This window comes from Papio anubis, chromosome 2 (assembly GCF_008728515.1).
Source record: "Papio anubis isolate 15944 chromosome 2, Panubis1.0, whole genome shotgun sequence".
NCBI lineage: Eukaryota > Metazoa > Chordata > Mammalia > Primates > Cercopithecidae > Papio > Papio anubis.
In genome coordinates this window covers 66961608-67101809 of record NC_044977.1, presented here as the reverse complement: position 1 = coordinate 67101809, position 140202 = coordinate 66961608, and the positions used below count along the sequence as shown (strand labels likewise).

Genomic DNA, 140202 nt, shown 5'->3' with positions numbered 1-140202 from the left:
CATTCTAGAATGATGAATTTTGAGAATGTGAAACCTTAGAACCTCGTGTGTTTGTCTGCCTCGGAATTCCAGTGCTGTATCCTGAAATTTTTAGGTGAATTTGGCTGATAACTTAGGGAAAATTTGCTTTTCTAATCCTTGCTGCCTGAAAGTGCTAATTATTTTCCATAGCTAGGATATTACCGTGCAGCAATATTGTCTCTGCCTTTGATAACTCCCAGCAAATTACTGCATTAACCACCTTTGAAATCCAGGAGCCACAAATTTTAATTCAGTGGCCTGCGAAAACATGTGCTGTCTGGTCTAAAGCTTGCCAAAGGTGGTGCTGCCCCATATGCCGCACTGAATACTGGGAAGGGCTGGGCGCGGTGGCTAACACCTGTAATCCCAGCATTTTGGAAGGCCGAGGTGGGTGGATCACGAGGTCAGGAAATCAAGACCATCCTGGCCAGTATCTACTAAAAATACAAAAAATTAGCCGAGTGTGGTGGCGCCTGTGGTCCCAGCTACTTGGGAGACTGAGGCAGGAGAATGGCATGAACCCCGGAGGCAGAGATTGCAGGGAGCCGAGATTGCGCCACTGCACTCCAGCCTGGGCGACAGAGCAAGACTCCGTCTCAAAAATAAATAGATAAATAAATAAATAATAAAAATAATACTGGGAAGAAGGTGGGCCGGTTCTCTCCTCTCCTCCAGCCCTGCCTTTTCTCTTTTCCCTCTCTTTTCTTCTTTACTCATTTCTTTTTAATTTCTGTTTAATGCATATAATTATGGAGTTTCATTAGAGAAGGAAAGAGCACTTTCTGACAGCAAAATGTGACAGTATTTCTATATGCATCGAGATTGAGCTTTTTCAACAGCAGTGTCACTAGAAATGCTGACAATATTTTTCTTGCTCAGTGTTTCTCCAATATAAATCTCAGAAATCATGACTTACATTGAAAATTCTAATATGTAAACAATTAACTGGCTAAAAAAGCAATATAAGTTTTTCTTCAACTTCCAAAATGGCAATTTAGCACTTTGGATACAAAGCTCCAAGCTTTACTATTTATGGGATATGTCTAGTTCATATTCAGTGCTTCCATTGCAAATTACTGCGACTTTTACCAAATTTGGTATTGAAATGGGTATTTATATGGACTCAGACTTTTCAGAGTATTTCTTTTATTTGCAGTTATGGTGTGCATGGCAAAAACAAACCAAATCATGCAAAACATTATTATTCACAGTGATTGAAAACAAAATAATGATCCAATAACAAAATAATCACTCCAGCCCAGCCTGAAAACAGGACATTTGTACAAATTTAGATTTATGTATAAATATTATCTGATATTTATACATATAAAAGATAAATTACATGTGTTTGATAAACCAACATGAACATGATTTCATCACTGAAATCAGAAATATGTTGAGTTCTATGACAGCACAAATCATATTTTCTTTTTCTCTTTCTTTCCCTTCCTTCCTTCCTTTCTTTCTTTTTCTTTCTTTCCTTCCTTCTTTCTTTCTTTTTTTCTCTCTCTCTCTTTCTTTTCTTTTTCTTTCCTAAGCAAGCTAACCCAAGACATATTCTCTATTTTTTTTTTTTTTTTTGAGATGGAATCTCCGTCTGTCACCTAGGCTGGAGTGCAATGGCACAATCTCAGCTCACTGCAGCCTCTGCCTCCCAGGTTCAAGTGATCCTTGTGCCTCAGCCTCCTGAGTAGCTGGGACTACAGGTGTGCACCACCACGCCCAGCTAATTTTTTATGTTTAGTAGAGATGGCGTTTCACCATGTTGGCCAGTCTGGTCTCGAACTCCTGAGCTCAAGTGATCCACCTGCCTTGGCCTCCCAAAGTGCTGGGATTACAGGCATGAGCCACTGTGCCCAGCTGACATATTCTCACTTAATATAATTATAGGGAAAATTTTCATGTTTTTCTTTTTCTCTCCCACTTTTTCATATTCCTCTTTTTCATTTTTGCCTTTCCCTTTCTGTCTATGATGTAAGCTTCTGAGTAGTACCGAGACACTTGGCTTTAGTGGTAGGATGACAGAAATTAGGGATCCCTTGCAGGCTAGAACTAAGTTCTAATCCTTGGACCAAATCTTTATGTTAAGAGTTTCCTAGAATGTATTTTTAAAAATCAATCAACACAACACACACACACACACATACACACACTGCCTTTAAAAGGAGGAGCCAACATTTGTTGTACCTGTGAACTGAGGAATTATATAGTTAAACCTTAGGTCAAATCATTTCACAATTGCTTTGGTGGTATTGAAAACTGATGAGATTTCTCTGACAAAGAGCTTTGTCCTAGTTTTTGTTCTTCACAGGTCAAAACTGGAAATATTCTCTTGTCTGCAAGATAAAGTGTTTGTGCTTGTATCACCATATGCATGAACATGTAAGAATCAGGTGCAATTTCTGCTTCATCAGTTTCACATGTTCATGTTGTCACTGAAAAAGTGCATCCCCTGTTTATAGCTCCCAAGGAGACCCCAAATTAATTTTTTTTTTCTTTTGAGATGGAGTCTCGCTCTTGTTGCCCAGGCTGGAGAGCAGTAGCATGATCTCAGCTCACTGCAACGCCCGCCTCCTGGGTTCAAATGAGTCTCCTGCCTCAGCCTCCCCAGTAGCTGGGATTAGAGGTGCCCGCCACCATGCCTGGCTAATTTTTGTATTTTTAGTAGAGACGGGATTTCACCATGTTGGTTGACCAGGCTGGTCTCAAACTCCAGACCTCAGGTGATCCACCCGCCTCAGCCTCCCAAAGTGCTGGGATTACAGGGGTGAGCCACCGCACCTGGCCCTGTATTCATTTTTTATGTTGAAAAACATTTTTTTGTAATTTTTCTTTGCAAAGAAATTAGCATAAAAAGAATACTCCAAAGAAAAGGAATTATTACAGCAAATTAAAAGGGACACAGTACTATGATTTAATTACTGTCTTGTCTTTTTAAAATGTCATCTCTTGTTTTACCCTTTTTTTAAATAAAAGCTTTAAAAACATGTCTTCGGGTATTATTTTGGAGGTATGTTCCTTTTTTATAAAATTTCAAGTTTAAACATTTATAATAAGTAATAATATTTAAATTCTTATAACAAGTAACGAAATATTTGGTTTAGTAATTAGCTTAGTCTGTTTTTAAAAATCATTAAAATTTGCTTTGTTTTTAAAAATGCCATACTATAAATGATGTTATTTGGTTTTAATGGTGTTTTGTGTTTAAGATAGAATAGAGTTTGAAGAATGTGAAAGTCAGTTATCTATGTTCCTACATTTTATTTAACAAAATTGAGCCTAACTTGCTAGCTAGTACACATATTAAAAATAACTGACGAAGCCAGATGTCGTGGCTCATGCCTGTAATCCCAAACTTTGGGATACTGAGGCTGGAGAATTGCTTGAGGCCAGGAGTTCAAGACCAACCTGAGCAACAAAGCAAGCCCCCATTTCTCAAAAAAAAAAAAATTTTTTTTAAAATTAGGTGGGTGCGGTAGTGCACACCTGTAGTCCAGCTACTCAGAAAGCTGAGGTGGGCGGATCATGAGTCAGGGAAGTCAAGGCTGCAGTGAGCCACGATCACACCACTGCATTCCAGCCTGTGCAACAGAGTGAAACCCTGTCTAAAAAAAAAAAAAGGGCTGGCACGGTGGCCCATGCCTGTAATCCCAGCACTTTGGGAGGCTGAGGTGGGCAGATCACAAAGTCAGGAGTTCAAGACCAGCCTGGCCAACATGGTGAAACCCTGTCTCTACTGAAAATACAAAAATTAGTCATGTGTGGTGGCAGGTGCTTGTAATCCTAGCTACTCAGGAGGCTGAGGCAGGAGAATTGCTTGAACCTGGAAGGTGGAGGTTGCAGTGAGCCGAGATCATACCACTGCACTCCAGCCTGGGCAACAGAGCAAGACTCTGTCTCAAAAAAAAAAAAAAAAAAGAAAAGAAAAAAGAGAAAAAACCTATATTCAGACAAACTTGGACTCAAATTCTAGCTTATAAATTATTAGTCGTGTAACCTTGAAGAAATAGCTTAACCTCTCTGTGCCTTAAACAATAGACATTAAAATATCTACCTTATAGGGGTTATTGTGACAAATGAGATATAAAAATAAGACTTTTAGCATAATGCTGATTCAAAACACTCGCTAATTTTAAAAGCATGCTTTATTATCACGTCTACATTATTATTGTAGAAAAGTAAAGTCTGGGTGCATTTGAGTAAAACATGAGGCCGGGCACACTGGCTCACGCCTGTAATCCTAGCACCTTAGGAGACCGAGGCAGGTGGATCACTTGAGCTCAGGAGTTTAAGACCAGCCTGGACAACATGGCGAAATCCCGTCTCTACTGAAAATACAAAAAATTAGCGGGACGTGGTGGCGTGCGCCTACAGCTACTTGGGGGAACTGATAGTCTGCACCCAGGAGGTTGAGGCTGCAGTGAGCCCAGATTGTGCCACTGCACTCCAGCCGGGGTGAGAAAGTGAGACCCTTTCTCAAAAAGAAAAAAACCAAAACGTGAAATTTCAGAATATTAAAAATATCTTGTTCGTGCTCCCTGAATCCACTAAATAAATGGCTATTAGATTTTTTAAATATCAGATTTAAGGAATGACAATTTACCAGTCTACCATAGTGTCCCACGTTTACTTACCAGGGGGTTCATATGCAGAAGTTCTGCTTTCCTTATCTTTTTAGAGGAACTTAGGTAGGAAAGCGTGACTCTCTGGCTGCACTTTGCGATTCTGACGGCAATCCTGTTTCTGTTTGCTTCCTAATCAAGTCCTTTAGTTGGAACACAGCTCAAAAGCAGCTTCACCCTCTTTCATCACAGTCTCTTAATATTTCCCTTCCTTCTCCTTCTTCATTGTTCCATTAAGTCATAAATGTCACTAATACCTACCCCCTGCCTTATCCCAGAAACCTGGGCATTATCCTCGTCTCTTTCCCCACTGGTTTTACATCATTGTCATCACTAAATCATTACTTTGCCACTAAACCACCCCACTCCCAGTACCAATTTCTGTGGTAAGTTAAAACCCTTTGAATTTCCAGTGACAGCAAACACAGCTCAAACTAGCACAGAAAAGAAGATAATGGACTATGTCTACCTCCTGAATATTAGCTGTGTCAGCTTTCTCTTTTTATCTTTACTGCTATCTCTGCTCAGAACCCTTTGAGTCCCTGTCATCTCCAGCCTGCATTGTGCCCTATGTCTGTCTTCTCTCTCTACATTCACTCTGGTTTCCTCTAAACCATAACCCACCCACCCAATATTCCCCTTTGCTCTTAGGATAATGCCTAAACTCCTTTCCAAACGTCTCAGAGGCCGGATGTGGTGGCTCACACCTGTAATCCCAGCACTTTGGGAGGCCAAGGCGTGTGGATCATCTGAGGTCAGGAGTTCGAGACCAGCCTGGCCAACATGGTGAAACCCCATCTCTACTAAAAATACAAAAATTAGCCAGGTGTGGTGGTGCACACCTGTAGTCCCAGCTACTCAGGAAGCTGAGACAGGAGAATCATTTGAACCCGGGAGGCAGAGGCTTCAGTGAGCCGAGATTATGCCACTGCACTCTAGCCTGGGCAACAGTATGAGACTCTGTCTCAAAAACAAAACAAAACAAAACAAAAACAAAAGAAGGCCGGGCGTGGTGGCTCACGCCTGTAATCCCAGCACTTTGGGAGGCCAAGGTGGGTGGATCACGAGGTCAGGAGAGCGTGACCATCCTGACTAACATGGTGAAACCCCATCTCTACTAAAAATACAAAAAAAATTAGCCAGGCATGGTGGCAGGCGCCTGTAGTTCCAGCTACTCGGGAGGCTGAGGCAGGAGAATGACGTGAACCTGGGAGGCAGAGCTTGCAGTGAGCTGAGATGCGCCACTGCACTCCAGCCTGGGCAACAGAGCAAGATTCCGTCTCAAAAAAAAAAAAAAAAAAGTCTCAGAAAGTTCCTGTATAATTATCTCCTATCTCCCTATTCTCATCTTGAGTTACTCTCCCCCACTACACTAATTTCCATTTATGCTGGTTGGTTTTCTCTTTAAGTATTCAAGCTTTTTTCCTCCCACAGGGGTTTTGTATGTACCTGGAATCCTACTCCTTGCCTCGCACCTTCTTTCACCTGGCAAATTTCCACTATCCTTCAGGTCTGAATTTAAATGCCGTTTCCTCCTGGAAGCCTCCTTATTATGCCATATAAGGGCAGGTCCTCCTTTTATATTGACTCATATCACCCTGTACTTTTTAATTTGCATTATCTACTATAACAATAATAATACTTATTTGTATAAAATTATTAGTTTATTGAATACCTGCCCCAGTAGACACATAGTTCCTTAAGGATATGGTCCTTGCTGATCCTGTTCTCTGCTCTATGCCCATCATCAACTCAATGGCTAACACATTTCTCACGCTCAAAAAATATTTAAGGGCCGGGTGCGGTGGCTCACGCCTGTAATCCCAGCACTTTGGGAGGCCAAGGCAGGCAGATCACCTGAAGTCAGGAGTTTGAGACTAGCCTGGCTAACCTGGCGAAACCCTGCCTCTACTAAAAATACAAAAATTAGGCCGGGCGCAGTGGCTCATGCCTGTAATCCCCGCACTTTGGGAGGCCGTGGCAGGTGGATCATAAGGTCAGGAGATTGAGATCATCCTGGCTAACATGGTGAAACCCTGTCTCTACTAAAAATACAAAAAATTAGCCAGGCATGGTGGTACGCGCCTGTAATCCCAGCTACTCGGGAGGCTGAGGCAGGAGAATTGCTTGAACCCGGAAGGTGGAGGTTGCAGTGAGCCGAGATCTTACCACTGCACTCCAGCCTGGGTGACAGAGCGAGATTCTGTCTCAAAAAAAAAAAAAAAAAAAAAAAAATTAGCTGGGTGTGGTGATGGGCACCTGTAATCCTCCCTACTCAGGAGGCCAAGGCAGGAGTATCGCTTGAACCGGGGAGGCAGAGGTTGCAGTGAGCCAACATCGTGCTATTGCACTCCAGCCTGAGTGACAAGAATGAAACTCCGTCTCAAAAAACAAAACAAAACAAAACAAAAAACACTAAGGAATAAATAAATGAAATTATTCATCTGCATCATGAATTGGGACCAATTCCTATTGGCAAAGCTTTGCAATACCCTGTATTGATTTTGAGTGTTCTCAGAAACCACTTTTCCTGTAAATGTTGGTGCTGGGATATAATAACCAATCCTATCAAGTCTTGGCCAGGCATGGTGGCTCACACCTGTAATCCCAGCACTTTGGGAGTGAAATCCCATCTCTGCTATAAATACAAAAATTAGCTGGGCATGGTGGTGCACACCTGTAGTCCTAGCAACTTGGGAAGCTGAAGTGGGAGAATTGCTTGAACCAGGAAGTAGTGGTTGCAGTGAGCCAAGATTGCACCACTGCACTCCAGCTTGGGCAACAGAGTGAGACTCTGTCTTACATAAATAAATAAATAAAGTCTCATTCAGTTAAAGTATATTGAGGCCAGGTGCACTCCAGCCTGGGCAACAGAGCGAGACTCTGTCTTACATAAATGAAGTTTCAGTCAGTGAAAGTATATTGAGGCCAGGTGTGGTGCGTGATGCCTGTAATGCCAGTACCTTGGGAGGCTAGGCAGGAGGATCATGAGGCCAGGAGTTCCAGACCAGCCCGGGCAATATGACAAGACCCCATCTCAAAAAAAAAAAAAATCTTCAGTTTGCTGGGAGTGATGGTGCATGCCTGTAGTCCTAGCTACTTGGGAGGCTGAGTCAGGAGAATCACTTGAACCCAGGAGGTCAAGGCTGTAATGAGCTATAATTGTACCACTATACTCCAGCCTGGGTGAGAGAACAAGACCTTGCCCCTAAAAAAAAAAAGAGAGATAATGTATTGATTGATTGTTTATTTACTTATTCATAAAATGACATGGTTAGGTCAGATGAGGTTAAAGTTCCTTATTGTGTAAATGCTCTCTATTTCCATAATCTGTTTTTTATAGCTCTGTAATAGATATTTGTGGGATTTTGGCTGCCTGGAAACCACCCCACTCCTGGTACCGATTTCTTTAGTCATTAAAACTCTTTAAATTGTAAGTGACAGCAAACACAACTCAAACTAGTACAGAGAAAAAAAAGGTCTTGTGTAAGTGAAAAATCCAGAGATAGCTCTATATTCAAAGGCTCAAATGATGCCAAGGGAAATGTATCATTTTAACAATGCTTTTTTCATTAATATTTTATTGAAAACCACACATCCTTCTAGGATTCCAGCCATAAAATTTTCATGTCATTTTAATAGAATCATTCCATCTTTGGAAAAATACCTTGTCTTCATGTTCAGATAAAAAATGGTATTGCCAACCTGGGTCAAAATATCAAGAAAATTGTTCTCCTGGTGTTTGTCTTAAGACAACAATGTCTTTTTCCCCTCATTGAAAACTATCATTAACCAAATAAACCCCTCATACCAGAAACAATTCAGTAATCTAAAATGAATGCATGATTTGGGAGGGGGTGGTTCCTTATCATAAATCTGATCTGTTGGACAAGAGTACTTTAACTATTCCTCAGTTCCACAGTCCCCATAGACTCCCAGAGGTGATAGTCAAATCATAAATGTTGATGTATCCACTATACTCATATAGGCTCTATGTCATGTATATGACATATAGGCTATAACTATAAAGAGACACCTGGGAACACCTATGCCTGTCTCATTATGGAGCACTTAGAGTATATCAAAACAATAGCATTTCTTTTTTCAGGATTGCTATTCTGGATCAAGTGACTGCAAATCTAAATGTCATATTAGGAAATTGAATTTTTCTAAATTATTGTTACTAGGAAAGATTGCAAGCAGCCACGTGCAGTGGCTCACACCTATATCCATCCCAGCACTCCAGGAGGCTGAATCGGGCAGATCACCTGAGGTCAGGAGTTTAAGAACAGCCTGGCCAACATGGCAGAATGCCAGTCTCTACTAAAATTACAAAAAAAAATTTAGCCAGAAGTGACGGCGGGCACCTGTAATCTCAGTCACTCGGGAGGCTGAGGCAGGAGAATTGCTTGAACCCAGGAGGTAGAGGTTGCAATGAGCCGAGATCGCGTCACTGCACAACAGCCTGGGCGACAGAGCGAAACTCCATCTCAAAAAAGGAAAAAGAAAAAGAAAAGAAAAGATTGCAAGCACACAGTTGAAAGAAAAGTAAAAGGACTGATACTAGCTTAAAAAAATACTAAATGTTTAAAACTTGATCATTGTTTATAACAGCTTCTCTGATATTCTATTGTTTGTATGTGTATTGTGCTTTTAAAACGTAAAACCAATATGTGCTCAAATGAGAGGAAATTCAAATAAAGTCAATAATTAAGAAAATAGTTGGTGTACTGTGTGTTGGAATTTAAGCTTCCTAAAGTTGCCATCTGCCTATTTAGAACCCACAATTTCTGGCATATAATAGATGACCAGCATAGCATGCCCTATCTTATTCCCTTAACATACATTATTTCCATGCATGCCAGCTCAAATTCTGATTCCCAACCTGTGACTCTGCCTGAAGGCTCCCTTTTGCCACTGCAGCCTGCTCTGCTTACCTACAGAAAGCCTCAAAGTGTTGGGAAATTAACACCTCTGGGAGTAGTAACAATCGCTGACTGACAGGAGTTGCGGTAGATAAATACCTCAGCTCCTCATCTTCTCTGGAAGGTAACTCTGGTCTGTTCCATAATTGTGTCCCAGAATTTCCCAGTGTGAAGAAGCTCAAATTGCTCACAGTAGTAACTTCCTTAATAATATATATTATTTATTGGCCTTCTTGCCATCCCTATCTCACTTCCCCACTCCTACCAGTGTTTCCTTGGATTTGGCCCCCAAATAGACCACTTGAATGCAAATCTTTGTCTTGTCATTTGCAATTGGTAATTTTTTTCATGTGAATAAAAAATGGAATTTTGGCCAGGTGCAGATGGCTCACGCCTGTAATCCCAGCACTTTGGGAGGCCAAGGTGGGAGGATCACCTGAGGTCAGGAGTTTGAGGCCAGCCTGGCCAACATGGTGAAACTCCTGTCTCTACTAAAAACACAAAAATTAGCCAGGCGTGGTGGCACCCACCTGTAATCCCTGCTACTTGGGAGGCTGGGGCAGGAGAATCTCTTGAACGCGGGAGGCGGAGATTGCAGTGAGCCAAGATCCCACCAGCCTGGGCCACAGAGTGAAACTCAGTCTCAAAAACAAACAAAAAAAGAATTTAAATAATAATACCTATATTGTATCTAAGTTTACTAACTGTAAGAATAATTATCCTCCTCCCCACTCTACGCCTTCTTCATGTCTGGTTTTTTTTTTTGTTGTTGTTGTTTTGTTTTGTTTTGTTTTGTTTTTGAGACCAAGTCTCACTCTGTTGCCCAGGCTGGAGTGCAGTGGTATGATCTCAGCTCACTGCAACCTCCACCTCCCGGGTTCAAGCAAGTCTCCTGCCTCAGCCTCCCGAGTAGCTGGGACTACAGGTGTGAGCCACTACACCAGGCTAATTTTTGTATTTTTAGTAGAGATGGGGTTTCACCATGTTGGCCAGGCTGGTCTCGAACTCCTGACCTCAGGTGATCTGCCCACTTTGGCCTCCCAAAGTGCTGGGATTACAGGCATGAGCTACTGTGCCTGGCCCTTCATCTCTGTGTCTATTTTTATTTTTATTTATTTATTTATTTATTTATTTGATCTGTCGCCCAGGCTGGAGTGCAATGGCATGATCTCAGCTCACTGCAACCTCCATCTCCTGGGTTCAAGTGATTCTGCTGCCTCAGCCTCCCGAGTACGTGGGATTACATGTGTCTACCACTATGCCTGGCTAGTTTTTGTATTTTTAGAAGAGACAGGATTTCACTATGTTGGCCAGGCTGGTCTCAAACTCCTGACCTCAAGTGATCCATCCGCCTCGGCCTTCCAAAGTGCTGGGATTACAGGCATGAACCACTGTGCCCGGCCAATATCTGTTTTTATTTTGGAAAGTTTGAATTAACTCGGCACAAAGTATTTAGAATTTAGCATTCTTATATATTCTCTCATTTTCCTCTCGTCGGATTTTACTAGCTATTATGATGTTACATATTCAAAGTTTATAACATTTCTCCTCCAGTTAGTAGCATGGCTATTACTTTAATTTTATTATGAATGATAACATAGTTGGATGATTTATTTTTAACTCCAAAAATCCCCCAATGCTTTTATTATCCCTATTTCCCCTTTTAAGGTATGTACTTTAAATGCATTGTATGCTAAACTAAATTTTTAAAAATTTCTGACTTGTGTTTAGGGAGTCAATATTTTTGTACAACTCTTTTAAGATATAATTGAAATAGAGTAAGCTACATATATTTCTTTTCTTTTTCTTTTTTTTTCTTTTTGAGATGGAGTCTCGCTCTGTCACCCAGGCTGGAGTGCAGTGGTGCAATCTCTGCTCACAGCAAGCTCCACCTCTTGGGTTCATGCCATTCCCCTGCCTCATCCTCCCGAGTAGCTGGGACCATAGGTGCCCACCACCATGCCCGGCTAATTTTTTGTATTTTTAGTAGAGATGGGGTTTCACCATATTAGCCAGGATGGTCTCGATCTCCTGACCTTGTGATCCTCCCGCCTCGGCCTCCCAAAGTGCTGGGATTACAGGTGTGAGCCACCGTACCCGGCCTCAATTATTGTATAATAATACTTGTTGTACAATTATGTTTAGCAATTATATACTAAAGTTTTCAGGGGGTTGGGAGTATCTCTTCAGCAACTTCCTCTCAAATAGTTCAGGAAAAAAAAATGTTCATTTTCTTTTTTGTAGTTGCAACTTGTTCGTTAGTTGGTTTTTGAGATGGAGTCTTGCTCCACCACCTAGGCTGGAGTACAGTGGCAAGATCTTGACTCACTGCAACCTCCGGCACCTGGGTTCAAGCGATTCTCCTGCCTCAGCCTCCCAAGTAGCTGGGACTACAGGTGTGTACCACCATGCCTGGTGAATTTTTTGTATTTTTAGTAGAGACAAGGTTTCACCATGTTGGCCAGGCTGGTCTTGAACTCCTGACCTCAAGTGATCTGCCTGCCTCAGCCTCCCGAAGTGCTGGGATTACAGGCTTGAGTCACCACGGCTGGCCTGTACATTTATGTGAGTTTGAAATCATTTCAAAAGAGAAAGAAAAACCATAAAGATTATTTTTGTAATTCTTTTTTTTTTTTTTGAGACAGAGTCTCACTCTGTCGCCCAGGCTGGAGTGCAGTGGCCGGATCTCAGCTCACTGCAAGCTCTGCCTCCGGGGTTCACACCATTCTCCGGCCTCAGCCTCCTGAGTAGCTGGGACTACAGGCGCCCGCCACCTCGCCCGGCTAGTTTTTTGTATTTTATAGTAGAGACGGGGTTTCACCGTGTTAGCCAGAATGGTCTCGATCTCCTGACCTCGTGATCCCCCCGTCTCGGCCTCCCAAAGTGCTGGGATTACAGGCTTGAGCCACCGCGCCCGGCCTATTTTTGTAATTCTTAACCTATGTAAGTAAGAACAATACCTAACATTGATTGAGTCAGATCACTGGCTTAATTCTCTCAGCAAACCAATGATTAACTCATCACTATTAACTTCAATTTATACATAAGGAAACTGAGGCATTTTGATATTAATCATTCATCTGAGTTCAAACAGCTAGGAAGTAATAAGCCAGGAATTAAACTAGATATCTGATTTTAGACCTTTTTCTCTTAATACACTATTCAATTTTATCATATTCAATTATTGAATATACGTGTGTGTATATACAGTCATGCACCACATAATAATGTTTCAGTCGATGACAGATCACATAAATAACAATGGTCTCATAAGATTATAATACTGTATTTTTACTATGCCTTTTCTATGTTTACGTATGTTTAGATAAACAAACATTTACCATTGTGTTACAATTGCCTACAGTATTCAGGACAGTAACATGCTGTATTGGTTTGTAGCCTAGAAGCAATAAAAAGTATCACAGCCTAGGTGTGTAGGAGGTTATACCATCTAGGTTTGTGTAAGTACACTCTACGATGCTTGCACAACAATGAAATTGCCCAACAGCACATTTCTAATCTATCTCTGTTATTAAGTGACACATGACTGTATATGTATTAGGGTTCTCCAAAGAAACAGAATCTATAGGATGTGTCGGTGTGGGTGTGGAGAAAGGGAGAGCGAGACAGAGAGAGAAAGTGTGCAGAGTTGAAGAAGAGAATGGCTGCTGGGTTCAGTGAGCATCCTTGATCTGTGGAATACCCTACTCTCCTCATAAATTCCCATTTTCTATCACACAGCCTGAAGCCAACTTCCACTACTACAGTCAGACCTAATCAAGATGGCCACCTAGGCAGCTTCACTCTGCCAGTTCCCTCCTCTGACACTGCTCTTACACCCAACATGGCCACCAGCAGCCATCATGCCTGTGGTGACACCAGAGAAAACAACCCAGAGTTTTTTGCATAGACCCTTTGTTACCCTTGGTTCCACTAAAAAAGTGGAAAGTCTCTGGGAAAAAGGTGAAGCCTGATGGTTTGTGAAACTGCCCTCGTACTTGTTTAGAAAAGTGTATTCAGTTTAGTTTATCTTCCTATCTCGTCTTTATTTGGTACCCATTATGTATACAGATAAGGACTTCAGGGCATGAATAAAAAGCCAAAAGAATCAAAGAACGTCTAAAGCTTTGTGTAGTGGTATTGTAACCCAATCTGCCCTCTGTTCTCCACCTCGTTTAGACTGGATATTGGTTTTTCTAGATTTTTCTTCAATTTCTTCTTGTCCCTTCCCACAGACCCATCTCAGAAGGACAGCCGAGCTCCAGTACTTTTCCCTGGGGTTAAAAAAAGATCCACCCACATGTTCTCTGACATAGTTCTGGCTATTTTCTCCCTCCCATCTCTTTCTGTCTCCATGTTCTACAGCCTACTCTGCGTCTCCTCCATGTTCAGGCCTTTTCCCTCTTGCGCACACCCAGAACGTGGGCCTTCATCTTGCCAGTCTTCCTGAATGTTCATTTTTATTTAAGGTCCACCTCCCCACTAGACTATGGGCTCCGTGGGGGAAAGAGAGACTATGCACCAACTTTTCCCCAGCACCTTGGAGAGCCTCACAGACTGTTTACCTTGTTAATACCATTCCCTCTGCCTGGAGGGCTCTTCTGTCTCAGTACAAATCTTTTCTGGTCTTTAAGCGAGACCCTTTCTAAAAAGCAGCTTCCATCTCTTCCTGGAAGAAATTTTGCAGGCCTCTGAATATCTGATATACGGCCTTGCTTTCTACCTTGCATGAGGGCCTACACTTACATCTTATCTTTGCTAGTATTTTGCAAACTTCTTGAGGACAAGAAAGTGTTTGGGGGCTTTGAAGCCAGTCTAGGTTCTTTTTTTTTCTTTCTTTCAAGATGGAGTTTTGCTCTTGTCACCCAGGCTGGAGTGCAGTGGCACGATCTCAGCTCACTGCAAGCTCTCCCTTTTGGGTTCAAGCAATTCTCCTGCCTCAGCCTCCCGAGTAGCTGGGATTACAGGCGACCGCCACTATGCCCAGCTAATTTTTGCATTTTTAGTAGAGATGGGGTTTCATCATGTTGGCCAGGTTGGTCTCCAGCTTCTGCCCTCAGGTGATCCACCCGCCTCGGCCTTTCAAAGTGCTGGAATTACAGGCGTCAGCCAAGGCGCCGGGCCTCTATATTTCAGTTTTCTTTTCTGTTAAGTGAAGAGGATCCTCATAGGATTTTGTGAGGAGTCAATTAAATACTTTTGTAAACTGCTTAGGAGAAATTTTTTGATAGTTTGGTAAACTGCTTAGGAGAATGCCAGACACATAAAAGTATTTAATAAATATTAGCTGTTACTATTAAATTTCTTATTTGTTGCATTAGTTTCTAAAATTTAGAGGCTTAGAACAGTTATAGACATTGTCACCTTTTACAGTTTCTGTGGATCAGGTGCTGGGAAGTGACTTAGATGGGCCGCCCTAGTGTAGGATGTCTGCTAAGGTTGTGATCCAGATGTCAGTTGGGGCTGCAGTTACCTGAAAGAATTCCTGAGGTTGGAGGATCCACCTCCAAGGACAGTTTTTCTCTCTGTGGGGCCTTTCCACAAGACTGTCTAATGTTCTCATGACATGGCAGCTGGCTTCCCCCATTGAGGCCCCATTCACCAATTCAAGAGGCCAAGGCAGAAGCCCTAGGGCCTTCACACAGACAGCTCTGATTCAATGTGCCAGATTATACTAGGGCATTAATCTCAGCACGTGAGATCATGAGGGGTAATTGTGGGGGCTGGCTGCCACATTTGTACTCTATTTTCTTCCCAGGAAATTGGCATCAGTAGGAGGCTTTTTACTTTTATTTTTTGAGTCAGGGTCTCACTCTATTTGTGGCCCACGATGGATTACAGTGGCATGATGCCGGCTCACTGCAGCCTTAAATTCCTGGGCTCAAGTAGTCCTCCTAGCCTCCCGAGTAGCTAGGACTACAGGTGTGTGCCACTACGCCTGGTAATTTTTTATTTTTTGTGGAGACATGTTGCTAGGCTGGTCTCAAGTGATCCTCCAGCCTTGGCCTCCCAGGGTGCCGAGAATACAGGTGTGAGCCACCATGCCCGGCCAGTAGGAGGCTCTAGTAATTGCAGATACTGCGATACAGGCCTGCTGGAGAAGAATTCAAGGAAGAAGGAAGAAATGAACCAAACGAAGTTATTTCTTCAGCCTCATCTTTTGCCTCTTCTCCCCTTGCAATCTTGACTTCCAGACACTGGATACGGTCTATGATGGGCGACAAAGTACACACAGCAATGACAGCCTAAGGGAATTGTGGAAAGTATACCAGAGGAAGTGGTGTTTAAGTAGAGATCTGAATTTGCAGAGGAACATAGCAAAGTGAATTGGAGAGGAGGAGCTAACCAGAGGGGCACAGGCCTTGATTATCTGAAGACCAGGTGAGATCTGAAAAACCATAAGAAATTCAGTTAAGCTGACAGCAATGAAAGGGACAAAGCAAAGTGTTAGAAATTAGTATAATGTGTTCTCCAACAGAAAGTTCCAATAGAACTTTTTGCAATAATGAAATTTTCTTTATCTGAACTGTTCAATACAGGAGCCACTAGCCACATGTAGCTATTGAGCACTTAATGTGCTCAAAATGTGGCTATTGTGACTAAAGAATTGGATTTTTAGGCTGGGCTCAGTGGCTCATGCTTGTAATCCCAGCGCTTTGGGAGGCCGAGGCGGGTGGATCACGAGGTCCAGAGTTCAACACCAGCCTGGACAATATGGTGAAACCCCGTCTCTACTAAAAATATAAAAATTAGTCGAGCATAGTGATGGACACCTGTAATCCCAACTACTCGGGAGGCTGAGGGAGGGAACTGCTTGAACCCGAGAGGCAGAGGTTGCAGTGAGTTGAGATCACGCCACTGCACTCCAGCCTGGACGACAGAGTGAGACTCTGTCTCAAAAAAGAAAAAAAAAAAGAATTGGATTTTATTGAAGAAAATTAAATTTTATTTAATTTTAATTAATTTAAATTTCAATATTCACACATGGCTAATATCTATGGTACAGCACAGCTCTTACAGTAAGAGACCCTTCTGAATAGTAGTGTGGCAGACAGAAGGGGAGGCTAAGCTTTGCCATGTAGGCAGTAGGCCCTTCAGACTGCAAGGGACCTGGATAAACTAAACCTGGTGCCTGGTAAGTGCTGGCCAAGTGCTTGATAATGCTACCCTATTCCCTTTCTCTGCAAGGATATTTGTAATTGAGCTAGATCCTCTGAACAATGAGGTCTAAAAACACAGGGGACTGGTTCTCTGATGGCACAACTTGAGAGACCTATTTTGGGTGTGTCTTTTGCCTACGTCTACCACCTAGGATCAGGGTCAGACCCGCTGTCTTTTAAGAGGGTCAACAGTGTAATGGCTGTGTCCAAACTTGCATCTTCTTAGACTAAACAATAACCTTCTTCCCTCCCTCCCTTGGTCCTTCTCTTCCCCTCCTTCCTTCCATGACTTTGTGCTGGCTGGGTTTTTGGAAGAGGAGGTGGAACAACTCAGTACCTTTTCTTTTCTTTCTTTCTTTTTTTTTTTTTTTTTGAGACGGAGTCTTACTCTGTCGTGCCCAAGCTGGAGTACGGTGGCGCTATCTTGGCCCACTGCAACCTCAGCCTCCCGGGTTCAGGGGAGTCTCCTGCCTCAGCCTCCCGAGTAATTATGATTACAGGTGCCCGCCATCACGCCCAGCTTTTTTTTTTTTTTTTTTTTTGGTATTTTTAGCAGAGACAGGGTTTTGCCATGTTGGCCCGGCTGGTATCAAACTCCTGACCTCGGGTGATCTGCCCACCTCAGACTCCCGAAGTGTTGGGATTACCGGTGTGAGCCACAGAGCCCGGGCAGTACCTTTTCTTTTAAAAGCTCACAGATAAGAGTATAAAAATGTCCACGCACTGGCTGGGAGCCAGATGTTTTGGGTTCTGGGTTCTAGTTCTGTCTCCCCAGACTTGCTCTCGATGACACAGCTTTCCCATTTGTAAAATGTCAAGGCTGAAGAGGACTTCTGAGGTTTCCACCCTCTCCTACTTCCTGGGTGATTATGTAATGTAATAATGATCACAGTGGTAATAAAAACCGCAGCCACGTTGAGTGTTCCAGGTTTCACGCACTGTGCCAAATGTTTCACATTCGCCATTTCACTCAATCCTCTTGGCCGTTTTACAACCCCCATTTTATAAATAAGAACCCTGAAGCTGCCTGAGGTTAGGTAACTACTTCATGGCCACAAAAAGAGTAAGCAGTTGAGTTGGGATTTGAATATTGATTCCAAACCTTGAGCTCTTAATCACTTTGCTGTACACATTACTTCTTGCCACAGGTGGGCCAGTGAGGAATGAACGTTGGGTTAAGCCGGGAGGTATCTTGTTAGGATTATTAGTAATGCTGAGTGTATGTATGTATTTTTAATTTTATTATTATTTTTTGAAACAGAGTCTCGCTTTGTCGCCTAGGCTGGAGTGCAGTGGCGCGATCTTGGCTCACTTCTACCTCCGCCTCCTGGGTTCAAGCAATTCTCGTGCCTCAGCCTCCCGAGTAACTGGGATTACAGGCACGCACGACCACGCTCGCTAAATTTTGTATTTTTAGTAGAGACCGGGTTTCGCCAATGTTGGCCTGGCTGGTCTTCAACGCCTGACTTCAGGTGCTCCGCCCGGCCCAGCCTTCCAAAGTGCTGTGATTACAGGCTTGAGTCACCGCGCCCGGCCTATATTTATTTTTATATAGAGAAGGGCGCGGGGGCGGGCTCACTCTGTTGCCCAGGCTGGTCTCGATCTTCTGGGCTAAAGCGATCCTCTCACCTCGGCCTCCCTCCTTAAGTGTTGGGCTCACCGACGTGAGCCCCCTGCCATGCCTCGCTGAACGTTTTTTAGGCGCATTCTGAACGTGAAGTGTACACACTGAATTCTCACAGCAACTGCATAGGGCATCGGTACCAGTGCTCTCACTGTACAGATGGGGAAAATGAGGCTCAGAGAGACGAAGTAAATAGCTTAAGTTCACATAGAGAGCAAAAAATGGCAGGGGTTCAAAGCCTAGGAATCCGCCTGCAAACCTGTCGCCCGACCGTTCAGCCTTCAGCTCCGCGGAGGTTCCGGGGCCGGGGCCGGGGCCGGGGCCGAGGATCCGGCAGCCGCCGGGACGCAGCCGCGACTGACTACTGCGCTGGGCCCCAGCGTCACGCCTCCGCCGCGCACGCGCTCTTGGGTTCCGGGCCGGGGCGCGCGGCGGGAGCGAGGACGGCGGCAGGGAGCGTGCGCGCGGTGACGTGCCGGGCGCCATGTTGGAGGGTTGGTGGTAGCGGCTTGGGGAGGTGCTCGCTCTGTCGGTCTCGCTCTCTCGCACGCTTCCCCCGGCTCCCTTCGTTCCCCCCCCCCGGTCGCCTGCGTGCCGGAGTGTGTGCGAGGGAGGGGGAGGGCGTCGGGGGGGTGGGGGGAGGCGTTCCGGTCCCCGAGAGACCCGCGGAGGGAGGCGGAGGCTGTGAGGGACTCCGGGAAGCCATGGACGTCGAGAGGCTCCAGGAGGCGCTGAAAGGTGGGGTTAGCTGCCCCCTCTCCATTCCCCGTCACCTTCTCCGGCTCGCTCGTCTCCTTTCAGGGCGGATGGTTCCGAGGGCCGAGGCTGGGGCCGGGCGCGGCGTGGGGAGAGCGCTTCACGGGCTCCCATCCCCCTCCACCTCCCCAGGGGCGGGGAGCCCTGTGGGCAGCTCCCTCCCGCCCCGCTCTGGCTTTGTGTCGGCCGCCGGCGTCTGGGCTGGGGGAGGGGAGCCGGGGAATCTCTTGCGGGGGCCCCAGTCTTTCTACCACCCGTTCGAGGGTCGAGTCGCGGAACCGCAGACTCCTCCCTGCCAGGCATCCTCCTTTCTCTGCCAGGCCACCCGCACGCCAGGCGTTGGGGTGGGAGAAAAAGTAAAAGGTTGGTGGGGGCGGGGGGGGGGGGGGGGGGGGGGTGGCATCGCAACTTTTAAGTTGTCTCAGGATGCCTTTTTCAGGGCTTTTGAAGTCATCCTTCCGCGCCCTAATTTCAAGGTGGTTGCCTTCACTGTACTTGATTGCACGCTTTCCACGCAACAGGCTTGAGAACAGTGGCTTTCAAACTTCGAAGAGAGAGATTTCAGCGTTTTGAGAATTATTCTTTGACATACAGAATCATTTGGGGACAGCTACTTGGGGTAGTTGGTGTTTCTTAAAAAGGCAGATTTATGGACTTAGATAAACAATTGGTGGGAATCGGGGCCTGGGGATTTTTATTTTCTCTGGATTCTCAGCTTAATATAATACTGGTGTTCCCCCGGACCACACTTCGAGAAGCACTGCGTTAAAAATGGTTTGTGAAGTTGAGTGCCCCCTTTAGGAGGATTCTTGTTATCTGTAAAAGAGGGTGATATGTTAGAAGTAGAACTTGGAGGGTTGAGGTGGTTATTTGGTTGAGAGGCTTTTTAAAAAATTTTTTGTTTAATTCTTACTAAGGGAAAGGACTGGGAGGAAAGTTTGTTTTTAGAGGGCTTTTGAGAAAACTGATAACTTTTTTTTTCTTCCTTTATCTAGATTTTGAGAAGAGGGGGAAAAAGGAAGTTTGTCCTGTCCTGGATCAGTTTCTTTGTCATGTAGCCAAGACTGGAGAAACAATGTGAGTTGAAAGCATGCATTTGTCGTTATAGACCAGTGCATTATTCAGAATTGCTCAGGAAAGGGAAAAAAGTGTATTTTGGGATAAATAATTCATTCTAAATTGTAGAAGTCCTGGTCATTTAAATAATTTATATATAAATTTACATTTAAAGAACGTGTACACTTATTTGCTCTATATTGGTCTGTAACGGATTTTAAAAACTTGTATATGTTAAAATTGTCTTTGTAGCTAGGCTTTGGCACGCTTAGAGAACGTATTAGTCTTAAGGAGCCAGAGAAAGGAAGAATGCCTATTCCATTATGACCCTTTTTGGCCATAACAAATAGGCTTATTTGTAGAATTTTGTAGCTTTGATTCTGTTTCAGAGTCTTGGTGGTATTTTCTCATATTGTGTGTCCAGTTTTTTTTTTGTCGTATTTGCGTATGTAGGTGTTTGAAGTGTCACTTCTATTTATCGTCTTGAGGACTCTGATTATCTGACAGATTCCAAATGCTACAGTTTTGACTGACCTGTAGACTTTTAGGATAGCTGATTTGTTACATATGCTCAGCATTTTATTAAGCTCGTTTCCAAATGTTCTGAATCTGAAACTTAAAAGTTAGGGCTGTGTTCAGAAGGAACATTCCAGGTCATTGTTTTGCAGTTTGTGTGGTAGACGCACTCTGGCTAAGTTTATTTGTAGAGGACAGTGCATCTTTGATGACTTCTTTTTGTAGTCTTTGGGTGGGGGCTGGGGCAGCAGGAAAGGGGTAGGTTTCTGTGGGTTCGATGTTAATATGTGGGTTATCTGCCTAGTATGAGTGTAGCTTTCAGCAAGTATTGTATAATTTCTCTGGCTTTATTATTAGCAAGTGTTCATTTCTCACAAGATTTGCTTATGATTGTAGTCTAGCCTTTTAATAACTAGCCTAATTTTAGAAAGGAAAAAACCTTTGCTGCCTCAGTGCTTGATTTAATGGTCATGTCTGCAAGCTGAATCTCGTTAGTATTCTATTAAAATATACTAGTCATTTTGAGAACGTCACTGTGATGTGTTCAATCTTGTATTTCTATTTATTACATTAAAAAAATGGGAGCTTCTGGGGTGGAAGTCATTTTTACCTCCGAATTGTAGTCTCATACAGAACATCTTGATTTAAAACAATGTAAAACTGTTAATTTATGCTTATACAGATAAGCCTAAAAATGACCAGATGCCATCTTTCAAAAATAAATTAATCCCTGAAACATAAATACTTAAGACTGCCACTATATTCCTCTTGAATTGCTAGTTGGCACAGACTTAGCCCTGTCAACAATGTCAAACCAAATAGCATTTTACTTTTGGCTGTTTTTTTGATATACAAGATTATATCAAACTATTTGGAGATGAGTACTTAAAACCTCTTATTCAGTTTATCAGGTTTGTACACACTGCTTTCCCTTTTTGATAAAATACATTGCCTATAAATGTATAAATAGTTGAAAGCTTCTAAAAGATAGCTTTTTAATATCCTGTCTTACTGGAACACCAAGTGCCTGGGGAAGTTATCTGATTTTTTTTGGACAGTTATTTTATCCTGGTAGAAGAGGACTTAAAATTCCCAATCCCCCACCCCATATTAGGTGTTTATATACTCACTAAGCGTGTTTTGTACTGAAATGATTGGTGTACTTAGATTCTTATATTAAATGGAATTTGGAAAATATTTTTAAATTTATTATGTAAATAGCAGCCAGTGTTTATGCATTTAGCTTTAAGCTTTGGTTTCTTTTTATCAACATGGAGTATCTTTGATACATTTGCAGAATTTCTGTTACCCATTTATGACTAAACTAAGCTTTGTCTAGTATGTGAGTTTGTAACAAGATAATTAAAATTTAAAGAACAGCAATTTAGACTTTTCTTATGTTTTAGGATGGGTGGATTGCTTAAGATAAGTGTTTCCACCGGATGTGGTGGCTCATACCTGTATCTCAGCACTTTGGGAAACGGAGGATCACTAGAGCTCAGGACAAAAAATTTAAAAGTTACCTGGGTGTGTTGGTACATGCCTGTAGTCCCAGCTTCTCCAGAGGCTGAGGTAGGAGGATTACTGGAACCTGGGAAGTTGAGGCTGCAGTGAGCCATGATAGTTGGGGCCACTGTACTGCAGCCTGAGTGACAGGGTGAGACCCTGTGTCAAAAAAAAATTTCATAGTTGTTTTTATTTTCACTGATGCATTATAGCAAGAAAGCATTAACAGAAGTAGTATGTGAAACTGTTTATGGATCAAAATCAGTGACCCCCCCCAGGCTATTTATTTTTCTTTTCAAAAAACAATTGTTTTGACGCTTGTTTTTAGCTTTAGAGAGGTTTTAGAATTGTAAGTGTAGGTTTTTACAATGGAGGAGGTTGTAGGAAAAATTTGAACAATTTTACTTCTTAGTCTATTAAAATTACCTGTAAACATCTGATGTATTAAGTTAGGAAAGATGCCAAGACATACTAAATTGATGTGAAGAGGGAAACAATATGTGTATATAACTAAAATAATTAATCCTGAAATGAATTGTTTCTGGCCACTTCAAAAAATTGTTTTTATGTTGCAAAGATTACTTTCACCTGAAAATGGGACATTTTCTGGAGCAACACTCTTCTGAAGGTAACGTAGTTCCTGACATCATGCTAAATATATAGTATGCGCTGAATAAACAGGAACATATGGTGTGTTTCAATCATGAATATAAACATTTCATGCATTTCAGTCATGGATTTAAATGTATTTGATGGGTTTGAGTTGCAATTACTATCCTTTTTGATGGTCAAGTTGTCTCCCATTTGGCCAGTGGTAGCCTTTTCCAGTTGGCTCCAGAGTCCTTTTGACATGACTTTAGTAGTCTTTGATAGTATCCTTATTCTCTGGTATAAGAATATGTTCCAGGCTCATTTCCTGCCCCAGATGTGAATTAGACATTTCTCAAGAAGACCTGCCTTTTAGTGGGAAATGGTGTTTCAAGACTACAATCCTGATGGTAGAGATGTTTATTGTTACTCAGCTAGATAAAATACTAGGACTTGTATTTCAGAATCAGGAATACAGCGTTTAAAAATGATTTTTTGTTGTTATTGTTTAGGTAAAATATATAATTTGCTGGCCAGGTGCAGTGATTCATGCCTGTAGTCTCAGAACTTTGAGAGGCCAAGGCAGGTGGCCCAGGGTCACTTGAGCCCAGGAGTTCAAGACCAGCCTGGGCAACATGGTGAAACCCGTCTCTACAAAAAATTAGCCAAATGTGGTGGCATGCGCCTGTAGTCCCAGCTACTCCCAGCTACTTGGGAGGAGGAGGTAGGAGGATCACCTGAGCCTGGGAGGTTGAGGCTGCAGTGAGCCATGATTGTGCCACTGCACTTCAGTCTGGGCAACACAGTAAGACCCTGTCTCAAACACACACATGCACACTCACACACTTAATAGAATTCACCATCTTTACCATTTTTGTTTTCTTTTGTTTTTTGAGATGGAGTCTCACTCTCTCGCCACACTGGAGTGTAGTGGCACGATCTCAGCTCACTTCAACCCCCGCCTCCCGAGTTCAAGCAATTCTCCTGCCTCAACCTTCCGAGTAGCTGGGACTACAGGCACGCCCAGCTAATTTTTGTGTTCTTAGTAGAGACAGGGTTTCACCATGTTGGCCAGGATGGTCTCGATCTCTTGACCTCGTGATCCACCCCCTCGGCCTCCCAAAGTGTTGGTATTACAGGTGTGAGCCACCATGCCCAGCCCCATCTTTACCATTTTAAGTGTACAGTTCGGTGGTAGTAAATACATGTATATTCTTTTTTCCTCCTTTTATCTCTCCTATTCCTTGCTCACTGTCTAGTAATCAGCAGTCTTTAGATTCTTATCTTCCTGAGATCCACTGTTTTAGCTCCCTCATAAGTGAAAATGTGATGTTTGTCTTTCTGTGCTTGACTTAACTTCAGTTAACATAGTGGCCTACAGTTGTATCCATGGTGCTGCAAATGACAGGATCTAATTCTTTCTTATTGCTGAATAATATACCGTATTTTCTTACCTGTTGATGGGAACTCAGGTTGGTTCGTTTTTTTAAAAAAATGTATTTTTGAGGCAAGGTTTTGCTGTCACCCAGGCTTTAGTGCAGCAACTCAGTCATAGCTCACTGCAACCTCAAACTCTTAGGCTCAAGGGATCCTCTTGCATCAGCTTCCTGAATAGCTAGGACTTACAGATAGGGTACATGCCACCATGCCTGGCTAATTTGTAATTTTTTTGTAGAGACAAAGTCTTGCTATGTTGCCTAGGCTGATCTCCAACTCCTGGCCTCAAGCAATCCTCCCAAAGTGCTAAGATTACAAGGCATGAGCCATTGCACTGAACTGGTTTCATGTTTTGGCTGTTGTGAATAGTGCTGCGGTAAACATGGGAGTGCGTAGGGCTTTTTCTTTTTTTTTCTTTTTTTTTTTTGTGACGGAGTCTCGCTCTGTCACCCAGGCTAGAGTGCAGTGGCACAATCTTGGCTCACTGCAACCTCCGCCTCCTGGGTTCAAGCGATTTTCCTGCCTCAGCCTCCTGAGTAGCTGGGATTACAGGCATGCACCACCACGCCTGGCTAATTTTTTTGTATTTTTAGTAGAGATGGGGTTTCACTGTGTTAGCCAGGATGGTCTCGATCTCCTGACCTCATGACTGTCCACCTTGACCTCCCAAAGTGCTAGGATTACAGGTGTGAACCACTTCGCCCAGCCCAGAGTTTTTAATTAACTTTTTGCATACCAAAAATCCTTGTTCTCTCAAGAACGCAGGCAGGGGATGGTAGAATCATGATGTCTTGTAATTACTGACTGTAACCAACATTACACATCAGAAAGTCTAAAATAATAATACAAATATTACTGCCACGAATATAATTACTAGGAATGTTAAATTTTTTTTTTCTTTTTTTACATATTCTCTATTTCTATCCCCCATTTAAAAGTTTTTCTGTCTACATTGTCTGAGCATATTGCTGTTATATAACTTTCCCTTTTGTTTTTTTTGAGACAGAGTCTCACTGTATTGCCCAGGCTGGAGTACAGTGGTGCGATTACAGCTCACTGCAACCTCTGCCTCCTGGGTTCAAGCGATTCTTGTGCGTCAGCCTCCCGAGTAGCTGGGGTTACTGGCACATGCCACCATTGCCTGGCTAATTTTTGTGTTTTTAGTAGAGACGGGGTTTTGCCATGTTGACCAGGCTATTCTGGAACTCCTGGCGTCAAGTGATCCCCGCCCCCAGGTGCTGGGATTACGGGCATAGCCACTGCCCCCGGCTGACTTTCTCTTTTAACTGTCAATCTTAGTTTTACAATAGGTATATATCTCATGCATACAATCAGTCCTTATGTCATTGTATTGTCTGTGTCTCTAGTCAGTTTGGTTGTCTGAATGAAGCTTATTCTCTAATAGATTATTGAAAAGGGGCTAATTGAAACAATATTTCTGGAGTTCTTTTTTTTTTTTTTTTTTTTTTTGAGACAGAGGCTTGCTCTGTTTCCCAGACTGGAGTGCAGTGGCGCGATCTCAACTCACTGCAACCTCCACCTCCTGGGTTCAAGCGGTTTTTCTGCCACAGCCTCCTGAGTAGCTGGGATTACAGTTGCATGCCACCACGCACGGCTAATTTTTTTGTATTTTCAGTTGAGACGGGGTTTCGCCATGTTGGCTGGGCTGGTCTCAAACTACTGACCTCAGGTGATGTGCCTGCCTTGGCCTCCCAAAGTACTGGGATTACAGGCGTGAACCACTGCACCTGGCCTAACGTTTGTATTTTTAGTAGAGATGGGGGTTTCATCATGTTGGCCAGGTTGGCCTCGATCTTCTGACTTGAAGTGATCTGCCCGTCTCGGCCTCCCAAAGTGCTGGGATTACAGGCATGAGCCACCGCTCCTGGCCGGGAGTTCTTATGTATATGTCTTGTATGTTGTCTGTGCCTTTTATTCTTTTTTTTTTCTTTTTCTTTTTTTTTTTCTTTTTTGTGGAGCACGGGGTCTCACTCTGTTGTCCAGGCAGGTCTCAAAACCCCTGAGCTCAAGCTGTCCTCCCACCTCTGCCTCCCTAAGAGCTGGAATAACAGGTGTGAGCCATCGTAGCTGGCCTGTGCCCTTTAATCTTGAAGGTCACTTTGGCTGGAAATAAAATCTTTGGTTCACATTTTCTATCCTTGAGTATCTTAAGTTTGTTAATTCTGTTGTTTCCCCCAATAAAACTGTTAAAATCTATTTATTTTTGAGACAGAGTCTTGCTCTTTTGTCCTGGTTGGAGTGCAGAATCTTGGTTCACTGTAAACTGTCTCCCACCTCAGCCTTCCGAGTAGCTGGGACTACAGGCACATGCCACCACGCCTAGCTAATTTTTGTGTTTTCTGTAGAGATGGGGTTTCACCATGCTTTTAGGCTGGTCCCCTGAGCTTGAACTCCCCAGCTGAAGTGATCTGCCCACTTTGTTGGCCTTTTAAAGTACAGGGATTACAGAGGTGTCACCATGCCTGGCCAGCTGTTAACATCTGATATTTTTTTTTACCTTATTAAACTGCCCACTCTTTTTGCCTACCTTCCTAAATGATTTATTTTCTTTAAAATACAGTGTGGTTTTGTGTGTGTGTGTTTGTGTTTTTTTTTGAGTTGAGTCTCGCTCTGTTGCCCAAACTGGAGTGCAGTGGCGCTGTCTTGGCTCACTGCATCCTCCGCCTCCCGGGTTCAAGCCATTCTCCAGCCTCAGCCTCCTGAGTAGCTGGGATTACAGGTGTCCACCACTATACCTGGCTAATTTTTGTGTTTTTAGTAGAGACGGGGTTTCACCATATTGGCCAGGCTGGTCTCGAACTCTTGACCTAGTGATCTCCCCACCTTGGCGTCCCAAAGTGTTGGGATTACAGGCGTGAGCCACTGCACCAGGCCAAAATACAGTGATGTTTCTAGACTAGATCTTTAAAAACATTTTGAAAATCAATGTTGAATATTTTGGAGTTATTGTACTCAGGTATATGTTGTGGTCTTTTTTTGTTTAATCCTCTTATCTACACACTGGTGGTGTAGTCTTTCAATATGAATTTTTAAATTTTTTAAAAATTAAGGTATTTCAAGAAAGTGATTGAATTGTTGTCTTTGGTTTTTTTGTTGGGGAGGGGAGAGAGACTATATTGCTGCGTCTTTGCATATCTTCAGTACTTGTCATTTTGTCTTGAATTCTTTTTAAAAAAGAAGAATCCTTTTTAAAAAAAGCAGTGTTATTGGCTGCGTGCAGTGGCTCACACTTGTAATCTCAGCGCTTTGGGAGGCTGAGACCAGTGAATCACCTGAGGTCGGGAGTTCAAGACCAGCCTGACCAACATGGAGAAACCCCGTCCCTACCAAAAATACAAAATTAGCTGGATGTGGTGCTTGCTTGTAATCCCAGCTACTCGGGAGAATTGCTTGATCCTGGGAGGCGGAGGTTGCAGTGAGCTGAGATCTCGCCATTGCACTCCAGCCTGGGCAACAAGAGCGAAACTCCGTTTCAAAAAAGAAAAAAAAGCAGCGTTATTGAGATATAATTGACGTATAATACACTGTATTTATTCAAAATGTACAGGTTGCTAAATTTTAATATCTACCCTCAGGAAACCATCAGCAACAATCAAGATTGTGAACATGTTCATTCATTACTCCCAGAAGTTTCCTCATGTCCCATTGTAATTTTCCCTCCCTGTGTGTGCTTCCTTCCCTCCAAGCAACTTTTTGTCAATGTAGATTAGTTTGTGAGTTCTAGAATTTTATGTAAATGGAACCATACAGTATGTATTCTTTGGCTTCTTCTATTCAACATAGTTTGCATTTCTTTTTATTTCTGAGTAGATGCATCGTATGACTATGCCACAATTTTTTTTTTCTTTTTGAGATGGAGTCTCGCCCTGTTGCCCAGGCTAGAACGCAGTGGCGTGATCTCGGCTCACTGCACCCTCCGCCTCCAGGTTCAAGCTGTTCTGCCTCAGCCTCCCGGGTAGCTGGGAACACAGGCGCATGCCACCACGCCTAGCTAGTTTTTGTATTTTTAGTAGAGACGGGGTTTCACCACATGGGCCATGCTGACTCCTGACCTCGTAATTCACCTGCCTCGGCCTCCCAAAGTGCTGGGATTATAGGCGTGAGCCGCCACACTCAGCCCAGAGTAGCTTTTCTAACTACATGGAGCACTCTCATTGCTTTTGTGAAGTGTTTTAAGAACATGGCAGTTTGCATTCTGAAATTCCAGGCTGGTGTTTGCCACTCCTGCTTTTTTTTTGAACCTTGTCTTCATTTCTCTTGGCCGTTTCTCATTGTGGGGCTTACCTCTAGATTGGAGCACTGTTGGGTCACTTTCAAGAGCTCAAGTAAGCAAGACCTGCTTCATCTTTTCAAACTCATGACAGTCTATTCACTCACTGCTAGAGTTGGCAGAATCCATCTCAGTATCAGCTGCTGTTCTCAAATTGGTGTGCAGTGATTTCTAGTGAATACCTGTTGGCTATTTTATGATTGTCCTATTCCTAGGCCTTTGAGATACACCTTGACTTCTCTGTGTCACAGATCCCGGTAATGTTCAGGTCATGTGACTGTCAGTTTTTCCTCATCCGCTTACTTTTTGGGGTCTGTGGAAATACTGTGTCAGTTTTGTTGTAAATATGGTCCACTGGTTTTTGGTTCTGCTCTCTAGTTTGGTCGGCCGTAAGGTTTTAGAGAGATGAAAAACTGTAGCGCCACTGCCATCTTCTTAGAATTCTGCTTTTTAGGAAGACTTTTACATCCCTGTTAAGTCACTTCCATCATTTATAAAATGGGATAATAATAGTACCTTGAAGTGTGGGCAGGCAATACATAGGAAGCTCAGCACAGTGCTTGGTACACAGAGTAAATGCTCGATAGATAATACTCGTTGTTAGGTTGTTGATAATGCATATTTTGATGATGCTTTTTTCCCCTCTCTCTACAGTTTGAAGTTCCTTGTGTTCAGGTATTTTGACATAACAGTAAGAAAATAAAAGGTTGTTTAAAAGTAGTTAACAACAACTAAGACCTGCATTATTACAAAGAAGTTCTCCTTAAGTCCATGAGGCTGCTAGATCCTTTTGTGGGGTTTCTTTTTTCTTTCTTTCTTTTTTTATTTTTTTTTGTGAGACAGTCTCACTCTGTCACCCAGGCTGGAGTGCAGTGGTATCTCGGCTCATTTGAACCTCTGGCTCCTGGGTTCAAACGATTTTCCTGCCTCAGCCTCCTGAGTAGCTGCAACTACAGGTGCGCACCACCACACACAGTTAATTTTTACATTTTTAGTGGAGTTGGGGTTTCACCATGTTGACCAGGCTGGTCTCAAACTCCTGACCTCAAGTGATCCACCCGCCTTGGCCTCCTGAAGTGCTGGGATAACAGGTGTGAGCCACTGCACCCGGCCTCTGTGGGATTTCTTTAGAGGGAATTTTGTGGTGTTTTGTCTAACATAATATTTCTTGAACACTTTGAAAATTGTTTCTAAAATGTCAGCCAAATACTACGTTCATGAATTTTTCCACATTCTTGTAACATCTGTACATTTACTTCTTTAATGCTTTTCTTCAGGTCAGCTGAGTTTTTTTTCCCTCAAATTTGTTTTTAAGTGGAAAGAAAATTACAGATAAAGGTCAAACCCTCAGCCACCGTCCCCCGCGCCCCTCCCCCATAACCTCTGTGTTAATTTTTTACCCTTAATGTTCTTGTGGGAAATAAGATCTGAAGCCATTGGCTTAGTGTAGTAGTTATGTTTTCTGAGTCACTTTACAATGTATAAATACTAAAATTACTAAAATATGAATTGTCTGTGTGTCACGTAAAGTCCTCTCATGTGCTATCATCACAATGGTTCTCAGAGGAAGCACAATATATTTTCAGTAAAAGTTGAATGGATGCCCTTTTGCTTCTAAATATTCCAGTGAGTGAAGTTATTAAGCTTTGAACATGAATAAAATTAATAGTTTCTTTTTCATCACATCGTGTAAACCTGAATGGTACACTGGAAGTTAAGCACGCCAACTTTCTGAGTAGAGTTAATTTTTCTTATCTTCATTCTTTTGGGTGCCCAAATAAACTCATGTTTTCCATGGTCAGTTTAGTTTTTACTAGTTGTTGGCTACTTTCCTAATTGCATGTGAGTTAGCGTGTGGTGATGGTGGAGTAATGTCATGTCTTGGAGAGAGCATTGCTTGAGTTCCAAACTTAGCTTTGCTACTTCTTGATGAGACTTTGGACAAATTATCTGTGAGCTTGTTTCCTCACTTAAAAAAATGGGGTTTGTACCTTTAGTTGTTTCAACTGTTGAGAGGACTTAAATAATAAAGTACATAGCTCTAGATATGAAAACTTGGGGGAGAGTAAAAATTATCTGTATGCTGGGCATAACTAGAATGAATATGGCTCAAGAAACAAGTCTAAAGTACTTAATCTTGTGGAATGAACTCTGATTGGACAGTCAGGAGAGCACAAAACAGATTTAGGTTTGAATTCTGAATTTTATCGTGTAGTTACTATATGACCAAGGCTGACTTCTCTCCCTTAATTTCCAGGTGTGTAAATACAGGTAATAAAGTAGGTCTATTTAAAGTGTTGTTATGGGGATTAAATGAGTTTATATTTATAAGGTGCTTCATGCAGCGACGGGCACATAGTGAGTGTCCCGTAAGTGGGAGTTACTGTAACTAATTATTCTACTTTTAATGATTTTCATCACTTAAATTACTATTGGTCACAGTTTCCTCAGATACTAAATGAGAGGCTTGTAATAGATAATCTCCAAGGTTCCTTCCAGCTTGAAAGCTTAGAGGAATCTCTGTGCTGCAGCACTATTTGGGGGTGGTATTGTAGCAGTAGCGATTAGGAGTGGGGAATGGGGCATGGTGATAGTGCTTAGTGTTAAAGTGTCTGATAATAATGTGAGATGTTAACTGTTAGGGAGTAATTAATAATTAGTGAATGGTTTGGAGACATTAAAAAGTTGAGAAGCAGTTGTCTATATTGCATGAGAAACAGCAGTCACCGCTACTACTAAACTCCTTATAGTCATAAAGAGGTTCTGAAAATACCTATGTTAGTGTTACCTTTGTGCACATGTGTATCTATATCTACAGATCCACTTTGTGTCTGCCAGTGAATGTATGGGTTCATAATGTTTATGGACTATTACTCTATATGACATTACTGGACACCTGTCAAAAACTTTGTGTTGCTTCAAAACATCATTAGTAAGCTTCAGATCTCATTAGTAAGAAGATAAGGAATTTATAGTCCACAGAACACCATGCTTTCTCTCTGCTTGTAGACTGAAGGTCTTTTCCCTTTTTGATGTAGAAGTTTATTATTCAGGATCCATGGCAAAAAACTGAATCACTGACTAAAACGTTAACAGTGTAGATAATTGAGGAGAGTGTTTGCTGTTTAATTACTTGTGCCTATGAAAAACATTGTATGTTGAGAAATGTATTTTAGATCTTCATTTTCGCCAGCTCTCTGATGTGTTCGGTTGCCTGTCTTCTCTCTGGTTTCACCCAGTAGCAGTCCTGTTGATGTGTCAGGCTGCCCAGGTTTTGCATTGCTTGTAATACATGTGTGTAGAATCTACTTGTAACCACTTGTACATTCCATCCCTGTCAGATACCTTGGGTAACCTGTTACCTGAATATTAAATATTTTTGAGAATTCACACCATTGACTATAAAGTGAATAATAGCTAATTTAAGTCTCACATTACTAATAATATAAAATAATAGTAATAATGCCCTTAGTGGTTTTTTAAAAAAATGTGGCATACATGTGGTGGGGAAGAAGGGCTTTTTTGTTATCACTTACCACTTAATGCAAAATAATAAAAAACTTTTTTGTTTTGTTTTGTTTTTTTTGAGACAAGGTCTTGCTCTGTCATCCAGACTGAAATACAGTGATGCAATCATGGCCCACTGCAGCCTTGACCTCCTGGGCTTAAATGATCCTCCTGCCTCAGCCCCTACCCCCAGTAGCTGGGACCAGAGGCATGCGCCACCATGCCCTTCTAGAAACATAAAAAGCTTTATTGAGAGGCTCTGTAGAGTGAAGAGCCATTTGGAGCTGTACGTGTCATAGTATCTCTCTTGTCTGTATGCTTATAATCTGTTTGACCGTTGCTTAGAAGACAGTCATGCTTAAAACTCTACTTTCATTATAATTTACTTGTGTGTCTCTGTCTCTCTCTTTTTTTTTTTTTTTTAAGACAGAGTCTCATTCTGTCTCCCAGGCTGGCGTGCAGTGGCACAATCTCAGCTCACTGCAGCCTCTGCCTCCCAGTTTCGAGCGATTCTCTTGCCTCAGCCTCCTAAGTAGCTGGGATTACAGGTGCCCGCCACCATACCTGGCTAATTTTTGTATTTTTAGTAGAGACGGGGTTTCACCATGTTGGCCAGGCTGGTCTTGAACTCCTGACCTCAGCTGCCTCGGCCTCCCAAAGTGCTGGGATTACAAGCGTGAGCTACCGTGCCCAGCCTTTCTTTTATTCCTAAATGCAAATTTTTAATGAACATTTATTTTGTGTCAGACATTATCAAATATTTCATATACATAACCTGATTTAGTCTTTACAACTACTATCTGAAGTAGGTCTTTTCTCTTTTTTAAGAATGAAGCTGTTGAGTCTTAGAAGGCTTAAATAATTTGTGCAAGGTTATACGGCTGATGAGTAATGGAACTGGCTTTAAATCCTCTTGTAATTTGCATTTTATTAATACATACTACTTGCCCCTTTTTCAGTTGTCTTACATCCTCCTCCTCTAGTGTAACAGTGCCAGCATCTTTTCAAAACCACTGTTAGAATTCGGAACTTTTAGGCCAGGCGCAGTGGCTCACGTCTGTAATCGCAGCACTTTGGGAGGCCGAGGTGGGTGGATCATTTGAGGTCAGGAGTTCAAGACTAGCCTGGCCAACATGGTGAAACCCTGCCTCTACTGAAAATAGAAAAAATTAGCTGGGCATGGTGGCAGGTGCCTGTAGTCCCAGCTACTCAGGAGGCTGAGGCAGGAGTATTGCTGGAACCCGGGAGGCAGAGGTTGCAGTGAGCTGAGATGGCACCACTGCACTCCAGCTTGGGCAAAAGGGTGAGACTCTGTCCCAGAAAGAAAAAAAAAAAAAAAGAATTTGGAGCTTTTTGCTTTTGGTAGGACTCTTTTTTTTTTTTTGAGACAGAGTCTCGCTCTGTCGCCCAGGCTAGAGTGCAGTGGCGTGATCTCAGCTCACTGCAAGCTCCGCCTCCTGGATTCATGCCATTCTCCTGCCTCAGCCTTCCGAGTAGCTGAGACTACAGGTGCCTGCCACCACGCCTGGCTAATTTTTTAAATATTTTTAGTAGAGACGGTGTTTCACCGAGTTAGCCAGGATGGTCTCCATCTCCTGACCTTGTGACCCGCCCGCCTTGACCTCCCAAAGTGCTGGGATTACAGGCGTGAGCCACTGCGCCCGGCTGGTAGGACTCTTATAATCGTTATTTCTGTAATTTCTGAGATTTTCAAGTGGCTTACCTAAGCTTGACCTCATGTACTGTGGGGGATTTTGGGGCAATTACGAGAAGGTTGAGTGTGGAAGGGTCAGTAAGATAGATGACTGATGTACCCTTAACATTTATAATTTTGACTGTTTTCCAGTCACCTCAAGGAAGAAAAAAAAAACTTTTAAGTAATTGTAATTTTGTAGAGACATAAGTTTGAAATATACAGGTGATGAGACTGATAGATGTATTTTAGCTTGAAGTGACTCTCAGCTTTCTAGTTAATATATGCATCTTGGATTTGTTATTCTCATTTAAGTAAAAATCTTACCACATCAATATTACGAAGTAGTTCTGATATTCCCATTTGTAGGTGATGAAACTGGAGAAAAATATATGCTGTAGAAGTATTTGAAATTTAAGGAAAGTGCAAGGTCTTAAAGAACATTTGTAATTTTTGCAATTTTGTGTATATCTGGGAGGAAAGGGGAGGGTGAGATAGCTTTCTGTCAACTAATAGCAAAGTACGGTTGTCTCATCTGTGGGGGATTGGTTCCAGGACCTCCTTTGGACATAAAATCTGTGGATGATCAGTGCCTGATGTAAAATGGCATAATATTTGGATGTAACCTTTGCACATCCTTGGTGCATCTCTAGATTAATTATAATGCCTAATACAATGTAAATGATACGTAAATAGTTTTTATACCTTGTTGTTTAGGAAGTAATGATGAGAAATGTCTCCACATTTCAGTACAATTTTTCTTAAGTATTTTCAATCTGAAGTTGGTTGGATTTGTGAATGTGGAACTTGTAGATAGAGAGGGCACACTATATTTCTATTTAAAATTGTGCAACTAAAGGGAATTTGATATTTTTATCAAATATCAAAGGGATTTTGTTTTATTAGGGATACTGTTGTCTATGGTGACTTCCAGGGTGGCTTTTGAGGTGGTGGCCATTTTTGTCTCAGAGTGGTTTGTTAACTGGAGACTGGTCCACCTTTTCTAGGGCTTTTGCATACTACGGTGTTTCTTGCTGTAAGGAGCAATCTTAAATGTAGGTAGAATGTAGGCTTGTTTTTTGTTTGTTTTTTAACCACCCTTATCAGTGAATGCTAGTGAATTTGAGATTTTCATGTTTGTAGGGTCTAGTCGTGTTTCTTTTCCTCTTGTGTAGGTATTGATACTTCTCTAGTCTTGCCCTGCTTGTTCATATTAGAGAGTTTTTGGGGATGATACCTTGTTAAGTTGTCATCCAGTTTTCTTGTAAATATTGTGTGTGGTCTTTGGTTTTGTTATGTTGCTTTTGGTAGGATATGGCTAAAATCAGTGCCATAGCCAGCATGTGGTTACTTAAAAATTATTTCTGACAAAATATTAGATGGTTAGATGAACCGGTAAGATTTTAAAAGTAGTTTTAAAAACTTGGATTTAAAATATGGAGAATATCTTGATACATGCTTTTTCTATTTACATCTTCACTTTGGTTAAGGAGGAATTCGGTGAGAATAACTGCATTTTGAGTGTAATGGATCACAAGAATTAAGTAATTATTGTGCTATAAAAGTGGAAAACCCACGTGTAAAGAGGATTGAAATTAATACTGCTTTAGATGTTTCTGTCTCATTTTACAAAAATACAAGAAAAAAGAAAACTGAAACTATACTGTTTCTTATATATTCTTAATAGAATTTTCTGTACGCATAAGTGTATGTGTGTTAATCCTCTTGTTAAAAATGGCATGAAACTTCTGCAGTTTACCTTTTGTTATTTTCTTTATTTAGATACCTTTTTTCTTTTTCTTTTTCTTTTCTTTTTGTTTTTTTTGAGACAGAGTCTTGCTCTGTTGCCTAGGCCGGAGTGCAGTGGCACAACCTCAGCTCACTGCAACCTCTACCTCCCGGTTTCAGGCAGTTTTTCTGCCTCAGCCTCCTGAGTAGCTGGGATTACAGGCACGTGCCACCATGCCCAGCTAATTTTTTTGTTTTTTTAGTAGAGACAGGGTTTTGCCATGTTGGCCAGGCTGGTCTCGAACTCTTGATCACAAGTGATCTACCTGCCTCAGCCTCCCAAAATGCTGGGATTACAGGCGTGAACCACTGCACCCAGGCTTGCATTTAGATACCTTACCAAAACACAAAAATTTACCTCATTGTCTTCATGGGCTGCATAATATTTTATTGTTTTGGGTGTTCTTTATTTAACCTGTCTTCTTTGATGGTTTTTTGGGCTGTTTACAGTTACCAACCAATTCAAACAGTGCTTAAGTTAACATCCTGGCACAGATGTAAGAATGGGATTTATGGGTTCATGATTATGTACATTACTGTGTTTGACAGATAGTGCTAGCTGGCCTTCCAAAAAACTTGTTCAGTATATGCTTCTGCTAACTAGCAGTGTATGAAAGTTATCTCTATATCCACGTCAGCACCAAGCGTTACTCAACTTTTAAAATTATTTTTATTTTTATATATATTTTTGAGACAGGGTCTCACTCTGGCCCAGCCTGGAGTACAGTGGCATGATCATAGCTTACTGCAACCTCAAACTCCTAGGCTCAAGTGGTTCTCCCACCTGAGCTTCCCCAGTAGCTAGGACCACAGGTATGTACCACCACACTCAGCTAACTTATTAATTTTTTGTAGAGGTGGGGTCTTGCTATGTTGCCCAGGCTGGTCTCAATTGAGAATTGCAGAACTCAAGCAGTTCTCCCACCTTGGCCTCCCAAAGTGCTGGGATTACAGGTGTGAGCCATTGTGCAGAGCCCATTATTAGGCTTTTAAATCTGAAAATCTAGTACGTGAAAAATGCTTTATTTAATTTGCATTGTTTTATTTTGTGCTAACTTCTGATTCCTCATTGATACCGTTCTTCCTTTTTCAGATTTTTTGGCTAGATTAAAAAATTGGCTAGATTAAAAAAATTGCCTGTATCATTTCTTTCATTGGAGATTTGAAAGTGATAATATTCTAAATCTAGCATATCTTTGTTATGTATTAGTTGGAATCCTTGTTTATTTATTTATTCATTCATTTATTTATTTATTTATTTTAATGAGATGGGATCTTGCCGTGTTGCCCAGGCTGGCCTCGAAACCTTGGCCTCAGGTGATCCACCTGCCTCAGCCTCCCAAACTGCTGGAATTACAGATGTAAGCCGCCCCACCCAGCTGTAACTTTTTTTCCGCAAAATATACTCCTGGCCTGTTTATTAATAAACATGCCAAAGCAAGCCATTTAGGATATAGGAAGAAAATAAATACTGAGAGCACTCTGAGATCTCAGAAATGTCATAAAGTTCTATAAAACAGAAGGAATGAAAATAGTACCCACAAGATTTAAGATTGCCCTCTGCTATCTTTTTTTGAGACAGAGTCTCTCTCTGTTGCCCAGGCTGGAGTGCAGTGACTTGATCTCAGCTAACTGCAACCTCTGCTTCCCTGATTCAAGCAGTTCTCCTGCCTCAGACTTCCGAGTAGCTGGGATTAGAGGTGTGCGCCACCATGCCCAGCTAATTTTTGTATTTTTAGTAGAGACAGGGTTTCGCCATGTTGGCCATGGTGGTCTTAAACTCCTGGCCTCAAGTGATTTGCCCGTCTCCTTGTCACCCAGGCTGGAGTGCAATTAGCCGCAGTCTCAGCTCATTACAACCTGCCTCGGGTTCAAGCAATTCATGTGCCTCAGTCTCCCAAGTAGCTGGCGCTACAGGCGTGTGCCACCATGCTCAGCTTTTTTTTTTTTTTTTTTTTTTTTTTTAAGGTGGAGTCTCGCTCTGTGCAGCCCGGAGCTGGGTGCAGTGGTGCAATCTCAACTCAATACCAAAATTCCAGCCTCCTGGGATCACACCATTCTCCTGCTTCAGCCTCCCGGTGGCACGGACTGGGGCACAACCACCATGCCTGGCTAATTTTTTTATATTTTTAGTAGAGATGGGGTTTCACTGTGTTAGCCAGGATGGTCTCCATCTCCTGACCTCGTGATCCGCCTGCCTTGGCCTCCCAAAGTGCTGGGATTACAGGCGTGAACCACCGCACCTGGCCTTTTTTTTTTTTTTTTTTTGAGTAGAGACAGGGTTTCACCATGTTAGCCAGGCTGGTCTCAAACACCTGACCTCAAGTGATCCGCCTGCCTCGGCCTCCCAAAGTGCTGGGAATACAGGCGTGAGCTGCCGTGCCTGTCCTCTACTATCTTAAAAATAGTTTTAAATGACATATTTTAATCTAAATATAAATAAAATATTTAATTTGACCTATGCTGTCTAATTAAGCTAATAATAACACTTGACAATAAATCAGATCTGATTTTTTTTCCCCCCACATTTTCCTTTAATTCTATCATATTCTTGTTCACTTTTTTTTTTCAATGCCTTATAGCAGTGGTTCTAAACCAGGGCTGACAATGTCTAGAGATCTTTTTGGTTGTTACAGTTTGGGGGCATACTGCCAGCCTCTAGTGGGGTAGGGGGCAGGGGCAGGGATGCCGCCGAACATCCTGTGTTGCTCAGGATACTCCCCAGCAATGAAGGATTGGCCCCAAATGTCAGTAGCGTCAAGGTTGAGAGACTGTGCTTTATAGGAAAAAGCATATCTTCAGATTTTAAAAATGTCTTACAGTTTTCTTCTAGGATGTCTGAAATTTAAAAAAATGTTAAGACCACCAGTTAAGGTCTTTAACCAAGTCTTTTAGTTTTACCTATCAGAATTCTATTTGAGACACTAAGTATAATTTTTATAAATAAATAATATGAATGTCCTAGATGTTTTTGTGTTTAATTAAATATAGGGTCTGTTAACTGGCTTCATTGGTTCATTGTTTTGTTTTCTTTTTTTTTTTTTTTTTTTTTTAAGATACAGAGTTTCACTCTGTTGCCCAGGCTGGAGTACAGTGGTGCACTGAAACCTCCACCTCCCGGGTTCAAGAGATTTTTTCATGCTTCAGCCACCCGAGTAGCTGGGATTACAGGTGTGTGTCACCAGACCTACCTAATTTTTGTATTTTTAGTACAGATAGGGTTTTGTCATGTTGCCCTGGCTGGTCTTGAACTCCTGAACTCAAGTGATCTGCTTGCCTTGGCCTCCCAGTGCTGGGATTAATAGAGAATGGGGTCTGGCCTGTGTTGTTGAGGTTGGTTCCGAACTCTTGGGCACAAGCTGTTTACCCACCTCAGTCTCACAAAATGCTGGGATTACAGATAGCAGCCACTGTGCCCAGCCAGGTCATTCTTTATACCTGCGGGGAGAGAGCCTTTAATTCCTCACTTTCTTGATGGGTTAGTAACCTCATGGCTTCATTAACCACAGGTAACCATAGAGGTAACTATGAGGAAACTAACCTAACCTTTAGTTTCCCATAAACTCTGCCTATTGTTAGCCTGGCAGCTGTGTGTGTTTTACAGACCAGGTCAAAGGCCACTGCTGATACACCAACCAGTCTTCAGTGACAGCAGTGCTGACCACTTCCCCCACCCCCATTTAGCACCCAAAGGAGCTAGCTACCCTAGGCACTGGTGGTTACCCTGCATACTGGCCTTGAAAGGGAATAGTTAGATACATTGAGTCTAGAAAGAGTGAGATAAAGTGAGATTGGTTATTTCTGTCATCTTGCAGAATTAAGTGTATGTTAAAGTGAAGACTCTGTTCTTTATATATGCATCATATATATGCATTTTGGAAACTTGACAAAGTTGGAAGAACTTTGGAAGAAGCTGGAAGTATAAGGTGGAGAAGTCTCCTAAATCCATACCAGCGTTGTTTTTGTTTGTTTGGTTGTTTTTTTTTTGTTCTTTTTTTTTTTGAGATGGAGTCTTGCTCCGTCACCCAGGCTGGAGTGCAGTGGCGCAATCTTGGCTTACTGTAACCTCCGCCTCCTGGGCTCTAGCAGTTCTCCCTGCCTCACCCTTGTGTAGCTGGGATTACAGGTGACCACCACCACACCCGGCTATTTTTGTATTTTTAGTAGAGACAGGGTTTCACCGTGTTGGCCAGGCTCATACCAGCATGTTTTAATGCAACTATTAACAGTATTTTGTTAATGTATGGTAGAGGTGGTAAACTGGCTGGGACACTGGGCGTGCAGATACAGACTAGGATGGTTTTGGGGAAACTAGGAGGTATGGTCACTCTATTTTGTTTCCTTTGATGTCTCCTTTGTACATCATTGCTAGTTAATATCTTTCTTATATTTTTATCCTATCTTTCTTATACTTTTAGCCAGGCAGATACACTTGACTCTTAAGCAACACAGGTTTCAACTGTGGGGGTCACCTTAAACGTAGATTGAAAGTACAGTATTTGTAGGATGTGTGAAACCCGCCTACACAATGGACTGCTGTTTTTGTATTCGTGGGTTCTACAGGGTTGACAGCAGGATTTAAGTATGTGCAGATTTTGGTATACACGACGAGTCTTGGAACTAGTTCCTGAAGTATACCAAGGGATGACTGTGCTGTTGTAGTGTTTATTTTATTTTATTATTTATCTGAAACACGGTCTTGCTCTGTTGCCCAGGCTGGAGTGCAGTGGTGTGTCCACGGCTCATGGCAGCCTTAACCTCCCGGGCTCAAGCAGTTCTCCCATCCCAGCCTCCCATGTAGTGTCTTGGTCTTTAAAATTTTTTCTTCACCTGTGTTCTTTTTACCTTTCCAGTCTTCTCTTGCCACCATTCGTAACTTTTCCACATTACTTGAAGTTCACTGAATATGCAGTGCTCTATTGTGTTGGTGTTAAATTCTCATAGCACCTTGTTGTTAATTGCCTCATATGTTCTTCCTTATGGATACCTTCAACTTGTCTTTTAAGACTGTTCAGATGGCTCCATTCAAATATATATTATTTACTGAAAAGTTTTCTTGGATCTCCTTTTCTCAATCGAAACTGCCATATTTCTGACATGTATCAGTTGCATTTTCTGTTAGAGCTGTTTGCTGACTAATCTGTTTCTACTTGTTCTGTAAGTTTTGAGGGGGCGAGCTTCCCTTACTCAGAGTGTGTCACACAATAGGAGCTGGGTTAGATAAATGAATATAGGTTTGTACCATATAATGACATTTTAGTCGTCGATGAACCACTTATATGATGGTGGTCCTATAATACTATAATACTGGATTTTTACTGTGCTTTTTCTATTTTACATATGTTCAGATGTGTGAATACTTACCATCACAGGTTTATGGCCTAGGAGCAGTAAGCTATATACCATATAGCCTAGGTGTATCGTAGGCTATACCATGTGGATTTGTATAAGTGCACTCTGTGATGTTCATACATAGGAATCACCTGATGACACATTTCTCAGAACATACCCCTGTCGTTAAAAGATACATCACTGTAGATGAAAAATAGAACCCTGTCTTCATATACAAAGGAACTATTATTTCTTTTTTGCGGGAGAGGGGACAGAGTCTCACTCTGTTGCCCAGGCTGGAGTGCAGTGGTGTGATCTTGGCTCACTGCAACCTCCCCCTCCTAGATTCAAGCGATTCTCCTGCCTCAGCCTCCCTAGTAGCTGGGATTATAGGCGTGTGCCACCACACCCAGCTAATTTTTGCATTTTTAGTAGAGACGGAGTTTTGCCATGTTGGCTAGGCTGGTCTCAAACTCCTGACCTCAGATGATCCGCTCCCCTTGACTTCCCAAAGTGCTGGGATTACAGATGTGAGCCACCATGCCCGGCCCCTAGGAGCTGTTGTTTCTAACTCTAGAAAATAATAGAAATTATTATTGGGATTGGAGTCATGAGTGTGAGTGGGTGAAAGGGTATACTGAGTGAAGTAAACTTGCTTTCTCTCTTCCCTCCCAATTTCCATATGTCCAGATTCTGTCTGTTCTTTGTCCACTTGGCTCTTGCCTAAGAGCTTCCCAGATTTTCCTAGAATGTAATAGCCTTGCCATTTAAAATTTTGTCATATTTTCCACTCAATATTAGGGGTATTTGGTTATAAATATTATTTTGCCAAGGTGTAGGCTTCTTCTACAGGGCATAATTTGGTGGTTTTATCATTATTTCCTTCTGCATCATACGTCACTATTCCTTCAAAATACAGATTTACTGTTTTAGCTTGGGATGCTATAACAAAATACCATTGACTGGGTGACTTAATAGAAATGTATCTCCTCACGGTTTTGGAGGCTGGCAGTCTAAAATAAGTGTGCCAGCATAGTCAGGTTATGTGGTAAAGCTTTCTTCCTGGCCCTGCTTTTTTGTTTTGTTTGTTTTTGAGACAGGGTCTTTTTTTTTTTTTTTTTTTTTTTTTTTGAGATGGAGTCTCGCTCTGTCGCCCAAACTGGAGTGCAGTAGCCGGATCTCAGCTCACTGCAAGCTCGCCTTTCAGGTTCACGCCATTCTCCTGCCTCAGCCTCCCGAGTAGCTGGGACTACAGGCGCCCGCCACCTCGCCCGGCTAGTTTTTTGTATTTTTTAGTAGAGATGGGGTTTCACTGTGTTAGCCAGGATGGTCTCGATCTCCTGACCTTGTGATTCCATCACCCAGGTTGGAGTGTAGTGGTGGGACCATAGCTCACTGTAGCCTCTATGTCCTAGGCTCAAGCAGTCCTGTCCTCAGCCTCCCGAGTAGCTGAGATTACAGGCATGCGCCATCACGCCTGGCTAATTTTATTTTATATTTTTAGTAGAGATACGGTTTCTTCATGTTGGTCAGGCTGGTCTTGAACTCCTGACCTCAGGTGATCCACCCGCCTTGGCCTCATAGAATTGCTGGGATTACAGGCATGAGCCACGGTGCCCAGCTGGAATAAGGTTTCTTTAATGTGCCCTTTTAAAAAATCACTGAATTTGGTATTGAGATGAGGCATAGACTGTTAAAAAAAAAACATGGCTGGATATTTAAAATACTTTTTTTATTACAAAACTAGGAAACTTTGTTTAAAACAATTTAAATAGTGCAGTAGTTCATCAAAGGAAGACATGACAGTCCCTTCATTTCTATCCCGAGTAATACAGCATTTAATTTAGAATATACTTAATATTTGTGTGCACTCAGTAAAATAAAAAATGGAAGTGGATCGTTTAGTAAGTTGCTTTTTAAAAAGTCACCATGAAAAATGAAAGTACACTTGAGCAAATCTTTGTATGTTAAGGGATTTAGATTTTTTAGATATAATATGCTTGGAAGAGAAACACCAGAAGCCACTTAAAATAATAATTTGGATTACCTTTGCTTTTTGGTTTTCAGTTTGAATGTTTTTGTTTCTGAATTACAAAGTTTCATCATTAGTAGCTTAATTTTTCTTAATTTGTATTTTCACTAAGCATTTACCTTTTTAGTAATTTTAAAAGGTAAAAAGCGTATATTAAAAATAAAATAGTTTTTATAGATATGATTGGCTGAAATGAACAGCCTTTTTCAGACTAGAAACAAATTCATAAATATATACATAGTAAATTCAGATCTAATTTCTATGTAGGAAAATCAGTGTTTGGGTCTGATGCAGGAGCATTTATGTATTTTGAAGATCTAGGATACTTACGTTGGACAAATGTAAAATTCATCAATTTATAGTCAAGGGTAGAAAAGAAAATTTATCAAACTAAAGGGATAAATTTCTAGGAAGAAAGGAAAATAGCAATAAAGTTACTTTATTGGTAGTAATCTGTCTTAGGAGGATTGCCAATATGTGTAACAACATAGAGGATCTTTAACATTCTGTAGGATTACCTGCAGAGAATCACACTAAACTTAAATTCTCTGAATACTTTGGTGAACCTTAAGGCATTGGGTTGTCTGCTGGACTGAGTGTTTTAAATGGTTCATTTGGGAATGTCCACCCAGATTTGAATTAATTTAGTAGTCTCACAGCACTTTAAATATTAAATAGGAAATAACTTCTAAATTATAATTAGAAAGCCCAAAGGGGTCTTCCTTCCTTCCTTCCTTCCTTCCTTCCTTCCTTCCTTCCTTCCTTCCTCCTTCCTCCCTTCCTCCTTCCTCCCTTCCTCCCTTCCTCCTTCTCCCTTCCTCCTTCCTCCCTTCCTCCTTCCTCCTTCCTCCCTTCCTCCCTCCCTCCCTCCCTCCTCTTCCCTCCCTCCCTCCTCCCTCCTTCCTCCCTCTCCCTCCTTCCCTCCCTCCCTCTCTCCCTCTTCTTCCTTTCCTTTCTTCACAGCTCAGATTTCTGCTTTTAAGCTAAAGCATTTAAGATTTAGTCCCAAAATAATACTTGCCTTTTTGAATGCATCAAATTCATTTTAAAATGTTTACTTCCAAGCAGCACAACTGATTGTGGTTCACGTAAGCCCAAAAGAAAACTAGAAAAGAAGGGAAAGAAAGATTTATTAGAAGGATATTGAAGTAGCACTTAGAAACAAGGGTTGAGCTATGCTAGCAAGCGAAAAGGTATGAGGATGGAGCCCAGGGACCTCAGCAGCGGAAGTTGTTAAGACTTGTTCTTCAGGTTCTAGCGAAGGACTGAGTTCCAGTCTTGGTATCTTCCATATTTTACATTTTTGGAGGAAAATAACTGATTGGCCTAGCCCTGGTCAGGTGGGATGATGAGAGAAACAGAGCTGGCTACTGGAGGCCCATCCATGTGTATTCAGTACCTTTTAAAGAAAATGGGAACCAAGAGCTGGGGAGCTAACTCATTAGTGTGTGCTGTAATCAGCATATATGTGTATACAGTACCTGTAATTCATCATACTGATAAAATGTGTTAGAATTATTGTCTTTAAACTGTTGTGAAGGTTATAATGGCAACTTACTGTGTCAGTGGGAATCACCTTCTGACCTTTAAAGGTCCAGATAAACTTAGCACTGACCTTTGTTCTATTATTGTGAGATGTTCATTGTTCTTACTAAGATCTTTGAATTGTTGAAATGCTTATATTTCTTGATGCTGTAGCTTCTGTTAGCCTAGTATCATGGAACCTGATCTTATAAGGAAAAAGAGACATAGAACTGGGGATTATGGTCTGGGGAAGAATATAATAGTTGCTTTAAGGAAGTTAAAGTGCTTTGGGAGCAGTAACTTAAAAAGTTTATTTATGGTAAGGAATATTTAGCAGTGCATCATGGTGCAAGGAGGCGTTTTAACTTAATCTGGGCAGAGGGAAAAGTGAGCAAAGGAATAGTAAAGTTCAGAGCTGTGGAGGAAGAATTAGGGTAAATTAGGAAGGGTCTTGCTAATGCATAGAATTTTGGCTTTAGAAAGACATTAGAAATTAATGAAGACTTTTGAGCAGAGAAAAGATAAATCAGAGCTTTGCCCTGGAGAAATTGAGTCTAATTCAAAGGAATTAGGAAAATCACTCAGGAGACTATTATGATATTTAAGCTAGAGGAGATGAGAATTTGCAATGGTGCAGCATTATGTGGGAATGAACATGAAGGTTCACAGACAACATTGGGTTATGGATCTGTAGATAGTATCTGTTCATCCTCACCTTGCCTGGGTTTTGTATAGGTTTTTCTAACTTGATTTTGCTTGCCCTTTCTAGTCTTGTCTAATACATGCTATTAATGGTAGTCATGCTACAATGTAAGTGTGTTATTCCCGTAAGTGAAATCTTTATGCACCTTCTCCCTTGCTCAAGTTAAAACTTAAGTTTCTTATGAGATTTAAGGCATAAATAATTGTGACTCTACTTAATTTGGTAATTTTCTATTTGTTCCCTGTGTTTTTCTTTTCTCCTAAATTACTCAGTTCTCTGGTATAAATTCATACTCCGTCATCCCAGTGACTTTGTACATAACGTTCATTCCCTTTGCTGGAACAAAGACCTTACTTTTTCTTTGTGCACATTTTTTCTCTCTTCTTCTGTGTTGCTCTTGACTTTGTGCTTTATGTATGTATGTATGTATTTATTGAGACAGAGTCTCGCTCTGTCACCCAGGCTGGAGTGCAGTGGCACGATCTCGGCTCACTGCAAGCTCTGCCTCCCGGGTTCACGCCATTCTGCCTCAGCCTCCCGAGTAGCTGGGACTACAGGTGCCCGCCACCATGCCCAGCTAATTTTTTGTATTTTTAGTAGAGACAGGATTAGGCCGTGTTAACCAGGATGGCTTCGATCTCCCAACCTCGCGATTCGCCCGCCTCAGCCTCCCAAAGTGCTGGGATTACAGGCGTGAGCCACCGCGCCCGGCAACTTTGTGCTCATTTTAAAAGATACATGCTAGGGGTCATCTCTTCTAGAAAACCTCCCTTGACCCTGAATTAGATGTGACTCAGCCCACTTCCGTCATCATATATAAAATTTGCTGTGCCAATGTTTTTTGTTTAGATTGTGAACTCCCTTAGGACAACTAAATTCTTTATATATCTTTTCTTACCACATAATAGCTTAGGGATGCGTGTTTGCATTAACTTTTCTTTGGCCTATACCGAGCTTATACAACCTGCAGGCTGTGTGCAGCCTGGGGCAGCTTTGAATGTTACCCAACACAAATTCATTAACTTTCTTGAAACATTATGAGACTTTTGCGATTTTTAAAAAAATAGCACGTCAGCTATCATTAGTGTTAGTGTATTTTACGTGTAGTGCAAGACAATTTCTCTTCCAGTGTGACCCAGGGAAGCCAAAACATTGGACACTCCTCTACTATAATATTCCTATAACTAGATGTCATGATGTATTTAGAGTATGGATTCTGAAGCCATAATGCCTGGATTGAAATCCTAACCCTGTTACTTATTAACTGTGCAATTATGGGCAGCTTATTTAACCTTACTTAACCTGTTTCAAAGTTGCTTATTGTTAATAAAATGGGGAGAGTAGTACCACCTAATTCATACATATGCTTCTGAAGATTGAGTTAGTATGTCCAAAGTGCATAGAACAGTACCTGGCATTTGTGGTTATGTATGTGCTTGCTATATTTATTATGCATTGCAGTTCAAATATGAATCTGTTCCCCTATTTTTTTGTTTGTTTTTGAGACGGAGTCTTGCTCTGTTGCCAGGCTGGTGTGCAGTGGTGTGATCTCAGCTCACTGAACCTCTGTCTCCCAGGTTCAAGCTATTCCCCTGCCTCAGCCTCCCGAGTAGCTGGGACCACAGGTGCGCGCCACCGTTGCCTGGCTTATTTTTTGTATTTTAGTAGAGATGGGGTTTCACCATGCTGGCCAGGATGATCTCGATCTCCTGACCTCATGATCTGCCCGCCTTGGCCTCCCAAAGTGCTGGGATTACAGGCGTGAGTGACTCCTCCCGGCTATTCTCTTATTGATTGCCAAAACAATTCTACACATAATTCCCAGATCTGCTTGGAAGGTGGCATTTTTTCTGCCTGATTTCTTTTTTCTACTGTAGATGGTTTGTAAACATTATTCCCACAGAGTGGGCTTCAGGATATTAATTTATTCAATCACCAGATAATTATTCAGTGCCTACTACTTGACAGACTTTGCATTTGTTTTATGTGTGTGTGTGTGTGTGTGTGAATAAATATGTGGGCAGACAGATGATTAAATAAGTTATATATTATGTTACTGGGTAGTAATGGCAATGCAAAAATAAAAAGAGTAAGGGAAATGAGAGTTAAGAGTGGAGAATGTTACAGCTGTTTTAGAATTTGTCTAGTAGACTTTCTGGGAGGTCTTTACCAGAAAGCCTCCCCGCCGCTCCCCTCAAATTCCCATGTTACTTTTTTTTTTTTTTTAAGTGTGAATAGGTATTGGGTTTTTTTTTTTTTTTTTTTAAAGAGACGGGGTGGGCTGGGCACTAGTGGGTCACGCCTGTAATCCCAGCACTTTGGGAGGCTGAGGCAGGTGGATCACCTGAGGCCAGGAGTTCAAGACCAGCTTGCTCAACACGGTGAAACCCCATCTCTATTAAAAATACAAAAATTAGCCAGGCGTGGTGGCGCACGCCTGTCATCCTAGCTGCTCAGGAAGCTGAGGCAGAATAGCTTGAACCTGGGAGGCAGAGGTTGCAGTGAGCTGAGATCGTGCCACCACACTCCAGCCGGGGTGTCAGAGCAAGACTCAATCTAAAAAAAAAAAAGAGAGAGAGAGACGGGGTTTTACTGTGTTTCCCAGGCTGATTGCAAAGTTGTGGGCTCAAGTGATCCTCCCACCTCAGTCTCCCAAAGGCTGAGATTACAGGTGTGAGCCACCATGCCTGGCTAGGTAGTTGGAATTTTAAATAATATGGTCAGAGGAGGTCTCATTTAGAAGGTGACATTTGATTGAGGCCCAAGAAGTAAGGGAGTCAGCCATGCAGTATATAGAAGATAAATCCAGGTAGAAGACTTTTTTTGAGATGGAGTCTCGCTCTCTCACCAGGCTTGAGTGCAGAGGTGCAGTCTTGGCTCACTGCAATCTGTGCCTCCTGGTTTCAAACAATTCCCCTGCCTCAGCCTCCTGAGTAGCTGGGACTACAGATGTGCGCTGTCATGCCCAGCTAATTTGTGTATTTTTAGTAGAGACAGAGTTTCACCATGTTGGCCAGGAGGGTTTCGATCTCCCGACCTCGTGATCCACCCGCCTCGGCCTCCCAAAGTGCTAGGATTACAGGCATGAGCCACTGCGCCTGGCCAAGGTAGAAGAATCTTTCATTGCAAAAGCCTTAAGTAGGACTAGTGTGTTTAGCCCTTTCACAGACTAACAAGGAGGCTACTGTGGCTAAAGGAGACTGATCAAGGAGAGGAGGAGGTAAAGGAAATGGGGGAAATATAATGTAGGGCAATGTGGAGCATTGTAAAGGCTTTGGGCTTTAAGTGAAATCCAGAGCTGTTGCAGTTTGTTGTTGTTGTTGTTGTTGTTGTTGTTGTTGTTGTTTTTGAGGCAGAGTCTCACTCTGTCATGCAGGCTGAGTGCAGTGATGTGATCATGGCTCACTGCAGCCTCGAACTCCTGGGCTCAAGCAGTACTCCTCCCTCAGTCTCCCGAGTAGCTGAGACTACAGGCTTGCGCCACCATGCCTGGCAAATTTTTAATTTTTTTGTAGAGACAGGATCTTGTTGCCCAGGCTGGTCTTGAACTCCTAGATACAAACAGTCCTCCCACATTGTCCTCCCAAAGTGTTGGGATTACATGCGTGAGCCACTGCACCTGGCTAGGATTGCAGAGTTTTGAGCAGAGGAGTGACACTGTCAGACTTAAGTGTTAAAAGAATTGTCCAATGAATGGCTGTGCTGAAAATATATTTGAGGTAAAGTAAACTAGAAGCTTACTTCTAAGGGAGAATTGCTCAAGTGGTACTCTTGAGTAGGTGATCAAATGGCAAATCTAGTATATAAATAGACTAGAGCATGGATAGCTCCATCTGTGATAACAGGTGGGAATTCAGGGTGTGTACATGTACATGGCAGTAGGTAACTGGTGGGACTCTGGAAATTCCTTATTTCAGTTTTATAAGTGCAACAGGAAGCAAGGCCATTGAGTGTGAGGGAGGGAAAACTCAATGTAAGGTTGAGGTGAGAAGATATGAAATAGTTACTGGGAGAGTCAGAGAATGAAATAGACTGGGGATAATGTCTGGTAGCATTTATAGTGTACTCAAGATCAGCCAGCATGGTTGTGGATTTTTCTTTGTCTTTGCTTTCTTTCCTATGTTTGTGTAGGCAAAGATTTGGTGGGGATTGCGTTGATTTTTATTTATTTATTTATTTTTTAACAGTGAATCCAGAGAAGGGCTAGAGAATGAACTATATGTGAGGGAGTGATTATAATTTCTTTTTCTTTCTTCTTTTTTTTTTTTTTTTTTTGTGTTTTTAGACGGAGTCTCGCTCTGTTGCCCAGGCTGGAGTGCAATGGTATGATCTCGGCTCACTGCAACCTCTGCCTCCCGGGTTCAAGCAGTTATCGTGCCTCAGCCTCCTGAGTTGCTGGGATTACAAGCACGCGCCACCATACCTGGCTAGTTTTTGTATTTTTAGTAGAGATGGGGTTTCACCGTGTTGAGCAGGCTGGTCTCGAACTCCTGACCTCAGGTGATCTACCTGAAATGCTGGGGTTACATGTGTGAGCCACAGCACCGGGCCTGATTATAATTATTACAATTGAAGCTGGGTAATGAAGGGAGAGAGGTTGTCAGAGGGGTGAGGGACAGTAAAAAGGTAATAGAATCAATGGATAGAAAATCCTGGTGGAGTCAAAGAATTTTTGGAGTAAGTCTAACATATGTAAATGTCTTTTAGCTCATCAAGAACTACAAAAATGTAACTAGCTAAGGTTTGACAAAGCTAAGTGATATAACTCTTCTCTGTACTTTTCTGTTAGTTGAAATGTTTCATTTATTTTTATGGTTGAGTGCAGTGATTCATGCCTGTAATCCCAGCACTTTGGGAGGCCAAGACGGGTGGATCACCTGAGGCCAGGAGTTCGAGACCAGCCTGGCCAACATGGTCTCTGCTAATAATACAACAAAATTAGCTGGACATGGTGGCACTCACCTGTAATCCCAGCTACTCGGGAGGCTGAGGCAGGAGAATCACTTGAACCAGGAGGTGGAGACTGTAGTGAGCTGAGATTGTGCCATGGCACTCCATCCTGGGCAACAGAGTGAAACTTTGTCTCAATAAAGACAGGAAAAATGGAAGAAAGAATTATTTCATTTATTTTTTAAAACAAGCAGTTTTGTGAATGGGTGGAGAAGCAACGTTGGGTAGAGATTTTGTCCTCTCTGATTAAAGAGGGTAAAGTGCCTTTAGAAGTATTTCTAGGCCAGAGAGAATGCCAATATAAACCCAAGCATCTTATTGTGGTCTAACACAGGTCTTTCTCGCTGTTCCAGTCTTCCTTACTAATGCCATCTCAGGACACTACTCTCATCCCCAAAGCTGTCTGTATATATCTACTGTATTACTCAGATGTTCTTCCCATCCTGAGTTTCTTGAGGAAAAGCAACCATTGGGTGCTTACGAGGTGTCAGCCACTTTACTAAGCACTTTGCTTACACTAGTGTTAATCCTTACAGCAACAAAAGTAAATACTATTATCCCTGTTTCACAGATGGGGGAAACAGAGAGGCTAGGGTTATCTGCCTTAGGCTCTACAAATGAGAAAGTGGTTGAAATACCTGGTCAGGCTTCCAGACTCCAGACCTCCACCTGACTTTTTAAATTGATATTTTTTATTATTTAGTTTTTACTTTTATTAAAGTTATATGCACACACTTTAGTGAATTCATTAATATGACAAAGGTCGCAAAAAAGTCTCTGTGTACTTTCTTTTATCTCTTACTCCTGAGAGACAACCACTTTAAATTTTTTTTGTTTTTTATTTTTTGAGCTGCAAGTAAAACTGCTTTAAAATCATTTAGTAGTTGCTTTTGGTGTTTACCTTCCTCTTTTCTTCTCTTTTTTCTTTTCTTTTGGTTTCTTTTCTTTTCTTTTTTTTTTTTTTCTGGAGACAAGAGTCTTGCTCTACTGCCAGGCTGGGGTGCAGTAGCACGATCTCGACTCATTGCAACCCCCAACTCCCTGGTTCAAGCGATTCTCCTGCCTCAGCCTCCCGAGTAGCTGGGATTACAGGCACACACCACCATGCCCAGCTAATTTTTGTATTTTTAGTAGAGGCGGGGTTTTAACATTTTGGCCAGGATGGTGTTGATTTCTTGACCTTGTGATCTGCCTACCTTGGCCTCCTAAAGTGCTAGGATTACAGGCATGAGCCACCACGCCTGGCCTACCTTCCTATTTTTAAGGTGCAGTCTTTTTACTAGTTACTTTTTTCCTTAATTTTACAGTCTAGTTACTTTTTCCTTTTTTCCTTACTTACTTCAGACAGTAAGAAATATCTGATTTCTTACTAATGAAAGTTAAGATTTAGTTTCTTTTCCGTGCTCCTTCTCCAAGCATAGACACATACTTCCCACTTGAACTGCTCATGTTATCCAATATAATTACATTGAAATTTTAGTCACATTAGCATTCAATATATACATTGTCTCTGTTAATGCTGTTTTTTTCATTTAGTTTTCTGTATTCTTATGACTAATTCAACTCAGATTTTAGTTGTTTACATATCAATTTCATGTTTAAAAAAAAATCTCTTGTAGAGCCTTCTTAACTGCTCCATTCTGGACTGGTTGCTCGCTAGACCTGCCTTAATCCTACCATGTTATGACGAAGATGGAAATCCTACCATCTTATGATGGGAGACCCATTTTTATCATCCTGTAATTAACTTTTTGTGTTGGAGTCTCAGTTTTCTAGATACCATGTCATGCTCTTTCTTGGTTTACATCATTGTTTTGGTGGAATGAGAGAAGGCACAATAACACTTTTTTTTTGTTTTTTGTTTTTTTTTGTTTTTTGTACTTTCAGTGTCTGAAAATGTGTTTATTCTACCTACTTATTTGATAGTCTGGTTATTCTAGGTTGAAAATTATTGTCTCTCTGAATTTTGAAGGAATTTTTTCATTGCTTTCTTTGACACCGGTTGATAAAACTGGAGCCCTCTTTGTATGTGACCTGGTTTGTGTCCCTGGAGTTTTATAGAATCTTCTCTTTGATTCCAGAATTACACAGTTTTTACTACAGTGTGCTTTGCTGTGATTCTCTTTGTCAACCCTTGTGTTGGTCACTCTTTAGCAACTCTTGTGAGTTCTCTTAATTTGAAAACTAGTATTTTTTAATTCTGGGAACTATTTATGGATTGGTTGGTTGAGGCAAAACATGCAAAAAATGAAATTTACCACTTTTTAACCATTGCTAAATGTACAGTTCGGTGGCATTAAGTACATTCACATTGTTGTAGAGCCATCATCACTACTCATTTCCAGAACCTTTTTATTGTCCCAAATATAAATTCTGTACCCATTAAATGATAATGACCATTCTTCCTTCCTCCCAATCCCTGTCTAGCTTTTGTGTCTTTGAGTTTGGTGGATTTTAGGTACCTCACTTAAGTGACATTATAAAATATTTTGTGTCTGGCTTATTTTACTTTACGTAATGCTTTCAGGGTTCAGGGTTGTTTTTACCTTTTAGCCATTGTGAATAACACTGCCGTGAATGTTGGTGTGCGAGTGTCTAAGTCTCTGCTTTCACTTCTTTTGGGTATACACCTAGAAGTAGAATTGCTGGATCATACGGTAGTTCTGTGTTGAACTTTTCGAGGAACTGTTTTCCACTATGGCCGCGCCATTTTACGTTCCTATCAGCAGTGCCCAGTGGTCCCAGTTTCTCCATATCCTCATCAATGCTTGTTATTTTCAATTTTTAAAAAATATTTTTGATTTAAAATAATTACTGGCTTCTTCTCCACTTTGTGTGTATTTTTTTCTTTTTAAACTGGTCATTTAGACTTTGGACCTCTTGTACTACTCTTATAATTTTCTGATTACTTCTCTCCTTTTTATAAATGTCTTTAAACAATGCACCTTTTAAAAAGAATGTTAAATAGTACCATCATTAAATCAGTAGTTTTGTTTTATTTTAACTCCTCCTCTTCCCTCCGAATCTATAGTTTTCTTGTGTAGAATTTTCCAGGTAACTCAGAAAACTTGCTGACTATTATTACTCAGGATGTGGAGATTCCTGCCAGTTAGTGGACCCATATTTTCCTGCAATTTCTTAGTCTTCAAGAATCCTAGCTCCATTTGATAACTATGAGTAGTGCTTTTTGAATAACTTCTTTTGGAGGGATGAGACTACAGCAAGCTGCAGTTTTGTTTTGTTTTTTAGAGACTGTTCCTCTTTCGCCCAGGCTGCAATGCAGTGGCACAGTCATAGCTCACTGCAGCCTTGAACTTCTAGGTTCAAGCAATCCTCCTACCTCAGCCTCCCGGGTAGCTAGGATTACAGGTACGTGCCACCATGCCTGGATAATTTTTAAATTTTTTTGTAGGGATGGGATCTTGCTATGTTGCCCAGGCTGGTCTCAAACTCCTGGGCTCAAGCAGTCTTCCTGCCTCAGCCTTCCAAAGTGTTGGGGTTACAGGCATTGGCCAATGTGCCTGGACCTAGTTTTGTTCTTAAAAAAGCATTTCCAACAATTCAGATCATTGGTCTGGGCAAAGGTGGGCGAGACCTCAAAAGCACAGACAACGAAAGCAAAAATAGACTAATGGGATTACATCAAGCTAAAAAGCTTCGGCGCAACAAGGGAAAAGTCAGCAGAGTGAAGAAAATGGAATGGGAGAAAATATTTGCAAACTATCTTTCTGACAAGGGATTAATAACTAGAATATATAGGGAACTCAACTCAAAAGCAAAAAACACCAAATAATCCAGTTAAAATGGGCAAATTATCTGAACATTTTTCAGAAGATATACAGGTATATGAAATACTTTCAACCTGGCTAATCATCAGGAAAATGTAAATCACAACCACAATGAGATGATATACACCCCAGTTAAATGACTATTAACAAAAAGACAAGCCAGGCATGGTGGCACACACCTGTAGTTCCAGCTGCTTGGGAAGCTGAGGTGGGAGCATCACTTGAGCCCAGGAGGCAGAGGTTGCAGTGAGGTGAGATTGCACCACTGCACTCCAGCCTGGGTGACAGAGTAAGACCATGTCTAAAAAAGAAAGAGTAATAGCAGATTCTGGCAAGGGTGCAGAAAAAGGGAAACACTAGTACACTGCTGGTGGAAATGTAGATTGGTACAGCTACTATGCGAAACAGTGTAGAGGTTCCTCAGAAACCTAAAAATAGGTCTGCCGTCTGACCTAGCCATCCCCACTGCTGGATCAATGTCCACAAGAAAAGAAGTCAGTATGTCAAAGAGATACCTGCACTTTCTTTTTTTTTTCCATTTTTGAGATGGAGTCTTACTTGTTTCCCAGGCTGGAGTGCAGTGGTGCGATCTCGGCTCACTGCAACCTCTGCCTCTCAAGTTCAAGTGATTCTCCTGCCTCAGCCTCCCCAAATAGCTGGGACTGCAGGCACACACCACCACGCCTGGCTAATTTTTGTGTTTTTACTAGAGACGGGGTTTCTCCATGTTGGCCAGGCTGGTCTTGAACTCCTGATCCGCCCGCCTCGGCCTCCCAAAGTGCTGGGATTACAGGCGTGAGCCACCACGCCTGGCCGATACTTGCATATTTATTGCAGCGGTGTTTACAGTAGTCAAGATAGAGAATCAACCTAAGTATCTGTAAATGGATGCATGGATAAAGAAAATGTGGGGTGTATATGTATATACATGTACACATATATACATCTATAATACACATATATATACACATATACACATACACACACACACACCATGGAATACAATCCAATTCAGATATAAAAAGAATGAATGAAGTGTCATCCTTTGCACCAATGTGGATGGAACTGGAGATCATTAGATTAAGTGAAATAAGACAGGCACAGAAAGACAAATATCACATGCTCTCATGCATTATGTTGGAGCTAAAAAAGTTGAACTTAACGGAGGTAGAGAGTAGAATGAGGGTTATCAGAGGCTGAGAAGGGTGGGGGGCCAGGGATGAATAGAAGTTGGTTAATAGGTACAAAAGCACAGTCAGATAAAAAGAGTATGTTTTAGTATTTGATAGCACAGTAGGATGACTATAGTTAATAATTTATTGTGTATTTCAAAATAGCTAGAGAAGATCTGAAATGTTCCCAGCACAAATGATAAATGTTTGAAATAGATATCCCAAATACCGATTTGACCAATACACATTGCATACATGTATCAAAAGTGTCACGTGTATCCCATAAATATGTATAATTATGTATCAGTACAAATTTCCAGTTTATCTTTTTAGTTTTGTCATATGTAGATGGAGATTCCCAGGAAGGGTTAATTCATTTAATAGTGTTGACATGTTCATTTTCCATGTATTCAGTCCTTAAACCAAAGTACAAATTGTTCTTTTGATAGGTACTTTGCTTTTAATGATTTTTTTCTTCTTTTTTTGAAAGTATGAGATACAGAAAAAATGCATTCCAGATAATTATTACTTACTTGATTGGTAATTTTAAAGTAGCACATAACTCTGGGGTATAGTTTAAAATAGCAGTGAAAGTAATCTGTATATAAAATTACACAAAATAAATGAATACCAAAATATTAAAAGCCAACATAGCAGACATTGTTAAGATACTTTTGTTTTACTTTCAAACTCAAGATTCTTCAGGATAAAACCTTTGTATTAAAATATACAGTAATCTCTCACCACTTGTGGCTGTGCCAACTCATTTTTGTATTTCAGTAACAGATTTTAAACTTTAATCACTTACATATGCCTTTCAGTCTCCCTAAATTTAAAAATGGAATGATTATTGTCTTTGCTGTATATCACATGAATTGGTCTTTGGGTTGGATGAAAGGGGGATTTTTTTCCCCCTCCACTTAATACACAGGTGACTATACCCAAGAAAAAAAATTCTAGATTAGATCTTCATAGTCCGTTATCTTGTACAACTGAAAGTGATTCATGAGATAGATTTTAATGCTAATGAGTATTTATTTTTTAAATGAACCATCTGTATATTAGGTTTAGATTATTTAGATTTCTTTATCTCTGTTTCTTTAAAAAGATGTATATACACGTGCCACAGATTTTATTCCTCAAATTTTGTGACTTTGATCTTGGCAGTTCTGATTTCCCCAGTCTTTTTATTTTAAGGTAAGCAGTAAGCAATAAGATGTTAACAAAAGGGATTGTGTGTTGTAGTGTCCTCCACCAGGGACCACTTCCCTCCCATGGTTCATTTGGCAATGGCTTAGAGATATTTTTTTACCACTTGGAGTGAGGATTGCTACTGGATAGAGGTCAGGGATGCAGATATCCTACAGTGCACACAGACAGCAGCTCATCGCAAGCTAAAACCCTTTGGCTCAAGATGTCCATAGTGCAGAGTTTGAGAAACTCATTTATTGTTTATATTAAACACCTGCTCCTTGCTTTACTTTAGTCAATGCATTTCCAATTCCTTTTTCTGTAAGGTTCAGCCTAAAGTTCCAACTTTGTCCTGAAGCCCTTCCTTGGTGAGCCTAAACGTACATTGTGATCTCTAGGTTCTGTTGTACTATCACTGAAATCTCTGCAATTAAGTGTTTATGATGTCTTATTTTTTTTATTTTTTATTTTTTTCTGTTGAGACGGAGTCTTGCTCTGTCACCCAGGCTGGAGTGCAGTGACACAATCCTGGCTCACTGCAAGCTGTGCCTGGCGGGTTCACTCCATTCTCCTGCCTCAGCCTCCCCAGCAGCTGGGACTACAGGCGCATGCCGCCACACCCGGCTAATTTTTTTGTATTTTTAGTAGAGACGGGGTTTCACTGTGTTAGCCAGGATGGTCTCGATCTCCTGACCTCGTGATCTGCCTGCCTCGGCCTCCCAAAATGCTGGAATTACAGGCGTGAGCTTAATATCTGTAAGTCTGGTTTTCCAAATGAATTTTGTTTTATTATTTAAGCACACCTGCTGGCAGGAACAAAGTAATTTTGTTAGTCAAGGATTGTCGCATATTTCTTCAGGACTTGCTAACTGCTGTTGACCTTGATGTTAGGGCTGAGTTGGTAGAATGAATAAAAGGGCCCAGGTCCTACCTACCTGGTCCTGTCTGGCACATGTGGGGGTGAAGGGATAGATCAGTCCCTGTTGATGGCAGATTGGGATTGGTATCAACTAGATTTTAGAGGAGGTGGTAAAAAGTGGTAGCAAAAGTGGTGAGAAAAGTGACTCCCTGGTTGCAGGGAGGAAGGTAGATCCACTTCAGCCATTAAGCTAGTACAAGTTTAAAAAGTCAACATCTCTTTGTTGGCTATCGTCATTGTGAGCCATGCTGTTAGAAGAGTCGTCTTTGCTACAGCACTTATGTAGAAGGGAGGAGTCCGTGTTGGTATAGTAACAGATTCTAGGGACATTTTTCTTTTTCTTTTTCTTTTTCTTTTTCTTTTTCTTTCTCTCTCTTTTTTTTTTTTTTTTTGTTTCGAGATGGAGTCTCTCTCTCTCTCACCCAGTGGAGTGCAGTGTCACCCAGGCTGGAGTGCAGTGGCCCGATCTCGGCTTACAGCAATCTCCACCTCCCAGGTTCAAGCAATTCTCCTGCCTCAGCCTCCCGAGTAGCTGGGACTACAGGCGTGCGCCACCATGCCCGGCTAATTTTTGTATTTTTAGTAGAGACAGGGTTTCACCATTCTGGCCAGGTTGGTTTCGAAATCCTGACATCATGATCCGCCCAGCCAGGGACATTCTCAATAAGGGCTCAAAAGGCTAAAAATTAAGCACGAGTCAGGCTAACCAGAACATACTGTTGGTTGGACTTTTCGTTTTAATTGGTAGGGAGAGGTGAGTGAGTAGATAGTAATTTGAATCTTTAGGCATTTTTAGAATCCTCATCATGAATATGTAAGGTGCCAAGTAAGAAACCCAAGTTTACACTGAGCTATTGTCTGAAAGTTTGTGTTACCTTCTGAAGCTTTCTTTTTCATCTGATTGGATCCTTCATGTGTACAACCATTTAGCAGTCTAATTTGAAAAATTTACTTTCAGTGGCAAATACTTTCCCTTCAGAATTTTTATCAAAACTTTATTGCTTCGAAGCAGGTATCATGCCATCTTGAGATCATGCCATCACTCAGAAGTTTCCGAGTGAGAAAATATGTAACACTTCAAAGATAATTTCAAAATAGGAAACATGAGAAATATTTTAGTGTCATTTCATTTATATCAAAAACAATACTTTTTTTTGATGAGACTGAGGTTTTTTTTTTTGTTGCCCAGGCTGGAGTGCAGTGGCACCGTCTCGGCTCACTGCAGCCTCGGCCTCCCAGGTTCAAGTGATTCATTCTCCTGCCTCAGCCTCCTGAGTAGCTGGAATTACAGACATGCACCACCACACCAGCTCATTTTTGTGTTTTTAGTAGAGATGGGGTTTCACCGTGTTTGCCAGGCTGGTCTCACTCCTGACCTCAGGTGATCCACCCGCCTGGGCCTCCCAGAGTGCAGGGATTACAGGTGTAAGCCACTGTGCCTGGCCAAAAACAATACTTTTTATCTTTGAAGCAGTCAGTGCAAAATGAGAATCCAAAAATTATGTTCATACTTGTATCACATAATTTACTTTTTCCATAACACAAAAATAAGCAAAAGACAAATAATTTTAGAGAGGTGGGGAAGGTGCCCATGGTTCTTAACTGGGGACAATTTTTGTCTCCCAGGGAACATTTGATAATGTTGGGAGACATTTACGGTTGTCACAGTTGGAATGGGTGGTGTGCTATAGGTTTCTAGTAAGTAGAGGCCAGGAATGTAGCTCCATATCCTACAATACAAAGGACATCCTTCTATGACAAAGAATTACATCCAACTTGAAAATGTCAGCAGTGGCCGGTCCTGGTGGCTCACACCTATAATCCCAGCACTTTAGGAGGCCAAGGCTGTGGATCACCTGAAGTCGTCAGGAGTTTGAGACCAGCCTGGCCAACATGGCGAAATACCGTCTCTACTAAAAATACAAAAATTAGCCAGGCATGGTGGTGGGTGCCTGTAATCCTAGCTACTCAGGAGGCTGAGGCAGGAGAATTGCTGGAACCTGGGAGGCGGAGGTTGCAGTGAGCCGAGATCACGCCACTGTACTCCAGCCTGGGCGACAAGAGTGAAACTCTGTCTCCAAAGAGAAAAAAGAAAAGAAAATGTCGGTAGTGCCAAAATTGAAGAAGCCCTAGGAGGAGGGATTGCAAAGGACCTGTTAACACAAAAAACAAGCATCTTGTGGCCAAAATCAGGTAAAAATATTCAATTTCACTAGCAATGAAGGAAATATTAATTAAACTGTTTCTCTACTAGCATATTGACAGAGGTTTTGAAAGATTATCATACTCAAATGAAACATGTTGGTTTATATTACTGATGACACTATAAAGTGTGTGGTACATTGTGTCTGGGGAGTTTTTGAAGGTCGAATCAAAAGTCTTGATATTTGTACTTCATACTTTGGACTCAATAATTTCACTTACAGAAATCTATCCTCAGGTGATAAATAGATGCCTACAAAGTTTGTTATTAGGCTGTTAATCACATAACTGCATAATTAATTGTAATGAAGTAGATGTGACCAAATTTTTTTTTTTTTTTTTTTTTTTGAGACAGTCTTGCTCTGTCAGGCTGGAGTGCAGTGCAGTGGCATAACCTTGGCTCACTGCAACCTCTGCAATGAGTTCAAGCGATTCTTCTGCCTCAGCCTCTCAAGTAGCTGGAATTACAAGCGCTCACCACCACGCCTGGCTAATTTTTGTATTTTTAGTAGAGATGGGATTTTGCCGTGTTGGCCAGACTGGTCTCCAACTCCTGATCTCAGGTGATTTGCCTGCCTCAGCCCCCCGAGAGTGCTTGGTTTACAGGCGTGAGCCACTGCACCCAGCCCTAAATCTTTTTTTAAACAGTGATTAATAAATTATGGCACAAATATGTGTTGCAGTTAAAAATCTTGCTTTCAAAGACTATTTGTCCCATGCAAATACCCATAGTGAGTAAGGAGAGGGGAAAAAGGAATATATATATATATATATATTTTTTTGAGACGGAGTCTCGCTGTGTCGCCCAGGTTGGAGTGCTGTGGCCGGATCTCAGCTCACTGCAAGCTCCGCCTCCCGGGTTCACGCCATTCTCCTGCCTCAGCCTCCCAAGTAGTTGGGACTACAGGCGCCCGCCACCTCGCCTGGCTAGTTTTTTGTGTTTTTTAGTAGAGACGGGGTTTCACCGTGTTAGCCAGGATGGTCTCGATCTCCTGACCTCGTGATCCACCCATCTCGGCCTCCCAAAGTGCTGGGATTACAGGCTTGAGCCACCGCGCCCGGCCGGAAAAAGGAATATTAAACTAGAATGTCAAATTTGAAAAATATATTCAAATGTTACTTTAGTGATGATGGTTGACTGCAGATTATGGATACATTTTACTTTTATGTCTTTCTGTATTATAATTTCTTACAACGGCTGTACTATTGATGTAATCAGAAAAAACACATTATTTAGTTTTTAAATCCTATTAACATTTTGGAGTAGTCTCAGTATTTTTCAATTGACTGACTAATCTGTCCTTTACCATATATCAGATTTTCATTTATGTGTGGGTCTGCTTCTTCGCTGTCTTCTGTTCCACTGATCCGTTTTAATGTTCAGTTAATCAATAAGACGTAATATGATGTTGAATGATAATGTAAAAGAATCTCTTGTTTCGTGCCCCATTTATAGAGGTAGTAATTTGTGTTTTTAAATTAGTCCTTAAAAAGTCATAATTTTGTGTAAGCAACACAGTGTTTTCTTACTTTTGAAAATCTTTCACTTAATTCAGTATTCAGGTTAAATACACTTATTTTGTTTGCCTCAGTTATATAATTAAGACTGAGTTATCTGACATTTTAAGTCTTCTGATTGAAATATCTGCCTTTTAAACATTAAGTGTATTTTAAGCCTGTCACCTTTAATGAATGATCAGATCCATTAGATTTTATTTATTCATTGCTCTCAGATTCGTGTTTGATGTTTATTAATGGTGCAGTATTTGCTATCCTTTGGAGTAGCTAATAGTAGTAGGACTCTCCTGTGCTTTGTTGTGTTCTTAGTGTTCCTCACACTTTGTGTGCAATGCAGATAGGCTGAGTAGAGAGTAATCTTAATAGAATTGGGAATGGTAGGAAGCAGTACTTAAGGTGGTTGGCCGCTGGCCACTAAATTGTTGTAGCACCACTTGGGAAAAGAAAAGGTGGACTTTCTGTCCTTAAGCCTCTGGAAAATACGTTTAACCTTTAGAGAATTGTGAGAGAAACATGTTTGAATATGAACTTACGAGCTCCTATGGAGAGAAAAGGTCAGTGTAGAATCTAGCACTAGGATGTATTTATTAGAGATATGAATTGTACTTTCCTACAGGACAAACTGCAAAAATAGGAAAATGGAAGGGGAGCAGAAAAAGTGAAGGGAGGTGAAGCTACTTAAAGTTAATGGGTGATTAATTTCAGTAAATTATTGAGTTAATTTCAGCAAAGTAGATTTACATTTTGAGTATGTATTGGAGGGGATTTTATGTGGAGAAATTTGTTCTGAAGTTGAAAATGTGTTTGTGTTTCATGAGCATCTTTTTAGAATAATTTGATTTTCGTATTGAAAACTAAGGGGTTTTTTTGTTGTTGTTCTCATTTCTACTCATCCAGTGAATGTATGTTCCTAAGAAATTGTTTTTGTTGCCAAGTTTTTAGTTGATTTGCTCATGGCCTATTTTTTGTGCCTGAATATAACTTCTTGTTTTTGGAGATAGAGTTCCGCTGTCGCCCAGGCTGGAGTGCAGTGGCGCAATCTTGGCTCACTGCAACCTCCGCCTCCCGGGTTCAAGCAATTCTCCTGCCTCAGCCTCCCGAGTAGCTCGGACTACAGGTGTGCGCCACCATGCCCAGCTAATTTTTGTATTTTTAGTAGAGACGGGTTTCACCATGTTGGCCAGGATGGTCTGGATCTCTTGACCTCATGGTAAGCCCGCCTCAGCCTCCCAAAGTGCTGGGATTACATGCTTGAGCCACTGCGCCTGGCTCCTGAATTATATAACTTTTAGGGAAGCATTTTCTGTTTTTGTTTTTATCAAATAGCTGTCCTCCATCAAAAAGCTATATCTTTCACATTTTATGAATGCCCTCCCCATATATATATATGGAATAGTATCACTTGAATTGCATCGTATTGATCTAATTTAGAGTAACTGCTTGATTTATTTGAAAGTTAAGACTACAGTGTGTTCATAATTCATGTCAATTTATGGGGCTTAATTTCTGTCTCATGAGTTAGTACCATAGAGTCTTTTAATCTCTTCAGAATTTCCATTACCTGGGGTCCCATACCTCTTGTCTGGCTGTTCCCATTAATGTGCTTTTTTTGGACCTCAAAGATGTCATGTCAGATGGTTAATGGAAGGATGAGATTAAAACACACCACAAGACCTTTTGCATATGTAAATCTGAACTCATAAAATACTATGAATTAGTGGGTGATTATTAAAAGTACAAAAAATTATTAAAGAAATGAAAAGTATAATCCTATTTTAGTATAACTTTCCCTGGTATGTTTATGAAGTGCATGTGGGGAGTCTTATAAAGTTTAAAGATAAATTTTAGGAACCAAAAGCAATTGTACATTAAGAAGGATTCTTATTAGGCATATCAAAAATTCTGTGATGTGCAGATCTGCTTGTTAAACCTCAAATTCCCCTTTCTAAAATAGGATAGGGAAAGGAAAAAAGTAATCATGCAAATAGCTTTTCATGCTCACCATTTTAAAAAGTAGTAGCGGTAAAATACATTATTGACTCATTTAATAGAATGGAATTGTTGGATTACAAGTCTGCATTTACCTTCCTTAGGAACTGCCAAGTACTTTCCAAAGCAGCTACACCATTTTACATTCCCACCAGTAATGTATGACATTACCAGTTTCCCCACATCAACCCAGCACTTGTTTATTACTCATCTTTTTGATTATAGCCACCCTAGTGGGTGTGAAATGGGTGTCTCCTTGTGGTTTTGATTTGCATTTCTGTAATAGATAATAATGCTGAACATCTTTTCATATGCTTATTGGCCATTTGCGTATCTTCTTTGTGGTGAAATACCTATTGAAATATATGTAATGTAAACCTTACCATTTTTACAATTTTAAGTGTACAGTTTATTGGCATTAAGTACACTCACAATGTTACATTACCATCAAGATCATCCATCTGCAGAACTTTTCATCTACCCAAACTGAAACATTGTACACATTAGAGAGTAAGTCCCTGCACCTTCCTCCCCACAGTGTCAGACGACTGTCTCTAAATTTGACTATTCTTGATACCTCGTATAAGTAGAGTCATACAATAGTCATTCTTTTTGTGTCTGGCTTATTTCACTTTGCATAATGCCATCAAGCTTCATCCATGTCGTACCACGTTGAAATTTATTTCAGATTAAAGACTGTGTGTGTGTGTGTGTGTGTGTGTGTGTGTATCTATCTCACATTTTGCTTATCCATTCATGTGCTGATAGCACATTTGGGTTGTTGGGTTTTGGGGATCTACTGAGAAATGGGATTCCTGAATCATAGGGTGGTTTCATAATTTTTTTTTTTTTTTTTTTGAGGAACCAAACTGCTTTCCACAGTGACTGCCTCGTTCCCACCAGCCATGCACAAGAGTTTCAGTTTCTTGGCCAGGCGCAGTGACTCACGCCCTTCGGGAGGCCGAGGCGGGCTGATCACGAGGTCAGGAGTTCGAGACCAGTGTGGCCAACATGGTGAAACCTTGTCTCTACTAAAAATACAAAAAAATGGCCGGACACGGTGGCTCAAGCCTGTAATCCCAGCACTTTGGGAGGCCGAGACGGGCAGATCACGAGGTCAGAAGATTGAGACCATCCCGGCTAACACAGTGAAACCCCGTCTCTACTAAAAAATACAAAAAAACAAAAACAAAAACAAAAAAAAACTAGCCGGACGAGGTGGCGGGCGCCTGTAGTCCCAGCTACTCGGGAGGCTGCGGCAGGAGAATGGCATAAACTCAGGAGGCGGAGCTTACAGTGAGCTGGGATCGCGCCACTGAACTCCAGCCTGGGCCACTGGACTCCAGCCTGGGCGACAGAGCAAGACTCCGTCTCAAAAAAAAAAAAAAAACAAACAAAAAACAAAAAAATTAGCTGGACGTAGTGGCAGGCGCTTGTATTCCTAGCTATTTGGGAGGCTGAAGCAGGAGAATTACTTGAACCCCGGAGGCAGAGGTTGCAGTGAGCCGAGATTGCACCACTACACTCCAGCCCTGGCAACAGAGTGAGACTCTTGTCTCAAAAAAAAAAAAAAAAAAGTTCCAGTTTCTCTACATCCTTGGCCAGCCAATACTTGTTCACTTGTTTTTTGGATAATAGCCAACCCTAATGGGTATAAAGTGGTATCTCATTGTGATTTGGATTTACATTTCCCCAAGATTAATGGTGTTAAGCAGCATCTTGTGTGTTTGCTGACCATTTGTATATCTTCTTTGGAGAAGTATGTATTTAAGTACTTTGCCCATTTTTAAATTGGGTTTTCTTTTTTGTTGAGTTGTAGGAGTTCTTTATATATTCTGGATATTAACTCCTTATCAGATAAAAGATTTGCGAATATTTTCTCCCATTTCACGATTTGACTTTTTACTCTGTCGATAGTATCCTTTGATGCACAATTATTATTATTTTTTTGAGACAGAGTCTTGCTCTGTCACCCAGTCTGGAGTGCAGTTGCATGATCTCAGCTCACTGTGAGCTCCGCCTCCTGGGTTCACGTCATTCTCCTGCCTCAGCCTCCTGAGTAGCTGGGACTACAGGTGCCCGCCACCACGCCTGGCTAATTTTTGGTATATTTAGTAGAGACGGGGTTTCACCATGTTAGCCAGCGTGGTCTCGATCTCCTGACCTTGTGATCCACCCGTCTCGGCCTCCCAAAGTGCTGGGATTACAAGCGTGAGCCACTGCGCCTGGCTGATGCACAGATATAATTCAGTTTATCTATTTTGTTGCTTGTGCTTTTGGTATCACACAGTATCTTTATTTAAGAGACAGAGTCTTGGTCTGTCGCTCAGGCTGGAGTGCAGTGGTGTGATCTTGGCTTACTGCAGCCTCCACGTCCTGGGCTCAAGCAATCCTGTTGCCTCAGCCTCCTGAGTAGCTGGGACTGGAGGTGCGTATCACCATGCCTAATTTAAATTAATTAGTAATTAATTATTTTGTAGAGATGGGATATTGCTGTTTGCCCAGGCTGGCTTCCAGTTCCTGGGCCCAAGTGATCTTTCTGTCTCAGCTTCCTAAAGTGCTGGGATTACAGGCATGAGCCACCACACCTGGCCCCATATAATATTTTTACGTGGACACTGGTTGCCTTCAGAATATTTTGGGAATATATCAGGAAGTTTTCGAGCTCTCAGTGAAGAATAAAAATTTTCCAGACTTTCAGTTTTTTGCATAGAAGTTCAAATTTTTATCATTAGTAACGAATATTATCAGTTATTTATCTTACAGTGACAGTTTCACTTTATTTATTTTTGAGAAAATGCCTACCACATTCTCCTAATTTTTTTTTTTTTTTTGAAATGGAGTCTTGCTCATCGCCCAGGCTGGAGTGCAGTAGTGCGATCCTCAGCTCACTACAACCTCCACCTCCTCAGTTCAAGTGATTCTCCTTGAATAGCTGGGAGATTGGGTAGCTGGGATTACAGGCCTCCTGTGTAGCTGGGATTACAGGCATGCACCACCATACCTGGCTGATTTTTGTATTTTTAGTAAAGACAGGGTTTCACCTTGTTGGCCAGGCTGATCTCGAACTCCTGACCTCAAGTGATCCGCCTGCTGAGATGAGCCATCACACCCCGTCTGCTAATCTAAATAAGCTTTATTTGTGTGGCAGACCTTTCAGGTAAAAATGCTGTTTTATGAAAAATAGCTAGTTCAGCTGGCAACAGTCTAAAGGTATTGTTCTTTGAGAATGCCATACCTCTTTGATATGCAGCATAATTTTTTAATGTATATTTCTCATTTTTGTTACACAGAATATTTAAAAGATGTATTCAGGGGTTGGGATTTAATGAAATTAGTAATTTTAATATCTTTTACACTTTAAGTGAAACAGATTTTTTAAATTATGAGTTTGTGAAAATGATGGCTTCTACTACAGCTAGTAATACAGTTTGGTGCTACTGTCTTGACTCTTGCTACATGGATATCAGTTTTATCCACCTTGCTTTTATACCATCAGTGCAAATATTAACAGTGAACTAGTCAGCCCTTATTCTTTTGACAATAGCTTTGACCTCTTGGACCACAGTTTGAAAGCTGCTACCCTAGTTTATAGGGTTGCTGGATGGGATGGAAGGTGGTTACAGATTGGCTCCCGTTAATTTGTGTAAATTTGTTTTAAGTAGTCAACCTATGTAAAGAGATTGATCTGCTGTCACTAATGGTAGTACTGTCTGCCTGAGGAAATGGTTAACATTCCTGACTCCTGTGTCTCCTGGAATTTACAGTATTCAGGCAGGTATCCTCACAAAATTTCCTTCTATATTAGTGGTAAAATGTGAGGAAAGAGGGATAAAAATGTGTTTGTGTTAATTTGATAAATTAATAGATATGAAAAGTACATAAGCAAAGTATGTATTTTTATTGTGCGAGTACTGGTTGGATGGAACAGGTGATTATGTGCCTTAATCATAGGTGCATAACTTTTGTCTCTTAAGTGACAGAAGAGCCTGAAGATATTAACTGAAAGGGAAAGAAAAAGGAGAAAGTAAAGTTTATTTTGTTATTTAGCAGATAATAGACACATTTCATTAATCTGTGCAAACATTGTAACTTGTATGATTAAGGCATGGATTCATTCTGACTTAATAGGATAGTAACTAACGCCCCCCTGGTTAGGTTTGTTATGAGGGAAAGAGTCAAAATACTATTTTAAACATACTAAGAATAGGACCTAACACACCGTAGACTTTGAGGCAGAGGTAGTTCATTTAAAAGATTTAAATCAGAGATCTGGGTTTTGTTTGGGTTGGGAGTTGGGTAGCATCAGGATGGAGCTTGTGAGATAAATGAGGCATGATGATGCATGCTCCTGAATGACGGTATTCTCATTACTAATTATTCACATATTGTGTTAGTGTTAGTGTCATAGTATATTCTGTATTTGTGTTTTGTGTTCAAGAATTGTAAAGCTATATGGTATTATATATTTTTTAATTTTTTGCTTATAGGATTCAGTGGTCCCAATTTAAAGGCTATTTTATTTTCAAACTGGAGAAAGTGATGGATGATTTCAGAACTTCAGCTCCTGAGCCAAGAGGTCCTCCCAACCCTAATGTCGAATATATTCCCTTTGATGAAATGAAGGAAAGAATACTGAAAATTGTCACTGGATTTAATGGGTATGCACTTAATACTGTTTTAAAGATTTAATTTTTAGCAGAAGATTATAGATTTTTCTTTTAGTTTTGATGTGTCTGGTTGATGATTGATTATCCATTAGAATAAATTATTTGTTTCTAGTGACATGTACTTGATGAGTTTTAGCTTACAACTATTTAAAATATTTACAGCCTTTTAAAAAACTTGAACCACCTTTTTATAGGTATCAATGGAAACATTCATTTATCAGGAAACATTTTAATGGTTTTTCTTTCCTGTTTTATATTTGGTGTTATGTCTTCATACTTTATACGGAACCTTTATATCATTGAGAAATCACATTTCTTTTAAAATGAAGTACTAATTTATGAAAGTATTTTAGTGAGTTTTTGTTTAGACTTTTGGATCCTCATTTCTCTCCCAAGTAACCTCTTGCTTGTTAGTTACAAGTAACCATTTTTGGGCCCTTGTAAAACATTAAAAACACCAAAAAGATATTCTGTACAAAAGTAAAACTCCCTTTGTTTTGTTTTGTTTTGTTTTTGAGACAGTGTCTCGCTCTGTCGCCTAGACTGGAATGCAGTGGCGCGATCTTGGCTCACTGCAACCTCTGTCTCCCGGGTTCAAGCAGTTTTCCTGCCTCAGCTTTCTGAGTAACTGCCACCACACCCGGCTAATTTTTTGTATTTTTAGTAGAGATGGGGTTTCACCATGTTAGTCAGGATGGTCTCGATTTCCTGACCTCATGTTCCACCCACCTCGGCCTCCCAAAGTGCTGGGTTTACAGGCGTGAGCCACCGAGCCCAGCAGTACTCATTTTTAAAGAAATGTTACTGTGTCTCATATTCTGTCATTTTAAATTCTTTGTTTTTAGGACTTTTTTTTGGTTTTGTTTTTTGTTTTGTTTTGTTTGGAGACGGAGTCTCGCTGTCGCCCAGGGTGGAGTGCAGTGGCATGATCTCAGCCCACTGCAACCTCCACCTGCCGGGTTCAGGCAATTCTACCTCAGCCCCCCGAGTAGCTAGGCTAGGACTACAGGCACGCACCACCAAGCCCGGCTAATTTTTTTTAATTTTTAGTAGAGATGGGGTTTCACTATGCTGGCCAGGCTGGTCTCGAACTCCTGACTTCTTGATCCGCCCACCTCAGCCTTCCAAAGTGTTGGGATTACAGGTGTGAGCCTCCGCGCCCAGTCAGGACTTTGTATTTTTACAGTTTCCTTTATTGAAGGGAAGAAGTGTTTGTGAAGTTGAATTATTCAATATTTAGTCTGGCGTTAATTTGGGCTGTGGAACAACAACAATGCTAAATATAATGAATTGTAGTTTTTCTAACCATGAATTCGTAGTTAGAATTAGATATTATTTGAAGGATTTCAGTTGTATTTTTAGATGGCATAAATGGCTTGATTCTTTAGGTATTTAATTGCATGGGATTTCAAAATAAGATAGTGTAATCCAGTTAATGGTTTGCTTTACATCATATTCCACTGTTTTTAGGTTTAAGAATTTTGCTTGAAATGTCAAACCCTTATGCCTTGACTTTGGGTCTGTTACAAAAATACTTTGGGGGAAGAAATCACAGCTTTTGTCTTTGAGGTTCATCAGTTATAGTTACCCCCGGAGGCCTGGGATGGGAAGGAGAGACCTGTTTTCACTGTGCACCCTGTTGGACTGTTGAAAGTATTTAACCATATGTGTATATTTCCATATCGATCTTAATTTTAAAATTTTTCAGGAAAAGGAAAAAAAAAAACATTTCAGAAGCACTTATCCAAGAAATAGCCACATGATACGTTTTAGAAGCATGTTGCATAAGATTTACTGTTGAACTAAATACATTCAAGATAAGAATACTTCTCGGGGTTATTTGTAAATTGTACATATATATAAATAGTACTTAGATATAGTGACTCATCTTTTATTTCAATAAATTATGGCCGTCATTTAAAAATAAAAGTTAAGGTGAAACAGGTCAAATTATGCCGCTGCTTAGTAAGCAGATTTACTTGTGATTCTGACTTAGTAATAGCAAATACCATTTTCAGTTCTTTCACATTAAGTTGGGCTAGAAACAAATACATGTATTATATAATTATGTATACATATTATAATAAAAATATAAATGTAATTGTGTATTACGTATTTATTACATAAATCTAAATATTTGTAATTTCTTAATCTGTAAAAGAGGTAATTCACCTACTTCAGAAAATGATTTGAACAGTCATTAAATGCTTGAGCATTCTTCTTTTAAAACTTTTTATTTTTGAACCGTTTTTATTTTATTTTATTTTATCTTATTTTATTTTATTTTATTTAGAGATGGAGTCTTTGTCACCCAGGCTGGAATGCAGTGGCGCCATCTGGGCTCACCGCAACTTCCGCCTCCCAAGTTCAAGCTATTCTCCAGCCTCAGCCTGTCAAGTAGCTGGCATTACAGGTGTGTGCCACTGTACCCAGCTATTTTTTAATTTTTATTTTATTTATTTTATTTTATTTTATTTATTTATTTATTTTTGTATTTTTAGTAGAGACAGGGTTTTACCATGTTGGCCAGGCTGGTCTGGAACTCCTGACCTCAAGTGATCTACCTGCCTCAGTGTCCCAAAGTGCTGGGATTACAAGCATGAGCCACTGCACTTGGCCCGAACTTCTATTTTTTAAATCTGATTTTTCAGAATGGCAGTTTATGAATCACTTTTTCTGAGCAGGCAGAATCTAAGTCTTATTTAATCAGTGATACATTAAGATTTTTCTATTTTTAATTTACTTTTTTTGTCTGTATTTTAATATATGGGTATGTTGAAACATGTCTAAAATTTTCAATTTTTGCGTTTTACATATATATAGTTTTTAAAAATATTTACTAAGAAGTAACATTTTGTTGGTTTTCCACCAGTTTGAGGGTTTGTCCATTCTTATACATTCCTCCCCCCCATTTGTAATAGATTATCTTTAAATTACAAAAGTGGTGTATGTTCATGCTTTTAAAAAGATCCCCACTGTTACAGAAGTACATAAAGAATGAAAGTAGAATCATGCTATATGCTAGTTGTAATTTCCTTTTAGAGAAGCTTCAACATGTCTATATTAATACATTTAAAGCTATCTTTTTATTTATTTGAAATGGCTGCATTGCTTTCTATTATGTGAGTAGATTGTAAGTTTTTATTTGCCTGTCCTGATTGATGGTAGGCATTTATTTTTTTGGCTGTTAACGAGCATTGCTTGTAGTGAGCATCCTTCCCCATATGTTTTGTTGATGAATGTCATGTTTTGAATATATGTATAGATTGTTGCCTCTTTTTTTTGAGGTGGAGTTTCGCTTTTGTTGCCCAGGCTGCAATGGAGCGATCTTGGCTCACCGCAACCTCCCCCTCCTGGATTCAAGGGATTCTCCTGTCTCAGCCTCCCGAGTAGCTGGGATTACAGGCATGTGCCACCACGCCCAGCTAATTTTTGTGTTTTTAGTAGAGATGGGGTTTCTCCATGTTGGTCAGGCTGATCTCGAATTCCTGACCTCAGGTGATCCTCCCACCTTGGCCTCCCAAAGTGCTGGGATTACAGGCGTGAGCCATCACACCCGGCCACATTGTTGCTTTTTTTAATTTGTAGAAATGTAATTGCTAGTTTAGCTTATGAACACTTAATTTTCAGTTTATCAATACTGCAAAATTGACTTAGCAAAATGTGGTTGTTGATGCTTTTTTCATTTGTAGTAAGTGCAGATACTGTAATTCTTCAGTACTCTATATGTGTCTATATTTGTGTTTCTTTGGTTGCAAGTGAAATGGAACATCTTTTTATGTACTTACAGCCTTTCTGTGAATTGCCCTTTATATCCTCTTTTGGCTTTCTTTTGCTAATTTTCTTATTGGTAAGTTTTTGTTATTTTTGCTTTTAATTTGTGAAAGTTTTATATTAAATGCTTCCTAGTATTTTGCTATAAGAAAGATTATCCATTTTCTAAATTATTTTAGTGTATTATCACAGTACAAGTGGGGTTTTTTGTTTGTTTGTTTTTTGAGACACTCTGTCACCCAGGCTGGAGTGCAGTGGCGCAATCTCAGCTCTCTGCAACTTCTGCCTCCCAGGTTCATGCCATTCTCCTGCCTCAGCCTCCAGAGTAGCTGGGACTATAGGCGCCTGCCACCACGCCCGGCTGATTTTTTTGTATTTTTAGTAGAGACAGGGTTTCACCGTGTTAGCCAGGATGGTCTCGATCTCCTGACCTTGTGATCCGCCTGCCTCGGCCTCCCAAAGTGCTGGGATTACAGGCGTGAGCCATTGCGCCCGGCCAGAGTACAAGTTTTTCCCTCTTTGAAGTGGAAATTGTCCATGCATTTGTTTACTTGATATCCTGAACTATAAGCTTCTGGAGAGCTAGGGTAACAGGCTTTTCCAAACAAGGCCTAGAAGAGTGAGTGCCTGAATATAGTAGGTTCTCAAACAGACAAGTATGGATTGACTAGATGCATGGATGGATGGATGAATGAATGAGTAAAGAAAAGAATAAATATTGAGTAACTGGGCACTAGAAAAAAAAGAATAAAAGAATAAAAGTGTATTTATATCTATATTTTGTGTATTGAGGCATAGAAGAATCACAGTGGAATGCTTAATTTCTTTTTTCTTTTTTTTTTTGGTCATTTTCTTGTCTTTTAAAATTACTTTGGAACTTTAAAATTTCATAAAAGATAGATTATAGCTACTCTCCAAAACTGAAGTTACAGTTTGAGAAACACCAAAAATTAAAATGAACGAAACTAAAAATTTTAATGAAATGGTCAATTAAAAGACCATTTTATGCCCTCTGATTGGGATTATAATAGAAAACAGTATATGGGTTTACTCAAACCAGGGCCATTTATGGAAATCCTCTTCCTATTACAGAGACCATGAATATAATTTAGGAATTGCTAATAGGTAATGGTTCATTCCTATAATGGCATATACACGAAGAGGCATTTTGAGGAATAGAGAGCATGTAAGTTACATTCCTGGAAGTTTTAAAAGATACCATTTTATGTTCTCTGAATTTTTCAAAATGAAAGAATAATGAATATAAAAGTAAATTAATCTCTCAAGTCTTGACCCTTTCTTGTCAATGCTGTTATCTCTAAGACCTCTCTGAAGTAGGCCACCTCCTCACTCTGTGAATAGTAGACTAAAATAGCGTTCTTATATATTTATGAGGAGGTCTGGAAAGTGGAAACCTTTTTGATACCTAATAATCTTTATATCATCTGTTAGGCAAGTACAGTCAGTCACAGCTGAGAGTATTGCTTGTGATCTTTTAAAGTTATATATGAGACTTTTGTACTCCAAAATCTGGATTGTAGAATAAAACATAACCGCCATTTGATTTTCAGTTTGTGTGTGGTTTGCTTTACGGTTAGCTCCAGATAATTTGGGGACTGAGAGAATGGTTCTTTAGCCATTTATTACTTTTTTGTCTGACACTGTTGATCCACTTTATTGCTTCCTGATTTTTGTGCTCCCTAATTGGGGAAAATAGGTGTTTGTGCTGTTAATTATTTGTGTCAGTGTTTGTTGAGTATATTAGTTAAAATGTACTTATTTGTGGCAGATTTCTGTCTCTCTCACACAAACCCACACCCACCCACCCCTACTTGTTTTTTCTTTACCCCCTGTCTTTCTCTTAGGATAATTACTTGAGAATTGGCATTATTTTGTAACCACCCCTCCTTACTGTTCCCCACCTGGTCTTGTCTAGTGGTAATATGGCTTGATGTGATACTGTCTTTAATAAACTTAAAAATTGAAAATAACAGAAGTTAATTAACGTTTTCTTGCTAGTTATATTTAATGCAAATAAAATAACAATTCATACTATAGGAACTCCAAGAGATGATTAACTTTGTTAAAAGTTTTGACAATTGCTATAGATGAATTTTGGGTTAAGGAGTGGTGCAGACTTTAGTTTACTTACATCATTGGGGTTCCTTATTATTATTAAAAGAGGCAAAATTAGCCAGGCGCGGTGGCTCATGCCTGTAATCTCAGCATTTTGGGAGGCTGAGGCAGGCAGATCACAAGGTCAGGAGATCGAGACCATCCTTGCTAACATGGTGAAACCCCATCTCTACTAAAAATACAAAAAATTAGTCGGGCGTGGTGGCAAGTGCCTGTAGTCCCAGCTACTCAGGAGGCTGAGGCAAGAGAATCGCTTAAACCAAGGAGGCAGAGGTTGCAGTGAGCCGAGATTGTGCCGCTGCACTCCCGCATGGGTGACAGAGCGAGACACCATCTCAAAAAATAAGTGAAATCTGTCATTTGATTTGAGGCTTAAAATTATATGTGTATGAATTTTTTTTTGGTGGGGACAGAGTGTTGCTCTGTTACCTGGGTTTAAGCAATTCTCCTGCTGCAGGCACCTGAGTAGCTGGGATTACAGGTGTGCATCAGCCACGCCTGGCTAATTTTTGTATTTTTAGTAGAGATGGGGTTTCACCACGTTGGCCAGGCTGGTCTCAAACTTCTGACCTCAGGTGATGCACCCGCCTTGGCCCCCCAGAGTGCTGGGATTACAGGTGTGAGCCACTGCCCCTGGCTAATTTCGCCTCTTTTAATAATGATAAGGAACCCCAATGATGTAAGTAAACTAGTGTCTGCAGCACTCGTTAACCCAAAATTCGTAAATATAAATATTTATGAATGTGTATGTTTATGTAAATATTAAAGCCTGAGTACAGAAAGAGCATATTGCTTCAAGTAAAGCTAATATCACATTATTCTAATGGTATTTCTGACTTTTGTAAGACTTTGTAGGTGTAAACAAAATTATGAACTTATTCAGTCTTTGATAATAGAGATATTATTAGTTTCCATGAAGTTGGTTAAGTTTAAATCAGTATTTATGTTAACTAAGACATCACTAATGTCATTTAGTCAGAAAAGACAGTGAAATCTACATATACATGGGTAAAACGAAAGTGAATGACTGTTTTGACTTTTTTTTTTAGTGGGATGTTGGATTTTTATGGTCATTTCTTTAGCTTTTTACTCCAGTAACCTCTGTGCTACATGTTACCTTCCTTTGTCTTTTTCATGTTGAAAAATTGCTTATATAATATAAAGTTAAGATAGTTAACTGATTTTCTTAGAGTCTGAATGAAGTGTGCACTTATTTTTTGAGTGCCTTCTTTTCAACTTAGTACTTTTATAGAAATTTAGGTTAAAATACATACTTAGGACATTATTTCTTTAGTGTTTAGCCTTACGACTTAAATTTTATTTTTTAAAAAAATAGCATTGAATTGCTACTTTATGTTGAGATGTCTTTCCCTGATATTCAGCAACTTTCTTGGTATTTGAATTTCTGTAGCTTTTAGGTGTACAAGACTTCTGCTTAAAAATAAATAAATAAATAAATTGGGACAGCTTGCATTCAAATTAAGATATATAAGGTAAAATGTACGATCCTATTAATTAGGGTTAGTTGTTTTCCTTGGAATTAAGGGGAATATTTTTAAAGACAGAACTGTACTTTTGGTTTTGTTGGTCTTTGGACCATTTGTGCCTTCCCACAATCTCTGTCAAAGAGTAGACGGAATGATGACAATAAGAACCAAGATTTATTGAACTTTCTAAAATATTTTAGGCACTGTTAGATGATTTAATACGCCATATACATTATGTCATATTTAGTCGTCATGATAATCTTTAAAGCATACTTGTTTAGAACCCTTGTTTTCAGACAAGACTCATAAGACTCATGAAGACTTAGGTAAATTCGGTTTGAGTAAGGTCTCCTAGTGGGGTAACATACGTGTGTGTGTGGGGGGGGGGGTGTGTGTGTTAAAATATGTATATATTTAGCAAAGGTGGATCCTTAATGTGTGTGTGAGGGTTTAAAAAAATGTTACTGGATGTTGTAGGCACAGTTTTTAAAAATTTGAGCTGCTATCTAGTCATGTCCTTTTTTCAGTTCCTTATATCTTCTTAGTTTTCCATTTTACCATGAATAAATCAGATGATGTATCTGCAGAGTAAAGCCAGATGCTGCTTTTTTTTTTTTTTTTTTTTGAGACAATCTCTCTTATCACCCAGGCTGGAGTGTAGTGACTCGATCTCGGCTCACTGCAGCCTGCAACCTCCACTGCCCGGATTCAAGCAATTCTTTTGCCTCAGCCTCTAGAGTAGCTGGGACTACAGGCCAGGCTGGTTTTCAACTCCTGACCTCAGGGGATCCGCCTGCCTCACTGTGCCTGGCCCAAAGCTTTTTGTTTTACAGTATACCTTTGCTAATGAACATCTGGTCACCACTCCCCACCAAATTTAAGGATTTCAGTTCAGACTTTTCATTGAGAATTAGTGGCATGTGTGTTTAACACTCCTCTCCGTATATTTGCTTTTCTTAGTAGGTGTGGAAGAAGTCTTAATATTTTCAGAAGTTAGAATAAACTATTTTGTATGCTGTGTCTAATGGATGAGTATCAGAGAGCAGAGCTTTCATATACTCATACCAAATGCATTCATTTTGTACTGGCTTATCTGGTTTATTCTTGTGCCTCCTTTTAGAGGCCTACCTCAAATTGTTTTCCCCGTGTCATGCCTACTAAGCTTGGCGTACAGTTTATTCTGTCTCCATGGCACTTTTTATACAACGTTGTTATTTATTACTGTAATTGTAATTGTTTACATGTCTTTCCACTGTGCTGTTGAGCAAGGTTGGTATTTCTAGTTTATAATAGGCTCTTATATTTATGGAATAAGTTTAAAAGTACAGTGTGTATGTAAAAGACCTTTCAATGCTGTTGTTACATTCATTTATCATGCTAATATTTCCAGTAGATACATTGATTTGCAGGAAGTGTTTGGTTGGGTTTTAGACTGTCATGTGAGAAAAGGAAGTGTTGTGTGATATTTCAGTGCCATCTATTGGATACTTGATAAAATGACTTTTAAAAGCTTCTTTTACTTTTCGAAATAACAGTCATTTGAAAAAAGTTTCTGAAATTGTCTAAGAACTTAAACTCGTTTTATCATAGGCTGTTATTGCTAGCATTGCTATGTAAACACATACCCCCCTCCCAAAGCAGTATTAATATTAACCAACACATAAAATATTAATAATTGGCTACAATTTAACTTAGATTTCTAAAGAAAATTAGCCAAAACATTCAGTGTAAATGTTGTTAAACAAGAAGTTTTAAAATACTCATCTGTTAAAAGTAATTTTAATTAGTGAGAAAACATTAGGTTTTAATGTGGGAAAAAATTTTAGTTGGAAGAAAAAGCATAACGACTAGACAGTATTTTTCAGTTAAGTACTATTTGAATACCCAAACACTTGTTGAATACCCAAACTGTTGGTGCGATTTTGTATATTTTGAATAATAAACTTTTAATTATAGTGTCACTATGGGGTGATTAATGGGGAAAATAGCTTAGATGTGGTGTGTGTGTAAGGTTTGAAGAGCAGTGAACTAGAAGAGGAGCTAAGGTGAGTTATACCACTAACTTTCCGAAGTCCACGATGATACTGGGTTTCATGGACAGACAGTTGAGAAACTGACACTGTTTGTTATACATGCGGAAAATGCTTAAACATTTTAAAAGTGGAGTTAGTTTTGTGTATTAGCTGTAGATTTCCAATTATGTGTTGTCTTTATAGGAATGAAACAGAAGATGTGTAAGCTTATTGTTTCATAATTAATAATGCTGTTGGTGTGCTTTGTACTTCCCCATTTAAAGGGATTCTTCGTTTTGACATTATACTTCACTCTGAGTAGATTTTCAAAAGCAAAAAAGTATTCTTCCTCAGAAACCCAGAGCAATTTCTAGTTGCTTCTGAATGTTTGTGTTTTCAGGCAAACATTGAATCTTTTATTCTGCGCCTTGTCTTTTGGTAAAACAGTTTTCTCACTTTTAGGTTTGGATTTGATTTTAGGTTTGAGACAAAAGATTGATTCTTGGACTCTCAAATTTATCTAAAAACATTTGTTCTCCTATCAATAACATGTACTTTAAGCATCTTCAGAATTTTTTGCACATGTTATACTTTGAACATAAGAATAGCATTGACACAAAGAATATGAGAACCAAATGTAGTTTATCCAGTTAGAAAATAAACAACTATAATTTTGTAAAGTATGTGTGGTACAGTGGAAAGGACATGAGATTTGAAGTTAGACTGGGTTTGAGTTCTGGCATTATAACTCACTAGCTGATATACCTTGTGGTGGAAGAAAATTCTGTGTCACACTGCCTATAAAAAGTGAAGACCTTTGTGAATGTTAACTATTAATTTGAGGCTTGGTAATTCTTTTCATTAAAGAGAATAAATAGATTGGTATGGCAGACACTGAAGTCTGAAGATTTTTGTTTGTACTTCTTAGCTGCATTTGTCGTACCTCGTGCTCATAACTGCTGTTCTGTTCAGTTTGTAATACTTATGAATGCTAATAGCTACATGAGCTCAAAACTTAAAAATATTTATAAAATGATTTTAGTTCCAACTTATATCAGTTTTGTATTTACTACGATCAAGCAAAAATTGAAGTGTAGTGAAAGTATTCGGTAAAGTTAAATAAATATTGTTGTGTATATTTTAAGTTGGATTAAACGTGTAGATTATATATGAAATTGTAATAATGGAGCAGAACCGCATTTAAAATACTTTATTTGTGGTTTTGTGTGAACGTTTTAAAGAAACCTTTCAGTGCAGAAGAATACTTGAGGAAAAATTTCTATATTAAATAAACCCCAGCTTGATTATTATTTGTGTTACTTCTGTTGTAACACAAATCAAATTATCAGGATTTAGAATATTACATAAAAACTTTTTCCTCAGTTTTGAAGCTTTCTGTTGATTTTGGGTGTTCTAAGTTGCTTTAAAAAAAATTCCGTGAGTAAATAGTAGGTTTATATGTTTATGGGGTACTTGAGATATTTGGATACAGGCATACAATGCATAATAATCACATCAGGGTAAATGGGGTGTCCATCACCTCAAGCATTTATGTGTGCTTTGTGTTACAAACAGTTCACTTATATTCTTAGTTATTTTAAAATGTACAATAAATTATTGTTGTCAACCTGTTGTACTATTAAATACTAGATCTTATTCATTCTATCTAACTATATTTATTTATTTATTTATTTATTTTTTTGGAGACGGAGTCTCGCTTTGTCGCCCAGGCTGGAGTGCAGTGGCCGGATCTCAGCTCACTGCAAGCTCCGCCTCCCGGTTCACGCCATTCTCCTGCCTCAGCCTCCCAAGTAGCTGGGACTACAGACGCCCGCCACCTCGTCCGGCTAGTTTTTTGTATTTTTTAGTAGAGACAGGGTTTCACCGTGTTAGCCAGGATGGTCTCGATCTCCTGGCCTCGTGATCCCCCCGTCTCGGCCTCCCAAAGTGCTGGGATTACAGGCTTGAGCCACCGCACCCGGCCTAACTATATTTTTGTACCCATTAACCATTCACCTCTCCCCGCCTGCCTTTATTGCTTTTTAAAGGAAGGGAGAGTTGGTTTTTTGTTAAATAGAAAGGTATGCTTATTTTATTGTCTACTTTTAAAAGACTCATCCGTTTATTTCCCTATTATAGCATTTTCTTTTGTAGCTTAACACATGGGTGACTAGATACAGCTTTACCTAGCAAAAGAAATAATGTTCCTAGTTCTCTTGATTATCAGTGATCTCACACTGTAAAATTATACTTTTTTGCAGTATCCCTTTTACTATTCAGCGACTATGTGAATTGTTAACGGATCCAAGGAGAAACTATACAGGAACAGACAAATTTCTCAGAGGAGTAGAAAAGGTATTTATTTTATTATTGGAATTATATTATGCTGTGGTGTAATAGCTTTTATTTCAGAAAAGAACATTGAGTAAGATCTGTTTCAGGTACCGCTTCTTGAAATATGTTTTCTAGCCTACCTTGAGTTTCCCAAATTGTTTTCCAAATTGCATTCTGTGTTTTACGGAGAAACTTAATAGCAGCGGGTAGAGGAGGGTTTGTGTGTTGATCATTGAAGTTTGGGGGAAAGCAGCTTATTATTTCTTGGAAATTCATAGTGTACATCAACTTATTAAAGGTTCTGAGAAGTTATAATAGCTATTTTAACTTTATAGAGCGTTTTATAAACTTACCTATGGAATTCATTTTCCCAATTCTGGAGTTCAGAGGTACATAACTTGGGAAAACTTGTTGGTGCCAAGCATGTAAATGAGGTATTGAGTAGAAACATGCAGGTCAGATTTAGAGATAAACATTAGTGTTTGTGTGTGGAGGGGGTTGAGGGAGTGTTAGAATAAGGGAAGGGTATTCTGAATAAAAGAAATGGTGTGGGCCTGGTGCGGTGGCTCATGCCTGTAATCCCAGCATTTTGGGAGGCTGAGGTGGGTGAATCACGAGGTCAGGAGTTCCAGACCAGCCTGGCCAACATGGTGAAACCCTGTCTCTGCAAAAAATACAAAAACTAACCGGGCGTGGTGGTGCACACTTGTAAACCTAGCTACTCAGGAGGCTGAGGTAGGAGAATTGCTTGAACCTAGGAGGCGCAGGTTGCAGTGAGCTGAGATGGCACCATTGCACTCCAGCCTGGGCAACAAAGCGAGACTCTTGTCTCAGGGAAAAAAAAAAAAAAAAAAAGGAAATGGTGTGAAGAACAAAGACTCAAGGTATTTAAGGGAATGAAAAGTAAGATATTGACTTGTCTTGAGTGAAAAATGAAGGAGCCCTGTGAGAACCAAGATTGGACTAATGGGTTCTAATTTTCAGTTGATGATTGGTCCAAAAACACTTCAGTGTTCATTTAAGGATCTGGTTCAAATTCACTTCATTTTACCCTGGGAACAGGAATCAAAAACCATTACATAGTGATTTACAAAAGTTCTTGAGGCCATACTGGATTAATATATTTTGTTGATCCTCTGTACACTCAATTGAATAATATCCCCAAAGGCCAGGAAACTGAGATGGCTCATCAGTACTTATTTTTCAGCTCCAGGAGTTGTAATAATTACATTTTTGAGATCTTTGGATAAAGAAGCAGTATGTTACAGTAGTCATATCAGGTGCCCTGCCTTTAAATCAGGGTTGCAGTGCTTCATAGTTGTGTGACCTTGGGCCAGTTAGTTTTCTCCTCTGTAAAATGTGGTTAATAATAGGGCTATGAAGGGGATTAAATGCAGAACACTTACTGTGACTCATAATAAACTTTCAGCGAACACTGAATATTAGTAAAGTTATTTTTACCGGGAAGATCATATAAATATATTAAAAAAAGGTTTGAGTCTTTCTGTGGGATATATGATGCAACATAACAGGCTGTGGATTGGGTGTTGCTTTGTAAGGAAAATCAATTACATGTGTCCTAAGTACTTCAATCTCTCAACATCTTTGTTGATTCCATCTGAGCTTAGTTCCTCTACTGCATATAGTATATGATGTTAGGGGTCTAGAATAACTAGGACAAAAAATAAGTAGGAAAAAAATCAGTGGCTGAGTAGGATATTCTCTTTTGGTCCTTTGTAATTGTTTTAGTTTTTGTTTTACCAGTTTTCATTTTTAACCATTTATTTTCCTTCATTAGCAAAATTAGAATCAATGGAAATTTAACCCACCAGAGTGATTTTAGAAACAAATGATTAAACTTTATGTTGTAGTACTTTTCTTCATACTAAATCACTGATTTTTATTATTGCAGAATGTGATGGTTGTTAGCTGTGTTTATCCTTCTTCAGAGTAAGTATATTTTTTCTATTTCTAGTATATTATTTACTATATTTAATCATTTTATTGCTTCTAATAAATTATTAAAACAGACTGAATTTTATATGTAATTAAGTGTGATAACATACTTGTGAACCTACCATTCAGTCCCCAAAGTAGAATATTACTGATAACATCATCTGTATGTTTTTTCTGGTAAAGAGATTTGGATTAAAACGATTGGTGATTTACTGTAATTTTAATATTGTTGGATTTACATACTGTGGTGGCACCCATGTCCCTGAGATGCCATTCTAGATGCCTTTCCAGGGTATCTCTAGGGCATAATTCCCATGTTTGGAATAGTTACTTGATGGCTTTTCTCTTTATGATGGAAAATATTTGCAGTTGTCAAGATTTATATATGGCAAAGTAAGAATTAAATTTGGACACAATTTCTCAACCTTGGAACTATGGACATTTTGTGCCAGATAATTCTGTTGTGAGTGGATATCCTGGGGATTATAAGAGGTTTAGCAGTGTTCTTGACCTCTACCCATTTATGCCAGTAGTGTTGCCCTCCAAATATCTTTAGACATTGCCACATGTCCCCTGGAGATGTGAAAGGCAGAGAGGGGAGGTTGTCCCCTGCTGAGAACCATTGGTTTAAGGTTAATCTGACTCTGCTTTCATAGACTACTGAGTTACCCAGGCTGGAGTGCAGTGATGAGTGATCGTAGCTCACTGCAGCCTTAAACTCTTGGGGGTTTACGTGATCCTTCCACCTTAGCCTCCCAAAGTGCTGAGATTACCGGTGTGAACCACCACACCCAGCCCAATTTGTTTTTAGAATGTTCTCAAGAATATACTTAAGTTGCTAAATAAGATACTAAAATAATCCCATACTATATTTCTTGACAGAAAAACTATTAAAAAATATATATATATGATAAAAATTTCCTTTATGAACCAGAATATGTTTTGTTTTCCTAATGAGTGTGAGGTATTTTGGAAAAATGGTAAAGAAGTGCAGAGTCAAGTCATAGTGACTAATAATGGATTCTTTTCTTAAATTGTATGCCTGTGTTAATTCTCACAGTCTTTTTGTTTGGGTCTGTGACAGATCTTACAAAAGATCTTTTAGACCCATGATTCTTACCAAAATGAAAGAATTAAGTCGGAACCAATCACCCACAATGTCTCATCTAAGAAAGGACTCACAGACCAGCAGCCCAACAGATGACGCAATGGACAGGAGTGGGCTCCCTGACCTTCAAGGAAGTTTTGAGCTATCCGGGAAAAGCAGACAGTATCCACTGGATGCATTGGAACCCCAACCCGGCATTGGGGATGTTAAGGACATTAAAAAAGCAGCCAAGTCTATGCTAGACCCAGCACATAAATCTCATTTCCACCCCGTGACCCCCAGTTTAGTATTCTTGTGTTTTATATTTGATGGGTTACACGAGACATTACTGAGTGTTGGTGTGAGCAAGAGGTCTAATATTGTGGTTGAGAACAAGAACAAGGAAATGGATACTCCTTGTGCTAGCGGATTCAAAGATATGCCTAACTTTATTGTCCTTGAGAAGTCATCAGTTCTCCGCCACTGCTGTGACCTTTTGATAGGTGTTGCCGCTGGATCAAGTGATAAGATTTGCGCCAGCAGTCTCCAAGTTCAGAGACGATTCAAGGCAATGATGGCATCTATTGGAAGACTTTCACATGGTGAGAGTGCTGATCTGCTAATGAGCTACAATGCAGAATCAGCCATAGACTGGATCAGCTCAAGACCGTGGGTCGGAGAATTAATGTTCACATTTCTTTTTGGAGAGTTTGAATCCCCTCTGCGCAAGCTACGCAAGTCAAGTTAGTTGCCAAGAAAGCACAGATGACAACCTATTATGCTGTGAGAATGTTTCTAGATCAGTGCATGGATGGCTCCATTGCTCTACCTGCCATTGTGTCTGAGATCCCAGTCTTTGAGGAGAAAAAAACAATGGTTAAAAAGACATTGGGGAAATATTTTGAGTTTGGGGGTGTACTTTGCCACCCCGTTATTAGGCAGCTATCACCACAAATGTTTCCAAACTTAGCAGCAACGGCAAACTGCTGGCCCAAGAGGAGCAACCCCACATTTTCGGGATTTAAAGCTCCTGATGTTATACCAGGATCAACCATCACACTCTCTTTGCTTCAAATGGCATCTACCCCATAAGATCTTGAGCGGGGAGCGTTGGGTGGAATCATGGATCCTTGCACTCTTAACATGAACTAATTCTTGTTATTTAAAAGAAAAAAGGGGGTGTGGTTGTTTACGCCTGTAATCCCAAAACTTTGGAAGACCGAGGTGGGCTGATCACTTGAGGTCATGAGTTCGAGGCTAGCCTGGCCAACATGGCAAAAAACCCCGTCTCTGCTAAAAATACAAAAATTAGCCGGGTGTGGCAGCGCACGCCTATAATCCCAGCTACTTGGGAGGCTGAGGCACAAGAAACTCTTGAATCTGGGAAGTGGAGGTTGCAGTGAGCCGAGATTGCACCACTGCACTCCAGCTTGGGTGACAAAGCCAGACTCCATCTAAAATAAAATAAAAAAAAAATCAAGTCATCCACAAGTATATTTTCTTTTCTTATAGGAAAAACAATTCCAATAGTTTAAATCGAATGAATGGTGTTATGTTTCCTGGAAATTCACCAAGCTATACTGAGAGGTGAGATTCTAGATTTTTGATACCTACAGAGTTTGCATTGTCCTGATTTTGAGTAGCAGGCTTAGTGTACTTTCTAAAAATTGGGCATTTTATGGATACTATAGGATGAACTACGTAGAATTAGTTAATTTGGTAAGGCATGGGCCTGAAAACAAAGTTGCAGCAAATACTTCTGTGATATATTCACATCAGCATACCTTAAGAGGGATGACTTTTTATAAAAATAAGAAATGATGTTCATTTATCTTATTATAGGTCTAATATAAATGGGCCTGGGACACCTAGGCCACTTAATCGACCAAAGGTTTCTTTGTCAGCCCCCATGACAACAAATGGGTTGCCTGAGAGCACAGACAGCAAAGAGGCAAATTTGCAGCAAAATGAAGAGAAAAATCACAGGTTTGTATGTGTTTTATATTTATTAAAAGTTAACATTTCATCAGGACTTATCACTATTTATAAGTTCTGAGGGACAGAACAAGGTTTTCATGCAGTTTATAGGAGCACTGGCTTCTCTTTGCAGGTGTAGCAAATGTTGAAGGTGGACACAGACAAGACTTTAAAATTGCTACTTTGTGGAGACTGTTTATGTAGGGTCTAAAAGTAAAGTAGATATGATCCATTTTATTTGTTATTTCCGAAAGTTACTTGAAAAGAGAAAAGATCTTTATAAATAAGTTGGTTTTGTGAATCGTTTCTCACTGTAGTTCATAAAAGGACACCTTTTATTTTTATCTTCAAATTTTCTGTATCATTTTAAGGGAAGGGAGACTAATTGAGGGAGAGGACTTAGAGAGTATGTCTGTATGGAAGACTTGTGGGTTTATTGTAGGAGAAATTTAACTTACTGGAGAATTGCACAGAAAGGTCATACAGCTTTTCTGAGTCCTCCTGGGAATTATTCATCAAACAGTTTAGGTTACCTTGAAATTATTCTCTTGTGTTTTTCTTTGCTCAGGTGTTATAATTTAACTTTGGCACTAAAATACAATTTAAAACATTATTTAACCTTAAAAATGGGGATGTAGAAGATGGGGAAAATAATCTTATTAATGACACTTTAAAAAAACATTTACAGTGACTCTTCGACATCTGAATCACAAGTTTCCTCAGTGAGCCCTTTGAAAAATAAACATCCAGATGAAGATGCTGTGGAAGCTGAGGGGCATGAGGTAAAAAGACTCAGGTTTGACAAAGAAAGTGAAGTCAGAGAAACAGCCAGTCAGACAACTTCCAGTGAAATTTCTTCAGTTATGGTAGAAGAAACAGAAGCATCATCTTCATCTCAGGATAAAGACAAAGAAAGCCGTTGTACCCGGCAGCACTGTACAGAAGAGGATGAAGAAGAGGATGAAGAGGAAGAAGAAGGTATTTAGAGACCATCTGTAAAAGGGTGGAGTAAGGAGATCCTCAAATTCTTGTACTTCATTTTTTTCGTGAAAGAATTTTACATAATGGAACTCCTTATAATGCTGATGTTGGGCTTTTCTCCCACCTGTATGTAGTTGCTGCTGAATTTCAGGGGATGTGATTTGAACTATAGAATATCAGAATTCATGAAACTTAACTGTGGAGGTATTTTGAAAATAAAATTTAACTACAACAACATTTGCTTATTTTTAGAGTCTTTTATGACATCAAGAGAAATGATCCCAGAAAGAAAAAATCAAGAAAAAGAATCTGATGATGCCTTAACTGTGAATGAAGAGACTTCTGAGGAAAATAATCAAATGGAGGAATCTGATGTGTCTCAAGCTGAGAAAGATTTACTACATTCTGAAGGTGGTGAAAACGAAGGCCCTGTAAGTAGTGGTTCTTCTGACTGCCGTGAAACAGAAGAATTAGTAGGATCCAATTCCAGTAAAACTGGAGAGATTCTTTCAGAATCATCCATGGAAAATGATGATGAAGCCACAGAAGTCACCGATGAACCAATGGAACAAGACTAACTATTTAGAAACATTTAGATGCAGTATTTTACATACAGTTCTGGTTTTAACACTGTATAAAACTTTTATGTAATAAAGTGGACCTTTAGTTTTACAAGAGAAGCAGGTTGTAAAATAAAGTACTTTATGGATAATTCCTGAAAGAGTTGTACATGTAAGAACTGTGAATATCAGCTCCTCTGGGTCCTGCTTACCTTACCGCTGACTTTTCTTTTTTTTTTTTTCCTTTTTTTGGTCTGGGCAAATCAGTGGTTTGTGTATAGATTTTTTTTTTTTTTTTTAAATTTAGGATTAAAGTTTTTAAACTGGAAGGTAATTATAATTTTGAAAAGTTTTTTTGAGATTATCACTTTTAGTTTATACATATGCAAGAAGCTTTTTGTCTTGTCTCTTTCTGATAGCTCTAGCAGTTTTCATATTTTGGTCATAGTTTCAACATTTTAACATGTGAATTATAGGGTTTCATGCTGGTTTCCAGATTTTATTGTTTGGCTACGTACTATGGAACTTTAAGTCATATATACATACATATATATATATTATTCTAAGGGGGGAAATGTTATATTTTTCTGTTTCTATAAGAGATGAATACAGTGGATACTTTTTCTATTGGTAATGATTGAGTTCACCTCTTTCAGAAGACATTTTCTTTCTCTTCTGAGTAATTGAAATAAAATCTGGCCCTTGTGAAACCCTGGAAATCTTAAGTCTGTTGAAATACCAGGTTAAACACATTCCAAGAGATCTGTTCAAACTCAAATTCTTTTGTATACTTTTGAGGTGCCTGAGAAAAAGACTTCATTATTTATGAGAAAATATGCTTTATCTTGGAAATTGTGTTCAAATGTTAGCTTACTATTTTGTAGAATGAATGTTTATGAAGCTGATATGAGACCATCTCAGAAGAACCAAGCAGGTTCCTTGACCTTTTGCTTGCTTTTCTGAACATTGTGAATATTACACGTGTCTTTCTAAATTATTCTAGAGTATGCAAATGTCAATGGTATGAAACACCACTGTACTGGAAGAATTAATATATTACTTTAGTATGTACCTGAGCTAAATGACTGAAGCTTTAGGGGTGCATAGAAACCACCATAATTTGTATGACATTTTGGAGTGAATTAAATATTTTTGAACATGCTTCTTCGACAGCCAGTGTTATATTTTTCAGATCAACACAAAGCACAATGATTACTCTAAATTCAATATTTTCAAATTTACATATTTAAAGTCATGCAAACTGCAACTTCCCTGTCAAAATTACTGGCTGCCAAATTTATACCTGTTTCTTCAACTGTACCTTTTGATATTTAGAGTTTTTAAATTTCTGTAAAGTAGATTTTGTAGAATGTAATGTGTTCACTGCCTTTGTGAAGCGGTATATAATTGTATAATTTCTGTGTGTAAACTGAATGCTTGGGCTTTCAATACAGTATTCATATAAAGCAATAAATATTAATGTTATGAAATATTCGAGTACATTTTTATCAAAATATGGAAGAATCCCCTTTTTTTAAGTTTCAGATACCTGAAATACACAGATGGGCTTCTAAAACTGATGCAAACAGTTTCTGACACTGTATCATATGCTTTTGGGTGATTTGGGGGGCAACCACAAGTTTTGCGTTTTGACTACTTAAATCGTCATGACTATAAATACCAAAACTATTTGGATCCATTTATGTTTGTAGGATAGTATACTACTGACTGACTTGACTGTCAAGTTCACAACAGCTAGATGATATATTTATGACTATGTCTAATAGTTAAAATCTGAATATTGATTTACTATATCCAAGAGGGGAGAAAAATTAAACATGTAAATTTTAAAAAATTTTTTCAAAAATGTTACAATGAAGCAAATTTAAGTTTAGAAATTTTGAGATTTTCTTTTGAATATTTATGAAATTGTCAGTAAACCTACCTAAGATCCTGTGACCTTTGATATTTTTTATTTTAATTGTAGTGCCATGGACCATTTGTAAACAAATTGATTTACTTTTGTTGGTTACAAGTTGAAGATTTAGCATTATGACTTTGAGGTCTGTGGTTTTATTTGTAAACTTGCAATTGCTGTATTTGCAAGGGCAAATGTATTTCTTTATTAAATAAAGTACAATAATGGTGAATGTACCAAAATGACATCACTTAACTCTATGAGAGATCTGCATTTTAATCTATAGTTTAATAGTTTTAATATTTATTAGATATTCATATGTTGATCATAGATCAAACTTGTTGCTGTTTATACAGATAATTGTAGAATGCTCATGGAATATCTTTAGGGTAGGTGGAATACTTCTGTAGTTAAACTGGGAAAGCTTGTTCAGCTGGTTTTAGATAATGATGGCCATTTGGAAGTAAATTTCCACAAGTATTCATAGGTGCACTTAACACAGACTTTGCTTAATGAAAATGTCAATTCTAATAATAACTGATTCACTTATGAATTTTTAAAAGTCTGATTTTACGCATGTTTCTTAACATACATCAAGCAAAGTCCTGTTAAAAGATCTAAATGAAGAATGGAGACCTCAGTGATTAAAGATACTTTGTTTCTGACCTTGAGCAGATGACTTACCTGTTCTCTAGACTATAACCCAACATGTAAAAAAAATTTGAAGATTCTGATGAGGAAAGAGAGAGAGAGATGTATTATGTTTTTAGCACTTTTCCCTTTTAAAAAGTGAAAATATCCTTGTACATTTTTGAAAAATATATATTTTCAGTTCTGAAAAATGTAGCAAAAGTAGTGAAAATGTCATATTTTAAATGTTGATTATTAGATAAATTTAACCTGCTTAGGGTTTATTGTAACTACACCTTTCAGAAGTGTGTTTTGGAGCAGTGGAATTGCCAGCCAGGCCTTGTGGCTTAGAAAGGCATCCCAGAAATCCTCGGCCAGAAAGTGTGGCCTGTTAAAAGTGTTGAGATTCAGAGTATTTTGTTTTGCTGGTGTAGATAGGCATGTATTTATGCATTTTTGCATTTGTAAAATCAGCGATTTTTCAAATAATGTAAATGTAATATACTAGTTTACTTAAAGGTACTTGGGCAGAATCTAAAGCTGCTACAATGTTTGATTATGAAAAAATGTAACATGGTAAGGATGAAAATGCAACTTATAAAACCAAAGGAATTGAAAATTTTCGGTAGTGTTTCAAATTGTCTTCTGAACAGGAATTTAACATTGGTTTTGATAAAATGAGGGTCAGTTCTCAAGATTTGTGCTAATCATAAAATGAATGAATGCAAAACGCCTTGTAATTTCATATGGAATTATAAAAATTAGGTTTACTGGGTTTTGGCCTAATAAGAGTGCTAGTATGTATTGGTTAGAATACATCTATTTCACATTTTAAAAATCAGTACACTCTTCAGAATTTTCTTTTATTTCAACTTGGAGCCTAGATTACTTTGCCAAATGTATTTTCATAATGCAATAAAATATAAATTAGAATATTTTTATGTGTGTAATTATTTTATGTGCCGTAATGGTTTATTTACCCTGCTGCCGCCCCCACCCACCTCACCGCACCCCACCCCACCCCACTCTACCCCACCCTACCCTGTGCCACCACCCACCTCAGATCCTCAACTGAGGAAACTTAATGCATGACTTTGTTACAGCCCTGTTTCTTGTGTGGTGACAAGGTGTTCCAGCAGAGGGTGCATCTGACGTGACAGTTGTGGTTCTTTGCCAGGCAAGTCATGCTAATTGTCAACAAAATCCAGACTTTATAAATAAGTTTCTCCATTGCCGTAATTTGGCACTAGCTTGCACGTATATATTTGCTGTACATTTGTGCTACATTTGGTTAGAGCAGGAGTTGACGCTTCGTAACTGCAGCACTTTAGAGCGCGCAGGTAGATCTCTTGAGGCCAGAAGTTCGGCGACCAGCCAGCCATCATGATGAAACCCTGTTCTCTACTAAAAATACAAAACCAGGGCTGCGCTGTGGTGGGTGGGTAACTCGTAATCCCAGCCACTGTGAGGCCGAGGAGAATTGCTGAACTCGGGAGTGCAGAGGTTGCAGTGAGCTGGGAGATTGCACCACTCACTCCAGCCTGGGTAACAACCTAAAAAAAAAAAAATCATTTTCGGAATCCCACCTTCAGGCAACTACATGGCAAGAAGTGTAGAATTACCTGAAGTGGAGAGGAGGGTTCTGTTTTCAACTCTGGGTCTCCTTTTCTGTTTTTTGTTTTTTTTGGGGGGGGTGGTGGGGTTGGGGGAATGGAATCTTCCTCTGTTGCCCAGGCTAGAGTGCAGTGGCACGATCGATCTCGGTCTCAGCTCACTGGAACCACCGCCTCCCGGGTTCAGACAGTTCTGTCTCGGCCTCCTGAGTAGCTAGGACTACAGGCGTGCACCACCATGCCCGCCTCATCTTCGTATATATATATATATATATATTTTTTGTAGAGATGGGGTGTCACCATGTTGGCCTGGGTGGTCTTGAACTCCTGACCTCAGGTGATCTGCCCGCCTCAGCCTCCCACAGTGCGGGGATTACAGGCGTGAGCCACCACGGCCAGCCCTCTTAGGCATATTATCGCGCAGTAGCTTCAGTAGAGGGTAAGATCTGTGGCTCTGAACTAAGGAGAGTACTTGTCAGTGTGTTTCTAACCATAAGAATTTTTTAGTTTTCAGCTTCTCATATTTGATCTCTTACCCCAACTCAATTTTATTTACTGAATAGTATAACTAGTACATAGTTCAGGGCTAATGATGGGAAGACTGATTTTTCCACTGGCTAGGAATAAGCTGTGTGAACTCTTCCCTGTTTAAAATGAAGAGTATGCAATTCCCTTTTATTCTTCAGAACGTTTTAAGTTTAAAATTTAGCAGTAGAGTTTGTGGTCTAGGTTTTATTTGTACATTTGCAGAGATTTTCTTACCATAACTAAAAGTAATGAATATTCCAAAATGCCAGCCAATTCCCTGTATACTAGTCTGCCAACCCCACTGTTTTACTCATCTTTGTAACCTCACAGGCTAGCCCCATGCTTGACAAGTGATAACAAAATCGAAAGCAAGTGGTAGGTCCACAGCCTACTTTTGATTCCTATGTTTTACCGATCCTGTGTCTACTTTGCCCACTTCAAGGGTGCTAAGGTCACCCCTGCAACTTTGCTACTAGGTTTGTGGGATTGGGAGCAGTACATTCTGTTGAATGCCCTTGCCAGGAAATCAGTGGGTAGTTGGATGGTATCACCAGAAATTGAGCATCTTAACAAAGGAAATTTCTGTGAATGAGACTGCTACCCCTTACCTATAGAAAGCACAGCACATCCACATATTAATAGGGGATGGGTGCTGCCACAGGGGGACGTATCATTAAATTACCCAAGTCCTGCTTTAGACATGGTATAATGGAACTTGATATTCAGTAATACTTGCAGCAAGAAATGTTTGCAGTTGAGTAGGCTTGTGAGGCTTTTGATGCTGCCTGTAGTCGCTGAGAATTTGAGAGATAAATATGGATTCAGTATTCTGTCTTCATTTTGGATCATACTGGTTTTTTTGTTTGTTTGTTTTTTTGCATTGCATGAAATGCTACAGAATGGAAGGGTAAGCTTAGTTGGTGACTAACAATTCCCATGTGTATTTAGGAATGCATGCAATTTCCTACTTTCAACCTGAAAACATTGCTACTTGATTGGAACTCAGAATACAATTTCTCATCTAAATTATTTAAAATGTGGCTAACTTTCAGGCTATTATGTAAGAAGCTGTTTAGTCCTTCATGTGAGTGTATTACTGTGGTTAAATGTAACAATTGTAACATTTCTATTGAAATATGTGGGTTAGTTTCCACTGTGGGTTTGTCAAAAATGCCTGTCCCACAGCTCTGGCAGTGCAAGTAAAGACTCTGAAGGTGGACGTGTGTTAAGATCCAGCAGCTTGCCAAATATGTCAGTTATTTTAAAGTCAGGGATTTAGCATAAATAAATGTATCTCAATATTGGGTGATTCAAAATGCAATAGAATTTGCAGTGTCTTGGGATCATTATCATGATGGTTTTGTATTGAATATTAGAAGTGTATCCAGGTATAGGAGGTAGGGAAAATTTTCCAGTATATTTCATGAGTTCCCTCTAAAAAACAACAGAGCACAGAAAGAATTCCAGGTGTTTGAGTATTCAGTTGGAATTTCATGAAATGATGACTATCAGCTTTCACTTAATCCCAACAAAGGGAGGTAAGAAGAGGTACACACAACATACAGATGCAGAAAAGCATGTCTCTTGTTAGGTAGCAACTTCTACGAGTTGTGTATTCGGGGGCTAAAGAGAGTAGATTTAGTCCAATTTCATATTTGAGGTATTCAGTCACCCTGAAGAAAATAATGCAAGATTTTAACTAAAATTGGTGTGTGACTTGCATAGATGCACAGAAGAGTCATATTAGTGCAGCTGTGGCAGTCTGGGAAGGCTTCTCAGCTGAGGCAGGTTCTGCTTGGCCTTAGGTGAGCAGGACCATCAGGTAGCATGGTGTAATGGGCAAAGGAGAGCGGCATGGGAGTTGCATGATATGGGTTAAGTAACAACTTCACCATTCCTAGCTGAGGCATCTTGTGTAAGTTACAATATTTCTTTGACCCTTAGTTTTCTCATCTGGAAAATGGGTATAATTAAATCTACCTGGTAGGATTGTTGGAAACATTAAGTGACTATGGGTATAAACTAGATCTGGTCCAGCACCTGATATTTCTTTTAAGGGAGAAAGGAGAAACATGAAGGGAGGAGGGAAGATACTGGCTGTCCCTGGGGAAGACAACAGTTTTTTTGGAATCAAAGTTGAGATTTCAATCCTGGTCAATGCTAGGATAATAATAGCAAGCACTAACTGAACACTTACTTTATGCATGACTTTATCCTTAGCACATATCATGTATTACCTAATTTAACCATGCTATCAACCTGTGAGGTGCTTAATCTTAGGCCCATTTTATGGATGAGATATTTAAGGTGAAGAAAGGCAACTTGCCCAGGGACCCTTTAAAAGTGGAGGGTCAGAATGAGAATCAGTGGCTCTGACTCCAAAGCCCAATGGTTGTTATCCATTATGCTTAGGTGCTGGCTAGTCTTGGAGGGCTTGTAGAATTAGGGGGAGGGTGACCCTGAGGAGGTGGACAGCAGAGAGGAAGCCATTCCTGGTGGCTGAAGATTCTCAGAGCCACTTCCAGTTCCAGCTTCCAGTTGCCCACATTCAGAACACCAAAAAGCTTCCTCATTGTTCACAACAAACCCAAGCTCTTAGTTTCACGCTCCATGTATTTCACCATCTGTTTTCACCTGATCCTTCTAAATGGATCTCCCATGTTTTTCCATTAATTTAAAAATTATTTTTAAAAAAGGTAATGTTTACACCTGACAAAAATTCAAATAGAACAAAATAGTATATACTATTTCCATTCTCCTACCCTTGCTTCCAGATCCCTTGGTTACACCCCTCTCCCCTATGTCCCAGGCCAGTCTTAACAGCGGAGCAGAATGCTCCAGGACAAGGAGCTAGATTCCTTGGGTTTTAATCCCAGCTCTGCCATTTTCTGGCTGTGTGATCTCTGTGCATCTGTAGAATAAGGGCGATGAGGCCCTTACCTCACAGGGCTGTTAAGAGGATTAACCATTAGAAAAGGATTAACCATTAACTACTAGAAAGAAACATACTTATGCACTTTCAATTACTAACTGGTGGATAGTAAGCCCTACCTACAAATGAGTTCAAAAAACAGCATTTTGCAGGCTGGGAGTGGTGGCTAATGCCTGTAATCTCAGCACTTTGAGAGACCAAAGTGGGTGGATCATTTGAGGTCAGGAGTTCAAGACCAGCCTGGCCAACATGGTGAAACCCTGTCTCTACTAAAAATACAAAAAAAATGAACCAGGAATGGTGGTGTGTGCCTGTAATCCCAGCTACTCAGGAGGCTGAGGCACAAAGAATCGCTTGAACCCAGGAGGCAGAGGTTGCAGTGAGCTGAGATCATGCCCCTGTACTTCAGTCTGGCTGACAGAGTGAGACCCTGTCTCAAAAGAAAAAAAAAAGCATTTTGCAGAAATGTCCTGTATCCTCCAACCTGGGTGACAGCAAGACTCGTCTCACCAAAAAAAGAAAGAAAAAAAAAAATGTGCTGTATCTTTCCAGAAATAACTGTGTACCCTGGCAAACACAAGGTTGCCATCACTCCCTCTCCCCCACTCCCCTTTTCTTTTCTTTTTTTTTTTTTTGAGATGGAGTTTCGTTCTTGTTGCCCAGGCCAGAGTGCACGATCTTGGCTCATCACAACCTCCACCTCCCAGGTCCAAGCGATTCTCCTGCTCAGCCTCCCAAGTAGCTGTGACTACAGACGCCCGCTACCACACCTGGCTAATTTTTGTCTTTTTAGTAGAGACAGGTTTCACCATGTTGGTCAGGCTGGTCTCGAACTCCTGACCTCAGGTAATCCACCCACCTTGGCCTCCCAAAGTGCTGGGATTACAGGTGTGAGCCAACGTGCACAGCCTACCCCACTCCCCTTTTCATAGTGAGTGCACACTGAACCCACTGAGGTAGATGCACCTGGTCTTTTTTTCCTTCCCCATTTACTAGAGTTTTGTGATATTCCAAATCACTACCTAGAAAGTGCCCTAGTCACCTTAACAGCTTCATAGTCTTTCAGTGTATAGATAAACCAAAATTTTCAGTTTTTCTTCCCATAACTAAAAGTAATGAGTATTCCAAAATGCCAGCAATTCCCTGTATACTAGTCTGCCAACTCCAGACTAGTATACAGTCCCCCTCTAAGTGATCTCATAGTATTTTGACTTGTGACTATTACTGGCTCGGTTCAAGCAGTTTGAGATGGAGACATTTGAAATCAGCTCCCTCTCAAAAGAAAAAAACAATTGAACAAGTCATTAAACTTTTAAGTGTTCTTTGTCAAATTATTAGGTAATGTGAAATAGACAGCCTTGCACCTAGGGATGTGGTTGGAGGTGAGAATGGAACCTTATCTGGCAGGCAAACCACATGCTATATTCCCAGTCATCTAAGATGGTAACATACACCATTATTTTATGTAAAGTAAGGAAATAAGCCGCCCACTGAAACAGGACACGTGCCTGCACAATGCATGGTCCGGTGACAACGGCCTCTCCTGGCTTGACATTTTCATTTCTTCCAAGGAAATTTGTGGGTATTTTCCCCTCTTAAGCTCTGCAAAGCTCTTGGTTTTGGCTTGGCAAGAAAATACGGAATTTCAGTCATCCTCACAATGACAAATACATGCTCTCCTAATGTCAAAGTTACTCCTTGCAGCTCTGTTTCCTTGACTTTTGGAAGGACATGCTAACTTTTTGTCTAACTGTGGAGTCAGTTTAGTCCTCCTAAAGACATTTCCAGTGGTGGTTAATTTCAATATGTATGCTATGTCAGCAACGCACATAAGCTCGATTGGATCAACCGCGATGACCAACTTCGCATACGTTCTTGTAACGGCAGCAGCCACAGGGATTCACGCATCGAGATTTCTGAGACAACAAAACCAGCATTCTGGAGTCAAACATCTCGGAAAGAGCCATCAATCAATCCAGGCAGCGATCTGCTCATTTGTTCATCCACAGATGTTTATTAAGGGACTTCTTACAAGTATGGCCCTGGGGTAGTTAATGAAGACAGATAAACAAGCTAAGTAAAAGTATATGTAAGATGGTGATAAGTTCAATGATCCTAAATAAAGCAAGAAAGAAGGAAGGGTTGTGGGAGAAGGTAGTTCTATTTCAAACATGGGGTCTCTGAAATAACACTTTATGTTGACTGCAGTGGTTGTCCCCCACAGAGGGGCTCGGTTCCCTTGAAGGCAGCGACTACCATCTCTGAGAACTCACTTGCACCTCGAATAGGGTCTCTAATTCTTCCATCTCTCTTTCTCATACGCATGCACTTTCAATTACTAACTAGATTTGGTTTCTTAGTCATGTAACTGAATTATTTTCCATTGCACCAAAGCAGATATTCAGAGATATATTTTTAATATGTAGAAGTATACATATTTATGAGCATACTGTCACATTCTCTTTTTTTTTTTTTTTTTTTTGGAGACAGAGTCTTGCTGTTGCCCAGGCTGGAGTGCAATGGTGCAAGCTCTGCTCACTTCATCCTCTGCCTCCTGGGCTCAAGCAATTCTTCTGCCTCAGCAGAAGCACCCAGCCACTATATATTTTAATTTGCTTATATTTGCATCAGGAAATACTAAAAGAAAAAGCAAGAAACTAATAAAAATGGTTACCTATAGATTGGGAGTAAGGGGCATAAGGACAAGGGTGGGAAGGAGAATTTTGTGTCATTTTGACATTTTAACCATTTAAAATTGTCTAATTTTCTTTTAATGACTTCACTTATTTAACAAACTTTAATTGAGCTATGCCCCAGGCGTTCATGAATACCTGGTTGTGGATGAGGAGTGGAGGCAGGCAGAGAATGTAGGCCGGGTGCAGTGGCTCACACCTATATTCCCAGCATGTTGGGAGGCCGAGACGGGCGGATTATTTGAGGGCAGGAGCTTGAAACCAGCCTGGCCAACATGGTGAAACCCCATCTCTACTAATAATACAAAAAAAAAAAATTAGCCGGGCCTGGTGGTGGGTGCCTGTAATCCCAGCTACTCGGGAAACTGAAGTGGGAGGATCACTGGAGCCCAGGAGTTGGTTGTGAGGTGACATTCTTGCCTGCATTCTCAGCTAATTTACCTGCGCCTGGTGACATTGTGCAAAATCCTGGTCTCAAAACACCTAAACAGTAAAATGAAAATGTCTAGTCTGTCTATCTGTCTTTGTCTGGTTCATCTATCTATCTATCTATCTATCTATCATCATCTATATCTCTGTCATCTATATCTCTATCATCTATATTTCTACTATCTCTTGTGTATCATCTATAACTGTCTGTCTATCTATCTATCTATCTTGTCTTTATTCATCTCTCTCTCTCTCTCTCTCTCTCTCTGTCTGTCTTATTTCTTTTCCTTACACAAAAGTAGCATACACCTTGCTTTTTTCACTTTTTTTTTTTTTTGTGAGACATTGTCTCACTCTGTCACCCAGGCTGGAGTGCAGTGGCGCGATCTCAGCTCACTGCAACGTCTGCCTCCTGGGTTCAAGCGATCCTTGTGCCTCAGCCTCCCGAGTAGCTGGGATTACAGGTGCGTGCCACCATGCCTGGCTCATTTTTTTGTATTTTTAGTAGAGACAGGGTACCATGTTGGCCAGGCTAGTCTCGAACTCCTGACCTCAGGTGATCCACCCACCTCAGCCTCCCAAAGCACTGGGATTACAGGCCTGAGCCACCACACCCGGCCTTTTTCCAGTTAATACATCCTGCTGCTCATACCATACTCCCTGTAGAGATCACTCTTGTTCTTTCTTTCCTGTAGTCTCTAGAGTGGATGTACACTCCACTTGTTTCTAATCAGGATTCCCAGAAGTGGGTCCTGTCAAAGGTAACTGCTTTAGTAATTTGGGTAGTTCCCATCAGTTCCCCTTCCTTGGGGTTTATGCTGTTCTGTTCTCTCACCAGCTGTGTATGGGGGTGCCTGTTTCTCATGGCCTCACCATCAGTGTGGGTTTCCCCAGGTGGAAGGGCGATTGGTATTTTTCCGTGACCTCTCAGTTCATGTCCTTTGCCCATTTTCCAAATTGGGTTGTTGGTCTTCTTTCTCTAGAATTTGTAGAACATTTCAGAATTTTCTTTAGAATTTCTTTTATAGGTTATGGAAATTAATCTTTGTGATGTGTTACAATCCTGTTGTTTTTCCAGTTTGTCTTTTTCCTTTGATCTTTGCATAACAAAAAAAAAATCCTAAGCAAATTATTTTTATATATTTGAATTCATGAGTTTTTTTCTTTTTAACGGTTCTGGATTTTAAATTATTTTTAGAATGGCTTTCCCCGTTTTATTTTATTTTGAGACAGGGTCTCACTCTGTCACCCAGCCTGGAGGACAATGGTGTGATCACAGCTCACTGTAGCCTTGACTTCTGGTGCTCAAGTGATCCTCCCACCTCAGCCTCCTAAAGTGCTGGGATTACTGGCATGAGCCACTGCGCACCATCTGGCTCCTCCCATTTTAACTTATATGGTTTCATTTCTTACATTTAATATCTGGTTTACTTGGAGTGCTTTTTATCCTGATGCATAGTATGAGGTTTGGATCTGTTTGTCTTCATGGCCAATACCATTTATTAAAAACTCATCTTTAGCACCCTGATTTGATATGCTGCCTTCATCACACAGTAAGTCCTGGGTTCATTTTGGATGTATTAATATTTCTGGATGTGTTCTGTCTGTCCATTCATGCGCCGATACCACACTGGCTTAGTTGCTGATGTGCATAGTGTTTTACATTCTAGTACAACTGTTTCCTTTTTGTTCTTCTTTTTCTGAGTTTTCCAGACCTAATCTTGTTTATTTATCTTTTCATATCAACTTCAGAGTCAGCTGTGTGATTCCAGAAAAAAATGATCTCTTGCTACTTTAATTTGGATCATAATACTTTATTTATTTATTTATTTATTTATTTATGACAGAGTCTCACTGTGTCGCCCATACTGGAGTGCAGTGGTGCAATCTTGGCTCACTGCAACCTCCGCCTCCCAGGTTCCAGCAATTCTCCTGCCTCTGCCTTCTGAGTAGCTGGGATTACAGGTACCCGCCACCATACCTGGCTAATTTTTTATATTTTTAGTAGAGATGGGATTTTGCCCTGTTGGCTAGTCTGATCTCAAACTCCTGAACTCAGGTGATCCACCTGCCTCGGCCTCCTGAAGTGCTGGGATTACATGCGTGAGCCACCATTTCCGGCCTCGTAAAACATTTTAAAATTAGTTGTGGAAGAATTTGCATCTTCATGATGTTGAATCTCTCTAACCAAAAACATGGTATATCTTTTTGTTCAAGTTAACTTTTGTGACTTCAAAAACTTTTAAATTTCCTCATGGAGCTTTGCATATTTCTTGTTAAATTTGTTCCTGAGTGCTTTATCTGTTTTATTTTCTAGTTCAGGGATCATCAGCAAACTACAGCCTGTGGGACCACTGCCTGTTTTCTTACGGCCTGTGAAGTAAGAATAGTTTTTATATTTTAATGATTGGAAAAAACACAAAGAAAAGTAGTATTTTGTGACTTGTGTAAAAATTACTTGGAATTCAAATGTCAGTATCCATGATGAAGTTTTACTGGAACGCAGCCACTGCCATTTCTTTATGTATTGTCTGTGGCTCCTTTCTTGCTAGGACTGCAGTAGACCTGCGACCATGTGGCCCACAGAGCCTGGAATATTTATTATTTGTGCCTTGACGGAAAAGTTTACTGACCTCTGTTCTTTTTTCTTTTTTCTTTTTTGAGGTGGCATCTCTGTCGCCCAGGCTGGAGTGCAGTGGTATGATCTCAGCTCACTGCAACCTCCCACTCCTGGACTCAAGCAATCCTGCCACCTCAGCCTCACGAGTAGCTGAGACTACAGGCATGCACCACCACTCCTGGCTAATTTTTTATATTTTTAGTAGAGATGGGGTTTCGCCATGTTGCCCAGACTGGTCTTGAACTCCTGGGCTCAAGGGATCTGCCCACCTCGGCCTTCCAAAGTGCTGGGATTACAGGTGTGAGCCACCGCACCCGGTGACCTCTGTTCTAAGTAGTGGATTTGTTTGTTTGTTTGATTATTTTTGAGACGGAGTCTTGCTCTGTCACCAAGCTGGAGTGCAGTGGCGCAATCTCGGCTCACTGCAACCTCTGACTCCCTGGTTCAAGTGATTCTCCTGCCTCAGCCTCCTGAGTAGCTGGAATTACAGCTACTTACATGCCCAGATAATTTTTGTATTTTTAGTAAAGATGGGGTTTCACCATGTTGGCCAGGATGGTCTCGATCTCCTGACCTCGTGATCTGCCCACCTCAGCCTCCCAAAGTGCTGGGATTACAGGTGTGTGTGAGCCAGTGTGCCCTACCAGTAGTGGTTATTTTCATGTGTATTTCCGTCCTCCAAATTTACAATCACTCATAACTAGCTTGGTCCTACTTTTGAAAATTCAGAACGCAACTGAAGAGGTTGAGGGAAAATTAGCAGAAAAACTGTCTTGAAGGGCTGCTGCCAATAATCAAAATGCCTAGAATGTTCTCAGTGGAGAAATAACCTTTAAACCATTAATGACCAATTTCAAGTCTGCTCTTCCAGGCAAAATTTGCATTCTTCCTTTAAATGGGCTGGTTTGTTTGTGAGAGGTACAAAATTTTCTTTGGGAAAAGGAGGGAAAGAGTCAAACTCCCTAGCCACGTGACACTCACTGAGGAGAAATGACATCACGTCCCCTTGAAGCTACCATCCCACCACGGTTTGCGTCGGAGTTTGCATGAACCAGATGCCTTGAGTGGAGTCAGCGGTTCCCGTCCTGGGAGGGCCAGCTGTCTGCACTTTCTGTCAAGACCTGCCCAACCTGCTGCTGCCTTTGTGAAGGCCTTCCTGTGGCTGACAGCTGCTCCTCATGTATCCTTCCTGAAGACATTTCCTCTCCCCTCCACCTTCTACTTCTCATTCCATTTATGACAACTCCTCTAAGTTTGTAATAAGACTTACTTCCACGGTCGTTTGTATGAAGAAATCCGAAAAACATTATTTTTCCAGTTTCTGTCTCTGAAAGCCATAGGCCCTTCAGTGTTGTGGTTTACGCATCTCGCTGCGAATGCAGGACCACCATCCCTCAGCACCACTCCCAGGACTGACGTTTCACTGAAAACGTCTCAGAAACTAGGAGCAATGGGGAGAATTTTGCACAAAACGAAAGTGATGGTGCAGTGTGTGGGCAGATCATTATTCTGTGATTGTCTTTCCTCTTTTGGCAGGTTGTTTTGTTTTGTTTTGTTTTGTTTTGAAACAAGGTCCCTCTGTTGCCCAGGATGGAATGCAGTGGTGCAATCTCGGCTCACTGCAACCTCCTTCTCCCAGGTTCGAGTGATCCTCCCACCTCAGCGTCCTGAGTAGCTGGGACCACAGGCACCCACCACCACATCTGGCTGATTTTTTTTTTTTTTTTTTTTTTTTTTTTTTTTTTAGTAGAGACGGGGTTTTGCTATGTTGGCCAGGCTGGTCTTGAACTCCTGGCCTCAAGAGATCTGCCTGCCTCGGCCTCCCGAAGTGTTGTGATTACGGCATCTCTGCCTGGCCTTGGCAGTGTTCAAATACCCTTTCTTTTAGGAAATGATAGCGGTAGTAGGTGAGAGTTGCTGGTAGTGTTTTAGTGTCTTGAATTGGCAAAAGATAACACTGAAAACTCTTGGCTAGGTCCCTTGATAGACCATTGATTGATATCCCAAAGCCATTATCTGTCACTATGCTTGCCTAGTTTTTTTTTTTTTTTTTTCTAACAGGGTCTCACTCTGTCGCCCAGGTTGGAGTGCAGCAGTGCCATCTTGACTCACTGCAACCTCCGCCTCCTGGGCTCAAATGATTCTCCCACCCCAGCCTCCTGGTAGCTGGGATTACAGACGTGCACCACCAAGCCCAGCTAATTTTTGTATTTTTGGTAAAGATGCAATTTGGTCATGTTGGCCAGGCTGGTCTCAAGTGATCCGCCTGCCTCAGCCTCCCAAAGTGCTGGGATTACAGGCGTGAGACACCGCGCCCGGCCACTGCCTACCTTTTCTATAAAGGGTGGAAAGGCGACCTGCTGGCCACCCAGCTTCCTAGGCATAGCCCTGTGATACAGCCCTGGCCGACGAGATGAAAGCAGAAGTCTGGAGTGATGTTTTCTTCCTGGGAGAGAGTTCTGTGTCCTTGGCCCCTTTACCTTTTCCCTTCCCTGACCTCTTCTTCCTACACGGAACTCAGACTTCGGTCTTGAAGTGAACAGCTGCTTTCTATCTCGGAGGAGACTAGCCTGAGGGTGAAAGCATGAAGCTTGGCAGAGCAAAACCCAGAAATGTGCTCGTTAATAAAACCTGGGATCCTTTGGTAGTTCATAAGCGTGATGATTGGGTTTTCACGCTCGTGTGTGAGATGTGCCTCCCTCAGACTTTGTTGTGATGTTGGCACATTCCCCGTTTGATGTGAAAAAAGAAAAAATGAAAAAGGTATCCCCAATCAAACTGGTATATAAAGTGATGAATTTGCCAAAAAGCCTTTTACACGTGTTGGACACAGACTCTTGTGGTCGATACAAACCCAAAATTAGAATTTGTGGATGTGATTCTTCCAGTGAATGCTTGAGGTATCTGTTTGTCATCTTTTTAAAACTCCTGTATTAATTATGGAGAAAGACTTTTTGAAAGCAGGCGGTGGGTCTTGAGTCTCCCTCTTCCACCCTCTCCTTGACCAAACCATGGCACTCCAAGCAGGCTTGGATGTTCTGTGCAACTCATATCATTCACTTGCTTTGTGAAGTATTTTGAAGATGCTTTTATTTCAGCCATTGATCTGACATTGATGTCGACAAAGTCTAAAAGCAGGTCCTTGATGACATCTTGGTCCCTATGGTAGCAATGTCTGAGGCAAATGGCAATGATGGAGGTGTTATAATCATTTTCATAAATGTATTTGAGTTAAAAGCTATTGAAAGCTTTCCTGGTATCTTTTGAGGAACTTCAAAGGGGACCCAATTAGTAATCCTTAATAACAGAGGCATTTCTTTTAAAATTGACACCAGAGAGTGGGCTTCTCAAGTCACACAGCTGGGGATGTGAAATAAATGGTCATTAGTGTAGCGATTTTGGCATTTTATGCACCAGGTGATTTAGATTTAATTTCCTGGCCTGGCACAGTGGCTCATGCCTGTAATCCCAGCACTTTGGGAGGCCAAGGCAGGCAGATCACTTGAGGCCAGGAGTTCAAGACCAGCCTTGCTAACATGGTGAAATCCCGTCTTTAGTAAAAATACAAAAATTAGCCAGGTGTGATGGCGGGCACCTGTAATCCCAGCTACTTGGGAGGCTGAGGCAGGAGAATCGCTTGAACCAGGAGCCAGAGGCTGCAGTGAGCCGAGATGGCACCACTGCACTCCAGCCTGGGCGACAGAGTGAGACCCTGTCTCAAAAAAAAAAAAAAAAGATTTAATTTCCTAATCCTTACACTCCCAGAAGTAGGGACTGTTATTATCTCCATTGTAGAGGTAAACAAGATGGTGGCTCAGAGAGGGAAATTAATCTCTCTGACACACAGCCAGTTAACTGTTGAGTAGAATTCTCTGATGCCAAAGTCTCAGTTTCCCCTTTGCCTCAACCCTGTGTAAGGGCAATTTACAAAGTTTATGTGCAACTTATTTATTTAACTTTCTGTTTTTCATCCCCTTTTATGTGAAAACTGTCAATATGTGCATATTGAAAGCCTTTTTCTTCCTTTTTTTTGGAAGCAGAGTCTCTGTCACCCAGGCTGGAGTGCAATGGTGCCATATCGGTTCACTGCAACCTCTGTCTCCTGGGTTCAAGCGATTCTCCTGCCTTAGCCTCCCAAGTAACTGGGATTACAGATGCGTGCCACCACACCTGGCTAATTTTTAGTATTTTTAGTAGAGATGGTTTTCGCCATGTTGGCCAGACTGTTCTCGAACTCCTGACCTCAGGTGATCCATCTGCCTTGGCCTCCCAAAGTGCTGGGATTACAGGTGTGAGCCACTGTACCTGGTCTTGAAAGCCTTTTTCTATTCTCCTCTCCCCACTTCTTCCAAATCCATCAAACCATCTTATTTACAGTATTACTGAAGGTCAAGTGTTCTCTTTGAGGTTGTCATTGATAAAATGGATGGAGAGCCTGGGGGTGGTGGCTCACGCCTGTAATCTCAGCACTTTGGGAGGCCGAGGTGACCAGATCACTTGAGACCAGGAGTTCCAGACCATCCTGGGCAACCTGGCGAAACCCCATCTCTACTAAAAAGACAAAAATTAGCTGGACGTGGTGGCACATGCCTGTAGTCCCAGCTACTTGGGATGCTGAGGCAGGAGAATCACTTGAACCTGGGAGGTGGAGGTTGCAGTGAGCCGAGATCGTGCCATTGCACTCCAGCCTGGGCAACAGAATGAGACTCTGTCTCAAAAAATAAATAAAATAAAATAAAATAAAATAAAAAAATAAATAAATAAATAAATTGACAGCGGTGAATGACTTTTTTTTCAAGGTCTGACTCCCCCACACTCATGTTCTCTGCCCTCTGCCTCACACCTGTGCATGTTGCTCTACCATGACGCCTACGTAAGTTTAATTTTGGGCTTACTCTGATGCAAAATCGTTGTCCCAGAAGGGCCACTGTTACAGAGCATGTCAGAGTCAAGATGTCTTTGGGTTCTCTGATTTCATTTCACATCAAGTGAAAAGGTCCTGTAATATAGCAAACAATACACTGCTTCAGGTGAATTGCAGATGACTTACACAGGCTTTGATCAGATGAAGTAGATTGAACCACTATGTGAGTCAGTGAGTCTGTGGAAGAAATGTAATGTTGTAAGCCACAAGAGTGCAAGAAAATATTTGGAAAATAATGTTTTATTAGTTAAATTTGCCTATAATGTAATACCTTTCCATGATCTTGTGCATTTGTTCCACTGGAATACAGTATTGCCCAATTGTGGTAGGCATCAGATAATTCACTCACATTATTTAAGTAGATTCTATTTTTTTTTTTCTTTTGAGATGGTGTCTCGCTCTGTCACCCAGGCTGGAGTACAGTGGCGCTATCTCGGATCACTGCAACCTCCGCCTCCCGGGTTCAAGGGATTCTCCTGCCTCAGCCTCCCAAGTAGCTGGGATTATAGGTGTGCACCACCATGCCCAGCTAATGTTGTATTTTTAGTAGAGATAGGGTTTCACCATTTTGGCCAGGTTGGTCTCGAACTCCTGACCTCAAATGACCCACCCACCTCGGCCTCCTAAAGTGCTGGGATTACAGGTATGGGCTACCGTGTCCAGCCTAGATTCTAAATGTTTAATAGCAGGGAGAATATTTTCTATTTGCTTTGCTACCTTTGGTATGTTATATTGAATAGATGGGTAAAATGTAGGTACTGAGTACACTTCTTGTTTAGTAGAAGAATGAAGTATTTTTAAACTTTGTTCTGAATTCAAGGGAAACTATGACAATAGAGAGGCGAAGTAGATAGACTGCTAGAATCCATGAGGCAGTAAAGTGTCACGGTTAGGAGCACAAACTGCAAGGCTTTATCTATGCCACCGCCGTTCAGTAGAATTCTCCATGATGATGGAAATGTTTTATATCTGTATTGTACAATAGAAGCCACAGGCATCATTTGGCTGTTGACCTCTTGAACCTGTGACTAGTGCAACTGAAGAACCGAATTTGTAATTTTATTTATTAATTTATTTGAGATGGAGTTCCGATCTTGTTGCCCAGGCTGGAGTGCAATGGCACAATCTTGGCTCACTGCAGCCTCCGCCTCCCAGGTTCAAGTGATCCTCCTGCCTCAGCCTCCCAAGTAGCTGGGATTACAGGCATACGCCACCAAGCCCAACTAATTTTTTGTATTTAGTAGAGACAGGGTTTCACCAGGTTGATCAGGCTGGTCTTGAACTCCTGACCTCAGGCGATCCATCTGCCTTGGCATCCCAAAGTGCTGTGATTACAGGGGTGAGCAACCCTGCCTGGCCTAATTTTATTTAATTTTAATTAAGTTAATTTAAAATTTAAATATGTGCACATGTGACTAGTGACTCCCATATTGGGCTGTGCTGAACATGGAGTGTAACAGCAGAACACAGACATGGTATACACAGCCAGGGTTTGCATCCCAATCCTGTCATTTTGCTAATTTTTTTTTTTTACTTCAATAGAGGACATTTTCCTGAAGTCTGTCATTACAGGAGTTTCAGATTTCTTACATTTTTGCTCACAACTGTTGATCCATATGCTTTTACTCAACCCTGATAAAAATAACTTAGAACAAAGTATATCTGAGTAAATGTGCTTTTACAGTTTCTACGAACTGGAAGACATTCACAGCTTATTATTAATTATTATTATTTGTTAATGTTGTACCAGTATTTGATTTTCTCAGCCTGCACCCCAAAGCGTGTGTTACCACTGGGCGGTAGATCTTGGAATGAAGAAAGAGATTAAGAATAAAAGTTCCAGAGTTTTGTACTGTCCCCATCAGGTCTCTCAATTTTCCACCCACTTTGTGTAGAGCAGAAGTGCGGCCTCATGGTGCCCTCCTGTGGCCATACGTTTAGTTGCAAGATGATGGTAGAGTTTTTCTTTTTTTTTTTTTAAAAAAAAGGAGAGAAAGAAAAAGAAGGAAAAAAGGTCCTGCATATGTTTTTAGTCAGCAACACGTTTTGAGACGTGACAGTTCTGTCAAAACAATATAATTCAACAAACTTCAAAGTAACCACAACAGAAGATATGTAGACACAATTTGGAGCGCTGTCTCAGAGCCTTACCGTGAAATGTGCCACAAACATTTTGAGGGACGAACAATGACATCTGCAAGGGAAGCAGGGTAAGTCACACTCAGGTGTGTGAGAATCAGAACAGAGACCCAGAAGAAAATCAGCTTAGACATGGAGGCAGAGCATTAAAGAAAAGGCAAAAGAAAGAAAATGGAAATTTCTGGTGCTGGAAGCTGTTAGCTGCCCATGTTTGAAGAAGGCAAGCTCTGCAATGCCTTCACTTGTATTCATCTAGGCAGGTGTGAACCAGACAATGTCCCTGTCTTCAGGGAGCTTACATTTTAGAGGAAGGGGAGATAGAAAATCAACACACAAGGAATTGAACAAACAAGATACTTTCAGAAAGCAAAATGCACCGTGGAGAAAATCAAACAATGTCCTGAGATGGCGATAGATAGAAATTAAGAGCCATGAGGAGGAAGAGGAGAGGGAGAGAAAAGAGAGAAGGTCTCAATGAAAGAAGTGGTTCAATTATGGCTACATTAAAAGAAATTATTTCTAAAATTTATTTATTTATTTATTTTGAGACAGAATTGCTCTCTGTTGCTCAGGCTGGAGTGCAGTGGTGCATTCTCAGAACCTGAAACCTCTGCCTCCTGGATCTGAGTGATTCTCTTGCCTCACCCTCCAGAGTAGCTGGGACTACAGGTGTGTGCAACTACTTCTGGCTGATTTTGTTGTTGTTGTTGTATTTTTAGTAGAGATGGGGTTTCGCCATCTTGGTCAGGCTGGTCTCGAACTCCTGACTTCAAATGATCCACCTGCCTTGGCCTTGCAAAGTGCTAGGATTACAGGCATGAGTTACCGTGCCTGGCAATTTTTCTTTTTTGGAAATTGAGGCAGAGTCTATGTTGTTCCGCTGCTCTTGAACTCCTGGGCTCGAGTAGTCCTCCTGCCTCAGTCTCTACCTGGGACTACAGACTCAGCCTCCCAAGTACCTGGGACTACAGATGCACCCAAGTAGTTTTAATTTTTATGTATACATAATGTTTGCACATACTTATGGTGTAAGTGTGATATTTTGATACATGTACACAATGTGTAATGATCAAATCAGGGTAATTAGCATATCAGTCACCTTGAACATTTGTCATTTCTCTGTGTTGGGAACATTCCAAATTTCTTCCAGCTATTTTGAGATATATAATACACTATTGGCCAGGTGCAGTTGCTCATGCCTGTAATCCCAGGACTTTGGGAGGCCAAGACGGGAGAATTGCTTGAGCCCAGGAGTTTCAGACCAGCGTGGGCAAAATAGTGAGACCCCATCTCTGTATTCACACACACACACACACACAAAATAAATTATTATTTTATTTTATTTTATTTTTTGAGACAGTCTCAAATGCAGGTTCTGGCTGTGGAGGGTGTGTGTACCCTGAGGTGGTGAGGACAGGGATGGAGCGGGGACACCGAAGGCATCCCGTCCGTTGATCCACTGGTGCCCTAAGTGCAGTTCGGCTGCTGCTCCAGGGCTTCCTTCTCCAAGGAAGCTCTAGGCATGGTTAATATTTCTCCTTTGGGTGAGGCCCCAAAGCTACCTTGTCCTACCCGGTCACGCTGCATCTGAGACGCGGATCCCCCTCCTGCAGCCCATCACCTATTTGATGACAGCTTTCATTAAACTTTGCTCTTGCCCTCTAATCCCAAATCTTCTTTCCTCAGGATCTATGGCCCCAAGTTTTTCAACATTCCTCCCATCCTGCCAACAGACTGATGGCATCCCAGTTCGCTGGTTAATAGTCCTCTTAGCACAGGTGCCCCAAGCTGGACACACCCCTAAGCTATAGTGAGATCACTGCAGAAATGTGGAGGCCATCACCGTAGACCAGGAGTTTGCCGATTACAACCCTGTGAGCTAAGAATGGGTATGCATTTTTAAACCATTGGGGAAAAATCAAGTGAAGAATGCTTCATGACGTGAAATTTACATGAAATTAAAGTTTCAGCATCTTCAGTAAAGTTTTGTTGGCACGTGGTCACACCCATTGCTTTATTTACTGTCCATGGCTGCTTTTGAATTTCAAAGACATTACTGAGGGTGGTGGTGATTGAGCTCTTACTAGCCTGAAAAGCCTAAATATTTACTCTCTAGTCCCTTGGGAAAATATTGGCCAATCCCGGACACGGAGTGATCCTGGATTTCTTTTGCCTATTCAGTTAAAAAAATTGACCTTGGCAGGGCGCGGTGGCTCACGCCTGTAATCCTGGCACTTTAGGAGGCTGAGGTGGGTGGATCACAAGGTCAGGAGATCGAGACTGCCCTGGCTAACATGGTGAAACCCTGTCTTTACTAAAAATACAAAAAATTAGCCGGGTGTGGTGGCAGGTGCCTGTAGTCCCAGTTAGTCGGGAGGCTGAGGCAGGAGAATGGCATGAACCCAGGAGGTGGAGCTTGCAGTGAGCCGAGATCGCGCCACTGCACTCCAGCCTGGGCAACAGAGTGAGACTCTGTCTAAAAAAAAAAAAAAAAAAAAAATTGACCTTAATGTTTATATTGAAAGGCGAATGCAATCATATGATTCAAAATGTTAAAGACACCAAAAAGATCCCATCCCTTGCCCACCCAGTTCTCCTCTGTGAGGGTGTCCAGGGTTCCCAGCTCATACAGGTCCTTCTAGATATATTGTATGCAAATGTAATCAAATACCTGGACCTACCTCTTATCTCATTCTTGTTTACACAGCGGAAGCATCCAATAGCATTATTCTGAGCTGTGTCTTTTTTTTTTTTTTTTTTTTTTGAGATGGGATCTTGCTCTATCAGGCTGGAGAGCAGTGGCGCGATCTCCGCTCGCTGCAACCTCCACTTCCCAGGTTCAAGCAACTCTCCTGCCTCAGCCTCTCGAGTAGCTGGGATTACAGGCTTGTGCCACCATACCCAGCTAATTTTTGTATTTCTGGTAGAGACGAGGTTTCACCAGGTTGGCTGGACTGGTCTTGAACTCCTGACCTCAAGTGATCTGCCCGCCTCGGCCTCCCAAAGTGCTGGGATTACAGGTGTGAGCCCCTGCGCCCGGACCCTTTTTTTACCCCTTACGTCTAACAATGTATTTTGAAGATGATTACACAACAGTTAATACGGACCCTCTTTATTCTTTCTTACAGCTTCAGCATATCACGTACTTGTTTAACTCCTAACAGTACAGATTTAATCCATAATTAATTTATCCCTTCCAGATGAAATTTTAGGTTCTTGTCAATTTTTATTTTTATTTTTTGCTAATACAAAGAGTCTTTTAATCTTGTATATGTATCATTTCACAAGTGGACAAGTGTGCATGTAAGATGAGTTCCTAGAAATAGGAATCCTGATTCCATGAGTATATGTTACTTGCTTTTTAAAAAATATATATATATATTTTATATATATTTGTATATATTTTATATATATTTATATATTTTATATATTTATATATTATATATATTTATATATTTTATATATATTTATATATTATATATTTATATATATTATATATTTATATATATTTTATATATATTTATATATTTTTTATATATATTTATATATATATATGTATGCCGGAGTACAATGGCATAACCTTGGCTCACTGCAACCTCTGCCTTCCATCTGCTTTTGGAGAAGACAAGCCTTGAACACAGGATTATAATTTAAAGGGCCTGCAGGATCCTGAAAGTTATGTTTCCAAAGGTTTATACCAGGGACAATATTCACCCCTCACTTTCTTCAGAAAATAGACAAAACATAAGTAATTAATAATTTTTGGGGGGAGCCATTCTCTAGGTGAATTGGAAACATGCCAGGATATTATCATAAAATGAAAAACATAGAAGAAAACATAGTTTTGAGACCAGGCGTGGTGGCTCACGATGGAATCCCAGCACTTTGGGAGGCCAAGGAGGGAGGATTGCTTGAGGCCAGGAGTTCAAGGCTAGCCTGAGCAACACAGCAAGAGACCCCCCATCTCTACAATTTTTGTTTTTAATTAGGTAGATATGGTGGTGCAAGCCTGTGTGTGGTCCTAGCTATTCAGGAGGTCGAGGTGGGAGGATCATTTGGGTCCAGGAGGTGGAGGCTGCAGTGAGCCATGATCATGACACTGCATTCCACCCTGGGTGACGGAGCTGGAGTCATCTGTCTCTCTCTCTTTCTCTCTCCTTTAAAAAGCTTATAGGCCAGGCACGGTGGCTCACACCTGTAATCCCAGCACTTTGGGAGGACGAGGTGTATCACGAGGTCAGGAGATCGAGACCATCCTGGCTAACATGGTGAAACCCCGTCTCTACTAAAAATACAAAAAAATATTAGCCGGGCATGGTGGCAGGCACCTGTAGTCCCAGCTACTCAGGAGGCTGAGGCAGGAGAATGGCGTGAACCCAGGAGGCGGAGCTTGCAGTCAGCTGAGATCGTGCCACTGCACTCCAGCCTGGGCGACAAAGCGAGACTCCATCTCCCCCCCCCAAAAAAAGCTTATAAAAGCAAAATTTTCAGTGTGCCACAGAATTCTTCAGTGATGAACACAAAAGCAGGACTTGAATTAACTCAGTTGCACAAGTTTTCCTTGTTATTGAGGGGTGCTTTCCGAATTCTACTCTAAAATATTAAAGAAATGGGCTTAAAATTAAAGAATAATAAAATAAAAATGCTCTTATACTCACAGTTTTATATTTCTGTAAGAATTCCTGGAATTCGGAAAATAATTTGGTTTAATCAAAACTTTGCTAACCTTTTCTGTTTTGTTGGTCAAGGAAATATGTGTTTGTCTCCTCTGACAGAGTTCTAGTCAGTTCCTGTTGTTTACATTTATGATAAATTTTCACTATGCTACAATATTATTTTTTTGTCCCATATTTTATGACATTGAGACTGGATGAGAGAGAACCCATAGCATAGGCTTAAGTTTTTTTTTTTTTTTTTTTTGAAACAGAGTCTCTACTGGGTTGCCCAGGCTGCAGTGTAGTGGCATAATCTCGGTTCACTGCAACCTCCATTTCCCAGGTTCAAGCAATTCTGCCTCCGCCTCCCAAGTTTAAGCAATTCTCCTACCTCAGCCTCCCAAGTAGCTGGGATTAAGGCGTGCACCACCACGCTCAGCTAATTTTTGTAGTTTTAGTAAAGACGGTGTTTTGCCATGTTGGCCGAGCTGGTCTCGAACTCCTGGACTCAAGTGATCCGCCTGCCTCACTCCCAAAGTGCTAGGATTACAGGTGTGAGTCACCATGCCTGGCCAGGCTTACATATTTGATGTTTAGTCTATGACTGAATGGACCATGTGAGTTTGAGTTTGTGCTTGTGTGGACCATTAATGGGCTGTGCAATTATCAGGTGAGAGTGTGCTGATGGTGGCCACACCTGTCGCTGTGCTTGCAGATACGACCCAATGAGGTGCACGTGAGTCTCTCAGAAGCCTTTGTTTTCCAGCTGCTGGGGAATTTCGGTATTTCAATTAACAAGGACCCAGGGCAATCATTCTCTCTCCCGGTGAAATCCCATTCCCTGCTGCAACGTCCCTGCTGCTGGGGCGCACTCCCTGTCTTCCCCTCCTGGTCACCTCTCCTCTCCACTCAGGTGTGCACTGCTTCCTCCCAGACACCCAGGAGGCATTTCCTGTGCTTCCTGCCACCACCATGCCTGCCTTTTCTTTTCTTTTTTTTTGAGACAGTGTTGCACTCTGTCACCCAGATCTTGGCTCACTGCAACCTCTGCTTGCCTGTGGGGATTCTCCTGCCTCAACCCCTGAGTAGCTGGGATTACAGCACCCACCATCATGCCCAGCTAATTTTTGTATTTTTAGTAGAAACGTGGTTTCGCCATGTTGGCCAGACTGGTTTGGAACTCCTGACCCCAAGTGCTCCCCCAGCCTCGGCCTCCCAAAGTGCTGGAATTACAGGCATGAGCCACTGTGCCCGGCCCTACCATACCTTTTGAGTAAGCTGCTGGAAAAGAAAGAGTTAAATCCATGAGACTCAGTAACTGCACGGAGCAGGAATGGCAGGTGGCTGGCGCTGAACAGCGGAACACGTGTTGAGAAGGATTCTGAGGCTGCATCCAGGCTCTGAGCGGAATAGAGGGCAGCGCCGGGTGTCGATTCAGATATGCGGCATAACCTCTGCCTCCCAGGTTCAAGCGATTCTCCTGCCTCAGCCTCCCAGGAAGCTGGGATTACAGGCGGGCGCCACCACGCCCGGCTAATTTTTGTATTTTTAGTAGATACCCTGTTTAGCAGAGCACACCCTTGGAAATGCTACGCTGCACTCCCTATCTCAGGATCAGCTTGGGTCTCCCCGAGGGGCAGAACAAAACCTTTCCAAAGGTAAAGCCTCACTGTCAAACAGGGAAGAGGCCAGCAAATGACAGTAGCTGATTGAAGAGTTTCGGTGGAAAACACCTCACTGGTTTAGACCAAGTCCCTTCAGGGGACGGGGCTGGGAGTAAGCAGAAGCCATGCTTCCTGCCTGGCTTGGCAGGAGTGAGGGGCTGCTGGACGCCCCCGGGGTTGCTGGCTCTGGAGAGGGAACTGGTAGTGCTGGAGGGTGATCCAGGGGGAGCAGCCCCCGCCTCCACCATTGCACAACCACCTGCCTGCTTTCTGCTCAGCTTTCGCCAAAGGCCTGCTGGCGGCTTGCTGCGCAGCCGCGAACCAAAAGGCCTCTTTGTAGATCCTCTCCAAGGAAGCTCAGGAGGAAACAGCTCCCCTCGGAAGCGGTATTCACCATTCACTGCAGTCTGCCGAGTCCCTGTTGGGTGCCGGGCCCAGTGCCGGGAGCTACAAAGGTGAGGTGTGGATTGCAGGTACTATTTGTTTCCAGGAGAGGCTGAACGTTTCACTCTTTGTCATGTTGAGTTAAGGATTTAATTGCATTGAACTGGATTATTGGAAGACCTACAGCATGCCTGCTGCTGTGCACGTGCCTGGCATTGAGGAAAAATGGTGTGCAAAACCACACTTATATTATTTATAAGTTACTAATGGTAAGTAGCTTGTAAGTTATCTATTAGTATATAAGTTACATATAGAATGTAAGTTGCCCATAGGGAGCTTACATTCTCCAGATGAAGGCAGTACACTGTCCATATACTGGGTTTTTTTGGACACAGTCTCACTCTGTCACCCAGGCCAGAGCCCGTGATCTTGGCTCATGGCAACCTCTGCCTCCTGGGTTCAATTGATTCTTGTGCCTCAGCCTCCCGGGTGGCTGGGATTACAGGCATAAGCCACCATGCCCAGCTAATTATTTTTTGTTTTGGACTTTTTAGTAGAGATGGGGTTTTACCATGTTGGCCAGGCTGATCTCAAACTCCTGGCCTCAAGTGATCCACCCACATCAGCCTCCCAAAGTTCTGGGATTACAGGTGTGAGCCACTGCACCCTGCACCCAGCCTGTCCATATACTTTAACGAGAGCATCAAAGCATAGGCGCCTGTGACATTTAGCAGCTGTGCAAATTTGGTCAAATTACTCACTTCTCCAAACCTTGGTTTCCTGATCTCTGAAATGGGTAGAGCAATGGGCCTTCTGCTGAAATAATTAAATACCACAAAGAATGAATAGCACCTGACAAAGCACCTGCTGCAAAATAGGCCTCAATATATGTTTGTGTCAGTGGATCATCAGTTAAATAGGAATAATAAGGGTATATTTAGTACGACATAGATCTGACCCAAGTACCCTGGACTTTGTAAAAGGCTTAAACCGGTGCCTGGGAGGTGAGCTTAGCTATTAGGGAAGTGAAGGCAGCAGTGCTGTGGTGACTTAGTTCTATTTGAGCCCAGCTAAAACAGATGTCTTCTCAAGGTCTCTGTGTCCCAATCTGTGAAATGGGCATGACTGTAATTTTGCCTCTTGGCCTGTAGTGAGGATGAAAATAGGCAACATATATGATTGGAACAGCTTGTCCTGCACCAAGGTCTGGTGGCCTTTGTGACTTTGGTCTGGAAATTTGTTGTTGCCATTTATTTATTATAAGCAGCTCAACCTGATCAACAAGCTCATGGCACACGTTGGAGCAGAGAAAATGTACTTTAAGGAAATCTTAGGGAGGCTGCTGGGACTGGGGTCCCAGCCTGGCACTGACCTTCTGGGTCACTATGTGGGGACCACTTGCACCCCTGGTTCTCTGTTTACCAGCTGCATATTGGGCCTCATACTGGGTCACTGGTTTACATTCAGGGTGGTGAACAGAGTCACGTGGGGAGCTTTTAACATGTGCCAGGCCCCAGCCTGAGGATTCTGAAGCTCTGGTTGGGGATCCTGGGAATTTGTATTTCAAAAAAGGGTTCCCAGGATTCTGAGGCCCACAACAACCCGAGGTCTCTAGGTTCCCGTTCACTTTTCTATCCGGTAATTCAGGGAAGTCTTGAAAATACTCTGTGCAGGGCCGGGTGCGGTGGCTCACGCCTGTAATCCCAGCACTTTGGGAGGCCGACGTGGGTGGATCACAAGGTCAGGAGTTCAAGACCAGCCTGGCCTAGATAGTGAAACCCTGTCTCTACTAAAAACTACAAAAATTAGCCTGGTGCAGTGACAGGCACCTGTAATCCCAGCTACTCAAGAGGCTGAGGCAGGAGAATTGCTTGAACCTGGGCAGCAGAGGTTGCAGTGAACCAAGATCGCGCCACTGCACTCCAGCCTGGGCGACAGAGTGAGGCTCCGGAAAAAAAAAAAAAAAGAAAAAGAAAATGCTCTGTGCTTGGACTCCACTGACTTGGATCTCACGTGGTTGGCATGTTCCTGTGAAGTAGGGAAGGGTAAAGGTAATTATTTCTGCTCTTCAGGTGGAGGGGAAGAGAAGGAGGAAGGCAGGCTCATCCGGTCCTCCTGGGATCCAAGTCCCATGACCTCTGGGCTGTCTCCATGCTGAAAGTCTGAGAGAAGCTCTTTCAGCTGGGCAGACAGCAGAGGGGAGCTTTGTGTCCTCCCAAGGTCCTGGCAAGTTGATTGATTCTTGCTTGTTAGTTCGCCTTGTTTCTCATAACTGCATTACGCAGAAATAAAAACCAGCCTTATGCTTGGGAAACGTAAAGTAAGAATGTCCCTTACTGAGAACCCAAAAATACTAGTAGTGGATGAATAAGTTATGGGAATTACTTTCTGAATATGAAACATTATGATTTTTTTTTTGCATTTAGCCACTTTGAATTGTTTTTAAAAATAAGCTTGAGTATAAATGAATTATACACACACACACACACACACACCATATACATATAGATTATCTATCTATCAATCAGTCATGTAATTTAGAGTCTGGGAGACCTAGGATTAAGCCTTCACTTTGCCAGTAACTCGCTGAGTGCTCTTGGGCAAGTTACTTAACCTTTCTATGTCTTAGTTCTAATACATTTAAAATTGAGAACAATAAAATCGATTTCAGAGGGGTGCTGGGGCAGATTGTATTTTCCAATGATGGCTGCAGTACTATCTCCCCTCCCACATGTTCTTTATGTAATGTGACCTTGACAGTCCTGCCATCAAGAGGTGGGGTTCATGTCCCCTCCCCTTGAATGTGGTCTTGGCTGTGGTATGGCAGAGGGATGCTAAGTGACTTCTGAGGCTAGATCATAAAAAGGCCATGTGCTTTCTCCTGGGATGCTCACTTCTGGACCCCAGCTGCCATGTTGTGAGGAAGCCCAAGCCAACACATGTCAAGAGACCTCAGGGAGTGACATCCCCACCGCAGTTCCCAGCTGACAGGCAGCATCAACATCACACCTGTGAATGAAGACACCTGCAGGCAATCCTCATCCCTAGCCCTCCATTGCCCCAGCCTTGGCATTGCCAGGCTGAGGCCCCAGGTACTGTGGAACAGAGATGAGCTGTCCCTACTCTGATGGACAAGAATTCCAGACTCATAGACTCTGTGAGCATAAGAAAATGGTGGGGTTTTTTTTGGTCATGAAATTTGGGGTCATTTACTACATAGTGATAGTAACTGGAATGATTACTATGATAAGAGAGATAATGTATGTAATGTGCCTAATTGTCACACATTTGTCTACTATTAGTCACACAATGTCTACTATTATAGTGGGACATTTTGCCACAAACAAGTAGACAAAAATGTAATAGGAATGTAGAAAGTTTCAATAGCATCAGCAATAAGCTTAACTTAAGGGGCATTTGTGGAATTCTGTACTCAACAGTTAGCAAAGACACATCCTTATTGATATTCAGGAAATAGTTATAAAACTGGACCATTACCAAGCCATAAAACAAGTCTCAATGAACCCAAAATTACTGATATCATAGTTCATTCTGTCACTCCACAAATTGTTCTTGAGGTTTGGTACGGTCCAAGCACCCAAGGAATAGCAATGAGCCTAAGCGATCAAGTTCTCCACCTCCTGTCGTCTTCATTCTAGAGGGAGACAGAAGACAAGCAGCCAAGTGGGTAAATACCTAATGTTAGGTGGCAATTACTATTACGGAGACAAAAACTAGAGCAGGGTAGAGAAGACAGGAAGTGCTGGGTTGGGCTGCAATTAGATATGAGGTGACCGGGAAGGCCTCTCAAAGGGTGACATTTGAGCAGAGATTGGAAGGATATGAAGGAGTGAGCTGCTCAGCCTTCTACTCTATTCCATGCAAATCCACCCTTGTTTTTCTCTTTATCTTCCATTCTGGTGGTATCTTCCGTTCTCTGAAGTTTGAAATATGTGTAGGTGAATCAGTAGTTCCCAAACCTGGCTGTGCCTTAGACTCACTTGGGGGAATTTGTTTTAAAAACACAGATTCCTGGGCTCCACCGTCAGCTTTGGAGGGTGACCTCCTTGGAATCTACATTTCAACACACTGGGTGGGCCTAATTCTGATGGGCAACCAAGTCCCAGAACTGTTGGTCCAATCTCCCTTTTCTGTTTGTAATTTCTCCCTTTGCTTGAAATGGAGTAATTTACCCTAAGACTGCAGGACAGCGGTTCTCAGCAGATGATCCCTGGCCCAGGAGCATCAACATCACCTGAGAAGCTACTGGAACGAGCAAACCTCAGATCCCACCACAGACCTATGCATTCAGAAATTAACAAGCCCTCCTGGTGATGCTGCTGCCTGCTGAAATTTAAGAACCACAGCGATGCCCTGAGTGTTTGGTTCTCTCTATTTAGTTCTTTAATTCAATTGGAGTTCTATTTGTGGTGTGCTTCTAAGTCATTCACTTCTCCCAGTTGTTAGGAAACATTTACTAAATGTTTCTTCTCATTCCAGAGAGTTTGAAATAATGTATTGAGCACCTATCGTAGGCCAGGCTGGCCTAGATATAGGGGCTACAAAGACATGTCCATGCCTTACAAAGTTCAAAACCTAGGGGAAATAGGACCGATGTATGAGTGCTAAAAATACGCCGCGAGCCATGAGCCACGTTCCAGTGAAAGCTGACAACACAGCTCAAAGGGGAAATCAAGGTGGGAGCGGGGGAAAGGCTCCACGGAGGCACATCTGGGATCCACCTGGCAAGAGCTGGATCCTCCTCTTACCAGACTCATGACACCCAGGTGTAGAAAGGACGTGCCAGTCTCCCCTCCCTGTCAAACAACCTGGCTCCCTTGAAATAGCACGTGCTGACTATTTGGGGTGTGTCCTCTTGTTCATACAGACAAGTTAGAAACCTTGCTGGCCACTTACAGGGTGTCTGGCATGGAACTGTACAACTGTTCTGTGTGTTTTTTTTCTCACTCAGTATACCTGGCCATCCCTCCAGGCCCAGGGTCGAGGCTTACACAGCTTCTTTCCCATCCTGGGCCCACTCCGTGGTGTGGAATGCCGTCACCCTCTCAACTGTCCTCCCGTGGATGGGCTTCAGCCTTGTGTCTGGGTTGTGGCCATTTATGGTGAACAAGGGGTGATCTCCATAGGGAAGGAGGGAGGGGAGTTGGAAAGAGCTGTTCAGAAGAGGACAAGAAGGAAAGTCGGAGACTTTTCAATTTAGCAGCAGAAAATCCGCTTTTATCAAGAATGATGGGAAGACACTTTCTAGTAGGAAATGTCTACAACTAAAGGTATGGTTGAAAGGAGTGAGCTTGATGGGGTGTCGCCAGTGATCTGATTTTGGGCCTCATTGGCCTACCCTCCCACCCCTGTATTCGAGTGACCGGGGACCCACTTCTGCAGCCTGGGGAAGCGTCCCCCTGCCGCCCTCTGTCCCAGGCTTGGCGGCACCCCAGCCCCAGCTTTCTGCCTCAAGCCTCAACTTCCCTCAATTCTCAGCCCGGTGGATTTCCAGGGAAATCACCTCTGTGCAGTTTCATTAATTTGCGCCAAGGCCATCAAAGGGGGTTGTGTAAGAAATGCTGGCAGCCCATGGAGGCTCTGGGAGTTTCAGATCCGGCCTTCTTAGCAACAGGAAGCCCTTTCTTGCTCAGCATAAACAAGCCCAGACACTCCCCCACCGCCCCGACCCCTCAAGGTGCCAGTTTGCTTTGAAATCTGCAGCAAAGGATTTCGAGGTGTGGCCTCATTTTGGCAAAAGCCTTAATTACCATTATCTTAAGAGTCTACACTCCCACCTCCCATGTACAACTTAATAAAAGTCATATGTGACAGAGGATTATCTTTCATTCAGTGGAGTAAAAGGTCGTCTGTCTTGTGTCCCCATTGTTCCTAGTAACACTCAGGAGGGAGCTGATGTGGATACTGGAGTTGCAGTTTACACAATGTCCAGCAGAGGGAGCACGATGCTTTGAGAACAACCTGGCTCCTGGCTATTCTGGAAGAGGAAAGCCTGTTTGCTACCAACCCCATCCATGTAGGAGTTGTCTTCTCTGCATGTGCAGCAGCAGCTAATGAAAGAAGTCCAAAGGTTTCTCGCTGGGAATTTGAGAATTCAAGGATAGACACATCCAACAATGGTTAAATTCTGTGAAAATTAATCCTGCTGGTCAGCTCATGGGTGTGCCCTAGTTGGCTGTAATAATTGGCATTTAAATCTGTAAGTGGACAGTGGAGAGAGGCTGGCTTCCCACCTTAATGAGTAAGTCAGAGCCTGCCTCAGAGGCCCTGTAAATTGTTAAAAACTGATCTTTGAGCAGGGTTGGAAAGAAGTGACAATAATATTTTGGTCCCCAGAACCTGTTTGATAATTATCTTCAACTGTCTACAGCAGCCATACAGAGACCTGTGCTGTACCTGTTCTGGGTAGAATTATGGATTCGGAAGCCCAAGGAAGAACTGAATGTGGCACTGGTGCATGAAAAGGCCAGGTTTCCTCTGGAAAGACCTCTGTTCCCTGTTCTGCACAAAACACTTCCTGCAGCTGGCACTGGGATTGGGGCATGACAGGCGTCATCTTGCTTAATCTTCATGACCATCTAGTGAGGTGGGAGCTTTGATCACACTCATTTTAAAAATAAGGAGCTAGCTTAAAGTCGTTAAATATTTACCCAAGGTCATATAATGGCAGAGCTGGAATGTGAACCCGGGTCTGTGTGACACCATTCATTCATTCTTTCATTCATCAGACATACATTGTGGGCTCCTTGTCCCAGGCAGTGTGCTGGGCAATGGGGAATAAGAAATAAGAAAGACAGACCCCAGTCCTCACAGAGTCTTCATCCTAGGAAGGGATGGTGGACTCAGAGCAGGTAAAGTAAAAACCAAGATGCTCTTGATAGGTGCCCTAAGGAGAATAAAGAGGGAGATTTGACAGACAGTGTGGGAGTACTGCTGGGAAGAAGGATGGCTTTTTTTTTTTTTTTTTTGGGATGGAGTCTCGCTCTGTCTCCCAGGCTGGAGTGCAAAGGAGCCATCTTGGCTCACTGCAACCTCCGCCTCCTGGGTTCAAGTGATTCTTGTGTCGCAGCCTCCCAAGTAGCTGGGATTACAGGCACCCGCCACCACACCTGGCAAATTTTTGTATTTTTTAGTAGAGACGGGGTTTCACCATGTTGCCGGGCTGGTCTCAAACCTCTGACCTCAAATGATCTGCCTCCACTTCTCAAAGTGTTGGGATTACAGGTGTGAGTCCCCATGCCAGGCCAGAAGGACCTCTTTAAATAGGATGTTTGGTGAAGGCATCATGGAGATGGGACAGATGAATGAGATCTGAGGATGAGAAGTCGCCATCCATGGAAAGATGTGGAAAGAGCATTCCAGGTGGAGGGTCCAGTTCATGCAAAGGTCCCGAGGTGGGGCAGGCTGGGCAAGGCAGCGTAAGAGATTGGAGGGCTGCTGAGGCTGGGGCGCGGTGGATGAGGATGGGTGAGATGGGCTGGGCCTCATAGACTCTGTGCCCCTCTCCACTCTAACACAGGCTCCCCTGAAAAGTGTATGTGACAGAGTCCAGCTTCCTCGGACATATGTGCTGCTGTCAGATGCAAGAAGAGCCCATGGCTGGATTCCAGCTCATTTCACCTTTTTTTTTTAAACATTTAATTCATCCTCGCTGGCCTCCCTCACTCCCAAAGGAAGACCCAGCTGCCAATTCCCTCTTTATTCTAATCTCTCTCCGGGTCCCTCCATCTGCTTTGGACCAGGGTAGAAACTGCCATCTTCACCCCTGCCAAATAAAGCCATACGTCTTGTTTAGCCCCACTGGCACTCAGATCTAAGCCTTCAGATCAAGGGCAGGCCATGCCTTGGGATGACCACATTGTTGAGGAAAAGGGAATTCAGCCACGCTGAGGTTGAAGAAAAACTGCAGTGGTGCATGCGTGAGGATGGCACTGTCGTGGTGTCCGCAAAGGGAGGGAGAACAAGACAACCCCGATGTCCATTGACGGAGGCTGGAGAGCCAAATTTTGATCCCTTAATGTCAGGGAACAATAAGCAGTCATTAAAGTAATGACACAGAGCCACATGCATTGACCTGAAGTGATGTCCACCATGTATGGCTAAGAGGAAAAAGCAGTTTGGAAAAAAGACGGTGTCGTGCAGGTATGCATTCGAAAAAGCAATAGCTCTATGCTTGTGAATGCGAGTGCCTGGACCCAAGTTGCAAAGGACACACAGCAAAGCATGTACAGTTATTCTGCATGGTGGCATTTGGGTGATTCTAAGGGATTCATTCTCTTGCTTGTAACTCTGCAGCCGGGCCCATCGTTCTAAGGATGAAGCCTCATGGACCACACAAGATATGCTCATGAGGCCTCATGTTGTCTGACCCATGCCTGCCTTGCCAGCCTGAGCTGCTCCCTCTCTCTCGGCCCACAAGCCATCTCTCTTTTCCTCCAGCCTCAGTCCTGGCAGTCTCAGGACCTTTGCAGGCTCTTTCCTCCACTGGGAAGCCTCTTTCCTGACAGCCCACTTTCCCTTTGCTGCCTCTCCTTTTTTTCTTGAGACAGAGTCTCACTCTATCATCCAGGCTGGAGTACAGTGGCACAATCTCGGCTCACTGCGACCTCCACCTCCCAGGTTCAAGCGATTCTTCTGCTTCAGCCTCCTGAGTAGCTGGGACTGCGGGCATCTGCCACCACGCCTGGCTAAATTTTTGTGTTTTTAGTAGAGACGGGGTTTCACCATGTTGGCCAGGCTGGTCTCGAACTCCTGACCTCGTGATCCGCCTGCCTCAGCCTCCCATAGTGCTGGGATTATAGGCGTGAGCCACCGCACCTGGCTGCCTCTCCTTTTATCAGTTCAGTCTTCACTTCTTTAGAGAACCTACCCTGACTCCCCAAGGCCAGACTCTTCCAGCCCCAAATGTCTCTCCTGGAGGTCCCTGACCCCATTGAGAGGAAATGCCCAGTCCTTCTCCCCTGCTCAATTCTCAGTTCCAAGAAGGCAGGGACGATGCCAGTGTGCCTCCTGTGTATCTGCTCTATGTGCCACCAAACAGCAGTCCAGAGCTTTACTGAGTGAATGACACGAATGCCTTTCTAGATGGCCTGCATTTTTTTTTTTTTTTTTGGTGTGTGTGTGTGAGATATGGACTCTCACTCTGTTGCCCAGGCTGGAGTGCAATGACACAGTCTCAGCTCACTGCAGCCTCAGCCTCCCGAGCTCAAGCAAATCCTCCCACTTCAGCCTCCCGAGTAGCTGGGATTACAGGTGCCTGCCACCATGCCCAGCTAATTTTTGTAAGTGTAGGAGTGATGGGGTTTCACCATGTTGGCCAGGGTGGTCCTGAACTCCTGACCTCAAGTGATCCAGCCGCCAAAGTGCTGGGATTATAGGCGTGTGCCACTGCACCTGGCCTGGCCTGCATTTTTACAACTAGCTTTATTCCTCCTTTGAGGAAAAAACAAAAAATATATTTTTTTTCCAGCAATGCAGGATCATTGCAAGAATGTAAAATAATCCAGAGGATGTTAAATTATCCCTATTATGTCTTTTTTTTTTTTTTTTTTGGAATCAAGACACTAAAGCAGAAAAAGGAAAGAAGTGAAGGCAAGACATTTCCGTATCTTCTTTTTTCTTGAAAGCTGTGGTGTGGTGGAATGTGGCTCTGGAGTCAAACTATCTCAATCAATCCTGTTCCAGCACTGCTCTCCACCAGCTGTGTGACTTTGGGCAAAAGGCTTTAACTCTCTGAATCTCAATTCATATCAGGTGGAGATAGTCATGCCTGACTAGGGTTATTGTGAAGACTCAATAAGATAATACCTATAAAATGCTTAACACAAGACCAGTGCATAATAAGCATTTAATAATGAATATTCACACAACCATCCGCCTATCTCTGTCTGGCTAATGCAGAGCCCAGAGTCAATCATTTTGACAGTTCCATGTAAGCCGGGGCATCATCTGTTTTGCTCCCTACCATAATCCCAGTCCTAGGATGGTGCCTAGCACATAATAAAAATTCAATAAGTATGTTTTGAATTCATTCAAAGACATTGATGAATCTCTTAAGATCCTAGTCAGCATTACTCATTTTTCTTTTTTTTTCTTTCTTTTTTTTTTTTTTTGAGATGGAGTCTTCCTCTGTAGCCCAGGCTGGAGTGCAGTGGTGCAATCTCAGCTCACTGAAAGCTCCGCCTCCGGGTTCATGCCATTCTCCTGCCTCAGCCTCCCGAGTAGCTGGGACTACAGGCACCTGCCACCACGCCCAGCTAATTACTCATTTTTCTTAGATGGCAGAATTGAGAAAAACCACTAAGATGTCTTTTCCCCTGTTTATTTTATTTTATTATTTATTTGTTTATTTGAGATGGAGTCTTGCTCTGTCACCCAGGCTGAAGTGCACTGGTGTGATCTTGGCTCACTGCAACCTCCACCTCCCAGGTTCAAGTGATGCTCCTGCCTCAGCCTCCCGAGTAGCTGGGATTACAGGCCCTCGCCACTATGCCCAGCTAATTTTTTTGTATTTTTAGTAGAGATGGGGTTTCACCATGTTGGCCAGGCTGGTCTTGAACTCCCAACCTCAGGTGATTCACCTGCCTTGGCCTTTCAAAGTGCTGGGATTACAGGTGTGAGCCACCATGCCTGGCCTATTTTATTTTATTTTTGGAGACAGAGTCTTGGTCTGTCACCCAGGCTGGAGTGCAGTAGTGCAATCTTGGCTCACTGCAACCTCTGCCTCCCAGGTTTAAGCAATTCTGCTGCCTCAGCTTCCCCAATAGCTGGGATTACAGGTGCACACCACCACGCCCAGCTAATTTTTGTATTTTTAGTAGAGATGGGATTTTGCCATGTTGACCAAACTAGTCTCGAACTCCTGACCTCAAGTGATGTGCCCGCCTCGGCCTCCTAAAGTGCTGGGATTACAGGCATGAGCCACTGTGCCCGGCCCCCTCTCCGTTGTTTCTGTCTACATATTTGGAGACCATTCCAAAAGGAATCTATATCCAGGGGAAATCTAGGGAAAAACGGAAGAGCAGGTATATAGGTAGAGGGCTCCCAGCAGAATGATGAATCCACACTTGCTGCTCAGTCAGTATCTAGTTAGGCTTTAAAAGGAACAGTTGGTTCTAAACTTTTTCCTTTTAATAGGAACAGCCCATTGTTCTTTTCTTTGTGTTTCAGACAAAGGTAAGGTCGTATTTCTTACATTTCCAAAAATGTGCTCAGTGGACTAGGCTCGGCAAGATGTTGTATTAAACCAATAAGTAATTTTTTTTTTTTTGAGGCGAAGTCTTACTGTGTCGCCCGAGCTGGAGTGCAGTGGTGCAATCTCGGCTCGCTGCAACCTCCGCCTCCCGGGTTCAAGCGGTTCTCCTGCCTCAGCCTCCCGAGAAGCTGGGACTACAGGCACCCACCACCACACCTGGCTAACTTTTGTATTTTTAGTAGAGACGGGGTTTCACTATGTTGGCCAGGCTGGTCTCGAACTCCTGACTTCATGATCCGCCTGCCTCGGTCTCCCAGAGTGCTGGGATTATAGGCCAAAGTGCTGGGATTACAGGCATGAGCCACTGCGCCCCACCCCGATTAAGTGATTTTTAAAAATGTAACACACATCTAACATGGATGGAACATGTGCTAAGTGGTGTAAGGCCTTGTATTTGCTGTATCTGCGTTAACTCAGCTGGTCCTCATAAGGTCCCTCTGAACTTGGTCAGTTTTCATCTCATCTATCAGTGAGGAAACTGAAGTACAGAGAGGGCGACTAACTTCCCTGCAGTCACACAGCCAGTGGCTGAGTCAGGTTATGAACCCAGATGCTGGTTCCAGAGCTTGCATTTAACTGCTGGGCTCTGCTGCCTCTTAAGTAAGTTTGGAGTTTGTGACAGCCTGAGTTGGACACAGTGAAGCAGGGTTTTGTGCTGCAGGATCTCTCAGAGCCTTTAATATGCGAATGTGCACTGTGACTCTCCAAAAGGTGGGCTGAGAAAACACCATTTCTCAAGTTCAATTGTCCGCCACGCCCTTTTTCCAGACATTCCTAGTAACATCCTCAGGAACTAATGCTCCATTAGTTCCTGAAAGGGACTGAAAAGGGAATCCCATGTGCTAGGTTGGGGTATTTTGGCTGTTTCACTGGAATTTGTTTTTAAAATGAGCCACTACTTTCAAGAGTTTTGTCCCTGGAATTGAACTAAAGCTCTAAACCCAGTATAAAAATGAACATAATTTCAATTCTCTAACTGCTTTTGTTAGTAAATTCACTGGGTACTGAAAAAGGGACAGATTTGGAAGGCAATGGAGCCTGGGGATATTTAGGAGATTTATTTTTGGCATGGCCCCTGAATCTCCTCCTGTTTTATCATGGGGAAACATTTGCCGGTTTGGGCTCAGCTGGTCTAGTGAACAGGCGCCCCGCCCCACCCAAGCCTCCTGACAGTCAGGTGAAGATGGATGCATCAGGCCTGCCAAGGCCTCTCGCCTGCCAAGGTGATCCAGCCCAGCTCTCTGCACTGTGCTTTGGGGGGCGTCCATACACCTTGAAAGAAAGGGCATCCTGATCCCACCTTGGCTGCTAAACTTGGGTGCGTGTGATGAGTTCAACACACACAAACTCACACCCACATGAGCCCTTGAAGTCCTAATATCAAGGAAAGCACAAACACTTTATTTCCACATGAAATGTATGGGTTGAGATTGGCTGAGTGTGATAGAGAATAAGACTCATGTTGATTTCTGGGCGGTTCTCCTCAGACTTCAACTCATCTGAGTCGCTTGGGGGGGTCTGTGAAAACACTGATGGCTAAGCCCCACCTCCAGAGCTGCTGATTCTGTAGATCTGAGGTGAGGCCTAATAATGAGAATTTCTAGCAGCTTCCCAAGTGATGCTGCACTGCTGTCTGGGATTGTGCTTTGGGGATCACTGACATCAGAGTTTCTTGGTTAGAGTCACCTAGCTTAAACTCCCAGCTCTGCCATAAAAAAATGATTGAGCAGGAAGTTCACATATCATAAAATTAACCGTTTTAAAGTGAACAATTCAGTGGCATTGAGTGTACTCACAATGGTTTGTAAGCACAACTTCTACTCAGTTCCAAAACATTTCCATCACCCCAAAGTGAACTCATTCATCAAGCACGTTCTCCCCATTCCCTCCCTCCCCTAGCCCCTGGCAACTGCCTATTTCAGTTCTGTGTCCGTCGATTCATCTGTCTGGATATTTCATATAAATGTAATTGTACAACATGTGGCCTTTTGTGTTGGGTTTTTCACTTAGCATGATGTTCTTGGGGTTCAGCCATTTTGTAGCATGTATCAGTACGTCATTCCTTTAAGACTTTAATAATATTCCTGTGTGCGTGTGAATGTGTGTGTGTGTGGATAAACGATTTGTTTATCCTATCCATTCATCCGTTGATGTCTGCCATTTTTTAGCTGTGTGTAGTTGAACAAATTACTTAACCTCTCTGTTCCTCAACTTTGTTGTTGTTGTTCTTGTTCTGTTACCCAGGCTGAAGCGCAGTAACGTGATCATGGCTCACTACAACCTCTGCTTTCCAGATTCAAGTGATCTTCCTACTTCAGCCTCCCAAGTAGCTGGGACTATAGACATATACCACCACTTCTGGCTAGTTTTTATACTTTTTTGTAGAGGTTTTTTGCCATGTTGCCCAGGCTGGTCTCAAACTCCTCAGCTCAAGTGATCCATCTGCCTCATCCTCCCAAAGTGCTAGAATTACAGGCATGAGCCACTGCACCCAGCCAACCTCAACTTTTTACCTGATGATAATAACATAGCTGCTCCCTTGTGGACTTGTTGTAAAGGTGAGTGAGATAATGCATGTGAGCTGCCTGGCACACCATTTCTCAAGTTCAAGTTCAAGGCCTATATTTAAAGCCTCAATCAATGGAAGTGACTATTGTTAATATGCTTTGTCTTAACTTAGTATTTCTCATAAATAGATCCTGTGATGCAGATTTGCCTCTAAATAGTTTATTTGGGAGGTAATCCCAATAAACCTTTTTTTTTTTTTTTTTTTTTTTTAAGCAGAGTGTTGTGCTCTGTCATGCAGGCTGGAGTGCAGAGGCATGATCTTAGCTCACTGCAGCCTCCGCTTTCTGGTATCAAGTGATTCTCCTGCCTCAGCCTCCCGAGTAGCTGGGATTACAGGTGCCCTCCATGACACCCGACTGATTTTTGTATTTTTAGTAGAAATGGGGTTTCGCCATGTTGGCCAGGATGGTCTTGAACTCCTGATCCCAAGTGATTTGCCCTCCTCAGCCTCCCAAAGTGTTGGGATTACAGGCGTGAGCCACTTCGCCCAGCCCCAAGAAACATCTTTAGGGGAGTTAGGAACATTACAGGTGTGAGCCACCGCGCCGAGCGGAGGACATCAAATAGTCTAAAGGGAGACATTCCAACATCAATTCTGTGACTTCGTGATTCCACAAAAGACCCAAGCATTGTCTCTCTTTCCATTCTATTATTCTTCAATGTTGGCTTGCAGCCTCATGATCACAAAATGGTTGCTGCACCTCTGGGTATTACATCTATATTAAAGGCAGGAAAAAGCTGAAGTACATCTGTCCACTATATCAGGAAAGCAATTTTTATCAGACTGCCCCCTTCCCCGTCAGATTTTTAGCTACTCTTTAGTCAGAAGTGGGTCATAGACATATCCAGTCACGAAGACGGCTTGGGAATTCATGCACTTAGCTTTCCAGCATCTATAGCAGAAGCAGATCAGGAAGAAAAGGGTGGGAAAAAGGTGTGGAGTTACCCAGTCAACAATGTCTGCCAAAGGAGAATGAACCTAAAAGCACTTCAAAGCCATTTAACAGCAAATTTTGTTAGCAAATTATCTTTCCAAAGCACTTATCTTAGTTTTCTTAAAAATGATCATGTTTGCGTGGACTGCTCTCCACCGCCAGGTCTCTTCCACAGACCCCTCTCGCTTTAGCCCTCAGTCTCTTTCAGTTCCGTCTTTTCTCTCGGTTCATACAAACAGGGAAGTCGCCCCCAGTGGAGCTCCGGCTCCCCAACAGGAGGCGGGCCCGGGGGCGGAGTCAATCCTGGAGGCCACGCCCTCTGGGAAAGTGCGGGGCATGCAAATTTGAAATGAAAGCCCGGGAATGCCGGAACAAGCACGAGTGTAAAATTTCCCTTTTACACGTGGTGAATAAGAACTCAGCCCGACTGTGTAATGGCATCAATAGTGGTGTGGACGAGACAAAGGGAATGAGGCAAGGAGCAAGGCTGGGGCTCTCACCGCGACTTGAATGTGGATGAGAGTGGGACGGTAACAGAGGTGTGCAAAAACAACAGCATCGTTTTTCGGTGTTTTGACTAAGATCAAGCGTAGTATCTGTTCTTATCATTATCAGTTTACCGTCTGATACATTATGTATCTGAGGAAAGTAAGTTAGATGGGTTTTTTTTGGAGCAGGGAGATGGCGTAGGAGCTTGTCCTGTCCACTGCACGTATCGGCAAGAATGGTGCACTTTCTTGAGAGATACAATGTCTTTACAAAACTAAAAGGGAAGAGCACTGCAGAGTAGTTTGCACACTTGGTATGTGCGGTTTGCAGACACACGGTGGGCTTTTCAGCATTTCCATTTTCGCTGTGACTACAGCGCTTTGGGAAGACTAGGACCCAAAATGAGACTACCCGTTTCTGTATCTCCATGCAGAGAGACCGTGTTCAATGTTTCTTGGAGGTCCTTAGATCTCAGCTTGGCAGTCAGGTGGTGGTGACCTTTTAGAGGAAAGGGGTCCACCAGTGTTGCCCAGCCTGGACTTGAACTTCTTCCTCTTTTTTTTCCCCAAGTTCTGTACACATGTGCAGAACGTGCAGGTTTGTTACATAGGTATGCATGTGCCATGGTGGTTTGCTGCATCTATCAACCAGTCATCTAGGTTTTAAGCCCCGCATGCATTAGGTATTTGTTCTGATGCTCTCTCCACCCTTGCTCCCCACACCCCTGTCAGGCCCCGGTGTGTGATGTTCCCGTTCCTGTGTGCATGTGTTCTCATTATTCAACTCCCACTTATGAGTGAGAACATGCAGTGTTTGGTTTTCTGTTCCTGGGTTGGTTTGCTGAGAATGATGGCTTCCAGTTTCATCCATGTTCCTGCAAATGACATGAACTCATTCTTTTTTATGGCTGCATAGTAATTCCATGGTGTATATGTTCCACATTTTCTTTATCCAGCCTATCACTGATGGACATTTGAGTTGGTTCCAAGTCTTTGTTACTGTAAATAGTGCTGCAATAAACATACGTGTCCATGTGTCAAAAAAAGAGACCGTGTTTGCACTTGTGTCTAATTAGATGACATAATGTTCAATTTAATTCATTTATTATTCAATGCACTTAATTTAGTTGATTTATTCTAAATTATATCACAGCTGACACAAGCAGGTTTAGGCACAAACGCAGGACACTCAAGGGGAGCATTGAGTCAGCAGCAGAGCATCAAGTCAGCAGCAGGGAAGTATAGGGGGTGCCTGGGCACTGGGTGAGCGAGGGACCTCAGGCAGGGGCTTCACTGAGGGACTCTACATCAGCAGCTAATCAGGAAGTAAGCTAGGTAGGGGTCAACTGAGAGAGCTTCTACCCATCAAAGCACCGTGCTAGGCTCTGTGAGAAATACAGATAAGAAGTGAGATTTATGCTGTCCTAACAGCACTACCTGCTCATCAGGGATATGAGTAAAGGAGTGTTGGGGTCCGCGTGTTTCCTAAACAAAGGAATGAACACACAAGACAACACAAGACAAGACAAACATGGCGGCCGCCTCGAATGGCGTGCTCTGCTTTATTTTATACAGTCGTTTGTGGAATGTTGCCAAGTCACAAGACACATTGTTGTTTTTCTGACCTTTCCCTGACTTTCTGGATTTTCGAGATGTTTACACATAAACAAGCCCCCAACGCCTTGCTTCTTTTGCAAGAGCAGGACTTAACGGGAACGCCCTGTTTGTGAGCACGTAGTCCTCTACAAAGGAGGGAGTAAGCTTAGATGGGCCTGAATGATTCAAGAAGGCGGGGAGAGAGGAGTGCTGAGTGCTGGACAGAACAGACTGTCCAGGTGAAAAGACTACAGTGGACACTGCCCATACCCAGCCCACATCCTCTCTGCCTTGCATTGCAGTGCACACAGGCCTGATTGCAACGGCCAGCGCTGGCATCCTTTTACCTGAGGGCTTTCTGACTCAGGTAAACCAACACACCTTACTCTGACCCAAAATGCTGGAGAATTAGCACCACCCCCTTCCACCCCCAGATCTGCCTCCCAGATCTGGCAGGAGCCAGTGTATAAGCCCCCAGCCCCTTGCCCTTGGTGGGATGGCTCTGGGGTGTGCTCTGCACTGCTTCCCAGCAGGGTTAAGCTCCTGGTGCCCACAGTGGTAGCTGGCCTGATAACGCCATCTAGACGGACTCCTTCCTTCCCCATCTCACTTCCTAACTCCCCTCAAAATGTTTCTTGGGGCTGGGTGCAGTGGCTCATACCTGTAATCCCAACACTTTGGGAGGCTGAGGAGGGCAGATCACTTGGGGTCAGGAATTCAAGACCATCCTGGCCGACGTGGTGAAACTCTGTCTCTACTAAAAATACAAAAAAAATTATCCAGGTGTGGTGGTACATGCCTGTAATCCAAACTTGAATCTAGAATTCAGAGATGGTGCATTATGGCTGTGGTTTATGCAAGGAAGATGTGCAACTCCAATTAGGGAACCCATCCCCAGAGGTATTCATCATTCATCAAAATACTGGCTAGTGATGATAATCTATACGTTTGAAGTTAAAACAAAATGTTATGTATGTAGCCCCAGTATAAGATGAGAAAAGCATCAGTCAAACACACAATGGGAGATATTCTACAGGATACCTGGCCAGGACTCCTTAAGACTGTCAGGGTCATAAAAAATGAAGAAACCCTGAGAAAATCTCACAGTACATGGGAGATTGTGAGGACATGACAACTCAGTGCAATGTGGTAGCCTAGACTGGGTCCTGGAACAAACAAAAGGATATGAATGAAAAAACTGGTGAAATGTACTAATGTCAGTTTAGTTTTGACAAATCATGAGAAGATGTTAATAAAAGGAGAAACTGGCCTGGGGCAGTGGCTCACACTTGCAATCCTGGCATTTTGGGAGGCCAAGGTGGGTGGATCACTTAAGCTCAAGAGTTGGAGACCAACCTGGGCAACATGACGAAATCCCATCTCTATAAAAAGATTCAAAAAAATTAGCCCAGGATGGTGGTGAGCACCTGTAGTCCCAGTTACTCAGGAGGCTGAGGTGGGAGGATCACTTGAGCCTAGGAGGTTGAGGTTGCAGTGAGCTATGATTGCACCACTGTACTCCAGCCTGGGTGACAGAGGGAGATCCTGTATCAAATTGAAAAAAAAAAAAGGGGGGAAACCAAGTGAGGGGTATAAGGAGACCCTCTGTCCTATCACTGAAACTTTTCTGTAAATCTAAAATCACTCTACAATAAAATATTTATTTTCAAAAATATTGTATATATATATATTTTTTGTTTTTGTATCTCATCTGGACAGATTCTTGATTAATTCACCACTTCCCAGCCATTGGAATAAGAAGTGCCTCTGTAGCGTTTGCTGGTGCCCACTCAGACCTCTGCCTTTATTTTTGTGGACAAAGAAAAATTTACAGGTAACTTTTTCTCCCTTTCTAGTCTACAGCTCACAGCCAGCCTATCATAAAGCTGCTCATAGTTTCAAAAAATTATTTCATTCATCTATTTAAACTTTTCCTTTATATTCTTTATTTACATATTTTAAATGTAAATAATTTTTACTATTTAATTTATAACAATTATTTTTACTAACTTTACATTTAATTTTAAAATGTTATTTTATTGTATCAGGCTGGGAGAGAAGGTAAACAAATATAGTGGCCAGAGTTGAAGGCTGTTGTCTTTGCCTGTTGGGGGCCAGTGCCTTGGGGTTCATCCTTTTCCTCTTGAGGCCCATGTCTGCTTGGGGAGATTGATCCACAACTTCATTCTCACCTACTGGGGTGGGAAAATGACCCAGGCCAGTCAGACACACAGCAGTTTGCTTAGGGATAAGAGTCAAACTCAGGACTTTGCTGGAGTTCCTGGGAATGGTGCCCTCTTTTTTGGCCGGGGATGCTAAATTGCAAGATGTGCTCCTGGAGCTGGTGACATCTGTGCCATCATCAGAACAGACGCCTGCCTGGCAAGGAACCCAGAGGAAAGCGGAACCCAGGCTTAGAGATGAGCCTTCCTGACATTGTTTGAGCATCTGGGATCCAGCCACGTTCAGATGCCTGGGCTTTTCCATATACTGAGCCAATGAATTTCCTTTCTCTCTTTTTAAAGCCACATTGAGTTAGATTTCCATTTCTGTCACTTGCAACCCCAGGAGTTTTGTTGGAACAGTGGCCCTCACTGCTGTTTGATTATGGTGTGTCCTTTTTGGCCCTCCCATCATCCTGGGTGTGAAACCACACACTGCCTGGTCTTGCTCAATATTCCTAATTGTGTTGGGTGGGCATCCTTGCTCTGCCCTCTCTAGCTGAGAGCAAGTTAGAACCAAGGCAAATTCCTTAATTGCTCAGAGCTGCAGTTTCCTTGATTGTAAAATTGCGGGGTAGGGTGGGGGTGAGAAAGAAACCCTCTATCAAGGGGCTGTTGGGAGAATGAAATGAGTAATGTATATGTGGCATTAACACAGTTCCATATTAAACATTCACATTTGAGTAATTTTTATCGGTGTTACTATAAATAAAAGGCAGGTTATCACAAGCAGCAATCCTATCTTTCTTCTCCTTGTATCTTCCACAATGCCTGGCATATAGCTGGAGGCTGGAAAAAATTTTAAAGTGTTAAGGGCTTCTGTGCCAGTTTCTAGGAATAAAAAGATAAGTGAGACACAGTCTGTCCGTTCCAGTTCCTCAAGGCTGGGGGGAGCCACGGCCTAATTGAAGACCAATCAAGAATAAAGATATGGCTGGGTAAGGTGGCTCATACCTGTAATCCCAGTACTTTGGGAGGCGAAGGAAGGAGGATCACTTGAGTCCAGGGGTTCAAGACCAGCCTGGGCAACATAGTGGGACCCCCGTGTCTATAAAAACTAAAAAAATTAGCTAGGTGTGGTAGCACATCCCTGTAGTCCTAGCTACTCAGGAGGCTGAGGCAGAAGAATCGTTTGAGCCCAGGAGGTTGAGCTTGCAGTGAGCCATGATTGCATCACTGCACTCCAGTCTGGGTGACAAAGTGAGACTCTGTCTCTAAAAATAAGAAATTAAAAAAGAATAAAAATAGAATATAACACATGGCAGTTCACTAAGGCAGCACACATTGAGCCGCTCCTGCCTGCCAGGCACCATGCTAAGAGAGCTACAGTGAATAAAGATGGGAGGCTCCTGCTCTCAGCCAGGGCCCATGAGAGAGGTGAGCAACTTGCCCATATAATTTTAGGAACAGGTAAAGAGGTGTTGTATAAATGGAGTAATCCCTGTGTTTGAAGACCTCTTAGCCAAAAAGCATGTGAATTTTATGAAATGTTGGGTGGATGGTCCAAAGCAAAAAACCTTCCCAAATCATAGGATGGGCCAAACGGCCTCTCTCACCTAGGTAGACCCTCCTTTTTTTTTTTTTTTTGAGACAGAGTCTTGCTCTGTCACCCAGGCTAGAGTGCAGTGGTGCAATCTCAGCTCACTGCAACTTCCGCCTCCTGGGTTGAAGCGATTCTTAGCCTCTGAGTCATGCCTGACTAATATTTGCATTTTTAGTAGAGTTGGGGTTTCACCATGTTGTCCAGGCTGCTCTTGAACTCCTGACCTCGAGTGATCCACCTGCTTCGGCCTCTGAAAGTGCTAGGATTACAGGTGTGAGCCACTACGCCCTGCCGCCCCTACTTTTAAATTCTAACAATAACAAAAGCAATAGTTTAAAAATAATGATTTTTTTAATGCATGATTGTGTGAAAAAATATTGATACAGGAACAAATAAGGTCTCTGTTACTACTTCTAGAACTTGCCTAAAAACAGTAGATTTCCTTTTGTGTTTATTGTTTATAAAAAAAATCACTTAAGAAGCTAAATGTAAGCCATTTCAGAGTTGCAGATGTGCAAAATCTTTATGAGAAACATTTGACCTGATTTGTTTTACTAATTAACAAATAACCCTCCCCTGAATGGTATGTTTCACCCGACAGCACATTTTTAATCAAGGCATACATGGTAGCAAACCAAGGTTTCTAGGAAAACCATGAAAAGTCACCTCGGCTGGAAGGCTGGAGCGTGTCACAACAATAACACAGCGGGAACCTGGATGAGAGGAGTGGAGAGTTAATTTGTGGAGGGGAATGAATAGTCTGCTTGATGGAAGAACAACTTTCTGCCCTGTCTGAAGATGTGACAAATGGCCATGAGGAGATTGCCCAGGATGGCTCCCCGAGGGGCTCAAGGTGAGGCCTGATTGTCACCCAAGGGCTGAAGGGGTCCAGTGGCATGAGGAGTGATCAGAGGAGAAGTAATCTGGAGAGAAAAGATGTCAAAGAAGCCCGTTTCCATTGAGCCATGATGGTTGGGCCAAATAGTCTGAGTGTCTCTTTCAAGACACAACAGTTGGAAATATCAGGGGTGTAGGGAGAGAATTCGCTGTCATCCTGGCGGGGAGGTGGGGAATGGAAATACTGAAGCCGTGTGGGCTCTGCTAGGCCACAGGGCTGCACTGGGACACTGAAAAATGTGTCTTGACACATAGGCGGAGCTCAGGAACCTCAGAGAGGTGGGAAGGAGAGGCCGTAGGAGGAATCCAATTCCCCCAGGCACTTAGGGAGAGAGGCTGTGTCTGGATATAGGGCCTTTTATATTTCAGGACATTGCTGCATTTCATCTCCAACTTTAAAAGTTAGCCTTTGATAGTTTTGGTTTATGCACGTAGTTGAAAATAATCCTAGGGCTCAAAGTGGTTACGATTCTACATTAAAGAAGGAGCTTAGTTTAGTCCTTCTCTCTTCCTCCCTGTCTCCTTTCCCCTCCCCTCCTTCCTTCCCTCTCTTCTTTCCCTTCTTCCCTCCTTTCTTTCTGAGGGAGGCCTCAGGTGGAATTTTAAATATAAATGACACCTACATTTCTATGAAGTAGATTTAAAACATTTTTAACCCATTTCTGTTAATTAAAATTCAATCATTATAGAAATGTATAACCTTAAAAGTAAACATCTCTCGTGATCTCACGTCCCATGGATTATGACTTTTTATGGTGGTGTGTAGTCTTTCACATATTGATTGATTGATTGATTGAGACAGGATCTCACTCTCACCCAGGCTGTAGTGGCACAATCTTGGCTCACTGTAACCTCTGCTTCCTGGGTTCAATAATCCTCCAACCTCAGCCTCCCGAGTATCTGGGACTACAGGTGTGCACCACCATGCCCAGCTAATTAAAAAAAAATTATTATAATGGCTGGGTGTGGTGGTTCATGCCTGTAATCTCAGCACTTTGGGAGGCTGAGGCAGGCAGATCACGAGGTCAGGAGTTCGAGACCAGCCTGGCCAACAAGGTGAAACCCCATCTCTCCTAAAAATACAAAAATTAGCCGGGCAGGGTGGCAGTTGCCTGTAATCCCAGCTGCTCAGGAGGCTGAGGCAGGAGAATTGCTTGAACCTGGGAGGCAGAGGTTGCAGTGAGCCGAGATTGTGCCACTGTACTCCAGCCTGGGTGATAGAGTGAGACTGTGTCTAAAAAAAAATTATTGTCATTATTACTATTATTTTTTTGTAGAGACAGGGTTTCACCATGTTATCCAAGCTGGTCTTGAACTCCTGAGTTCAAACATCCTCTCGCCTTGGCCTCCCAAAGTGCTGGGATTAGAGGTGTGAGCCACCACACCTGGCCTTCAGCTTTATTTGTAAGGTACATGCTAATATATTATTGCCTTATCAGAAATGGGACTGTTCATACATCTTTGCTTTGCTCCCTGTTGGTGGATATTGGTATCTGTGACTGCCCATTATCTTTGAACACCCCTGTTACCTTTTGAAAATTTTCCACAGGCGGATTTGCTTTGCTTGCTTAATGACCTATGGTGGAGACTTTTCCATACCGGGACTTGTAGATCCACTGCTTGCTTTGTTTAATGACTGTGGCTGTGTGTTATCCCATTATATGGCTGTATAACTGTTTTTTTCACCCATTTCTCACTAATGGATTGGAGTAGAATTTATAACTTTGGAAACTTTCTCTCTCTCTCCATACACACACATCCTAAAAAAAGTTGGAGTTTATAGCACTTCTTTGTAGGGTTTAGGAAGAGGGAAATCCTGCCGTGTGTGTGCGTGCATCTAGGATCTGCACAGTTGTGCATTTTTCAATGGCAAAAGAATCTCTTTGTATATGCATTACTTATGTATGATTATATATATTGCATGGGTTATGAGAAAGCTGTGCTGGTGAAGGTGGTGAAGACCCTGCTCTTCCTGGAAAGCCTTGATAAATAAGAAAGAGGCTGCAGGTTGCAGATCCATGCTTTGAGCTATGCAGGAGCTAGATGTGCACAGAATAATGTAAGATCCCCGCTTGCATAAGAGAAACAGAGTGGCCACAAGGTCCTGAGATTGAAGAGCAAAGTGTAGTAACAGGGGATGTTAATAAATGATGTTTTAACCATGGCAACATTTCAGGAACTCGGGGGTGCAGGAAGAAGGATGCTAGGAAAGAAAGTAATGTTATTCCAAAGTATGTTGAAAGGAAAGTTGGATAACAATAGAAAATTAAAAAATCATCTAGAGGTCAAAATAATCAGGGTGATACTCTCTTGTCTAGTAATTTGGGGGTAAAATTAAATTATCTTTCCTTTGCCCGTGACAGAGACATTGTCAATTTATCACAGCATCTTTTTTTTTTTTTTTTTTTTAAATCTTTCAACCCAGAGGCAGCTTCACGCGTCTTCTTTCTTTATTGTTTTAGGCTAATTTAAATTAGTCAGAGCTGACTAGCAAGGTAACTGTTTGCCATCCAGGTCTATGGAGATCTCCTCTACATGAGGGGCTGGATGTCTGGGTGGAGGGGCTTAGCAGAGGCCTTGACGAATTCTCCTGCTGTTTCTAAACCTTTGTCTCTCCAGGGGGAAAACAAAACAGCATGGAATGGTGGCACAATTGAAGAGTTTAGCATTATCCTGAGTAGAAGTGAAGCCACTTGTCCCTTTGGGAACTTTGGGTAAGTTACCTAATTTATCTTGGATTTAATTTGCTTGCTTGCAAAGTAGGGGAAAGAATACCCTACAAGACCACAAGAAACATTAAAAAGTAAATGGCATGCTATTTGAAACAATGCAAGTGCCAGACACATTCTTCCTTTGACCATCATTTAAAAAATTCATTCCTAATAGTTCTCATATATTAAGAAATGCATCCCAGGGATGTCTACACACCTTCAGTGATCAACTCATGCCAGTCTCTTCCTATCCTCCTCCTGCCACACTTTAGCCTTTTTGTTTTGTTTTGTTTGGTTTTGTTTGGTTTGGTTTGGTTTTTGTTGTTTTTTTTGAGACGGAGTCTCACACTGTCACCTAGGCTGGACTGTAGGAGGGCAATGGTGCGATCTTGGCCCACTGCAACCTCCGCCCCCTGGGTTCAAGGGATTCTCATGTCTCAGCCTCCTGGGTAGCTGGAATTACAGGCACACACCACCACGCTCAGCTAATTTTTGTATTTTTAGTAGAACATATTTTTCCATGTTGACCAGACTGGTTTGGAACTCCTGACCTCAAGTGATTGCCTGGCTTGGCCTCCCAAAGTCCTGGGATTATAGGCGTAAGTCACTGCACCTGGCCTGGCTATTTGATCTAAATAACAGAACCATATCTCTCTAACCAGAGTCCTGGTTGGAAGGGTTGGTCTCTTACCCAGGTGGGCCAATCAGAATATCCCATTCCCTGGCTGCTGTGATTGGTCCATGAGTGAAGGCAATTGGTCACCCAAGCTGGTCCAGTCAGAGTTTTTCCTTGGACTTTCTCAAATTGGACCGGGAAGAAAAATGCCCTGTTTTCTCTGGCCAAGGATATAGGGATGAGAGTCTGGAAGTTGTCATGTGTCAGGCCTCTGTGATCTCTGGCATTTGACAGACAGTTCTGTGGGAAGAGAGACTACAGAAGTGCTGCAGAGAAATGCAGAGGCAGGAGATGGGTGGGAAGTTGAGAGAGCTCCAATTCATGGTCTTAGCCATTCCTGGGCCCATGCCCACACTGCTGACCCCCTGATTTGGGAATGTGAGCCAGTAAATCCCCTCTTTCTCCTGAGCTGCTTTGAGCAAGGTTTTTTTTTTTTGCCATCCATAACCAAGAGAATGCTGTATAATAGAGTACATAGGCAACTGGTGTTTCCATTTTAAAAATAAGACTCCTGGGTTTAATGTAAATGTTGAGGCAGGACTGGGCCAAGGATTTGGTCCTGAGCCCACTGCCCTGCCCGCTCCTTCTATCCACTCTCAAACACCTCATGTGCACCAGCCCAGAGTAGGACAGGAAGGGGAGGTGGAGAGTACTGCTCTATTGGGAAATACCAGAGTAATGAGGAAGAGGGCTCTGTCTCTTCCTTTCATATTAATGTCTTTTACAGTCTGCCTGCTAAAAGAAAATACTCCTATGTATTTTATTGGGAGTATGTAGGTTATAAGCAATACATTCAATTTACCACAAGGAGAAGATTTATTGTAAAGATACAGAGAGAGGAACTGGGCCTCTGAGGCTAACAATAATGAGAATAGTAAATACTGTCTAGGGCCCAACTAAAGAGGTAGCCACTTCTTGGTTCCTGTAGAGTGAGGGAATAGATGGCCTTATATGGCTAGTTCTTCAAATATTTCTGTAGAGGCTGAAATTCCAGGTTTTTAAACCTTGGCTCTGATGCAGGATAGGCAAGCCCTAGAACTGGGGCTTAGCCTGGGAGGGTTCTTGGCTTTGCCCAGGAAAGAATCCAGGGGCGAGCTGGTGGTGTTAAACAGTGACTTTGATTGAAGTGGCAGTGCAAAGCAGCAGAGATGCTACTTCTTGTGGAGCAGAGCTACCCCACAGGCAGTGTGCCCAGGGTAGCAGCTCAGAGGCAGTTTTATAGTCATATTTATACCTATTTTATTTATATGCGCACTAAGAGGTGGATTACGCAGAAATTTCTAGGAAAAGTGTAGCAATTTCCAGGTTGTTGGGTTGTTGCCATGGAATGGGGTGGTAGTATCTAGGTGTTGCCATGGCAATGGTAAACTGATATGGCCCACTGGTGGGTGTGTCTTATGGGAAGCTGCTTCCACCCTCATCCCTGTTTTAGCTAGTCTTCAATTTGGTCCTGTGTCTGAGCCCCACCCCTGGAGTCGAGCCTCACCTCCTACCTCAGCTCCATTAAAACAAAGCCATTTTGTGGGCCAACTAAAAGATATACACACCCCAGACTGAGGGTTGAAGGGTTTGTGACTGTTCATAAAATCAAGTAGGCAGCCTTTATAGAATTTATGAGTGATTCAAAGTTTCCTATCTTCTTTATGGCTTTGCCCCTTAAAAGGAATCCCCAACCAGAAGCACAAGCATCAAAAGAAAAATTAGATAAATTGAACTTCATTAAAAAAAAAAAAGTTGGTTCAAAGTGAAGAAAAATAAAATAAATGGAAGAAAATGTTTTCGAATTATATATCTGATAAGAAACTAGTATCTGGAATATATAAAGAAATCTTACAACTCACTGGGCGTGGTGGCTCATGCCTGTAATCCCAGCACTTTGGGAGGCCGAAGTGGGTGGATCACCTGACGTTGGGAGTTCGAGACCAGCCTGACCAACAAGTAGAAACCCCATCTCCACTAAAAATACAAAATTAGCTGGGCATGGTGGCATATGCCTATAATCCCAGCTACTTGGGAGGCCGAGACAGGAGAATTGCTTGAACCCGGGAGGTGGAGGTTGCAGTGAGCCGAGATGGTGCCATTGCACTCCAGCCTGGGCAACAAGTGTGAAACTCCATCTTAAAAAAAAAAAAAAAAAAAAAGAAATCTTACAACTCAAAAATAAAAGACAAATAACCCAGTTTAAATATGTACAAAAGATTTGAACAGATATGTCTCTAAAGATTATTTATATATATAACATATATACACATAATATATGGCCAATAAGCACACAAAAATATATTTAATGAATCAAAACCATAATAAGCTACCACTTCATACTCATAAGAATGGCTATAATAAAAAAGAAAAACAATTGCAAGTGTTGGTGAGGATGCA

General features: G+C 41.7%; 1 protein-coding gene, 2 non-coding genes and 1 pseudogene across 7 annotated transcripts; all 4 read left to right on the top strand.

Moving 5' to 3' along the window:
• The first annotated feature begins 18808 nt into the window (after positions 1–18808).
• Positions 18809–89268, top strand: PPP4R2 (protein phosphatase 4 regulatory subunit 2). Of its 5 annotated transcripts, XM_003894184.3 has the most exons (9): positions 18809–19090; positions 20104–20185; positions 67300–67470; positions 79150–79243; positions 81135–81172; positions 83778–83852; positions 84108–84251; positions 84931–85220; positions 85476–89268. In XM_003894184.3, the coding sequence occupies exons 1-9, from the start codon at positions 19057–19059 to the stop codon at positions 85799–85801; spliced, it is 1254 nt and encodes a 417-aa protein (XP_003894233.2). In that variant the 5' UTR covers positions 18809–19056; the 3' UTR covers positions 85802–89268. The 5 variants fall into 5 exon arrangements, with proteins under 5 accessions (XP_003894233.2, XP_021789920.2, XP_021789921.1 ...); XM_021934228.2 differs by lacking the exon at positions 83778–83852 and having other exon boundaries at positions 18810–19090; XM_003894185.4 differs by lacking the exon at positions 67300–67470 and having other exon boundaries at positions 18831–19090.
• On the top strand, positions 47197–47262 carry LOC116273979 (annotated as a pseudogene).
• Positions 89269–101782: 12514 nt separating the features above from the next.
• Positions 101783–101886, top strand: LOC116274031. The gene has a single exon (XR_004182511.1). It is a non-coding gene; the product is annotated as a small nucleolar RNA U13 (small nucleolar RNA).
• Positions 101887–128247: 26361 nt separating this feature from the next.
• On the top strand, positions 128248–128445 carry LOC116274074. The gene has a single exon (XR_004182548.1). It is a non-coding gene; the product is annotated as a U2 spliceosomal RNA (small nuclear RNA).
• The last annotated feature ends 11757 nt before the right edge of the window (positions 128446–140202 follow it).

Bases quoted from the DNA above. Each gene is read 5' to 3' on its own strand.
- PPP4R2 (XM_003894184.3), top strand. From the start codon at position 19,057: ATGGACGTCGAGAGGCTCCAGGAGGCGCTGAAAG. The intron at 19,091-20,103 runs GTGGGGTTAGCT...TCCTTTATCTAG, and splicing joins GCTCCAGGAGGCGCTGAAAG to ATTTTGAGAAGAGGGGGAAA. The intron at 84,252-84,930 runs GTTTGTATGTGT...AAACATTTACAG, and splicing joins AATGAAGAGAAAAATCACAG to TGACTCTTCGACATCTGAAT.